The sequence below is a fragment of the Pezoporus flaviventris genome, unplaced genomic scaffold, assembly GCF_033815535.1.
Source record: "Pezoporus flaviventris isolate CSIRO_AGI_PZ_B2104156 unplaced genomic scaffold, CSIRO_AGI_Pfla_v1 ptg000015l, whole genome shotgun sequence".
Lineage (NCBI taxonomy): Eukaryota > Metazoa > Chordata > Aves > Psittaciformes > Psittacidae > Pezoporus > Pezoporus flaviventris.
In genome coordinates this window covers 10,352,402-10,493,432 of record NW_026892563.1, presented here as the reverse complement: position 1 = coordinate 10,493,432, position 141,031 = coordinate 10,352,402, and the positions used below count along the sequence as shown (strand labels likewise).

Here is a 141,031-nt window from a genome sequence, read left to right as displayed (position 1 = left end):
CAGCAGCAGCCAGAGCCCTGTGTGCACAGGAGCTTACGCTGGCTCAGAGTGGCCCAGCAGCAGCAGTACTCTGAGGCGACTTCTGTACAATAGACAGGGGCTCAACATTTGGAAGCCCCAAAGACCACAAGTAAGGGCATTTTGCTACATTGCTGACCTGCAAGATTCTTCTACCGCTTTTTCCTTGCAGCACAAGAGTTAAGGTATCATAGAAAACATGGGAGTTATCAAAAGGGAACACTGACAATTTTCATTCCTTGAAAATGTGCTTAAACTTTTGCATCTTCTCCAGGGCACAGCTGCCCTTACCCATGAGCAGCATGGCTAGGATGTAGCATTTGTTTCTATTTGAAATTGGAAACAAGTGTGTTACTTCTTTGGTGCAGCCCTGCTTATATGAAAACACTTGATTCCTAAAATGCAGGAGGAATCCAGGAAGAGGAGAAAATTTCTTTGGCTGCAGCTTCAGCTTTTTTCTGGAAGCACTTTAACACCAGAGCACTTTGAGCATTTTCTCAGTCCTGCTACCAGTAGTGCTATGCTTCTTGCTCGTGACTTTCCTGAAACTGTCCATGTGGTTTATCTTACCTATCATACATACAGGCATCCTCTTCTACCTTCTTTTCCATAGCTACCCATTTCAGTTAAATTGATCCCTTAAATGAAAGATGGTGAGTGCACATTTAATTTCATTATCAGCCAGGTTAATGATGATATTTAAGACCCATTGCTTTGTTGGAGATACTCAAATGAGTGATCATTTTGTTATTGCTGTTACCACAATGATCTGGCATCATTTAACCCAAACCCTTTTGAGAGACCACTTCAGGGGGAAGCAGCTGCTGCCATATGCTTTACCCAGTCCATGTTCCACTCTCTTCTCCAGGATAACTCCTATACACAGGATAGTACCAACATCCTCACTGCTCCTTGCTGAGGTCTGAGCCCTTAGACTAATGCTTCCAGGGGAGCTAGGGCCAGGGGGGTATCATCTCCTCCCTGAGCACTGGAGGAGGCAGAGGCAACCAAATGCCTCCGTTGCAGGGAGTGAGTCTGAGGCAGATTCCCATAGTGGGACACAGTTTTGCCTTGGGTAGGTTGAGGAAGCCCCAGCACCAGCTTGTTACCAGTACAAAATCTTTAATCCTGTTCAGACCGCTGGTTCCAATGATGAGTGTTTCTAAAGCTCCCAAGTTGAAATGTCTCATCTCCCAGCAAATCTAGGAGAATCAATCTCACCTCAGAAATGAGTTTACTAAAATGTTATGATGCTTTTAGTGCTGACATTAAACTGCAGCCAAATTTTACTGGGAGGTGCTCAGCAGTGACGAGGCTTTTTCTGCACTTGCATTATTTAAAGGTTAACAGTACAAGGGCATATTCCTTAAGATATAGGACAGTATATATATGTAAGGTTAACTGTTCTTCAAACAGGGAGCCCTGAAAATGACTGTGCAGGTGTAGCCTAAGGAACAACATAAACATTAACCGATTACTTTTACGTTTTTTTCTTTCTTAGCGTAAGCTTCAGCAGCTGGGTCCTATATGAATATGTCATCACAGATGACAGTGATATGAGCAGATGAACCCCAAGGCAACCCACTATCCTGCCAAGGAGAGGGCAAAGCTGAGTCCCCTCAATATGCATAGGCTGTGACACTGACAGCAATTTACTGTTGTGGTCAGGCGCCTGAAGTCTATATTCTTCTACAAGAAGCAGGTTTTAAAGTGTTTTTAGACAAGAATACCATTAAGGTTTGTCTTCAATAAGAATCACTGAGAAAAGAGACCACAATCTTCCACGACCTGGTGAAATTTCACATTTCTTTTTAATCTGGAGTTTAAAATGATGCTTAACTAAGCCCTGCCAGTCTTCTTACCTGTCTCATTCAGGCTAAGGTCTATAACAACATTAAGCTGTCAAGTGAGAGGAAAAAAGGTTACTGGAATGATTTATCATAAAAGTTTACATTCTTGCAATTTAACTTACACCTGCGTTTTGTCTGGCTCTGGCCATGTGGTTCAAAACACTGAAGATGGGGGCAAATACACAGTGTCTTCCTTTAAGGTAAGGCCAGAAACATTTTTAGCATCAGTAGGGTGCAAAAAGAGTGGCTAATCCATCACCTCCATTAGGAGCTGTATAAACAAACCAGCCACCCTGTGATGCTGATAGCGCACAGCCTGTTTCTCGAAAGCTTGGATCAGTTCCTCTTCTGTCTCACACCACAAAAAAGGCATAGTGACTAGTGCAGAGGTTTGTATGACAGTGCAAAGCAAGGGACAAATCTTGCTCCTGGTGCCTCTGTAATAACGGGAATTCAGAGCCTGGCTTACATATTAAATCCTTCCTTTTCCATGTCCTGTTTTCAGTCGTGTTCTCTTTTTGAAATACCTTCTCTGCTCTCAAGTGGTCACCAAAGGCTTTCTGCAGCATTCCAAATGGTTGTCAGTGATTTCTTACAGCAGGGATTCATATTAGGGGAAGCTGGCTACTAGCTAAAATAAACTGTGCTCAATCAAATAAAAGGGAGGGTGTCAGTGCTGAGGCCATAGTTCAAGCTGATTTGGAATCTGCAGCCAAAACAGGAATCAAATCCCTCTGTATCAAACTTTCCTGAATGAGTTTAATCTCCACATTCTAGAGACTAGCTCTTGCATAAGGCATGCGCAGGTTAACACATCGTTTCCTAGTATTCAGTTTTATAAATGATGCTCTTTTCATTTCACTTTTATTTCTAAATAAATACCAAACTTTACAGACAAAAGATCTTGTGGCACCTCATGATTTCTGTTACTTTGTACCTTGGAAATTTCAGGCACCAGGAAGTCATTCTTCCTGCTCCAGGTAGCAGATCAGAGGTATGCTGAGTTTAGCCAAAGGGACTGGTTGCATTTGCCAGCAATGTGAATTTAAAAGCCTCTTGCATTCCTCACCTGATAATAGAAGTAATGGAGGTGGATTTTTAAGGTAACAGGGGAGTGAGATGAGTGGGATATGCGCACATGTGTGCACACATGATGTGACGAGCAAGTGGCTAGGTGCTGGGTGTAAGTGCTCCAGCATCTCTGCAGTAGAGGACGAAAGGACTAAGCCTGGCCCCGGACTCTGAGGTACTGCACCAGGTCAGCAGCACTTGAGCAGCTCTCCTTGCAGATGTCTCACCGTGTCACCTTCCACTCCCGCTGCACTCAGCTAGTGCCAAAGGAGCTGTTCCTCTGTGCTGGTGCATGCCAGCCCTGACTGCACCACAAAGCTGAGGCAAGAGTGACGGGCTCCCTCTGAGGCTGCTCCCTTGGGGGTGCAGACTCCTAGCTTGTAGCCTCCCCAGCCCTGTTTCTGCTACCTCTGTCTCTCCCTCAGGCATACTGGTTTCTTGGCTGAGGGGATGCAGAGCAGCTGCAGCAGTAGGGTTGTGTGAGGCAGCGTGGAAGAGAAGGGAGAGCTCACATGAAAGGTGCTCAGGGTAGAGGGGCTGCCCAGGCTGTGTCAGCACACAGTTCCTCTGTTTCTCCCTGCTCAGGTCCAGGCTGGCTACAGGGCTAGTTTTGTCATATCTCCCTCCCCCTTGGAGCTTGTCAGTCCTGCAGACTCACAGAGCACATTATAGGCAAGCTTCCACCTACACTTCAATAGCTTTATCACCCCTCCCCATGCTGCCCTTCTTACTATCCCATACGTATCCCCTTTCTCCTTCCTTTCTCCCTTGCCACGTATATTTTTCTCTCAGTGCCCATAATATGTCAACTCATATGGCTATCTCCCGTGATTCTGTACAAACAAGCAGTGAAAGAGCTGACTAAAGAGTCAGAAAATGGGAGAAAATTGTTAGTCTGGGCTCTAGGAACAACAGAATATAGAATTAACCTGGACATGGTCTGAAAAGAAGACAGAGAAGGGGACTTAAGTAAAAGGGTCATACAGAAAGCAAGGTGTTATGTGAAGATTTAGGGCTTTGCAAGACACTACAGGAGAAACAGAGATGAAAATACATGAGCTACCCATGCCATCTGTCAATGTTTGCACAGAAATCCCACCAAACCAAAAATATTGTTAAAGATCCGTTGAAGTTGCTCATGGCACATCCCACCAACAAAAACATTAGAAAGCTATGAAGTCTCTAGCCAAGCCTTTGCTCAGGTTTTGTAGCCCTTAACCACAGTTTCACCTTCGGCATGTCACCCCACTGACTTCTAGAACCCACAAGTTTCCTTCCTCCCTTCCCACTCAAAACCTTTAACCTGAACCCTGCACACAAACCTCTCCTGACAGGAAAACAGAACACAAGACTGTACTTCCTCAGTGCACCATCTAACACACATACTTTCACAGGGAGCAGGTGAGAACCCAAAACTACAAACTCCTACAACCCGTAAGTCACCCACTTGCAAGCAAAGCAAAGATTTGCATCATGCACAGTCCTCTCATATAGGACCAGCCGCTAAGGCCACCAGGCCTCAGCACCCTGAACCCCAGCTGCTTCACAGGATCCACACAACCGTTCCTCTTGTGCGGTTTGAGCCTACCATTACACACCCTGTGTGGGGATGGAGGGAGGAGGTGTGTGGGTTGTGGATGGTGGATGTGGCTGGCGTGATGGGGCTGACATCATGTGGAGAAGGTGAAATCACACTTGCAGATTGCAAGAGCTGGGTGAGGACTACACTGGCAACTTCACCAACTATTTCTATGGCTCTGGTAGTGCCTGGTACAGGTGAGACACATTTTTTCTCTCTTTTCAGTGAATTTCAATAAAAGACAAGCATGAGAGTAAGGAGTGACCATGAAACAATATTTTGTCATCCTTTCCAAATGGTTGTTTTGTTGACACCTTAAGGTCACAGCTATTGGCTTCACTGAGTTTTTCCCCATCCCACTTCTCTCCCCATGTTGGTGTGAATACATCAGAGTGCTTTTTTGCCATTATGCTGTGCACTGGTTAGGAAACAGCCCTAGCACCTTGTGAAGCTCCGGGCTGCTGCAGGATTGGGTAGGAGGAGCAGATGGCCTGATAAATATCTGAAAGTGCACCCTCCATTCACAGTTTTCACCATCCTCCAACCCTACTGCACCTGCATGTCTTAGCAGTTTTGCCTACGAGGGGTAGCTGAGTGCCCAGAAATTAACTTTTCTAATCTGTGGCTATTTCTGATCTCACATAAGATACCTATCCAGTGCACTGGACTTCAAAGTACTTACAGCTTGGGGAGGGAGCAAGAGCACCATTTTTCTCCTGATGTCAGTATCTGTAATGAGCATTGCTATCCCAGTGGTATCACAGTTCAAAATGTGCATGATCATGATCCCTAGGTGCCAGTTAATGCAATATAGGCATGAGCAATACTCGTCTTACATATGCTGGGGGTTGCCCCGTTGCCTTGCCTTGCTCTGCAATGCCCAGCCTCCCATGTGGCTTCCCCAAGCTCCCACCACCACTGTGCCACTCTTTTCCTCAGTGCAGCAGGATAATTTCCCTATCTGGGAAGCAGGGAGCTGCAGGAGGGAGCTCTGCACCCTCCATACAACTCTTCCTTTCTCCAGTGGCATGCCAAAGCAGAACAGATCCCCAAGAGACTCAATGTCAGTGGGTGCCAGGAACTGAATGAGTGAAAGAAGGGTGGGGGTTGTTGGGGTAAGCAGCCCTATACCTTCGCGAAAGGCAGGGGAGGAAGAGAAGCCAGGGTCCATCTTATAGTATACCTTGGGATTAAAGTCGCCCAGTTACAGGGCTTAGCCCCCCGGTGAGATCACATTAGGTACGAGAGAGTGAAACGCGCAAGTGCCTCCTCTTCCACCCATAGCATTCTGTGATTAAGGAGATCATGATTGTCTCTGCACTACTATAAACGAATCAAATATGATATTTAGTAGGGTACAAGCTTACATCGTTGGCAGCAACTAGAGGTAAAGTGCAGAGCTCATTTAAACAGGACGAGCCAAAGCCCCTGCTTGAAATCCAGCAGCTCCTTGCAGGGCAGGCTGGCTAGGCGCTCTCCCCTGGCAGCCAGATTGATGCTTCTAGCCAGGCAGTGTGCTCGGAGCAGTGCTTCCCAGGAAATCACAAGGCTCTCAGAGAATCTCTTTGCTCATCAATTACTTGGCTTTTTCTGCCAAGGTTTCCCCCCAAAATACCACTTGTGCTTATTACTGGCTACCCAGTTCAGCCTAGCTCATTTAACAGAAACCCTAAGTTTAAAACAACTTTAAGGTAATCCTGGACATGGAAATAGTGCAGAGGTGAGAAATTACCCTGCCTAAGAGCGATTTGATAGCCTCCAAGAGTACACATAAATCTTTCCAGCGACCAGGACACTGATTCCTGCAGACTGTTGAGTCTGGATGAAACCAAGAAATCCTGCATCTTACATGCTACTTACAAAGTGCCAAGTATTGTCTGGGCACTGTTGGTGTTGCCAGAGCTGGGCCCCTACACACAGCACAGGAAGGGTCAACCATTCTGGGCTCAGTGACCAGTATTCCCAGTCGCACTGGTGACCAGACATGGTGGTGATAAATAGACCACATGAGAGCATTTGAACCAGATCCCTGGTGTGGCAGTGACCACCATCAGATAAGGGAAGAAAAAAAGGGGGGAAGAAAAAAGGGAGAAGGAAAAAGTATAAAGCCATATAACACAATATAGTAAAATGAATTCGCTTACGTGCTGGGAAGGTTTCCAAAAGACAGGAAAACATTTCTCCATCAGGAGGAGCTCTTTGCTTTGGTGAGACCATGTCAAAGAAGTGGTCATAGATTTTACTCCAAACCCCCTCCTCCTCCTTCCCCTCCTGCCCCCGTTTTATACGAGAGCGGCAGCTTAATTGATTTGATAAAATAACAGCCAAAGGCTGCCCACAGAAGACAGGGAGCAAGGTGATGGATGCCCGTCACGCAGCCCATCCCGACTATCCTCACCTGCTATCCTCCGTCCCTGGGTAGGGGGACGGGACAGGGTGAGAAATATTCCTGGGCATTCAGGTACTCCCCTTCCCTGTGCCTGCCACAGCGCGGGGGCCCAATTTGCCCCTGGCTCTGCACAGCTTCGCAGCCCTCCCGGCGGAAGCCGTGCGGAACCGGTAGCAAGTCTTTCCCTGCCCTTCCCCCGGAGGAGGATGCTTTTTATCTCCCACCCAGTTTCCTACCATTCAACACCCTCCCCAGGCCCCACCACCACAACCACCCCAGGCGATAGCCGCTAACTTCGCAGCACAAATTAAACTGCTCGTCATAAAGGCGCTTCCCTATTTCCGGGACATAGCGCGGCGAGTGCTTTGGGGAAGGAGCCCGCTTCAAGGTTGCCACGGAGGGAAACCGCCGTGGGGACTGAACTTGCCCGCGGGACATTTTGTGACAGGGAAACTGGGTTCCCGAGCAGCCGCAGCAGCAGGAAGAAAACCCGCCGAAATAACTGCGCTAAGTGGGGCTCAGCGACAGCCCTAACGCCCACGTTTTCTCCCTCTCCCCAGCCCCAGCAAACGGGGGTGCGACCCTCCCTTCCCGGAAGGGTCCCCACGGAGGCCCTCGGGAGCCCCTCCCTGCCGCGGGAAGGTCACACCGCGTGTCCATGTCCGCCACTACCACCATCACCCTCCGGTGTCCCTTGGGCCACCGCAGCGCTGCTCGGAGCCCGGTGACCTTGGCGGGGGGCTGGTGGGATCCCCCACGCCCTCCCAAGCGTGTTCGCGCCGTCAGATGCGAATGAGGCAGTTACGTGCTGCCGCCCATGGGGATTAGCGCAGCCCCGAGTAGCAGCACCACCAGCAGCGTGGAGTTTCCAGCGCTTTGTCCGCAGTTCCAGCTTGTTTTTCTTCCTAATTATTTTTTCAAAGACTCGATGACTCCGCTGTGTGCGTTGGGATTTTGGGCTTTGTTGGGTTTTGTGGTGGTTTTATTGCTTGACTGCTTTTTGTTTTCTTCTAGTTTTGTCTGCACTGCAATGGGAATTTTGAGCTGGAGAACCCGAAACCAGGAACCGTGACTAATTTAGGGGTGTATTTCTTCGGTGCGCTCATTTTAAGACAGTAAAAAAAATAGAGTGGAGGGGCTATGAATGTGGGCGAGGGGAGAGGGAGTGAGCATGACGCTTAATCCCCCCTGAGATACATAGAGCCCGGAGGAGGGAAGGGGAAAACACACGAAGCAAGTAAGGAGCAGATTGCCTTAAGATACAGAGCGATGATGAGGTTTATCATTTGATGAATTCAGGGAACATGAGAGCTGCAATTGACATTCCTAAAAACAAATCGGTGGGGAGTACTGCTGGAAAATCGATACGGCCCAGTGTAATAGTCTGACTATAACCAGATTCCTCCCGTAGTAATAAACCACGAAGTGAGTGTGAAGTACCGCGATTGCCTGGCTGAAAGGAGGTCTTGTCCCCCAAAACAGAGGCCCCCTCTCGCCCCCGGCAATGCTCCCCGGCTCCCGCAGGGACCCGATGCGACGGTACCAAGCACCTCGGTGAGACTGTCCAGCAGCAAACGTTCAGAACCCCGAGGGAAAGGCGGGGGATGAAGGGGGGAGGCGTATTTGGTATTTAAATAGCTTCCCGAGTAAGCAGCGAGCGCTTTTGGACTAGGACGGAAATAAACCGGGATTTAAGCTTTAAATATCCAGGCTTAAGAGCGAGATGCACTGGGCTGGGAGCGCTCCTGGGGTGGCTCCCGAGGGGGGTAGGCCTGAGAAAGAGAAACGTGAAGGGAGGGGATGGGAAAGGGGAAGAGAAATGGAAGGAGAAGCACGATCGCGGACCCAGGCCCCGCTCTGGCTGTGCCTCCCCCTCTGCTCGGCCGCTGAGAGCGGCGGGGATGTTTCCTGCGCCCGGAGGCGGCAGCCGGTTGGAGGGAGGAGGTGTAGGGGACCCCCGCCGCCGCGACCTCGCACTGAGCGGCGGTTTCCAACAGGGGGCGAGGGAAGCCCGAGGAGTCAGCGCTGGGAGCCCCCCGGGAGTGGGCTCGGGAAAGGGACCGGGGCGAGGTCGGCCTATCGGTCCACAACTCCCCCCCCCCCCCCCCCCCGCCCAGCGCCGGTGGCGGCCACCGCGAGGGACAGGCCCACCCTTCCCCGGCGGCTGCGGAGGGGAAAAGGAGAAACCGGCGCCAGGCAAACCCCGGGGACGTTTGCGGAGCTGGCTTTTATTCCGGCTTTGGCTGGTGAGCGGAGCACTGCGCCCGGGACTGCCGAGCCCCGCTGTGCCAGCGGCTTGGCACGGGCAGCCAGTGCCGGCTGCCAGCGCCGCGCCGCCCTCCGAGAGCTGCCATCATGCGGTTTGCAAAGCTGCAGCGGCAGCACGCCGGGGGGCCCCTCCTGCGGGCGGGAGCCAGGGAGCCGGGTGGCGGTCAACCCCGGCAGAGCCCGGGGGCCACCGACGAGCGCTGGCCCGGAGCGGAAAACAGCCTCTCCCCGCCGAACAGCCGCGCTCGGCCGGCTGCGAGGGAAACAGGATCCCGCTGCCGTGCGCTGCACGGGAGCCTGTTCCTGGCAGCCGCGGGCTTCCCAGTGCCTCCACGGAAGAGGATACAAGTTGAATGTTTGCACGGCCGGGACAGAATATCCGAGGCTGGCGGAGGGGAAGGGGAGGAGGGATTGTGCTCGTCCGCCCGTGATGAATAATCCGAGCCGGCCTCCCGGCTGTGGCGGCCAAATCGCTCTGAGATCTGCCAAGAGATCAGCCGCGCTACCTCTGCCCGGGCCTCGGGCACTGTTGGCCTTTCCCCGGCTGTCTCTGGCAGCACGATCACCGCCAAGAGCACGGTGCGGCCTCCGCAGGGGACACTCTCCCGGGGGCCGGAGCGCTCCCCCATCATCAGCCTGGGACAGCGGGGTGGATTGAAGTCTAGCAGTGGCAGAGGAGCGGAGCCGGGAGGGGTGTCACCGGGGCGGGGATGCCCCGAGGCAGGTGGAGCCCCTGCCGCTGCTCCGCGCCCTTCAGGCTCCGCGCCCCGCCGTGCCCACTGTCCCGAGCTGGACAGCTCGGGGCTGACTGACCCTTCCCTCCTGCTTCCGACTGCCAGGGCCTCTGCTGGGAACAAACACGCTGTTCCGGCCCGGGGCCACGCAGTTGGCCCAGCGGTGGCGGCGGAGCGCTGCCAAGGGGCCCGCGAAGAAGGAAGGTCCTCGGGTTTCCCGCAAGCTCACACACACGCGGCCGTCCCGGCACAGCGCTGGGGTCGTCCCGGCGTGCAAGCGGCAGAAGCTGTATGAACGAGCCCGTGTGCGTGCGGGTGTGGCGTTCCCGGGGAGCCGCGGGCGTGTGGCTCCGCGTGTGGGAGCCTGCGGCTGCGAGCGCCTGCGAAAGGATGCCCGTGAGGAACCGGGAGTGTGTTGCGAGGGAGGCGGCGTGTGTGTGTGTGCCTGTGGGGGAAACCCTGAGCGTGACAGCGTGGCGGGTAGGAGGGAGTGTGTGTGTGTGCGGCAGTGTGACACGAGTGTGAGAGAGGGAACGTGTCTGCGAGCTTCCCCACGGGGGGAGGCAGAGCCCGTGCGAGGGAGGCAGCGGGTGTACGTGGGAATCAACGCGTGTGTGACACGGGAAGTGTGCGTGACACGGTGCGACCGAGGCAGCCCGTGTGCCACACGCAACGTGTGCGTGACACAGGCGGCATGCCAGTGTGACTCAGCCTGCGTGTGAGTGCACGCGTGGGAGAGAACTGCCGAGCGGCGGGCGGGCGCGCTGCGGACCCAAGGTTGCCAGGCAGAAACCTCACTTTTATGCCCCCGGGGCCCCCTGCGGAGGCCACTCCCCGCCTGCGGCCCTGTCCGGGATCGGAGCACCCCAGGCCCACCCGGCTCCGCCCAAGGCAGCGCGGCCGGCACTCGCCGGAGGAGGGAGCTGCCGGGGCAAGAGCCGTGGCTGGGCGGGCGGCGGGCCATGGAGGAGGGACCCCATGCCTTTCGCCTCCCGCGCAGCGCCGAGGGCCGTTCTGCCCGTCCCCACCTTATGTGCGGCAGGAACTGGGATTTTCCATCTGCCTGCTCTGCTGGTCGAGACCTCCGCGCAGGGCTCGCAGGCACCAGACCACCGGAGGGGGACCGAGCTGCAGAAGCAGCGGGAGATGCTGCCGCCTGCCCGGCGGAAGGGGCTGCTCCTCGAACAGTCTGCCAGTGTGAAAAAGGAACGATGGCAGCGGCGGGAAGGAGGGGGAGAGAGGAGGTTGTGGTGAGGAAGCTAGCGGGGGGAGGCCCTGGAGATCTGCCCTTCCCGGGGAACCTTGCCAGTGTTGTCCTGCCTCTGCACGTCCAACCGGCAAAATTTTGCTTTCCCTGCCCTAGCCTCTCTGATCCCTCTTGCCGGGGACAGCAAAAAAAGGGGTTTCGGGGGAGGGGGAAGGGGATACCCAGCTTTCATGCTGCACAGGGAGTAGGAGACCGCTCTGCGGCTGTTGGAGCACTGCAGAGAGAAAGGCCCTCAGCTCGGTGCGGGAGGCTGCTCCTGCTCCACTGGATCCCAGAAACACGGGAAACTCCACGGGAGAGATGATGCAGTTCCTGCTAGTGGCTGTGTGACCCTCTCCCGAAGGGACACTAAAAACAGGGACGTGGAACAGATACGGATACCGGTCCTGATTGTCCTAGCAGGGAGGACAGCTGTTTAGGTGGGTGGGTGCAGGATGCAAGAACATCGAGCCACGTCCCCACCGCTGCTGTCCCAGCGTCGTGCTGGAATTGCCGCGAATCACCGGGACACAGGGGAGCTGGTGCTGTCCCGCCACCAGGCTTACCCCCGAGGAGACAAGGTGTCTCCCGGGAATCGGACGGGGGATGCCGGTGGCCTTCGCCCAGAGGCAGCAGGGCAACAGCGCTGCGAGGAAGCAATGGCTCTCCTCCTGCGCTATAAAGCAGAGGCTGGCTCTGAGCAGCCAGCAGTGATGAGCTGATTTAGGTAGGGGTGAAACGTGCTCTGAAAACCTCGTGACACTTTCCCCTGGTGGATTCAAATGAAAGACCGTGAGGTGGCGATCTCCCGGCTAGCTCCTAGGATGCTTGGCGTTAACACGTTTCAATTTTGGATCGAGACTGTCAATTACCCGCTGAGTTGCGAGTCAGCCTCAGGCGGGCTGGAGAGAGGGGACGGGTGTATTTATTAACCTCTCAAGCCTGGTGGAGCTGCGCTTCCAGCCTGTCGCTCGGGCCTTCTCACACCTTCCTCCTGTACCAGCCGGTGCCACACGGGCTGCTCCGGCGACTCCCGTCGCCCGTTGGCAGCCGTACTTTGCCTCCGCCGGGCCCTGCGGAGGGGGCTCTCACTAGGGCAGAGCAGAGCGGCGAGCGCCGAGGTGCTGGGAGCAGGCTCTTTTGGCCAAAACAGCCTCGGACGGAGCCGGGAAATGCACGGGCAGCATTTCCTCGCTTCCCTAAGGCACTCAGTCGGAAAAACAGGCCGGCTCTGCTTGGCATAGCCGCCTGGGTTGTGACACCCCACCCCAGTGGAAGTCTCCCCCGGAGCAGGAGCAAACGGCTCCGAAAGCCCGCTCCAGAAGCAGGAGCGGAAGGGCTAATTAGCATTTCATCTGGCAGCAGAGATCTGCAGGCAGATCGCTCAGGAAGCGCATCGCCCCCTCCCACGGCGTGCCCTCGCTGCATCGCACGGCTGCTGCTAAGCGCTCAGCGCCGTTTACAGAGGCGGATTCTCTCAGGAGGGGCCCGCCCGCTGCCCCCGACCCTGCCTTGCACCGCCCCGAGGACGCTGCGCTAGACCAGCCCAGGAGGACTCCCAGCACCGCGGTTTGCCCGATTTGCGCCTTCGCTGCTTCCCTTCCAGCTGCCTGAAAACAAGCCACCCCGACACTCCAAACACCTCTGCCTCTTGCCTTCTTCCCTTTCCCCTCCCTGGCCGCCCCAGGCTCCCAAACTTCGGGGGTCGGGAACTGCGCCCCCCGCGCGGCTCTCTCTGCTGGGAGCTGCAAGCGCTCCTCTCCACCCCGAGCCTCCGTGACGAGAAAGGCATCGTAGGCAGCCTATAAATAATTTCCATTATGTTCAGCTGACAGCGAGAGGCGATTAATTTTAATAGCTGTGTATTTGCCTGTTTCTCCTAATGCTCTGTAATGAGATGAGAAGCCATCCAACCCCAGATGGCTCCAGCCGCCTCATTTATTTATTTTGTGTATGCGTGCGTGTGCAAAAGCGGGGAGAAGGGGGTGGTGTGCATGGGTTCCCGCAGCCCCCCACCAACTCCCTTAGCTGCCCGCGTCCCCGCCACCCTCCGGTGCTGCCCGCGGGCAGTGGGAACCATCGTGACACTGCACACTCAGCCACCGGGGAATGGCTACTCGTGGGCACCCCCGGGGCCGCGGGCCGGCACCGGCTGGGTGTTTCGGGGCTATTTATTTCTGCGGGAGCGCCGGGAGGCGATCGGGAGGGGGGGGAATAAATGCAGCGGCTCGATGTTCGGGTTGATGGGCGGGTGGAGAGTACCACGGCTCAAAGCCCATCCTATCAACCTGAATTTTGCCTCCGCGTAGCCTGAGGTCCGGGGGAGGGGACGGGGACACACACGACGGGAGGGGAGAGCTTTTTAGGAGCCGGGAAAAGCAGACCGGTCGCTGGCAGCAGCCAGCAAGGTGGCTGGCAGCGTGACAAAGCCTCGCCACGCCAAGCGAGCTGTCCCTCCGCCCGGGTGGCGGGCGGGGGAGGAGGGAGATTGCGAAATGTAGGAACGGTGGAGTCCCACATTTGGGTACTGCAAAGGGGCTGTGTGTGTGTGAAAACGGGCATTCCCTGGTAGGACGAGGCTGGTTAACCAGGTGGAACAACACCGAGGCGAGCACCTATGTATTTTTCTAAAAGGCGTGTACAAAGAATTGCATTGCTTTGAAGGTCATTTGAAGTTACGGGGCTTTTCAGGCTCGCAATGCCCGTGCGCTATTTTAAATGTAAATCAGAGGGTATCCGCACAAACCTGTATTGTAGGATCGAGGCGTAATGGATTCACTCCGGCTGCGCCTGAGCTCGCCACAATACAGCTGAGCAGCCGAGCTGGGAGCGCGCCGGGGTTTCTCTGCGGAAACGCAGTTGCCGAACATGGAAAGCATTAAATCGTGATGGGAAGGGGGCGGCGGGGGGGGGGGGGGGGAAGAGCTCGGGACCGGAGGATGCGTTGCGGCGGCACAGCTACCCGTTGCTAGCAGCCGGGAAGTTTCTCTCCCAGAACAGGCACAAGGCTGGCGTGTCACGCACGGTGGCACCGGCGAGGACAGCCCCTACATCGCTCCTCCCTCGGGTGGGGGGGCACCATCCTTTCTGCCCCATCGCCCCCACCTCGGGAACGGCAGTCCTCGAAAGGCTGTTTGCTCCCGGGGGAGGAGGGTCCGTCCCCCGCCTGGCTCGGGGGACCTTGTCCCCCCCACCTTCACCCCCTTCCCGGGGAGGAGCTAGGCCCGGGCCGACCCGGAGGAATGTGGCACTAGGGAGGCCGGCCGGCAGCCTGTCCTTACTGCCTCTAAACCTTCATTAATCACACCGCCCGGGGCCCGGGCGTCCCGCCGAGCTGAAATGCCGTGCGATTAGCCCCACGCCCTGGGGTACGGTTCTCCCCGGCGGCGCTGCCAGCCAGCCCTGGCCTCCGTAGTCCCCACTCCAGCACCTGCAGGCGGCTCCGCCGGAGGCGAGGATTTGCAGCACCGAGCCCGCAGAGAGCCTTCCCTCCTCCTTCCCCTTCCCCCGCTAATAACAGGGCATCGCTCAGAAGACGGCCGCGCCGCACGGGAACAAACGCTCATTGATTTCCACCGCCCGGCTGCTGAAGAACGCCGGACGCCCGGGGAGCGGAGAGCCAGGATGAGCTGTGCCGAGCCGCGCTCCCGGCACTTGGGGGTGGGCGGATGAACTGGGGAAGTAACCGATGGCACCCCAGACGGCAGAGTGCGCTTCCCTGGGCATGTCCCCAGGGCCGCCCGTGCCATAGACGTGCAGGTGACCCGGGGCCGTGTCCCGGGAGAGCGGCCGGTCGGAGAGGTCGCGGGGCGAGCGCCAGCGAGGGACCGCCGCGGTCTGTCCCCGCGACGCCGGGCCACCGTCGTGCAGATCGCGCCGTGTCGCCTCCCTGATGGCAGCCACCGCCCCCCTCTCCAGAAAAGTCAGCCCGGTACCGCCGCTTTCCCCGTTGTCCACGGCAACCGGCGTATCTGATTGAACCTCGTTGTAGGCAGTGACACCCGCGTAATGGATCATCCTGTCAGTGCTTTTTTATCACAGGCATTTATTTTGGTCACGGCTGGTGATAACTTTGGTGTTTATCCCTTGTGTCATTACAGGCCTAGCCGCGATCTCCCTTCCGCCCTCGCCTCCGGGCGGGCAAGCGCGGGTGGGGAGGACGGGCGGCTCCGGATCAGCGGGGACCGCAGCTTCGCCCCCCCCTCTCCCGCCCAGGCGCTTCTCCGAGGGGCGCCCTCACCCAGGACTCCCGTGGCCCCGGCTGGGTACAGAGGGATCGATCTTTTCGGTTTGATTTGGCTTGCGAAGGGCCCTCCCCCCCCTTTCGGCACGGCCTCCCCGGGGCTGAGTTATCTTGGGTCACGCGGAGCTGGCGCAGAGCGCCGAGTGCGGTAAGCGGAGGCTCCGGCGGAACCCCGGTGCAGGAGAGAGCCAGGGAAAGTGCTGCCCGCAGTTGTCCATCAATCCAGACACTGCAAAAGTAAATAAAGCAGGGCAGTGCCTCCGGGGAGGGGAGAGAAGAAGCCTCTGACAGGCGATTGTCTAGGGCGGAGCCAGGGCTATTTTCAACCCAAGAATAACAGGCTGCGGTGGCTCTGACCCGCGTGGCCAGGAAAGACCGGATCGGGGTGTTTTGCCTTTGTTATTCTTACGGCGGGATGGCACAGCGCAAGCCAACAATGGCCCCGAAGCGAACGAGAGGGGCATGAGGGGGGCAGCGCCTCAACTCAGGGGAGGGGGTGGTGCGGGGCCAGCTTTGCCCCCCTCGCCCGAATTCGGGGACAGGAGGAGCACGCAGTGGCTGCTAGCGGAGGACCGGGCCGGGGGCGGCCCACAGTCCCACTGTGAAACGGCGGGAGATTGGCACGGCGCGCAGGGAGGGCTGGTGGGAGGCCGGGCCGGGGCCCCCGGTGAGCTTAGCGGGCGGGGTGGGGGAAGAGGCGAGGCAGTCCTGCTTATCTGGATCACTAGGGTTAGAGGGAGCAGCTGATAGGAACAGAGGAGCTGAGCTCCCGCTGCTGCAGATACAGAGCCGCGATACGGGCGAGACAGGCACCGAGCTGGAGGAAGGGCGGGCAAGAGGGAGGGAAGAGGGAGGAGGAGGCGGCGGCTCGTTCCGGCTCCCGAGCAGAGCCCAGGTGCGCTGTGGTTTCCTTGCGCTCAACGCTGTGCTAAGAACCCCCTCCCCTCTCTCCCCATCCCCCGCCCTCCTCTCCCCGGCCCCATCGACGTTTAACCCTTTCCCACCTCCGCGGGGGTGGAGGCTGAGGCTTGCGCTGTCCGGGCCGAGTCCCCTGCGGTTCCCCACTCCCTCCGTGGCAGAGACCGATCGCGGTAGGGGATAAACGGGGGGGGGGGGGGGGGAAGCGGGTGGGAAGGCTGGCCTTGTGTGCGGAGCACCGCCCTCGGGCAGCTCTCGGGACCCGGCTTTGTACACATACACCCAGCTGCGCAGAGGCAGCCCTGGGCTCCCACCGCCGCTGCTTGTAGCGCTGCCGGTCTTGGTTTCAATCAGCCACCCAGCGGGGTTTGCTGCGCAGCCGCTGCTTTCTTCCCCTTATCCGGTCCCCGCCGCCCTCTTCCTTCCTGCTCGGCCTGGCTTGCCCTGGAGCTTCCCCGCCTCGGCGGCGGCAAGTCCCCGCTCCCGGCCACTGCCGGCGGGGAGGCGGATGCGGCGCGGCCAGGAAGAAGGGGAAGAGCTCTCTGAGCGCCCCCATCGCGCTCCCAGCCCTTTAATCAATTTCACCGTAGTATTAATTTTCCGCCAGTCAAGCTCGCCCAGGAGGAGCGGGGGGGGAGGTGGGGGGGTGGGGGGAGGGGAGGCTGATGTCAGCTGGAGGCGGCGGCAGGGCTGAGGGCCAGACTCCCCGTTCAGCCCCGGCCCAGGAACTTTCGGCTCCGCTGGCTCTGGCAGCGCCGAGAGCCGGGGGGAGGCGGCGATTTCCATTCCGGTGGATGCTGCCCCCCCAGCACACACATCCACACGCTTTCCCTCTCCCTTTTCAGCTCCCTCCTCTCCCCGCCCCCCCCCCCCCCCCTTGTAGACACATCCATACAAGGGCCCATTGCATCGTAGCGATGATGGATCGTGCCTAGCGGGGGTGATTTGGTGTTGATCGCATATTATCACGGGCAGGTTGGACTGGTTGCTGATGGACGGCTTTCTAGCAAGCCGCTCCTTCCGACGCTCGGGGAAGCTGCTCGATCGAAAAAGCAGCTTGCTTTTTACTCCTCTCACCAGCACGCGTAGGGCAAAGCTTAGCATCTGTCACAACAGCTCTCCGGATAGCGCTTTTCTCTCCTCCTACTCCCTTTGCGCTTCGGCAGACCCGCCGCCGGCTGCCTCTTTCCAGCACCGGGCGAGCACCGGGCACGACTTGGGAGGGGTTAGGGGTGGCTGTGAGGGTCACCCCAGCTCTCCGGGGGGAAGCTGCTGGCCGGCGGTCGGGTGCCTCTGCGGAGGGAGATGCCCATGGGGTGTCCCACGCCTGCCTGGGGAGAGCCTCTGGGCCCCCGGCCCGGCTGGCTCCCGGCCTGGGGAGGGTCGATCCCTCTCCCTCGCCTCCTCCTCGCCTTTTTTTATGTAAGTGCATGCAGATACAAAGGCGGTTTCGTAACGCCTCCCGTCTGCAAGAACCGACGACCTTGGCTAACCTTTCGGAAAACTGATTGCAAATGCCTGTTAACAGCCCGGCCCTACTGCACAGGGGACCGGGGAAGGGTCATCGCTTCGGTGACAGGCAGCGAAGGTAGTCATGGAGCCACGGCCAAAGGCCTGCTCGCAGCCTGCCTCCCCAGAAACGCTTCGTGCGAGCGCTTATTCTCTGGCGAGAGAGGAGGGCGGTGGAGGGGAGGCTTAACCCTTTCGCTCCACGCCGCCAGCCGTCTCGCAGCCTCCTGCTCCGACCCGAGCTGCATTGGCCACCCAGGGGCCCGGGACAACCCTGTCAGGGCCAGGGGCCAGGAGCCAGGCCAGGAACTGGTCCAGGACAGGCTGCCCCTATCGCACGTGATAGTGCGCAATGAGGACCGCCGGTTCTATTTTTTTTACACAGGGCTCGAAAGAGATGCTGCAGGCAGCTGTCTCCTTCGCTCGCTGGTTTAACTCCTTCCTGCAGCACCACTACAGGTTCTTCGGTCTGGGGACTTTTCTGTTTGGAAACCGGAGAAAGGGGGAGGCTATAGGCAGGGAAGCGATAGCTCGCTCTCGAGAGCTGCTCTCCAACAGGCAGCGCCTTGAAATCTATTTAAAGAGAGGGAAAGGCGGGGGGGGGCGGGAGAACAAAGGGGGAAGAGGAGGAGGGGGCCGAACCAGAGCCAGCGAGAGAGTGAGAAAGCGATGGATCAGCCGGTTTGCAGTGTACATCAAGCTATCACATCTCTATATGCTCCGATCGATGAAAAGGATTTGTCATCTGCAGACCTCACTTCCCAGGGAAAGTACGGGGGGGGGGGGGTAGGAAGTGAAGGAAGAGGTAATAGCTTCAAGGCCAGAGGCACTTCCTGATACAGCCAAATAGAAGAAAGGCTGGGGATTATTATTCTACAGCAGCCAAAGGGACGATCAGGGGACCCTGCAGGCTTCTCTGCCCGCTTCCTCATGCTCCCACTCCTTTCTCCCCTCTCGTTTTTTTTTTTGTTGAAACAGAGCTGCTTGCTTGCAGGGCTCCACAGATTTTCTTTGCCCGCAGAGGCTTGAGGTGGGTGAGCAGAAAAAGATCGTGAAAGCCTTGGCCTGGAAAAGAAAAAAAACGTGCCCAGCGAGAAAGTAAAACACACTGTTACAGTGACGTGGTTTGGCTTTAGGGAAGAGGGAAAAAAAAAGAGACGTAGCCTTTTTCTCCACTGCTCCCCGGCCCTGCCAGCCCCTCGCCTGGTGGTTACAGTTGCACTCTGAGTAAATAGTTCCCACACATGGTCCACATTTTGCACAGCAGCAGCGTGTTTCCTCTCGGTCTCTCATTGCTGCTCAGAGGTTTAGAGGAAGTTAAAAATCGGGCGAGCTGAGAAGACTGTTACATCCTGAATGAAAGCGAAAGCCCAGCGTTTCGGCCTTCTGAGCGCCAAGCTCTCACCCCCTTAGTAGTCACATGTTGGACATACCACTACCTACTTACACCCGACCAGATGGGCTCTCGGGTGCTCACAATAGTCAGGCTGGCTGCGGAGCCCGCCTGGGGGAGGCCGGCCGGCAGCCCGCCCGCTGCCTTCAGCTGCCCGCGGGAGCTCCTCGGGGGTGCGGGCTCCTTCCCTGTCGCTGGGGTATTCCCCGTCCCTGAGGAGGGGGATGCCCAGCAGCCAAGCCGTGTTTGCAAGAAACAGCGATGTCTAACCCGCAACCCGTCCGGTGTTTGCCTTCTCGGGGCCCCAGGTCATGAGGGGGAGGATTCTGGTGTGGCCAGGTGGGACATCTGTGGGGTCGCTTCTGTCCACTCAGATCCTCCCTGGCTCGGGCCCCGCTTCCCACCCTGCACCAGGGGAGCTGGAAGCTACGGTGCCTCAGCGATGTGCACAGCAGGGAAACCATTATCCGGCGTCCTCCTTTCCTTCTCCATCCAGGCCCCGTTCCCATTCTCCCCGCCCCTGAGCCAGGATCAGCAACCGATCTCTGTCCATCGGCTGAGCTGGAGACGCATCGTGAGTAGCGTAAGTGCTCGGCCACACCGCGCTCCCGTGACCCTGTCGCGCCTCGCTCTCTCCATGGAGGCCTCCCCCTCGGAGTCCGGTGCCCCAGCAGCTCCAGCTGTGCGATATTTAAAAGAAGGGTTGCATTCTCCCCGATAGAAGCCCACTCGTTGCCTTGTTGCCAGGAACAAAGCGTACATTCAGAGGGGTGGCTGTTGATGGCTCCCTCTATATAGCACTGGAAAGCGGGTGGCCTTTGGTTACTGGCAAGGAAAATTCTAATCAGGGTGCTTGTAAGCGGGGCTTTATAGAAGCTTAGTTACAAAAGGCTTACACCAGAGTAATGCAATAATAGCCAGGGAGCCCTAAAGAGGGTGGAATGTGCTTGTGTCTGGATGATTTTCCCCGCTAGCACAGAGAGGGACTGTTTACCGCGAGTGCCATTAAGTAGCGCTGGAAACACCAACCGCAGCCTTATTTCAATATATTGTATCTGCTCTAAAAGCAGCTTGCTTCGGACGACTTTTATATCGCCCTAGAGAAGGAGAAGGAGAAGGGAAGAGAGGCCGCCCTCGGCCGTCGAAGGGGGCTCGGAACCGAGGGGCAATACCAAGGGTCAGGGAGCAAGGAGCAGCGAGTCAGGGCCCGCCAGGGTGGGCGCACCGGAGCGTGCCCCGGCAGGCAGCGCCGCCGCCTAACAAAGCTGCGAGGCGAAACGGCCACCGGGACCCCGGGGCACAAAGCCCCGGGGCTTCGGCCCCCTGGGGTGAGGGGCACCGACTGACTCCGCCGATAAGGGCTGGGAGGCTCCGGGGCGGACACCGGGGTGGAGAGCATCGCCCTCCTGCTGCTTCTGACGCCTCGGGCATCGGTGACCGCTGTGTTCCGGCTCAGCCCGGCTAATGGGATCAGAGGCTGCCCTCCGCCACCGCTGCTGCGTGTTGATTTTTCCATCCCGCCGCTGCAGCCTTTTTGCCCGACACCTCTGCCCCCCGTACCCCAGCCAGACCCAGCTACCGCTTGGCCGCCGGCGAGGGCCGCGGCTCCAGAGGGCAGGAAATGACTTGGCTGGGGAACCAGGGCCGGCCCCCGCCGCGATACCGGGGCACGGCGGCGGCCGGCAGAGCAGAAGGCTGCGCCAGGGGTGTCCCGGGAGACGGCAGGGCCCCGGGCGGGACGCATGAGGCGAACACAGCTTCACCGCCAACCCCTATCACCCTTCACCCTTCCCCGGTACCCTCAAGCAGACTTTGCAGCGCTTTAACGGAACAACGAAGCGCGGCAAGCAAACTGCTGTTCGGCGCAGGGCAAGAAAAATGGGTTTTTAATAGGCAAGGTCGGCGTGCTTGGCAGCCGGCCACCGCGGCCGGGGAAATAGAGGAGCTGCGACTTCAGGTCGGAGCAGAAGTTGCGCTCCCGACGAGGATCCCGCAGCACGGTCCGTAGGGCGAGATGCAGCCGCACACGGAGCCGCCGCGGAGAGCTCCTACCGACAACCCCCCCCCCCCCCGACCTCCCGTCCCCGTCCCCCCACTTCGCCCGGCTCCTCCGCTCTCGGGGTCCCTCGGCGGCTTCCCGCCGCCCCGAGACCGGAGCGGGCGGGGGTAAGGAGCCTCCCTGCGGTGCCGGGAACTGTGCCCCCGGGCTGGCAGCGGGCGGGGGACAGCAGGCCGCCCCTGCTTATCGCGCTCCGTCGCTGATGCACGCCTAACCGCTGCCGTGCGACACTGCCGGCCTCGTTGAGGCGGGAGGAGGGGAAGGAGGGGGAATGGAGCCGCCCGATGGTGAAGCGGCAGGAGGGTTTGCAGCAGTGCCCGCGGGGCTCCCGTCCCGCCCCTGGGTCGGCAGGGCTTAGTAATGCTGGTGCCGAGAACTCCCTCCCGGCTGCCTCGCATCAGCCTCCCCGTTGCCTCACCGCTCGCTACCGGCTCCGCGGGCAGCGGGGATCCCGCGGTCTCCCCAGCTGCACTGGCCGCCCTGTGGAGGAGCCGGGGAAGGGAATGTCCATTCCACCACTCCCCTGCCCCTCAGTCCCTTCTGCCTCTTTGCAGCACCATCCTCTGCAGGTCCACGGAGGCGAAAGGCGACCCCGACCAGAGCAGGAGCTGTGCAGCCCCTCTGCTCGGAAAGGGCTTGGCGGGCACAGACACCTATTCAGCACCCACCGACAAACCGGGACGGAGGAGCTGTGGGGAGGGACGGACAGGCCTTAAGTGCCGTCAGGAGAGTGAAGGGAACCGGGCCAGGAGAGTCAAGAGCAAAGTCCAAGCCTGGGGAAGCTGAGCGATTACAGTTGAGGGAGGCCAGCAACCCACACCCCGGCGGTCACAGGCCTTTCCCGACGCTTTTGCCGCTGCCCTCAGCTCCCACCGTAGCACAGCCCAGGCTGGGGCTCGGTATAGCAGGAGAAGGTACAGGAGCGAGGCATGCACCTCAGGTTCCCACGGGGCCCCGGCCTGGGCTCCCACCGTCACCAGACTCTCCCGGCCGCACGGCGGCTGCGGGCAGATACCCCCCCTGGTCCCGTCTTTCTCCCCCTTCCCCCGCCGCAGGGCTTGGAGCTGGGCGCGGAGACACGTGTGGTGCGACCGGGAAGGCTCCGGGCAGGGCTGCGGCGGCGGCTGTCAGCGGAGCTCCCGCTTCGCGCCACCCGTGCAGCTGCCAGGGTTTTGGCAGATCCCTCCGCAGACCTCCCAAGGCCTGCGGGGGCTGAGGGGTCACGGGGAATGGCTGCACAGTGGGAGAGGCCGCGGAACGGCCGGCAGCTAGGCCGAGCAGGGAGAGAGGGGACCATCCAGCGTGGAGGAAAGGGAGAGGTTCAAAGAGCCGGGACGCACAGGCACACACAGAGGACAGGCAAGGCCACCAGCCTGCAAAATGCTGAACTGGCAGCCTGCCGAGAACCTGGGGAGCTCTGCAGAGCCAGGGAAGTGGCGGTGGAGCAGCCTGAACGGGGCAAAGACTCTTACCTGGTGTGACCTATTGCTTAAAGAACCTGGCTTCCCCTTCCAGTGCCAGGATGTACCTGCAGTGTAGTCTCTGCCTCTCTCATCCCATTATTCCAGTATAATCTTCATGTTGTGACCTACAGCAGTGCTGATTTATTTTTAATGCATTCCGATTCCTGTTCCGTTGTCAAGAGATGCATCGAGATTCATTTTATATCCCTTGCTTTTCAGACTTCGGTTTTGCTGGAGGGACCCGCCAATAGAGTAATTCGATTTGATGTGATTTAATGAACACCTTGTTTTCTAGCAGGAGGATATGCAACCGCATTCGGCTTTTGCGAAACCAGACGTTTCCCACCGAAATCCTATCTGGTGGCACATACTCTAACATTTCATTAACAACCCCCTTGATATATTGATTTTTAATATTTGCATTAAATGATGTGTAAAATTGAACTCAGGCGTTAGAAGAGATTGTGCAAGCCGCAAGACATGACTCCTGTTATTTTTTTCAGTCCCGGAACAACAGTTGAGGCCAGCAGGAGGAAAAAAAAAATATAAAAATCTCCGCGGGGGGGGGGGGGGGCGGGGAGGATAAAGGGCAGTGCCCGGGAACGCGCAGGGGAGATGGCGACAAGGTGCAGCCCCTTGCGACCGCGCCACCACGGCCCGGATGCCCCGACTACCACCCAGTCTGCCCGGTTTCCACCCGCGGCTGCTCCTGTTCCCTCCAGCACCCCAGGCCGCGGCGGCCCCCGCTCCCCTGTCCTTCCCCTGCTCTGCCGGCTCAGCTCGCTCTGCGTCGCCTCCCTCCCTCCTGCTCCATATGGTTTCTCCCCTCCTCCTCTTCCTCCTCCTTTCTCCCCCCCTCTCCCCCCCCCTCCATGTTGTCTCCGTGACTCTCCCCGCTCCATGTTACGCCTTGAGCCCCCGGGGGAGTGTTTCCCCGCAGTGGCACGGACGGGCCACGTATCACGGCTCAGCCTGGCCCGAGCGGGATGCGCATGGGGCTCTGCCGGTCCAGCACGCAGCGCAGTGGGGAGAGGGGGGGCAGCAGGGGAAAAAGAAGGCCGTGGGGAGTGGTGCCAGCCAGAACTCCTGTCTAGAGTTTTCCGGGTGTGCGGGAGAAGAGCCTGAAGTTAATTCCCTTTCACTCTCCCCCTTTTCTGTTTCTTCTCCCTCCCCCCCCTCCCCCCCCCCTTCCAGGAATACGAGGCATTCGGAGATCAACATAATTCACCTGCATAAAAAAAACCTCGAGCTATAAACTAGCGGTTGATCCTCCGCTTAGACTAGTGTTTAGCCGTTCATGCATCATGAGTGTCAAATAAATGCCTGATTGAGGCCCTCAACGGAGGAATTAGCTTTCCTTGTGCTGGAAATGCATAATAAAGTGCTGAGGCATCCCTCCCGGAGTTAGCTGGGGCTCCGCTCCCTGCTCTCCTCTTTTCGGGAGCTTTCCCTCCAGCGCCCCTGCTCTGTCCTCTGCCCCCCAGCCCTTATCAGCACTCCCAGCTGGCCGGGGCCGAGGGGAACCCCCCTGTGGGTCCTAGATAGGGTGGAGTGGGGACGGGCTCGGGGCGGAGGGAGCACCCGAGCATCGCTCCCGGTGCCTCGGTCCCCGGCCGGAATTGCGGGGGCTCCCCGGGGAATGTTGTCCCAGGCCGCCCAGGGTCGGGGAGCAGCGGGACCGGGGAACAGCGGGTAACCCCCCTTCCGGCAACGAGCGGCGGATATGACCCAGCCCCGAAGCTTGGTGGCGAAGTGGGGGGCAGCCAAGCCGGTGCGGCCACCCGGACACAGCCGAGGTACCCCCGGGCAAGGAGGGGTGCTGCCGGCGCTGAGGGGGGGCCGGCCGGGGCACACAGGGGTTAACCGAGCCACAGCCGGGAGGAGCAGTTGAAGTGCACGGGCTGCAGATGCTTTTCAGGCCTCGGTGTCTACCGTTTTAAAAAAACACCCGGCCCGACCATGCACCAGTGACCTGCAATTTCCCCTTCTCAAACTGAAATATGGCCAAACTATCTTCAAGTTAACTAAGGGCTGGGGACGGAGGCGGGGGATGTTGGGGGGGGGGGGGGGGGGGGGGGGGAGGGAGGAAATCGCTCTGGGTTGAGATCTGTGTCAAGTTTCATCCCCTCCTGACATTTCTGGCTCCGCGCCAAAGTCCCGAAAATGGAAAACTGGGGAAGGGCGGGCGGTGTGGGGTGGAGAGGAGGGGGTGAGGGGAGCGGGCTGCAGCTCTCGGCGGAGAAGCAGTAGCGAGAGGCTCCGGCCAAGAGGGATGCATGAGCAAGCCCGCCTGAGCGGAGCGCGGCGGCATCTTCCGCCATCCGTATCGCCGCCGGCCGCTGCCATTGTTACCGGCGGTCGATGCGGGGACCAGAGCCTCCGCTCCGGCAAGAGATAAATAGCCCCTGACAGCGCCTCTTCGCACCCACAGCTCGGCAGATCGGACTCAGCGAACAGCCGCAGGTCTGTGTCGTTTTCGCGGGAGTCCCTTTAAATCTCCGCTTCCTCCCCACAACCTCTCCCGGGGGATGCTGCCGACCTTCCCCCCTCCTTTCCCTGCTCCGCACGTCCTTCCCTGCTTGCTCCCGCTGCTACGGCTCGGCACGACGTGGAGCCACCGGCCGGGCGCGGAGCCCCGCCGGGGGTGTATGGGGTGAGAAAAGTCTCTGCTGAAATACTTTCGGCAGGCTGCGCCTTTGCCAGAAGGGGTCTTAGCGCTGGGTCTTTTGTCTCGGGGCCTTCGTCTGCATCCCCCGGGGCGTCTGGCGGCTCTCCCGGGAAGAGCTTCCGCGGAAAGCGCGGGGGCGCCCCGGCCCCCCGCTATCAGCTCCCGGCCGCACTTCTGCAGGCTCCACCGCCTCGCGGTTCTCCTCTCCCGCCACAGAAACCGAAGGGCTGAGCCCTGCCCGCCGGATCCCTGTCCTACCCGCACCGCCCCTTCGAGTGGTGAGCGTGACAGTAGCCCGAGGGGGACCGGGGGAGGCCCTCGCCGGCCGTGGTGCTCCTCTCCACCGGCCGTCCCGGAGAGGGTGCTGGGGAGCAACACCGGTAACCGAAGCGCTACTTTCCAGCTGCTTCCCCCGCACCCGAGCCCGGCAGCCCCGGGAAGAACCGGGGGGGGGCATGTACTCTCCGGACCCCTTGGCACCTCTCCGGGTTGCCTTCCCCCGGGACACCGGGGAACGCCACGTCCCCCGCTGGCGCTTGCGAGCGGCACGGCGTGAAGCAAGCCAGCACTTCCTTTCTTCCAGCATCCCATTCCTCACCCCCGGCCCCGGCGGAGGCCGAGCCGGTATGTGTGCGCGTGCGACGGGGTTATCACCACCCCGAGTCATTTTCAGGCCGGCTACCGCAGGAATCTCTCACAGGTGGAGCCGGTACGGGCAGCAGGGACCGGGGAGACAAAGGCGGGAGCCCGGGATGAGTTCGAAGACCCGAGGCGTGGAGAAGTGCGGGCCCGGCCCGGCCCGGCTCGGCTCGGCTTGTCCCCCACCCCCGCCAGCGGTGGGGCTCGGCCAGGGCCTCGGGGTGCTGCCACCGCCTCGGGAAGCACGGGCTGGGCTTTCAGAGCGAGCTTTTCCATTTCCATTTAATGTACTTTTAGGCGATTGTTTTCCCTTTCCACTTGTCTCCTGCTAGCCTCATAAACTGCCTCATGATTTATTACCTAGGCTAAGTGCTTAATTTGTGAATATGAAACAGATTAAAAGGAGATCGGCGTATTTTAGCAGGCAGGCCAGAGCGAAGCCCGGCAGCTGTTTCCAGTTTGTAGGCATCTCCAACCTCGTGTTAAGCGGGCTAGCCTGCTAGTGATCAAGGGGGTATCCCCGGCTCTTTCCGCGAGGCCCACCGCCGCTGGCTCCCCGGGTGCACAGCTGGCGCGGAGACCGGCCACGGGACGGGAGCTTTGGGGTGGGCTTTTGGGGGTGGGCTTTTGGGGGTGGGGGCACAGGACACTGACGCCGTTCGTCGAAACGGCACGCGTGACGCTGGGATCCAGGACCCGCTGTGTCGGCTCTGCCGGCGTCGGGCCCTGCAGGCACGCAGAGGGTTAACGACGACTCTGCCCTCTCCTTCAAAGAACTCACTCGAGATAGAATAAATACGGTCGGGGCGGAGAGGGGGTGCCGCTCAGGCCACATGATGCAAAAAGTAAGACAAGCACACTCCGGAGAACAAAGGCTTCCTCCCCCCTTCCTCCCCCTCCCCCCAAAATCTTAATTCTGCAAGTAAACTTGAGCAGCTATAAACCAAAGAGGAACGGTGGAAGTTACAGCCAAAGGAAAATCAAAATACCTTTGATGCAGTCCAAACACGCACTTGGTATTTTCTGGAGACACCCCCCCCCCCGCCAGGCGGGACGGGGGCTGCCCCCACTACAGTGTTGACGTGCTCCTCCGGGGTTGTGCCTCGGGCCGATTTAGGTCTCTCCCAAAGTCCAGGGAGCACCCGCTGCCCGCGGCCAGAACCATCTCTCAGCCCTGGGAGAGTGCCCGCGCCTCGCCGTCGGGGCCGGGGTCAGGAGCAGGAGCAGCAGCAGCAGCGGGGCAAGGCTGTCCCAGGTGTCCCTCGGGGCCAGCTCGTCGGGAGGGAGGACCGTGGCAGACATCCCGGTGAGACATGGCTGGGTCCCCGAGCAGGTCGTGGGGCTGGGGGCGATGCCCGGCTCCACGGGAGCCCTATAGGAGCTGGCGTTTGGGTGACTTGCCCCCTCGATCCCGGGTCATGCAAGAGACACCTCTGCCCGCGACCACTGCTCCTGCCTGCCCTGCATTTGCAGAGCAGCCCAGGCACTTCTATGGCTGTCAATAGCACCCTGGAGTAATTCCCAGCCCCAGTGCCCCACAGAGCCTGCCTCCTCCCTCTTCACCCCCTTCCCCTGCCTCGCCTTGGCCTTGGAGGAGGTTTTAATGCATCTGGGACGGCAGAGGAAGCGAAGGGAGAAACCATCAAGCCAGCAGCCTGTGCAGCTGAGCTGACCATGAGGCCTGCTGAGTACAAAGCACAGCCAGAGAGGCAAAAATCTATAACCTGCCCTATACCTCTGCTCACCACATAAGAACTGGGAGCAAGAGCACTGTGTGACTCCCACTGGAGCACAGCAGACAGAGCTGGGTAGGAGGTAAATGACTCGTGTGCCCTCAGTGCACCTCATGCAATTGCTCCGCTGCTGCAGATGTGGCTGGCATGGGAGTTATAGGAGCAGGAGATGGGGACAGGCTCTGGGCAAAGCATGGGGACAAAGTATGGGGTGGCACATGTCTAGGCAGGCTGGGCCTCAGTCTGCTGGGGAGCAGGAGAGCAAAAGACCATGCACAGCATTTGGAAAGATGTGTGTGCGTGTGTGAAGATGTCAGAGCAACTCTTGTCTGGGGAAAGCAATATGCGCTGTTGCTGGGAAGCAGTGTGTAGATAGTGGTGGCTTGGGGACACCCTGTCCCATGTCAAGGAAGCACCTGAAGAGCGCAAGAATGAGACAACAGCAGATGTATCTGCAGCTTTCAGGTTGGCTTGAGACAAGGTCCTTCTTCCGTATTTGGGGCAAGGTTTGTGGCAAACCAATACTGAACCCCATTTCCCAGGGGCCTGACAGGCTTTGCATGTAGCTGCCTTGTGATGCGATAGGAGAGCTATTGCATAGGTATTACACACCACAGATGTTTCTAGCCCTGGGCCTTGTTCTTCACTGACTGAAGGCAGGACTAAAACTTTTGAGCAACCTGAGGAGCAGTAGGTAAAAATGGCCCCAGGGTCTCCTCACCTCCCTGTGGGTTCTGCACAGAGCTGTTCTCTCGCTAGGTACCTCCAGCATTTTAGCAAGCAGAGAGGCTTGTGTCATGATGGTAAGAAACCGTTTTCAAGCAATATACGTAAGCCAAAAAATCTTTCCAAATTGTTGACTTGGCCTTTGCAGTCACCTCTACCTCAGGCAGGGCCATGGCCACAACGTTAAACCTTACACTGCTGAAATTCACCATGCTAAAAAGTCACCTGGTCCCTCAAGCGCTCTTGTAAAGCACTCCAGGTCCCCATAGAAAATGCTTTGCGTGTGCTTAAAACTATGTGGATTTGCTTCTAACAGTGCATAATGCCAGTTTCAGCCTGATCCTGTCTGGCTTTCACTGAATTAACGCCTGGATGGATCTAAGTCCCAATATCTGAGTGGTTCAGATAGTTGTCCTGCTGCTGTCCCTCACTGCCCCAAAGGCATTTTAAAATCTCCTTGGAAGTGCTGTTATGTGGCCATGGCTAAGCCTCAAACAAAGCAGTAAACACAAGAATCACAGAATCGTTTGGTTTGGAAAGGACCTTAAAGATCACCCAGTTCCAACACCCCTGCCATGGGCAGGAACACCTTCCACTCAAAGCCCCATCCAGCCTGGTCTTGAACATTTACAGGGACTGGGCATCCGTAATGAATGAGCAAACCCCTGTGGCTTGCAGTGGTTGTATGGACACAGAAAGGTATGAATGCTGCTTCAGTTTCGAGCACAGATGCACCCCAGACTCCCCTCCTGACCCCAGTCCTTTCTTGCCAGTACTCACAGACTGCAGGCACCCCATCCCCAACAGCCTGCAGCCCTTCTTGCTGCAAGGCTTACACCTTCATCGTTCACCCAGTGACAGTCTGTCAAGTCGCAGCGTCTCTTTTTCATCACCTGCCTCCAGAATGCTCCCAAGCAGGGCAAAAATGTTTTCAGAAGTCCTGTCACCAAAACCCCTGAAAGACCACTACGTGACCACCTAAATGATGTCTTCATGTTCTTATGACCTCTAGGTATGCCACCTCTCTGGTCTCTGTTTAGATTTGTAAGCTTGTGGGACTTCGTCTTGCATCATCTGATGTACTGTGGCTCACCTAAACAAAATACAGTGGTGGGAAGTTTTGAACTCAGGTCAGGCTCAGGATGCATAGAGATAGGGGCTAAATTTCAGTTGTATTCTTTCCAGGTCCACAACTATTGTGTTATCTGACAGCAGCTTTAGCATGCTGGGCACTCTAGGCACAGAAGGCAGACCGTTCTGCTTGCCCATAAAACAGAAGCAAAACTGTAAAAACCTACAATAGCAGACGACCAGAAGAGTGATGCTGGTGGTACAGAGAGGCAGGCAAGTTCCTGGTTTCGCCGGCAGGCTCTTTTGCCTTTTGCTGTTGCTCTCCAAGGCCACAGCTCCCAAAGCCCGTGTCCTGCAGTTAGAACAGTGTGCGTTTGTATGCGTGTGTTCATGTGAATGTAATTTTGTTTCTACATAATGTGGATTACCTTTCTTTGAGCAGCAAATCCGTTCAGGGCTTTGGATAAAAAGGGAAATCCTGCAGCCATTCCTTCTCTGGGAAAGGACATGTCTTCCGTTTTTCTCTGCTTTTTGTGGTCCCCAAACACTTTTTCCTAGCTCGGCATCTGATCTCACCTTGAAAGCCTGCCTGCTCTCAGAGTGAAGCACTCTCACATGGGGAACGCGGGGAAAACACGAGGATTAAGGCACAGCAGGTGAGGTGCTGCTCAAATAAATGGGAGGAGAAGGGAACCAGGGCATAGAGCATAGAAGTAACCCCCAGTGGCATTGCATTGGGTGGTGCTAATGGAGGGCTTGTACCCCCCCACTACCAGCCCCCTAGGAAGCCTCCCCCAGCAAGGAGATTGGGTGTGCCATAGATGTGGGACACCTAATGGGCTTCCTTCTTCTGAAGCCCGGTAGGACTGCTTGGCTTTACCAACTGTGGAGGCAATCTTGTAGGGAAAGCTCCATTGATTTAAATGCAAAATTACCTTCCCGCAGTTCTAATTTCCCAGGCGAGGGCCATGCAGGCTCTGAAAACACGAAAGTTGATGTATTGGTTCAATTAATTTTTAAAATAAGTTTGAATGCCATTTGTTTCACATCTGATAGGAAAGCGCTGTAGATTTTTGCAAAGACAGAGGTGAGCGCAGATAAGGTATTTTGTATAGCCTTGAAGGCTTAAACGAGGCATTCATTTAGTACTAGGCCTCTGTGCAGGGATAAGACACGTGGTGAAAGAAAAAGACCTGAACATCTGTATTTGCTAAGTGGCACTGGCAGCAGTCAGCCAGCTCACAGAGAAGAGCAGACATGCGGGTGTGAGGCCCAGTGGAGGATGTTGTGTCCCTGGTGCTTTTTAAAAGGAAATGCTAGTGGGGGAACCCTTTCTGGTGGCCTTGGCTCCTGTGACCCCCCTCTGATGTATGATATTTAAACAAGGAAATGTCAATATTGGTTTTCCACGTACAGCCTCGTTCTGCTCTCCATGAAAACTAATGACAAACCCCTTGGAGGGTTAGAGCAGACCCCAAACCAGTCACTCAGACCCAAATACTGTTGGCTGCAGCAGCCTGGAAGGAAGAGCGAGCGGGCTGTCATGAGTGGTTGGGTGGTATGCGCTTGCAAGTAAATTAGAAAGAAGCGCTCCCACCCTGTGGCTCACAGAGCCTCAAAACTGCAGGTCTGATGGTTTGATTATTGCTTTTTTAAATTATAAATTGCATTTTGGTACAGTGAGGATAATGGGCTGCGTACTAAAGTGCAACTGAAGGGTGTGTTATAACAAAGGTGACTGTGCTGGCTTTTTCATGGTTGAGGCTGAGAATTTGATTTAAACCTGATGGCTGGCTGGCAATGGTTTTGGAAAGGAGAGATGGCAGTTGTATGAGGTGTCTAAACTGGGGCATCAGATGTGTCTTCTGATACGTCCTCTGAGGTAGGAAAGTGTAAGTCATAGTAAGAGAGGGCAAGTGTGTTTCATAGTAAAACGAGGGCTCGTGGAAAGTATAAAGGGAGGGCTGCTACTAGTAGGACATGAAGGCTGTGACATGTCATGGGAAAAATCATTTTTGTGGATAATTTAAACTTAAAGGGGCAGTTGTGGTGCAACTGCATGGCACAGAATGTGAGGTGGAGCATATGCACAAAAGCAACTTAACCATTAATCCTATTCTGCCCTTGTCTTAGTTCATGCAGGCTGGGCCTGAGTTTTGCAGTAGCAGCTTCAAGGTCCTCTAAGATCACATGAGCCTCATCAGAGTTCACTCCAGGGTAAAAAGCATAACTACACAGGCTTTATGCTGCTGGCACCTTGTTCCTGTAGGCAGTAGCAGAGTAAGTGGTATACGAGTCCCTTAAGCAGATCTGTGCAGATGAAGAAACACTCCTATATGGGGACCAGCTTTCCTGGGCAGGTTATAGCTCCTTTCCCACTAGAAGGTGCCTATGGTGCAGGCCCACTATTCTCACCCAGTTTCCAGCATGTGCCACAACCTCTGTTAGGGCAGATGCGGGAACAGCCTGGAGAACTGATTTACAAGATGCCATAGGCCAGTCTGCTTCTGGTGGGGAAAGCACCTTTGGTCTCATGCATGACCACAATATCGTGAATCTCCAACTGAGACTATGGAAGACCTATCATGTGGGAGGAAAATAGTGTTGCTCAGGTATGAGTCCTAGGAAGCACAGGGTTCGTGTATGAGGCTGAGGCTCAGCCACTTCCAAGACTGTCCTGTACGATTTTCTGCTTTTGGGGATACAAATGGAAAGATCTTTGGGGCACAGGTTCTTTCACATTACACAAGGCCCAGCACAACACAGTCCTAGCTACAGCTCAGGCTTTTAGAAGGCACTCTCAAATAATCCAGGGCATCTAGGCTACAACTCAGGCCATTTCTCATGCAGTCCAGGCTTGCAGCACCAAGCGTGACTGCTCTCACTGCATGCAGTGTTTCCCGATGTAGCATGAATAGATGAGAGATTTGGAAGTTACAGGAGCAATAAATGCTTCTGTAATACATGGACCTTCCATGTCCATTCCATACTGCCATTGCTCAGCAAGGCTATTTTCAGAAGCTGGGATAGACTGAAAAACGTATGGGCATCACCAGGATGGGCAGAGGAAGGGCAGCTTCTATTTAATCTCTTATCTAGTGGGAGAGCTTTACCCTGCTTTCTTTTGGAGCATTCATGTGAAGGTGAATGGGGAATGGGCTCGGGTGTGAAAGGGACTGTTTGCCATGGTTGAAGAAGCTCTTGTGGAAGCTGTCTGTAAAGTATCTGTGGAAGTACTGTCTCAAAACTGAGCCACGCCACAGCCAGTGAAAAGACTGAACAGTGAAGGTCTTGCTGGAACTTAACTGGGGCTTCAGCACTGCAAGAGAGGGAGGAGAGGGAACGGTGTAGTGGAGCTCTGTGCTCATCTCAGTGAACAGCCAGGGCTAGTGCCATTGTGAGTATATGTAGCAGGTGCTTCTTACAGCAAAAGCAGAAACATGAAGCCCTACTGAAGGCTAGTGCTGATGGACACTGAAAAAGCCCCAGCTAGAAAAATGAAGCTAGCTTTGCAGTCTGGTCAAGTGATGCTCCGCACTGTGAATTTGATGGACACTAGTCTGCATGAAGACAGGTGACTTTTTAAATGGGGTTTTAATACAGTATTGCTAAAGCTAGCTATAATCTGCATAAGGTTTTAAACAAGCTTAATGATGCCATTAATGCTTTTGACATGAATGGAGACCATTGCCAGAATATTGTGTTCGGCTCTGTTGTGGTGGTTGCATGTTAAAATTGCACTGGCAAATTAGTATGGGATCAGAAAAGAGCTACAAGAGTGATTCAAGCTCTGGGAATCGCATCTTATTGCAAAAGACGAAAGAAATCCCATCTATTAATTTATCCAAGGCTATGACTCGGTTTGATCATAGTCTTTAAGTGCCCTAAGTGTCTCTATGGGGAGATTTCTGATAGTAGAGATCTCTTTAATGTGGCAGACAAAGGCATAATGAGATCCTATGTTGGAAATGAAGCTATATGAATTCTGAGCAGAAATAGGTGATTTTTTTTTTTTAAACCAGAGGGAACACAACCACTGGAAACAACTGAGGCAAGCAGTGGGTTTGCTGTTACTTAAAAGTCTTCAGAGCAAGTCTGGATGCCAGGTTAAAAGCTCAGCCAGAATTTATGATGTCTGGCTGAAACTCACTGGCCCATGATATGTAGCAGGTCAGACCAGCTGATCATAAAGGTCTCTTGGTTTAAAAAAACCTGTGAATTAGGTATTTCAAGTCCCCTGAGCCCCAATATTACTGAAGGTCTCGAAGGAATGCATTACAAGCTGTCATTAACTGTAAGCAAGCAGGAGGATTGCTTTTTTTATTAAAATTTCCAAGCCCTCGTAAAGCACCAGTTTAGCAGCTCTCAACAAACATGACAACATTTTAAAACCAGCTAATTCTCCTGTTTGCTCAGCTTTGGTTTTGCAGTGGCACAATTTCATCAATGCTGCACCTACCCATGCTTCTGTAGGGAAAATTGTGAATTACAGCCAAATTACAAAAAAAACCTACATAGGGCAGCCCCCTCACTTTGTGCCCTCCTTCGCACTTATTCCTTCATCTCACAGATACATCGCAGGCTTTCTCTCTGCACTGTGCATGAGCACAGCAGGGAAGAAGTCCCTGTTTTCTAGTACAGTTCCCTCGGATTCCCCTCGGGAGTCCATTGTCAGGGAGCTCCTGGCTTGGCCGAATGAACGGCAAGGAAGGCGAAAAAGGTATTGAGACACCTGGTATTCCTGAAATTATGCAAGCTATTCTTTCATAAAATGGCGTCCAGCGAACGGTCAGGATGTTTGTCTTACACGGGAGGAATAGTTTGCAAGACAGGACAAACTTTAGTACCTCTTCGAAGGAAAAAATTCCCAGCCGCGGCTCTCGGGAGCCTTGAAAATCATATCCACGGTTGCGTGGACATACTAAACCTGCGCTACATTCAGTGCCTCGTTATCAAAACTGAAACGAGGTGGGAAGGAGCGCAGCCAAAGATGGAGTTTAAAGTTTCCCGGGGACTGCGCTCACGTCGGCGGGAGTCCTCTCCCCCTGTCCCATCCCTTCTCCGTTTCTCGAGCCCGCAGCGTGTGATGGGCAGGCAGGGGGTGAATCAGAGGGACGAGGCCCCGGGGCTAGGCTCGCTGGTCGCCGGGGCGCCGCTGCCTCCCAGGGAGCAGGCGTGCGGGCCGGCGGGGAGCCAGACAGCGGGGGAGAAGGTGAACCCGGAGCCGATCGGGGCACAAACCCATTAGTTGGGTTGCACATAACTTGGGAAGACACTTGGCTTCGCCATGACAACCGGCGGCCCGGACGGCTCCCACGTCCCACCGCCTCCCCCTGGGAGCCCCTTTCTGCCCCCTTTCTCGGCGTTTGGGGAATGCGGGGGTAGAGGGATAAGCCCGGTGCGGGTAACAAAAGGGGATGAAAGGAGCTCCGTCGTTCACTTTACACGTCCAAGAAGCATTTTCATGCTCCGTAATGAGAAGGGATCATTCCGAGGAAGTTCAGATCAAAGGGGAGAGCATCCCAGACATTTGCATAATTGCCGGATTTCGGAGCACGGGCGGCCGATCGGCTGCTGCCCAACCTGGGCACCGCACCGGGGGCTGCTCCTTGCACCGCCCGGGGGCCCCGGCGAGAGGGAGAGGCTGCAGACCGTGCCCCCTCGGGGAGACAGCGAGACGAACCCCGTGAGCGGGGATACGGAGGCCAGGGGTGCGGGCCGAGCGGGGTGCTGGGGCACGGCTCCGATGCCCGACGGCAGCGAGCTCTTAAGGGCGAGAACCCCCCAGTGTGCCTAAGCGGTGTCCGGGTCGTCAGGGGCCCCCCTCCTGTCCCCCGCCGGTTTTTGAAATGTGAAGGTGGTGCCGGTGGGGATTGGCTCCCTGTTCCCAACCGGCGACATCTGTGCCGCGGAGCCAGCACGTCGCCTCCTCGGGCGGCTGGCGGGTGGCTGCCGGCTCGCCGGCTCGCATCGCCACCAGCGAGCGGGGATAAAGGGATTAACCGGCACGCTCGCTCCGCCGGCGGGAAAGGGGGGAGAAGGGGGGGGGCACTTCACCAGCTCAATCCTCCTGCTCCCCCCCCCGCGTCGCCTCTCCCTGTGCCCGAACCCTCGGCTGGCCCCAGCAGCGGGAGGCACCGGGCGCGCCCGCGATGCTTTATTGTTCCTGTAACCAGCCGGGGCTGCCGCAGGCGACCGTGGTGCTCGGGGCGAAGAGGTTTTTTGCTGCTACAGGGGAGGGGATTCCCCTGGACACTGCCATTTTAAAGCGGTAAACCTGGCGTTTCGCCACGGGTGCTCCACCCCCACCCCCCCTTCTGTGGAACCCACTGCACGCCCTCCGTGGTTCACGGAGATGCTGAGCTCCCTCCTGCCCCTAAATCGACGCAGCCCGCAGCTGCCCTCCACCTGCGGCTCGGAGGCGAAACCCCTGCCTGCCGCTGGGACGAGGCACCGCTTTCTGTCCCGGGGATGCGGCCAGCCCTCGCCCCTGCTCCCACTGTACCGCAGCCGCCTACTGCCCCGTCCCCTAGCCGGAAAGCCGACAGCCTTTACCCCGTCCCCGAGTCACGGTTCAGCCCGTCCTCGCTCAAGCCGCAAACCGGGATGCAGCCGACCCCAGGCCGGGGTGCAGCCTCCCCGGGGAAGCCGCGGCTTCTCCTCTCCAGGCGGGCCCCCGAGAGGGCTGGCAGGGTGCAAAGGAGGTGAGGCTGGGCTCGGTGACGGCTGGCGGATGGCGTGTTAGTATGGAAAGCGACGGGGGAAGGCGAACGGGAGCACGGATGGCACCGTACGAGCTCGCCACGTGACCAGAATGTGTTTATCTCGCCCGGCGAAGCCTGCGGAGGCCAGCAGTGCTTCCGCGGCGCCCGCGCAACTCCCGCGGACGGGGCTGGGCCCTGCGAGAGAGCGGAGACCGCATCTGCTTTCGCTGTCGCTTCGGCTCATCATTTGCCTTATCATTCATCAACCTCTCCCGGTTACCTCCCCATTTGCCCCCAGCCGCCTCCCCCAGGGTCAGTCGGGAAAAGGCTGGGAATCCATCTGAGACGTGGGAATAAGGGTGGGATTGAGATGTGGCTGGGGCGGCGGGGGTGTTGGTGGTGAATAAAAGCAGCTGCATGCAGAACAAAGGTGCTGGAGGGTGGCTTTTGGTGGTGGAGCAGAACCTCGTAAATGGGAGATTTCCGTTCACAAGACTCCGCTTGCAGTTTGTCCTGCCCTTGAACTATCTGCATCGCAACGAGCAAGTAAATCACCCGGAGCCTGGCTGGGGGAGGGTGTGCACAACGCTTCCCTCGGTTGCTAAGCGCAGAAAAGTGGGAGATTTCAGCTTCGCAGCGCAGCCCCGCTCCAATATTTACTTTGGGAGCCCAGCGAAACGCGCTCCGTGTTTATCCCGGAGTGCCGGAGCAAGCTGGCTTTTGCGTGGAGTGAGCGGAGGAGCTGCCGTGGCGCGGAATATCAAAGCCAGACTTCCTTGGCAGGGCTCCCAGGCTGGGCTTTACTGGCACCCGTGGGATTCCGCGGGGCAAGGCGAGCGCGGGCCGGGCGGCGGCTCCCGCTCTTGGCTCCCCTGGGCACGGCACAGGAGAGGGGGGGGGGGGAGCCCGCAGCATTTCGCGGCAGCGACGTTTCTGCCGTGTGCTCCGGGTTGAGGCGCAGCGGCTGGGCTTGCCCGCGGGCTCGGCGCTTCGCACCATCAGCTGCGGGCAGCCGGACAGTAATCTCATTAGTGCCGTCGCGTTTGGGGAGAAAAGCGCCCGTCGTCCCCGCCCGGCCTCTGGAAAGCAAAGGTCTGCAAGGCCCCGCGGCCGTCCCGTTAATGTTCAACCGGGAGCGAGGCAACCGTGCTTCTCCTCCCGGCTCCTCGTCGGGGGGCGCCGACCCCTGTCCGCCGGTGCCGGCCAAGGCTGCGTGGAGGCCAGTCCAAGCGCAACGCACCTCTCCGTTTTACCCCGCCAGAGTCTTCTTGGAAGATGCTAAACGTGTGCATGTTGTGGATAATGCTCATTCTCGATATTTAGGCGAAAGCCCAGCTGCGAAATGCCCCGCAGCTGTAGCCAGTGCTAGAATGCCTTGGAACCAGAAAATGCTCGAACAAGTGGACAATTTGCTAGGCTTAGTCACTCCGTATGCCAATGTCATGAGGACACGTCTAGGAAAGTCCCACATGCCCACTCCGTAGCGAGGCTGGGTAATTCTACATCCATCCCTGGCCAGGGCAGGGCAAGGGGCTGCGACACGGCACTCGCAGACTGCCTGGGGTCAGATGGCGATGATAGCGAGTGCCCACGAGAACGGCCCCGGGAGTCATTGATAAAGGTGTCCGGTTTCCCTGCTCGCTCCCGAAAGCAAAACCGACAGGTTCAGCAAGATCACGTAATCGTGGCGTCTGCCTAGAAAAGTTAATTGCATTACTACCCACGGACGGAAAATACCTGTCCTCCCGCAATGCAAAAACGGATTCGGCCATCCTGACCTCCCAGCCAAGAGTCGGAGCGGCATTCAGCTGCCCGGCAGGTCAGCACCACAACCCCCAAAACAAACGGGATCGGGCAAATTCCCCAGCAGCCCCTCACAAACTCGCTGCTAGCTGGCAGAAGTCTGACTAGGAGCCTGCGGTTAGGCTCTGAGGCCTTCATGCATCCCTGGTGAGCAGCGCCCCATCGCTAAGTGCAATTGACAGCGGCGCTGAATAATTTTCAGGCTTACAAAAAGTTGGAGCGATCTGGTGACGAACGCGGGGAGCAAGGTGGAAGGAGGCCTCCAGCCTCGGACAGGGGCTGCGGCCGGTCCCGCACGCCCGCTCAGGGAGCCGAGACCATCTTAATGTGCACAGTACCGTAAAGCGCTAAAGTGAACTGCCCCGATGGGGTTACCTCCCGCTACGGCTCTCCCCCGAACCGTCCCCCCGTAACCCTCCCCAGTTAGGGGCCGTCGTGGCGTGATCGGGTCGGCGGCGCGGGCAGGCATCTCACGGAACCTCCTTTCCCGGAGCCTCCTTCCTGCCCCCACGATAGGCACACAGCGCGGTCAGGCTCGTTTTCCTGCCTCGGGGGAGAGAGAGGAAATGGAAGGGGGGGGGGGGGGGGGAGAGGGAGGGAAGTGGTGGGGTAACCCCTTCCCCGCTTTTCCTCGTATTCCTCAACTGCCATTACCCGCTGAAGTTCACAAAAGAGCAAGACATAAGAGATCTAGGTTTCCGAGAGGCGAAAATAGCGAGGTAAACAAATCGCCGCAACCGAGGGACCCACTGATGCGCTGGGAAGCTAGTATCCGGCCGGGAAAAAGGGGGGGAAGGAAGGGAGAAAAGGGCTTTAGAAACTGGAAGGCAAAAGCTGTTGGGGAGGAAGTGTAAACCGAGAGGGAGGCTGGGGGAGGGGAGCGCGCGCCATCTTTTCATGTCACAGCGCTGGGCTCGGCCACAGCCTCACGGTTTCTTTTGAACAGCGGAAAACGTGCGATTAGCAGCAGACGGGCGGAGACGACCAGTCCTGCGCACACACGCAGCCCGCTGTCTCCGCGCCGCGTAATCCCAGCGCTCAGCCCTGCTGCACTCTCCCATTAAAATCCCGGAGATTTCCTCCATCGCTCTGAGGAAAACAACGCCTGCCACCGCGTGAACCGGGGCAGCACCGCCCGCCCCGCGCCGCCCATTCGCGGGCTCCGCCGACTTCCCGGCCAAGCCCGGCCAGACCCTGAGGGCTGCCCGGTCCTCGCCGCCCGGCCCCTCCCTCCCCGCGGAGGGCTGGTGCTCACCCCCTACTCCCGGGGGCCACCCCTTCGGGGCCGCACGGCCGGAAAGCGGGGAGCCTGCCTGCAGCATTCCCCCCTCCTGTCTCGTCCCCGGAGGCTTCAGCTCGCTGCTCCCACTACCCCCGCACCCTCCCTCCTTGCATCCCGAGGGTGGCGTGCGCCGCGCCGGAGCTCCCCGCGCTGGGGTGGGGAGCAGCGCCGGGATTCCCCCCCCCCCGACCAGCCGGTCCCGCAAAGGAGCCGGGCCCTGCCGCCGCCCAGAGCCCCATGAAGGGTGCTTTATTCCGCAGCGCTCAGACCCCTCATTGTGTTTGGCAGAATCACCTGCCTCCTCCGGAGCCGATTAATTTAATACGATACAGAGCGCGCTCCGTCCCGACCCCTCCTCGGCGGGGAGATCTCCGCCGGCCGCTGCGCTCTTCCCGCAGCCGCGACGCGGAGGAGGGGCACGGTGGGGCGCGGCACGGCACGGAGTGGCACAGCACGGAGCGGCACAGTACGGCGAGGAAGGCTGGCATCCTCCGAGCACCGGGTTTCTCGGCAGCGCCCGGAGACGCCTTCCCCGCCCGGTAGCGGCAGGGGCAGCAGCTCCGGTCGGAGTCGCACAAGCAGCCGCCGCCGCACAGACCTGTTCGGTGCCCGGGGGGAGCTGCGAGGCGGGCGGGGGCCGAGCCGTGCCTGGCGCGGGGATTTGCTGGGTCGTTGGCTGCGCCTGGGGAAAGGCAGGCGGGGGGGGGGAGTTGGCTGCGCCTGGCGATGGAGGATTTGAGAGGGAAGGGGAGGGGGTGCCTGGGCTCAGTGGAGGGGGGTGGCTGCTACGGCTGCTGGGGACGGCGGCTGTTATTTTTAGGGGGCAGCGGTGGTGGGAACGGGGGGGCGGTGTGGAAGGGGGGCCGCCGGCTGCTCCCGCCAAGGGGGCATGAGGTGAGGGCGGTGGGAGAAGCGTCTCCTGTTTCTAATAAAGGAAACTTTTATTGAACGATAAATGCAGGGGAACGAAAGCCGTGTGGGTGCGCCTGGGGGGGGGGATTGATTTGGCGAAGGGGGGCAGGCTGCTCATGGCGGCGTGGGGTGTTCGGGGCGGGGGGGGCGGCACTGGGCTGCCCCGGTCCAAGGGTTGGTCTCAGGGAGGAGGCGAGAGCTGCCCCGGTTCGATGGGAGGCTGGAGACGGGGAGAGCAGGATGCTCGCAGTGGGGGGTCTGAGGGAAGGGGGGGCGTAGGCCGTGGGGTGGTGCCGCCTGCCCCTCTCGGGCAAGGGGGGGGGGGGCTGAGGGGGAGGTGTCGGCTGCGCCTTGCCAGTTGGGATTTGATAGGGGCGGTAGGAGACACGTCTCCTGTTTCTAATAAAGGAATCGGCTTTTATTGAAGGATAAATGCAGAGAACCAAAGTCGTGTGGGCTGCAGCCGCCGAGCTTCGTTAGCTGCTGCTGTGAAGATAAAACGCTTCACAATAACCCGAGCGCGAAGGCCGCCGAGTATGGGGACTCACAGTCCCCGCCGGCCCCGGTCCTGATCTCCAGCTCTCGCCTCTGCCGTGCCCCACTCCCTCGGCTCCGGCCCCGTGGCGGAAGGTGCCTGGGGAGCCTCCGACCGTGCTAACGGCTCGGGTTTGGGATTTTGCCAAGTTTCTCTGATTAAGGGGAACTCGGGATGAGTAATCGCGCCAGGCTGGGGTTTGGGAGGGTTTTTCGCACGTTCGCTCTTTTTCCCCTTACCAGCTGCTGACCCACTCCTAGAATACGGCACCGACGGGTTTCTGAGAAGGGCGGCGGGAGGAGACGGGCGTCTCGCGAATCTAGGAAGTCCCCCGCACCGTCTCGGCTCTCGGCCGTCACCCCGTCTTTGCTCACGCCCAGGGCACGTCGAGGCTGCGTGAGGTCCCCCTTGTCCGGGGCTCCCATGAGGGACTCGATGTGGCTTTGCAGCGGGACGAGGCCCCCCCCCGTACACCCATAACACACTCCTCTGTTTCGCGTGGAGGCCCATGGGGAGGTTTCCCAGGGCAGTGAGGACAGGACATGGCTGCACCTGGCCCTCGAGCTCAGGAAGCCTTTTCCCCTCGGCACCTCGCCTTATGAGGTGGCGACGGCTTTAAGGATGGGAGATCGAAACTCTGAGCCTCGGGAGGAAGCTCTGGGGGACGGGGAAGCAGCCCCGGCCTTGGCGGCAGCAGACGTCAGCGCCCCAAGCCCCGCTGCACGGGGAGAAACGGCGCGCGCATCCTGTCCACGGGGCCGGGGAGGGAGCAGAGGGACCTTCCCTGCCAGGTGCCGCGGAGGGCTGGGCCTCCGAAGTGTGTACCACGGCCTATGCCCTAAAAGGGCCTCCGCCTGTGCCTGCCGGACGGCGGGGCAGAGTAGGAAGCGGCCGGGGGCAGGTCGGGGAAGTTCTGGGGGACGGACAGAAGGGATTCGCCCCCGAGCGCCGCCGCCGGAGGAGGATGCTGCAGCTTGGCTGGGGGCAAGCCTTGAGCATCGCTCTGTGCAGTCGGGAGCGTGGTTTCTGTGCAGCAAAACGACCTGGAAAAGGCAGCCCGGCTCTTGTTCTATCTCAGCCGCCAGTGCGTGTTGCTGGCGTGGGGCTCTGCCCAGCTTGGCTCCCTGTCCGCTTTACCGGCAGCGAGGGGCCTTTAAGGACGACCGCGGCCCCTGCCTGTGACGGGGGCGGCGGGCGGGCACGGCCGGGGAGCGCTGCTAATCTCGGTGCCCGGCAGGTTTCGGTCCTCTACCTGCGTGGTTTCCGAAAGGCGCGCTAGGAAGCGGCTGCTGCCGGGATTTGGGTACCGCGGCAGGGGGGCCAGCATAGCGCGGTGAAGGGGTTTTAAATGGCGTTTCTGAGCAGAAACTTTTTGAAGCTGCTTTCGAAATGAGCATTTTCTGCGATGAGGTGGCCGATCAATCGCTGGGGGAAGGTTGTAAGCAGACGTTTTGCCCCAGCTTACTGTTATCTTTCACACTTGCAGGGCGAAAAAGTGGCTTTTTATACCCACCCCCCTCTCGCCTTAATTGCTAAAAACTGCGAAGTGTTCACAGGACAATCTCCCCGCGTCTGCTATGCGGGGGGGGGGGGGGGGGGGAGGGGGGGAGGATACGATTTGAAAGGGGCTTTTCTCTGGAAAAGTACACACGTGTACACACCGAGAGCCTGTCCCTGCCCCCGCTCTGCTGCGGCTTTGATGTTGTTCTCTTTTCATATGGATGCACCCCGGCGAGCCACCCGCCGCTGCCAGGCTCCCAGCCGGGGCGCGCATCCCGCTCTGCACGCCGGCGAGCCCGGGGGCCGCGCCGCGGGGCGCGGAGGGCGGCGGAGGCCTCCGCTGTCACCTCTGGGGCGGAGTGTTTATGAACCCGAGTGAGGAATTGGTATTCAGCTCCGAGCCACGGCATCGTCTCCTCGCTCTCCCCACCCCCTCCGAAACAAAACACAACCAGAAGGAGGACGGAGGTGATTCATCGACTGTATCCAATTATTAACATACAAGCTGTAGTCTGCAAACACACCTTCAAACCATGGCGGTTCCCCCGGCCGCCGTATTCTATTTAAACACGGGAGGGTGGAGGCTGCGGTGCCTCCGCGGAGCGCCGCTCGCTGCCGCTGATCCCGGGCCGGAAAAAAACGGGGCCGGGGAGCAGACCGCGACCCCCGGGGCTGAGGGACCTCAGCGAGAAAAAAGTCGGGGGCAGCCCCCTGCTCCTGAGCATCGCCTTCAAAAGGCGAAGGCTCAGCCTCTTACTGCTCTCCGGCCGGGGCCAGGGTTTTGTTTGGCTTCGGCTCCTGCACCCTCCCCGCCGACCCCCCCCTGCGCCGCCCGCTGCCCCCCGCCGGGCTGGGGGGAGGCGAGGAGGAGAGCAACAACCTCGCCGGCGCTATTTTTACCTTTCCAGACGTGCGGCGCACGCCCCCTCCCCTGCAGGGCCTTGCCTGGCGGCTGCATCTCCCCCTTGGCTGGAGAGGGCCGGGACTGCCGGCTGCTCTGCCTTCTTCTCCTGCTCGCCACCCCAGCGCCAGGGCCTGGGCGGTGAGCCCTAGGCATCAGCCCCCTGCCCGACGGGTCACTGCCGGGGCTCGGGGAGGGGGGAGACATGCGGGACACAGGCGCGCCCTAAGACAAAATGGCCGAGGTATGCAAGTAGAAGAGGTGGAGGGGGCAGCTGGCAGCCAGCCTGCCTTCCCCCCAGGGAACTGCTGAATCCCCGTCCCCAGCCTGGGCCCGGCGAGCGCATTCCCGGCCGCAGCGGCAGCCGTCCCAGCGTCGAGCTTCCCTCCCGGTGACGTGCGTGTTTGCCTGCCTGTCCTTCCCGAGCTGCCCGCTCCGAGCGGCGAACCGGGACCGGAGGGCTGTGGGTATCTCCGCTCTTTTGTGGTGCGGGGAGAGGGTGCTGAGTAAAGCAAGCACAACCAGATTTGTCATTTGCCCCTGTGAGGAAGGGGTAGTCCGTGAAGCGAGCGCGTCTCGGGCTTTTCCGGGGGTGAGAACGGATTTGAGTAGCCCTGAATTACAAATAGTACTGCTACACAAAACCCCCTGGATTGCGGGGTGTGTCGTATGGTGTGGCACGGCGGTGTAACAATGTGCTGGCACCGCATCAGGGCTGGAAGCGCTGCAGACCCCGTATAACGCCAAATGCTTTTGTTAGATTTCTAAACAGCCTTTGATATAAATTCAGAGGACAGCGATTACAGGCTTTTCCTAGTAACACCAGGCTGAGCACCTCGGTCGCATTTTCTGCAGCGCCCATCTCTTTCCTTCTCCGCGCCCAGGAGAGCCGTGTGCTCCGGTTGCCGTTGGCTCAGAGGGGGCCGGGCCTCGCCGCTCCTACGGTTGGACTCCCAACTTTTGAGGTGTGCGGGAAAAAGGGGGAAACTTCCAATTAGGGGCGGCGCTGGAGGTAAAAGAGCCGGCGTCAAGCCATTCCACTTGGAAGCCTCCTGCGAGAAGCCCATTCTGCCATTAGTGGATTTGTCTTTACGAGGTTACAGCATTGTCGAAGCAGCCGTTTTTTAGCGAGCGCATCACCCGGCTCCGCGGCGGCAGCGGCAGCAGCAGCAGCAGCGGGGAGCCCCGAGCATTCGTGCGCGGAGCTTCACTCCCTCTGCTCGCGGGGAGGGAGCAGCGTGCAGCGGCCTGACCCAGGGGTCAGCTCCCTCCGGGGCTGGGGGTGCGGGGGGAGGCAGCCCAGTAATCCGCATGCTCTGTTTTTCGGAGTTAGCGGTGCCCGCCACACCAGAGGCAGAGGGAAGCGATGGGAGCAAACTGAAGCCCTAATGTCTTCGCCGGGAGCCTCCGTCCTCCCGCTGCAAAGATCGGGCACCCGGGGAACAAAAAAGGCACAGAGGCGAACAAGCGCGGGTTTGTTCCCTCCAGGGAGAAAACCGCGCACAAAAATTTTGCGGTTAAAGTGGGGCATTTACCCCGAGGTAAGATAAAGCAGCATCAACCAGGCAGCCCGACGCTGTCGGCGCACACATGTAATCCGGAGTTTGCAGCCCCGGGCAAGGGAAACGGGCGACTTTTGAGATGCAAGTGCGGGCCGGTGGCACCGCGGGTCCAGACCTGCGGGGAGACGCCCAGGTAGATGCATCTGGGGACCTGGGAGACACGCTAGTTCTGCTTTCCTACCTGAAGTTTTTTTTCCTAGGAAAGGGGGAAAAAACCCAGCACAGGCCTTTCCTCCAGCTGTGTGCCTGTGACTCACGTGTGTGCGGTAGTCTAGCCCTAAAACATCTTTATAAACTAGGCCGTCTGTTATCGATTAAAAAACCGTGTAGAAGCCTTTTCAGATGCGCGGTCTGCCGCGCCGGGATCAAACCGGGCCGCTGCTTGAGGCCGTGCACCCCACCGGCCGGTACCGAGGGACCGCAGCCCGTCCACCGCGCTCGGCGGCTCCCCGGGCTCCTTGCGAGGAAGCCGAGTGGTGCGGCTGGAGTTTCGGGTTTCAAACGGTGGGGATTTCACTTTTGTGACGGCCGAGGGTTTTAGGTTTTTTTCCTTTGAGAGCCTTAGCGAAAACCCAAAGCCCAGTGATGGCACTTTCATGAAATGCCACGCCTCTGGCCGTGACCCGGGTGCGTGTCTTGTGTATGCAGTGTCCCCCTCCCCCAGCATCTGGGGATCCCTTTTTACGGACGTGCTTTGACCAAAATTTTTGGGACAGCTTTCGGGAACTCCTGGTTTCCCATCTTGAGCTAAGCGACAGCAACAGCAGGCAGTCCCGGCAGTTCTGCTCCGGCGCTAAATCCTCGTCGCCCCGCACGCTGCTTGTGCGCTCCCGGCGAGAGAAGCTTTTGTAGCTCGCAGCAGCTCCGCAGCCTTTTCGCTGTGTCCTGAACGTGACGATTAAGAATTCCCCCCTCCCCGGGCGAGCTGTCCGCGTTAATCACTTGCCGTTTGGCTGGCACTCGCTCCCACACGGAGTGGCGGCGGCAGGCGGGGGGAGGGGGCTCGATGCGGGGGCGCTGAAGTGGCGAATCTCCCTCTTCCCCGGGCAGGCGCCGGGCGGTGAGGGGGAGCTGCGGGGCTCAGTGCACGGCTGGCCCGGAGGCCTCCCACCTCCCTACCCCCCCCCCCCCCCCCAGATTGCCTCTGCGCCCCGGGCTCGGCGGGACCAAACCTGGGAGTATCGGCAGGGATGGGCGTTATGAACGTGAAATTTACGAGGAGCTCGCCAAGCCAAAAGTTGCCAAAGTAAATAGATGCAGCCGATAACTACCAACCCGGAGATTTAAGGGCTCAACACGGGCAAAAAATCAAGCAGCCGTAGAAATGCCAGCGGAGGGAAACGGTGCTTCAGCCCCCTTCCCCCCCTCTCCCCCGCTTACCCCCTCCCCGCTTCCGAGGTAGCCACACCGCTCACACGCGGTCAAAAGCGCGTTAAGGGCTGCCAAAGCCGGATCAGGCAAAAACGCGTTGTAATGAGCTCCCCCCGCAATGCAGCCGCTGATGGACGACTGGCTTTTTTTTTTTTCCTCCATCCCGATTCAGAGCTCGCAGAGGCTGCCCCGGAGGGAAGCGAGGAAATCAGCGCGGTCGAGTCGCAGACCACGCGAAGCTGGGGGCGTCTGGTGGGACCCGAAGAAGGGAAATGGGGCTCTGGGGACACCCGGGGACACCCCATCGCGGGTGGGAGGCTGCGGTCGAAAGGGTCGGTGCGTGCTGTGATCCCTGCGGGGGAGCTAGGAAGGTTGCGAGCACTCGGTGGGTCCTGGGGTGGCGGGGATGCGCTGGCGCGACAGGGGGGAACGCGGAGTCAGCGGGTCTGGAAGGGGGGGTCGCGGGCTGCACCGCCGGGGGGTTCCCGGGGAAGCCGGGCGGGAAGACCGGGGGAGAATGGGGCGACATGGGGTGTCAGCGCGGCGCGACCGGCCACGGAGCCTCGCAGCGATGTCTGGCAGCGCCGCCGCCGCCGGGGTTTTGACAGCTTGGCTGAGCGGAGTGAGCGGAGCTTTATGGTAATTGCGGTTCTCCACTGGCCTTCTGGGTAGTGAGCGAGGGGGGTATCTGCGGGGAGGGGGGCGGCTTTCCTCTCCCTGCCGGCCGGGGGGGCGCGGGGGCCTCCGGGGAGCCGCAGCTTGGCAGCGACCTGTGCCAACCGGGGCGGGGGGGGGGGGGGGGGAGAGAGCGCAGCGAAGCGAGGGGCTGGCGGGGGAGGGGGGGGGGGCAAATCAATTAGCCAGGGCACAAGGGGGGAGCGGGTGAGCGGCCGGGCGAACCCTGCTTGGGTAGGGAAACGCAGGGGAGGGGGAAACTTGCAGAGGGAAAAAACGGTGGCGGCGCTGCTGCTGCTGCTGCTGCCGCCGCTGGCGGCGGCTCCCTCGGTGCAGCGCCTGCCCGGGGGGAGGGGAAGGGAGGGGAGGCGGCGGCTGGAGGAGGAGGAGGAGGAGGAGGGAGAGAGGGAGGGGGGATGAGAGGGGAGCGCAGCGTGCAGCAGACGGAGCCCGGTCTCCCAGCGGCAAGGTGAGGAAGAGCGGCTTTCCCGGCGGACTAAAGGGGGGGGGGGGGGGGGCGCAGAGGGGAAGAAAGGAGGAGGAGGAGAATTAAATCCCCAGCCACACACACACAAAGCCGCGGCGGCCAGGACACGGGAGACGGCGGCGCGGGCGAGATGGGAGCGCCGCGCTCGCCAGCGCAGGAACTTCGCCCGGAGCAAGCCAGCAACATGGCGCTGCCAAACCAGAGCCGGCAGCCGGAATGAGCATCGCGGGCTGCCGCTCCCACTACCGCTGCTGAGCCCAGCCGAGCAGGGAAGCAAACCCCTTCCCGCGGGCACCTGTCCCGTCGGCGCAGGCGGCTGCCGAGTTCCTGCCCCCCGCAGCTCAGTGCCTACCCGCACCCGTTCCCTGGCCTGCCTGCGCCGGGGCACGCCGCGGTACACGCACCCACGGAGAAGGGAAGGGCGATAGGGAAACTTTTCTCGCCTCTCTCCACCTCTGACCCCTGACGGGGTTGCCCTTCCCGGGAGAGCGGCAGGGCAAGGAGACGGTGCGGGGACCCGCGGCGCGGACGGCGCTCGCCGCAGCCCCGCGGCGCGGCAGGAAGGTCAGTGCTCCGCTCCGCGAACAGCTCCCGTGCGGAAGCCGCCGCCGGCGGGTCCCGCCGTGACCGGGCGTCCGCGGGGCTCCCCTTGCCCCGCCGCGGGGATGGCAGCGGTGGCGCAGGCTAAAGTTCCGGCGTGGGTCAGAGGGGCTCGGGCGGGAGTGATACAAGCGGCGGCGGGGCGGCGGTGTGGGGGTCTCAGCGGCTCCGGGGCTGCGGTGAGGGAGGGGAAGTTTCGAAGCAGTTGCTTGTAAAGATGCCTGTTTGGGCGGCGGGGGGAGCTGCCGGTCGCGCTGTCGGCTCCGGTGCGCCCGTGTGTGTGTGAGGGGGTGGCCGTGGTGTTCCCTTCGCCTCGCACTTCGCGATCGTGAAAGCGCCGGGGCAGCGGCGGTGTGGGGCTCCCTGGGGACAGGCCCTGCTGACCCACGGAGCAGGGACGGTTCCCAAGGCGTGCGAGCCGGGCTCCGCGCTCCGTGCCCGCGGAGAGCAGCGGGCAGGTGAGCGTCGGGGAGAGCCCGCTGCTGGCTGCCTTCCCCCCACCAGGAGAGCCCGGGGCGCCGCTTCCCCCCTCCTCCGCTTCCCTCCGCCCCGGCGGGGCGGGCGCCGCCGCGCACGTGGATCAGGGCGGCCCGGGGCTTTCCCGTGCGCGGAGCTGTGGCTGGCGTGAGGTCCGGCGTGACACGGAAGTTTAGTGAGCTCCAAAGTGTAGTTTGGAGTTGAGAGCAAGCGGGAGGGAGGCTCGGGCTTGCCATCAAAGGGCCGGCCGGAGGGGGCCGGTCGGGCAGGGGAGGCAGCTTTGTGAAGCCGGGGCCAAGTGCGGCGGCTCTGCGCAGCATATGAGGCATGTATTTGATGTTCCCGGAGCGAGTCCGGGGGCGAGTGCTGCGGAGCGTTCACGTTCCTTTCTTGCTCGATCCGTGTATGTTGTGTGGTTCCCCCCCCCCCCCCCCCCCCTTTCGTTTCCGCGATGTCTGTCGGATCCCGGGTTTGGAGATGGGGGAGGGAGAGCACCTCCCCGTTTTCCCCGACCACAAGAAAAAACGCCTCGACCGTAGCGAGCGGTGTAAAACTGCCAAAGTGTGGGGACTGGCTTTAATGGTATCGCCTCGGAGCTCCTCGCAGCATTCCCACTAATGAATCTTTTCCAGAAACTCCGTTCATTGCTTTCATCTGCTCTCTGGAGCCCGCAGCTTTTGTATTCGTGTTTGTATTAAAAGGTTGGGGGGTGGGGTGGGGGTAGCCCAGCCAGCACCATGCAGCCAAGCCCGGATTTTCTAAAGGTTTTCTATTTTCCATTTTCCCTCACTCCTCTCCGTGTCCCTTCCGCAGGGGGCGGCCCGAGTAAAGCCGTGCCCCACCGGGGCTGCTTGGGAACAAAGCTGAGAGCTGGGGGACGGGCGGTACGGGGTCTCGGTCCCAGCTGGGGGGGACGGGCGGGACAGCTCCCGCTTCCTCCGCCGGTGGTTTCGCCGCTAGACGCTCTTCCCTCCGCTTCTACCCCCCCTTCTTTCCCCCCTTCCCCGATCCAGCTTTGTGCGCGATGGTGCCCTCCGAGCCCTGGAGCACCGCTCGCTCCGGCCGCCGCTCTTGGCTACTTTCACCCCCGAGCCGCGGTCCCCGCCTGCCTGGAGCCCAGTGCTGCCGCGCTTGCGACACACCGGTTCATTTCCTTTCGGTGCTGCTGTCGGAGCCGCTGGGTGGATTCCCTCCCCCCGTTTTTTTATTCCCGAGAGGTAGCCAGCGCAGCGCTCACCCTAATTGCTTTTAGGAGGATTAGGAGCAAATTCCTCCTCCCCCCCCCCCCCCCCCGCCCTTTCTTCTCCACATTCCCCCCCCCCGCGTTGCCTTCGCGCGCCGGGGTTGCAGTTTATCCCTGGTGCAGTTCTTTGAATTGCTGTCACAAATAGGTGACTCAGAGTTAATTAGGAAGTATGCACCGGATCAGTGGGCTGCACAGCTCATTAGTTATTCCCCAGCCTTTTGCAGCGTTGGACCTCCGGCTCCTCGCCCCTTAGACAGCTTTAAATACGCACCCCGGAGGGCTGGCAGGGACCAGGGAGCACTTGGGGTGAGGGGGGGCTGGTTGCGAAGCGGCGTGATGAATACGGACAGTCCAGGTTGGGAGCTTGCGTGTGGACTTACGGTCGGGTCCCCCTCTTTATTTCATCTTCTTCTCCCCCCTCCCAAGCCCCTCCGGCCCCGGCTATCCAACCTGTCCCCCGAGGGAGCCCTCGTCGCCCCAGGGCCGGAGGGACTAGCCTGGAATGTTACCAAAAACAGGCACCCAAAAAAAATAGTTTATTGGAGCGTACGCGGAGAGAGCAGACAAAATCTCATTTGTCAGGCATGAAGGTGGGCTGTGTGGAAGGCTATAAATATACCGGAGAGGATTGTATCGCGGTCACTTTTCTTCGCCATTTCTAAGGTGAGTGGCGGAGGCTGAGGGACCGGGCAGGGGCTTCTCCTGGTATTGTTTGTCCGTCTGTGATAGATCGGTCTAGACAGCCGCTCAGGCTCCCTGCGAGCTCAGGAACCGGAGCCTGAAAGGGAGAGTGGGGGAGCCGGAGAGGAAAAGGTCACCGCGGTATTTTTTTTTTTTTCTCTGGTGGCGATGGTTGTTAACCCTTAAAGCCGAGAGGGGATCGGGGTCGGCTGCTCCGGCCTGGAAGGATGCGGGAGCATCAGCAGACACAGCGATGCTGCCGGAAAGGGGTGGGGGGGGACACGACGAGTGGGGCAGTGCGCCTCGGGCCCCCGGCGCTGCCCGTCCATCCTTTGGCTTCCTCCGAGCTGTTTCCCGCAGTAGGAAAAGAGTTCACGAGGCGAGCGCCAGAATATTTCGTTCCCAGGAGTTTTCTTTCGTTGGAAACTCCGAGGAGCGCTTGGAGCCAGGGTTGTGTGGCCGGGGGTGAGGGGAACGGGGAGGTCTCGGGGGTGGCCGGCCGGCAGGGGGTACCTAGCCGCTCTCCACCACCCCCGGCCCCGCCGTGCCCCCCTTTCCCCGGAGCTGCAGGGAAAACCCAGCGGCGGAGGTTCCCGTCCCCGTGGGGGGAGCGCCTTTTCGCGGTCACCTTCAGGTCCCATCAACTTCACCGCCGGCGCCCTCGGCACCACGGGGCCACCACGGGTGTGCTTACGACGTGGGGCAACCCTCGGCCTGTGTCCATGCATGCCAAGGCCGAGTGTACCCGCCTTGAATCATATGGAAGCCCATGGGGCCACGCATGCTTTGTGGGGGGCAAGGGCAAGCGGGAAGCGGGTTCTTTGTGGGGGCTTCGGAGGGTCGGGGGCTGTTTGCAGCCCCTGCGTCAGTATGTGCTTCCTTTTGTACTGAGGCGTCCTCCGTGGTGGATGAGATGCGATCGTGGCGTGCAAGCCTGGGCTGTACAGATTAAAAGCAGTTACGGCTTTAGAGCGATGGATAAAAGCTGGTTTTGTTGGATTCGCCTGCAGCGCAGACCATTCCCATTCCTCTTTGTCTGAGCCCCGGTTCCGGGCGCTACAGCCTTATTGGAAATGCTCCCAAGCAGCCCGCGCAGCCAGGGCAGCAGGCAGCTCAGTGCTTATTTACACGTCACATCTAAATACATCTCTAATTAGAATAGAAGCAGTGCCGGAAATGGCAGATTTGTTGCATATCTAATAGAGACCAGTGCAAACAGACTCAGCAGGGTTTCCGTCTTCCCCCCCCCCCCCCCCCCCCAAAAAAAAGACCAGCAAGACCAAGCCAGTAATCTGAGACCGAACAGAAATTACTTCTCCCATTTGAGTGCATTAGGAACCACATTGGCGACTGTAATATTTAAAGCAATACTTAGGATGTGTGAACAGAATGCCCAAATATGGACTGGGTCTTGAAACAATACTGGTGCTTTGGCTTTATTCTTGCAGTGGTGGACAATCCAGGCGCTGTGTCACACACCGTATCTGCCTTTACCAGGATGTGCTGAGAGCTGCAGCCTCGGGCAGTTCAAAATTGTCCCATTTCCCTGCTCTACTCCCACCTTGTTACAGTCCACTTTAAGGTTGATAAAGAAGCCAAGGTCCCCTAATGGGGATGCCAAACGCAAGGCCACAGAGCTCCAGGGCCTCCTCCATGCTCTTGCACAAGCAAACTGTGTGGATCCGTAGCTGCGAGACCGCAAAGTTGACATGCTTTTGGGTCTCTGCTTGGGGAGAAAATGCACCCAGGCCACCACAGCCCAAAATAATGACTGCTGCGCATGCCAAAGTAGTTTTAGCAATCTGTACCTGTCGTTTAAAAGGTCTCAACTTTGACCGGTGAGTGGCCCCTGCAAAAAAGGGCAAAAGGCCTGCTCCAGCTCAGGTCACAGCTCTAGCAGCCGTGTTGCTCTCGGGGGAAATGTGGCTTGGAGTAAATAGGTGCTCAGTATGAAGGAGAAGTGGCCTCTGATTTCTGCATGTCTTGACGGTGTGGGCTCTGGCTGGGACTCTGTGGTGCAGTTGGGTTGCACAGGTGATACGCAATACGCTCTTTCCCCCGAATGCTGTCATACATCATGCTTTAGTGTGGGCTCTGGAAAAGCAGCATGAAGCTGAGTTTAATACTTCCTCCTTAGGCTGCTGTTGCTTTAGAAATAATTGATGGCCAGAGCGGGGCTGCTCCCCTCTTTCTTGGATCTGCCGTCACCTGAAGAGGCAAGCCAGGCTGAGCCCTGTTATCCATGCCGAGCAGCTCTGCCTGCCTGCATGCGTGTGTATGCCTGCTTGCAGGAGACAGCGCGAGGCCCGGGCTGCAGGCAGGGGGAGTTCCCTGGCCCTGAGCAGCTCCCGTTAATCCTCGTGTCCTTTCAGGGAACCAGTTTACAGCTGCCTCCGGAGTAAACTTCTACTCTGACCTGGCCTGCTCAGGTCCGGAGGCTGTGGCAGGCAGGGTGTCTCCATCCTTTTCTGGGGGGAATGTCTCCGGAGCAGGCAGCTAGTACCCCTTTGAATGACCCAGCAGATGAGGGGGGGATGGAGAGGAGGAGGCTGAGAACTTGTTGGAAATGTAGATTTAGGAAAGTTCTGCTACATTCCAGCAGGGAATTCATTCTTCGTTTGCTGGACAGTTCTTGGCTGAGTGGAGATTTTTTTTCCTCCTCTCGTCCACCACTGGAAAAGTTAGCGAGCAAGAGCATGCTTCAGTACCTGCTCTCCTGTTTGCCTAAACTGTTGTCTGAATTATCCGGGACTCTCCCTACGCATACAAGTGTTCTTCGCACCTCATTCCTACCTCAGCTGGTAGATTCGGTGCTGTGTGATTAGACATGCAAGGAGGTTTGCTTGGAGAAGATCCTGACAGCATGAAATATAATTTGTGATCTGAAAGACAGTTTCCAGTATAATCTCATTATGCACCACAGACTCCCGGTGTTATTTTGTAGAAGGCGGACAATGATCAATTTACATTGACCTAGGGCTGGGCGAGCTTTTAGATGGTAATTGCCATATTGATTTGCATGCAAAAAGAAGACCTGCTAAAATTAAAGACCGGAAGCTAAATTTATTGTCTAGGTGAAAACTAAAGGACTTGTCACAAGTCTGGGGTAAACTTGGAAAGCTATGAAATACGGAGAAAATGATTCTCGTCCCAATTGCTCTGGAAAATGAATCTGCATGACGGAGTCCGGGGCTGCAAAGACCCCATTGTGAGCGGAGGCACACAAGCCGGGGCTGTTCTGTGTAAGCCCCGACTCTAAACAATCGGAGAATAAAATATCTCTGTCCAATGAAAATCTCAGCCTGAATGTTGGGATTGTCGTGCTAAGGAAAACAAAGCTTTATTTGGATAAGACAAAGTGGAAAGCGCAGAATCCACCAGCCACACTGGGAATGGCTCATATAAAGAGCCGAGTGTGTTCAATAGAGCGCTGGGTAAAGGGGGAGGCTCAGAGCTGCGCTCTGCGGCCGAGCCTGCACCGGGAAGGCCTGGCATTGTGCTTCCTCTGCCTGCTCCTCGGCCAGGAGGGGTGAGAACACTCCGAGCCAAACCCACTCTCTTCATGGCTCCTGCTGCCCTGGAGCAATCTCCTGAGGCTGGGAGCTGCACCCCTGCAGCTCTGTGGCAGGGTCAGTCATTCTCTGTGCACCTCCAGATGGCCCATGGTGGGCTGTGGTCTGCCAGCACTGACGGTTCTCAGCGTGTTTTTTCACTTTCAGCTGGATGAGCTCTTGCTCTTACCCCAGGTGTTCATTTAACGCTGGGGAATACCTCTCTTACTGGTCTTGTATGTCTTTCAGTATTTGCATATTGCAAAACATTTGGGCCTGTATTCTGCTATAAAAGGTTTTCTCCTCCATGGAGTATCGAAGTGGCTGGTGCCTGGCACAGTTGGTAGCAGAGAGGAGTATGTCTGTACTTGCATAGGAGGCAGACCTGGTGCCGCCTGATGGCTGTCCTTGTGCTTGTGTGGCACAAATACCATGGGGCTGCTTGTCTCTTACCCACTGCTGCATTTCTGCCACGCTTCCCAGGAGTGGAGTGGCATTGCAGATGGGGGGCTCTTGGAGGGGTGTGAGGGCTTTGTGGACTCATTTAGCCATGGCCTGAGGATAGATGGCATTTTTGTGTGGTGGCAGGTAGGGACGAAGAAGTGAAATCAAAGCTGGAGGGGTGTATTCTCAGCTCTTGAAATTCACAGAGAACTTGCTAATGGCAAAAGAAGGGGTGGGCTGAGCTCCCAAGTGTAAATTCCCTCCCTGAGCCAGACTTTCTCCATGTGAAAGCCCCTGTCTATGAAGAGATCCTACAGGGATCCCTGATCCTTAGGCAATCCCCTCTGCTCCCACGCCTCGGCATGCTGGGTTGTACTCTAAGCCTCTGCACCTTGCCTGCACAGCAGCAGGAGTCTGAGCTGGGGATTGGGGGAAGCCCTTCCCACAGTCTGCAGTCCCCCTGGCTCACTTTGCTCTGGCCTGGCCATGCTCCCTGTGCAGTTTTCGCTTCTTCCCGTTTCAGTAGTTGGGTACAAAGTGGATTAGCAAAGCCCAATGCAGAATTAAGCAGCCAAGTGCAAAGTTATGCCGAGCTCCACCTGGGACAACTTGCCTGCCGCCGCAGTGCAGACCTCCCATGACGTGCTGTGCTATGACGTGCCAGGGCAGCCCAGGGCCAGCGGGCAGGGGTGGATGCTTCCCAGGGTCTCCATGCAGCCGTGGGTGAGGAGAGAAATAGCTCTGGCTAAAGTTGTGAGCAGCAGGGGAAGCCGGAACAATAGTTGCGAGCAGGAAGTGATCTCCCAGGGTAAACGTTTTAATGGGAGTGTAACCTGGCATTGCAGAAAAACCCAACCCAGGGCGGCTGCTGCCAGCTGGGGAGGATGCAGGAGATGTGTGGGAGGCCGTGCTGTGCCGTGCCGTGCCGTGCTGTGCCAGGGGCACCCGCAGCGGAGCTGGGGGTGGCTGCGGTGCAGCCTGCCCTGAGCAGGTGGCTGAAGGTTGTCTTATTTTAGCTACAGAAATACCTCTCTAGATCCATTACTGCGAGATCTTGCTTGCAATAAACTGTATTGGCTCTCCTCTTTATACGAATTGCTGGTATGAAAGAAAACCCAGCCTATATGCATGGAGGCAAGCATGAGCTAGTGAGATCAGGTTTCTGACTGAGCTCCCGGAGGAGAAGTCAGCATTTGATTGAAGCTACACTTGGTTCTTGGTTCCCAGGGGACAGCAGCCCTGAAACACGAGAGCCCTCCCTCCTTTTCCCCCCTCCGCCCCTTCTCTCTCTTCTTCCTCTAAAAGCCTTTGTGCTGAAAGAGCCTGAGTAGACACGAACCGCCGGTCTCTCAAGAGTGTGTTGCAGCCTTTGCTGACATTTTGTTAGCAGTGGTTTTTACTAGGCCAGCAGATTTCTAGCAATGTATGGGCAATGATACCTGCGAGTACATAGGCATTTGTTGGAGAATCCGATTCGGAAGTTGGTTGGAGACGTATCACGTCAGTGTGAAGCACACCTGCCTGGGGAGTATTACCCTTTGGTAGAGACCAGACCAAGACGGACAGCTTCTGACATCAGCTGTTTTCCCTTGCTGGTGCTGGATTGCAGACTGCATACAAGCACCTAAAAAGTGTGCTGCCAGATCCTGTGGCCTCTTTTAAGAGTTCATGTGGTACCAGAGAAAGGATATATTGTGGGTTTTGTCTTTGAGATGCATATTGGTAATGCTAGGAGTCAAACTGGGCAAGGGTTCCTCCAGTCCCTTTATGTTTCCCTCGTTCTTGCTCCTCTTTGCTGCTGCTACCGAAATAAGGCCAGGAAGGAGGTACGAGCATTGACACTCGAATTCCAGCTGTGGCCAACAAAAGGCCCGCTGAGAGCGTGCAGGTGGTTGCATTGCACAGGAAGTCCGACTCGTGTTCTAGGTTTGGGGGCTTTTTTTTGCTCTTTTCCCTTACGAGGGAAAGGGCTAAAGGTGGAAACGCGTCTCTACCGGGGTCCTGGCCCAATGCATGGCCGGCCGGGGCGGAGGGATTCCTCCGCGGGAGGTTTGCTGCTGTAACACGTCGGGTGCCGAGGCCTCTGCCTCCGCTGAGTCCGGTGTTCCCGCGGAAGAGCTGCTCAGTGGCGAGCTGCGAGGCGGCGGTCGAGCTCGCCGTGTGCCGCTGCGCAGCTGCAGGCACGGCTTTCCCCGCTGCTACGGGGCTTCTCCTCGCCCTTCCCAAAAGCCAGATCGAGAGCGGAGCTCGATTACTGATAAGGCTTTCCGTCGGGCGGGCTGGAAAGTCCGCTCTGCTGTCGGGGGGAGCCCCGCAGCGCTTGGGACTTCCACCGGCATCGGGCTGGCGGAACGATTCTGCCCAGCCTCCCTCTCGGCCGCGGAAGCTCCCCGAAGCTCTGCCTGACCCACCGCCGGGAACAAGCACGTTTCTGGCCCCGGGGCGGGGGAGGTGGGTAGAGGGTGTTCCTTGTTTCGAGTAAACTAGCTGCGGTAGTTGATGGTAAAGCAGCGAAGGCAGACACAATGCTGCTGTTGATCTCTAACTGGGGATTGTTAGCCGGGATTTAACTCTGTGGCGAGGGAGGGGGGAGCGAAGGCTGTTTACAGCCAGTGCAAATAATGTGACAGCTGTTGGAGCGCGAAGAGCTCGCGCCTCTCCGGCAGTCGCACACAAAAGCTCTCGCTGCGGCCAGAGCAGCCCCGGGGCCGTTTTCGGGGCCCGGACGGACACCCCTGGGGCTCGGCGGGCATCCGGGGAGGCGGGGCGCCGAGCCTCACTCCCCCCCTACCGCCTCCGGAGCAAACGCCGCCGGGGGCGGAGGAGCCACCCCATCCTCCTTTTTCACCCTCCCCCTTTTTCCCGGTTGATTTACAAGAGGCCGCGAGGGGGGGGGGGGGGGCGGCGGGCTCCGCGCCCGACCACGACCTGCTTTGGAGCTGGGAAATCCCTCCCGGCGGCGGGTTTGCGGTGACTTGGTGGGAGCAGCGAGAGAGGCGTCCCGGGAGCCCTGGGGCCGCAGCAGGCGGCCCCGCTGAGGCCTCGGGCAGGGCAGGGCATGGCATGGCATGGCATGGCATGGCGTGGCACGGCATGGTATAGTACGGTGGTGCCTGAGGCTGGCAGTGTGTTTGCTTCCCGAACACGTGTTGGCATAGGAGAAGTTATCGAGCTGGCAGCGTGCACCTCTGGCAGCTTGGACGTGCAAGGACCCCAATAACAGGGTTTTGGTGGAAAAGCCCCTGCATAAATACACCAGGAAGCTTTCTCCTGAAAGCTTCAGCATCTAAGCCCTGCAGCTTGCCTTTTGAGCATAGGACATAGAATATGTTGCCTGTTCTTGAAGTTTGCTCCAGTACCCAAAGTGTTCTCCCGAAGAGCCTCTGGAAAGTCGAGGGAACTTTGAGAACTGGGTTCCAGCCTATATTTGTATGTGACATAGTTGAGAATCGCTTTTATATGTGACCTCCACGTACTGTTTTTTTTAATGAGGCAGCTCTGGGGTGGAAAGCAGGTGGGGAGTTGCTTATTTCCTCCCCCACCCCCCTTTTTTGTAATTTTGGTCGTGTGTTGCCTCTATTTCTCTCCAGTCTATATCACCCCCCCCTTGTCCCCTTGGTCCTTTATGGATTACGCTGTGCTATTAGCAACAATTTTCTCGATTTCTATAAACTTTTATATGATACATGCCATTTTTTCTACAATACAGCTTGCGAAACTAGTTTCGCCTTGGAGCAAAGGCGGAAAGATAAACAAGCCTGCATAGCCAAAACACTGGCAATCTCTGCTTTCTTCCAAATCTTTTAAAGTCACGGAGCAATATTTTCACGATTATGCTGCTGCTTCTGAGGAGGGAATGTCGCTGGCGTCAAAAAAAAAAGGAGAAAAGCTAATGCAAATTAGAGAAAATTTTCTTTCAGCGATATGCAATGTATTAGTCACTTATCATGCTTAGAGGCAGACCTCATTTGCGCGTCTGCCAACTCGTTCACATCTGCTCGGAGCTGTTCAGGGCATTTTAACCTTGGCGATGTCGTGTCGTAGTCCCACGGATCAAGAACGAGTAATTAAAGCTTTAAGCAGCAGCAAAAAATTCATAGCCGCCCATCTGCATCGCAGTTGAGTCGCTGCTTTGTTTCGGTGCAGAGCGCCGGGATGGGAAGGCAGGGCCGGCAGCGGCCTCGTTCTCCAGAGAGGCATCTGGATTGCTCTCCCCCCCCCCCCCCTTTATTTATTTTTCCACGGGAAAACCGAGCCTTGTCGTTGGGTTTCCTTTTTTTTTTTTTTTTTTTCCCCGGTGTTTTCCACTCGCTGAGGCGGGCGGCGCCGGTACAGCCAGCCCTGGACGTGAGTGAGCTCTGGTTTGTGGGGATACGGGGCTGGAATATACGGAGTTACGGAGACGTGAGGATGTGGTGTGGGACACTGAGTTGCGGAGACGTTTCTTGAGGGGGGTTCATCGTGCTGCTTGCCGAACCGAGGCCCTGACACCGCTTTCCTGAAGCGTTCAGCAAAGCGTTTTCCTTCGAGAGACGTTAGCACCCGAAAGCCGACATAAACTTTGGGGCGAGGCTAATTTTTATGCATTAGCAGGAACCGAGCTGTTGGGAGGAGGGAAGAAAGAAAAAAACGGGGGAGGGAAAAGCCCCAACTTCCCAAGCACTTTTTCTTACGTGTGTCCGACGAAGGTCCCACCGCACCGGGGACCAGCCCCGCAAACAAAGCCTTGCAGCGAGCGGGAGGCTTCTGGGCCGGCCGCGCTAGGTAAAAGGGGAGACGGAGGCACCCAAGTTTAATATTTCGCTGTTGTGCGCCGGCCATTTGCTGCATGAGGCGCGGAGCCGCTGTCCCCGGCGGGGCTGCCGCGGGAGGGATGGTTGGAGGGAGCGGTAGGAGCCGCTCCCCATCCATCAGCCCCTCGAAGCTGTTGCTCCGTAAATGAGGGAACCACAGGCCCTGTCAGCCGCAATTATGCAAAATGAAGTCGTCCGTGATCAATATCTCCCAACGTCCCCGACGGATGCGGGGAGGGAGCGGAGGGGGGGAGCCCCCGCCTGGCGTGTCGCGGCGCGAAGCGCTGCGCTGGGTGGCCGGAGGGAAACCAAGGGCGTACGTCCCGTTAATCACTCCAGATCCCCCCCCCCCCCCCCCCCCGGGGTTGCGGCCGGGGCTGGGGAAAGGAAACGGGGGCTGTGCTCCGGTATTTCTGAGGGGATAACGTTGCTGAAGTGAGCGTAGGCTTTCTCCCAACTCTCTCGCTGGAGCGCTGGGACTTTCATATGGGGGGGAGCGGGGGGAAGGAGGTGTGTCTCCTCCCCAGTCCCATGTTTGCCAGGCTATCAGGGGTAAGAGAGGGGGACACGGCGGGTCTCGGCGACCCCGGTGAATGGCGAGCCCATGGCGCTGCTCTCGCCCAGCCTCCCGCGGCCGAACAATGGGGGACGGGTGGGGGGAAGGGGCTGGCTTGGTGGTATTAGTCTTTTTTTCTTATTCTTATCCCCCGTCCTCTCTCTCTTTATATCCCTCTCCTGAAAATCAAAAGCCATACGGAATAAAGGCAACAATGAAGGGCTCTCGGGCTGCCGAGTGCGCGGCGGGTTAATGGGGTGGGGGCACGCAGGGCTGCGCTCTCTTCCCCGCGCCGGGAATGCGGCCTTAAATTACTTGAAATGCACATTTCTGCGTGTGTGTCCCCCTCTCCCAGTGCTGCCGCTGCTCCTCTTTCGCACCCCGGGCTCGGCTGCTGCCTGTTGTCTCTGGCAGCAGTAGCGGAAACCCCGCTCCCGTGCGTGTGCGTGTGTGTGTGTGCCTCTAAAATGGCGCGGACGCCCTGGGTAGGGAGATGCGGCGGGTGGGCGAGGGAGGGAGGTCGGGCTCTCGCCGGGGGTCCCCGTCTGCGCGGGGGACGGGGTTCCTGCGGCAGAGCCGGTTTGCGGCGCTCTCCCCTGCCACCGCCTCCTCCGGCAGCTTTCTTCACGGCTCGGCGGCGGGCTGAGCGGCCAGGCGTGCAGGGGAGGAAACCCCCGGTCCCTCTGGCTCCCCCCCGGCGAGGGCAGCCCGCCCGCCGCCGCGGCTAGCGCTGGGCACGGAGGCATCGCCCGTGTCGGAGCGGAGGAGTGGTTGTGGGGGTGGGGACGAGCTCCGTAGCGGCAGTACGGGACTGCTGTTGCGGCGGACGGGATCGGTATTTCCCGCGAATCCCCGGGAAATCCTTCATGCAGTGATGCCTCGAAGTTGGGTACCAGCTGCCTCGTTCCCCCCATCCCTCCCGGTGTGTGTGCACCTTTCCTATCGTCCTATCGTGCCCCGTCGATCCGTTTTAATGGGGAGATCGGGGGGGGGGGGGGGGGAGTGTGAACGAGGGCACTTGCCCTGTAATGTCCCGTACCCTTCAGGTGGGCATCGCCGTGTGCCGAGGCAGCCTTGTCCGTCCCCCCTTTTCCCGGGCCTCCCTAAGGAGCCGTGTGTCTGGGGATGCGTGTCATTCCCCGGAGCCCACACGGTACTGCCTGCCGCGGAGGGAGCCCCGGTGGAAGGCTGCCAGGGTTATTTGAAGGCTCGCCAGCCATTTTCTTCCTTATTGGCCTCCTCCCCCGCCCTCTTCCCCGGTTCTTAGGGCTTATCAATTGAAAACTTTTTTTTTCCCCTTATTTCCCTTTTTTGGCTGCCGCCGGCGCTGACAACGATGCGATGATTCGCCTCGCAGCATATGGGAAAGGGGGAAAGCGCCGCTGCCGCTGCGACGCAGCGACTGTGTGCAGGGTCCAAGGCGTGACAGGCGGTGCGGGGGGAACTCCCCCCCCCCCCCTTCCGAGCCCTGCTGCGGGCGGAGAAGGAGGAGGAGGAGGGTGGGAGTCTCCGCCGGGCCGGAGCCAGGCCCGGGGCGGCGGTGGCGGGCGGTGGGCGGATACCTCGCCGGTGCTGGCGCTCGCTCGGCGGCCGGGGGTGCCGTCGGACGGCTCTGCCGCGTTGTGTTTACAAGGCAGAAAGTCCCGGTCGCCGTCCGACACGTGACGGTGTGGGAGCCCCGGTAGGACAACGGGGACACACGATGGGGACATGACGGGGGTGGCTGCGGCAGGAGCCTTAAAATAGACTTCGACCCCCGTTACACTGCCTGCACCGAAATGCACTACTGTCGTGCATGACATATATTTTAAATCGGTTTAGCGATCTCGCTGGCGCATTGTGCTTTATGGTTAAATGAAATGCCACACGTCCCGGGTAAAGGTCAAACTTTAATCCTGGGATCCGTGTGGCGGCTACTTAGTCTGCAGCTTCCTCCTCTGGGTTACAGGACATGGCACTAATGCCGTGTGGAGATGGCAGAAAACTTACGGTGTAGATGTAAAAGCGCAGCCACCCCTGTTCTTTAAGCACTTGTCTAATATTAGATCGCTGGCTGCTGCCAGAGTATTGTGAACGGCGCATTGTAAACGGTGCAGCAGTACGGTGCCTCAAGTCTCCTTTCCGCGGCATTGTGCGTTTTTAGAACTTGTCGGAGGTACAAAAACGAGGTACCTGAACACATAAGCAGCTGCCCATATTTCTTACAAATACCGTACAAGCTCTGCCCTTTAAATCAAGCTCCAGATGAACGGGTTGAGGGCTAATCAAAGTGGATCGCCACGAGTCTCCGATTGCTTTTCACTCCTCTCGCAGGGATTTTCACAAATCTAGAAATGATCATTTCAGTTGTCTGGAACCGAGTGGCGGGGTGTGTGTGTGTGTGTGTGCGATCAGAGCTGGACAATTTATTGGCTCGGGTTTAATCTCTGAAGGGCCGGGTGGGTTGTTTGCCCAAGCGCCTGTCGCTCCGTCAGAGCCACAGGCTCACATAGGCTTGGTGTTTTTCCTTTTCACCCTCGTAGCTCTCCCCGCCGGCTGCCGTTGCGCTGCTGCTGGGTCTGTGGCTTGTGCAGTGGAAACTGGCGGGCTGCCAGGCAGAGCTCGGAGGTGGAAAAGAGTAAAGGCGCCAAAAGGGAACTCGTGCGCCGCTGCAGTTCTCCTCCCACCCCGCTTCCTGGCTCGCTGCAGCCGCCGGCCCCGCAGGGCTTCCTCTATTTCCCCCCCCCCCCGACATTCACCTGACTCGCCTCCGGGCACCCCGGAGCCTAGCAGGGGATGTGGAGGGCCAGAGGAGGCTGCCCCTGGCTCCCCTGGCTGGGCGGTGCTGCCCTCCCCATCTCTTTTCCCCCGAGGCACGGAGAAACGGCGTCTTCCTCCTTCTCCCCCCCCCCCCCCCCCCCCCCCGGGGGCATTGGGTTTTTCTCGTTTCCACGCCAGGAGTGCGTTAACAAAACTTTGCTGCTGCTGCTGGCGTCAATGGCTGCCAAAAGTCTGTTGACGTTGCGAGGGAGACCCAAACGTTTCCCTTTTTAATCAGCTGCCCAAACAGCGCGGTGTGTGTCTCTGCCTGCCGCTGCGGCGCAGGGCAGCGCGGGGCCGTGGGTGTTCCCGGCACGACACGGCTCCGCTCGGCGCGGCACAGCGCGGCACGCCGGGGCCCTGCTTGGCACCACGCCGGGAGGCAGGTTAGTGCTTGCAGGCGCTTTAAACAACTGGTTTCACACGTCGGCATCGCTGCGGAACCGCGTGTGTGTTGCGCGTCTCCCCCCCCTCCCGCCACCCTCCTCTCCCTCTCCCCTCCTCCGTGCATCACCGTCTATATTTAGCCGCAGATGGCTTTATCGGCCAGACACCTCCCGGAGGAAATGCCGTTCGCTCTCCGGCGGCCGAGCCCCGCTCTGTTCCGCACCCTGCCGCGCAGCGCAGCGTAGGGGGCGGGGGAGCTGCGGCATCCTGGGGTGCGCTGACATCGATGGGGGGAGGGGAACCCGCGACGGGAGGGGAGGAGGAGCTGGAAAGGAGAGAGGGAGAGTCGTGTCCTCGGTTTCCTCCACACCGGGACACAGCCCGCCGTCGGGGTTGCATAACGGGGACGGTTGCGACCATTCCCGCGGAAGCTGGGTATAAATAGGAGAGGTGTCACCCCTAGCCCCCCCGTCTTGTCCCGTCCCGACATTGCCGAGGGCTGGTGGAGCTGCCAGCGTTTGGCTGAGCCGCCCGAGTCTCCTGCGAGCTGCTGGCCCCGACGGCCATCCGCTTGCAGGGAGATAGCAGGAAGAGGGAAGGGGAGTGTGAAGAGTTAAAAGTCTGCTGCTAGTTGCAATGAAATTATGGCTGGCAGTGGCGCCGCTGCTCGTTCGGCAGACCTCCACTTTTAAACAGTTCACAAGAAGTTCATCAGGGCGGTGATTATAGCTGCACACACGCGCACCCGGGGCGGTGAGCACCAAGGGCGGCTTTGGGGAAGGGCTGGCAGCCGTCGGGGTGCAGGCTCTGACCTGCCTGGGTGGCCCCAAGGATATCCCACTGCCTCTCTGTGCCGTTCGTCCTGGTGGACTTTTCCCCTCTCCAGAGGTGGTGGTGGGATGTGGGGCCTCAAGATCACCCGCTGCTGCGGCTGGGGAAGCTCTCGCCCCCCCCGTGCAACTTCAGCATTTCACTATCTGCACGTCAGGGGATTGACGGGCTCTAATTCAGGCACTGCACCTTAATGATACACTTCCATCGAGGAAACCAGCCAGGCGCAGGCGGCCCCTCCAAGGTGCAGCGGGGGGTTGGCCTTGTGTGCCGCTGAGGCCCGCGTCTGAGCCAGTGTCCATCCCTCATAGATGAGGCAGCGCACGGGGTGGCTACTAACCTTACGTAAACCCCTAAATCACTCTCGCCATGCTGCTGCTGCCTCTATTGAAAACATTACGAGCGGTGCATCTGGAAACCAGTAAATCTGTCCAGAAACCATCTTTCCAGTGAAATAATTCCTTTTGAATGATAGCATGGTATCTAATCTCAGTGGACTTTTGTTTCCTCACAGTGATTTTTGTGGACTTCATTAGGGAAAGCTAACCGTTGTGGAGGCAGGAGGATCAACATGCCATTTCATTAATATACATTTGTTCCAGACGTGGAGTTCTGCACAAAAGGCCTCTCTGAGGGGAGAAAAAAGTGTTGGGGAACAAGGCTTTCCTGCCGTTTCAGCTCTTAAACCTCTCTGAACGTGTGTGAAGTATTGTGTTAAAGGCCCAATCTGGGCTTCTTCCCCATTAAATGCCAAAGTGATCATTTGCATATTTGTAGCCTGACAAAGGAAATGAGTTTGCCGGGGAAGCATGGATGCATTGGGAGACGCTAGGCATTAAACTCCCAGTGGTCAATTGCCCGTTACTGGCTTGTGTGTGTGTGTGTGTAAAAGGAGTATCATGCCTCCCGCTTAAAAGCTTCTATTTTTGTGAGAGAGGAAGAGCTGAGGGATATCCTGTGCATTAAAGGCTCCCCCTACTTATTAACCCAGCATTTAGCAGCAGGATGCAGGCTGAAGCTCAGTCAAAAGAAACGACTCAACCTCCGAAGAGCAATTAAAATCTTGCACTGGAATAAATCATGCGCCGCGATAATCCTGTTAATAAAACGCAGCTTGTCCTGACACTTCGCTCATGCAGCAAACTAGGATTTAATGCCAGCGAAGGTGGCATTAAGAAAGGTACAGGGGAGGAAAAGCCTTTCCCTCTCCACCGCTGGACGTGAAATGTGGTTACCTTTCACCTGCCTCTCTGGCTGCGCATGGCGCCGATCCTCTCGGACTGCTAATACTTCTCCAGCGAGCCTGCTAATGATTTCTTTCCCTGGAGTGAGCAGGCATCATTGAATTACTGAAAGCACTCGCAGCAGCAGCAGCAGCAGCAGCAGCAGCAGCAGCTCCGATGCAGAAGCCACCAGGGCTCCATGCTTAATCAAATCAAGGGGTGTGGAGCTTGCCAACCCACTTACTATTTTTAACCCCTTTCTCCAAGTTAGTCATGTGCAGATGCTAAAGGGGAGTTTTTATTTAGATCCCTTCTGTAGCAGCGTCTCTTCCGCTTTAAGTCCCTGCGTGAAAGCTTTGTCAACAGTCAGCGTAGCTAATACACATGGGATGTGGCTGTTCTTGCTCCGCACGCCTGCTCCTGTGCCTTCCTAATGCAGGGCTTTTGTGAGCGCATGTGGGTAGTTTGGCATGTTCCATCAGCCTGTGGGGTCTCCCTCCCTGGTTCGGCCTGTGTGAAATGAATATTTGGGGACCAGTGTGTACTTGGCCGGCTGAGTCATTTCTTGTGGAAATGAAATGCAGCAGAGAAACTTTTGTTTGTCTATAGCTTGGAATGATTCTTAATTTTCTGGGTGTGCGCTGGGGAAAAGATCCATCTCCTCTGACCTATAAATGCCCTCAATTTGCTCCTTTATTGCAGGGTATCTCCCTTAGCGGTTAACATAGGCAGCTCACTCCCCGCACCAATCCTGCATTCATTATTAATTACCCGGAGGGAGGCTAGCTGCTCCGCTGTGATGTTTGCACTTCTTCCTAGACAAATCTGCTCAACTTTTTTTTTCTCTTTTTCCTTTTTCTTTTCAATAGAATATAAAAACCGTGAAGAAAAGCGGTGACTTTTAAGAAGACGTCATGCTTTCTGCAACTCCCCTGTATGGCAACGTTCATAGCTGGATGAGCAATGAAAGGGTCCGCATGTGTGGAATTAATGAAGACAGGTAAATATTTAAGCTTCTGGCAAGTTAAACCACACTGTAATTCTGCAGCGTGAGGTCTTGGATTTTGCTCACTGCCCTAATACTGGAGCAGATAGCTCACTGCCCTGCCTTGAGATCAGCCCATCTTGGAGGGAGGGCAGTGGGGAGAAGCAAGACATGCCTGAGAGCAGTAGAGCAGTTGCTGATTTACTATTTAACAGGTAACCTGGGTCAGTGAAATTGGGATGCCCTTTAAAGAGATTACTCCTTAAATGCGCTTTTACAGTTAATTTATTAATTCATATTTGTGAAGGGGAATTAAACGAAATAGTGCATGTGTTCTTGCGGTGACTGGCAGATGGGCTTCTGCAGAGTGACTTGGTGTTCCCTGCCTTTGAAAGAACAGTTTGTCCTGTGAAATAGGAACAGCAGCCTTTGCATCCCCTACAGGTGAATCTCTCTTCATCTCCACCTTTTTTTTCTGCTGAATATCATTCAGTTGATGATTAAAATTACAGTCTTTATGACACTGAGCAGAATCGGCAGGCACACCTGTGGTTCTCTGTGCCAGTTCTGTGTGGTTTTAGTGTTTTTCTGTCTTCTCTTTGAGCCCGTGTTCTCACTGTTTTGTGGAAAGCCTCTGAGAGGCGGGGAAAAGTTTTTGGTCTTTGTAGGGAATACTATTTGCAAACATGCACTGAAGGAAAATGGCCAAATGTCTCACTTTGCTTCCACTCCCTCCCTCCTCACTTTCCTCCCAGTTACTTAGGGATAATAATTCTATGTGCTGCTTTCAGGAAAGGTGAATCTTTTAAAAACAGATCCATTAAAATCGCATTTCTGCTTAAAGGTGATGATGTGCCTTTAAGCACTTTGATTGAAAGGACTTCTTCTGGGTAATGCTGAAACTTTCCTTCTGCTGCATGTCAGCGATTTTTATCCCTGGGATTTGAAATTTGGCACTAAGGTACATTCTTTATCAGTGCTTTCTGTGATAACAAGTCCCAGTGCTGCAACACTGGTATGGCACAGATGTGCATCTCCCTCTTTAGCATGAAACAGCTGACATTCATGATATTAGCATGTGTGTTTTAATTTTCTCCTCAGCAGCGTTTATGGATGTTACATGAGCAGGGAATGTTTAAAATGGCATATTCTCTCCTTAGAAAAAATAGAAGGGCAAGAGGCAAAAGAGAAGACATTGACAAAAGTCACTTGCATCGAAAGAGGCTTTTCTGAGATGTGCTTGGTGTACTCTTGGTGTCAAAACCCTTTATGCTTATTTTCAAATAGTCCTGGCTTCTAAAGTAGCCACTGTGCATGGGTACGCAGAAAGATGCATACGGTATGATGTGGGACTTCTTTAGGGCAATCAAAATATGGAGGTGATACAATCCCATACTGATCTGAGATGAAGAGGATGCTTTCAAGTAGTAAGCTTCTATTTTTTAATAGGAAAATTCCCGTTAATGATGGCGATGCACCAAAAAGCAGACTGGAGTTGAGGGAAGAAAATCACCTGAATCACAGTGTGGTAAGAAGTTAATATCTTCATGGTGTGGCTGAATCTGAGCCTGTCCTTCCCACCCTGTTCCCTACCCCTTGATGTCCTTGGTGCTATTCCATGATCCACTCGGAGAAATGGATGAAACACCTTTCTGTTGCAGCTCTAGCTGGGCTTGGGCACATGGGAGCTGTTTCTGTGAAACAGTGAAATGGGGCCTTATTTATCTTGTTAATCTCTTGACACTGACTTTGTGTTATGTTTTGTTGTATGATGTCATATTCTTACTTCCGCTCTGCTGTGAATTATGTCCCACAGCATACCAGCATGTGTAACGAAAACAGTTCACATAAGCATTAAGTACATCCATGTTTCAACATAGTTGGTGGTTTTCTCCTTCTTTGTGCATACGCGGGGAGTGGCAAGTGGGGAAGAAACTCTATGGCAGACCTTTCTTCTTGTACATCCTCAGACACCTTGCCCTATGAATCGGGTGGTGGCAAGCTATGGCGGTGGGAGAGGTCCTGGAGGAAGAGGAGAAGAGGCTCTCTATCCTTCTCTTCCTGGTTTCCATGCCACAGCCCACATCCTCTTAACTCCGACAGGGCTGGGGCTGAGGAGCCAGTTGCTGCACAGAAGTGGTGCCACTGAGCATCATCTCTGGGCCACTTCTGGCTGCTTGGGCTGTGGGTCCTCATTTCTTTGTTTCTAGCCAATAAGTTTTGGGTGTAGAGAGATTTTTGTTATTTGTGGTGATATATATTGCTCCATAGGTTCCTGTTCTCCCATTTTCCAGTGTGATCAGCCTCTGTACGTTTTCATGACGAGCAGTGTGTTTGCTTTGGTGTTGTTTCTCTTCCAAAATGCTGATGTATCTGCTTGAGTGGAATCATGTTAGTGGAATGTGAAAGTAACATACTTCTTGTTCTGTGAAGGTGGATGCGACTACAGCACATCGCATCGACAGTCTCGCAGCTCTGAGTATGGACAGGTCTGGACTCATGCGAGAAGGACTCAGAGTCCCCAGTAGTATTGTCTATTCCAGCTTGTGCGGACTCGGCTCAGAAAAATCACGGGATGCTACGGGTTCGATAGCTGGGCTCGGATTTACTCCTGAAAGAAATCCAGAGATACAGTTTAAGTCTAATCCCCCTGAAGCGGTAGAAAGCGCAGCTGTCTCTGGAAAAGCCCCAAACGGCTTCAGCGCTATATACAAAACACCTCCTGGAATACAGAAAACCTCTGCTGTCCCGCCAGGGGAGACGCTGGGTTTGGACCGCGCTGCGGGTGACAGGCAGAGTCCCCTCGGTGTCAATGGTGCTAGTTACCTAAGGCTCCCCTGGGTAAACCCCTATATGGAGGGCGCGACGCCCACCATATACCCTTTCCTTGACTCACCAAATAAGTATTCATTGAACATGTACAAGGCATTGCTACCTCAGCAGTCCACCTACAGCTTACCACAGCACCTGGCTTACTCACCCGTGTGTACGAACGGTGAGCGTTTTTTATACCTGCCTCCCTCCCACTACGTTGCCCCTCACATCCCTTCATCACTGGCATCGCCCATGAGGCTCTCGACCGCTTCGGCTTCACCGGCGATCCCGCCATTGGTGCACTGTCCGGATAAGAGCTTGTCGTGGAAGATGGGTGTCAGCCCTGGCAACCCTGTCGATGCGCATGCCTACCCCCACATCCAGAGCAGCAAGCAGCCCAGGGTCCCAGCTGCCAAGCCAGCTCCTGCCAACATCCCAGCGGATCCTGCGCTCCTGCTGCCGCACTCGCCCCGGCCATCCCCGCGCCTTCCCCTGCCTGCCCAGGTCGGGGATGCCTACGCCGATTTCCACAAACACTTCCCCAGGATCACCACCTCTCCCTCCTCCGCTGTTACCCTCCCAAAGCCCTATGTGAATGTCGGAGGTGAATTTCCACCTTCCCGCCTCTCCAATGGGAAGCTTCCCAAAGGCAGTGATGCTGGGGAGGCACCCCTGCCAGCTGCCCCCCATGTGAGGAAAGCTGGCCATGACCGGAAAGACGGCAGGTCCCCCCCACTCCTGGAAAAGCAGATCCCGACCAAAGACGTTGCTGACAAACCACTGGACTTGTCAGCAAAAGTCGTTGATGCAGAAACTACCGGCAAGTCAGACCACAGTAAGAAAATAATGCCGACAGTCCTGGTGCATGGCAGGGCGGGAGGGGGGACGCACTTGCCTGGCAGCGATATAATACAGAAAGAAACTCTTTCTCCTGGGAATGGCTGCCCCATCTACAGGCCTGAAATTATCAGCACGGCACCATCCTCCTGGATTGTTCCTGGTCCCAGCCCCAGCGAGGAAAGCGGGAAGAGCATGCAGCTGAAAAACAAGGCATTGGACTGGGTGATCCCGCAGCAGAGGAGCTCATCCTGCCCCAGGATGGGTGGCACAGAGGCGGTCGTTGGCAGTGTTTCAACAACGGTGTCGGCGGGGGGGCGGCCGGCGTCAGCATCACCAGCTCCCAATGCCAACATGGATTGCACCAAGGCGGCCAGGAGCTCTGCAGAGAGCACTGCATCGGTTATACAGCATGTCGGGCAGCCTGTCGCCACCCCTGCGAAACACAGCAGTAAGGTGGCCAAATCCTGCAGCCAGGAAGCCAACTTCAAGGCAAGTGAGTCTGCCCTGGCCTCCAGCCCCGTCTTTCTGCCTCCTAATGAAGCGTTTCGGTCCCCGCCTCTGCCTTACCCCAGGAGTTACATCCCATACCCAGTGCCGGAGGGAATAGCCATCAGCCCTCTGTCCCTCCATGGGAAAGGACACGTGTATCCTCACCCTGTCTTGCTGCCCAATGGCAGCCTCTACCCCGGCCACCTGGCTCCCAAACCCGGCCTTCCCTACAGCCTGCCAGCGGGTCGAGGGGAGTTCATGACCTACCAAGACGCGCTGGGGATGGGCATGGTGCACCCCATGCTGCTGCAGCATTCGGCTTTGGAGATCAATAAGGAGGAGAAGGTGGAAAGGAGGTCACGGTCTCATGAGAGGGTGCGCTATGAGGACCCGGCTATGCGGAGCCGGTTGCCAGAGCTCCTGGAGAGCAGTGGGAAGATGCATTTTGAAGTACCCAGTGAGAAGAGTGTGAAATTGCACCAGAGCTCTGGCCACAGTAAGAACTCATCCAAAAGTGACAAACACCTCTTCCCAGATCTTCTGCGAGATGAGCAAGAAGCTAAAAGCGAAGCAAATGTAACGAAAGCCAGCTTTGCTGCAGAAAGCAGTAATCAGGCTAATGACCCTACAAAGCACAAAGTAGAGCAGGCGTCGCAGCACAGAGATTTTATTGTAATGAGAGAGGAGTTTGGAAGAAATAATGATCTTCATGAAACCTATAATTTCAAGCAAACCCAGAGTTCATCGGTGTTCAGCTTAAGGAAAGAAGATTTGTCTGTGAGCCAGCCTAAAGACAGAGTGGTGGTCCACCCTTCACCCACTTACTTGGATGGTGCTCATGAGAGTGATGCTCCGGCTCTAGCTTTTGGCAAGGTGCAGGAGGATGCAAAGCCGTTCTGCATGGGGACAGCACCGCCAAGTATTGACACCAACCAGACCTATACCAAAGATGGAGCCGATGATACAGAATCTGCTGATGGCAAAATACTAAAACCCAAGCCATCGAAGTTGGCCAAGAGGATTGCAAACTCTGCTGGTTACGTAGGTGATCGATTCAAGTGTGTGACGACCGAGCTGTACGCGGACTCCAGCCAGCTCAGCCGGGAGCAGCGGGCCTTGCAGGTGAGTCCGCACGGTCCAATGACCGCTGTGCTTTGTGTCGTTATTTCTGTATGGCAAGTCACAGTCAAGTTTTAAAGTTGAGAGAAGCAGCACAGGTGGGGAAATCAGGAGGTGTTTTTGTCAGGGTGTGCTCGCCAGAAAAACGAACGGTTTTAAATAGCAGAGTAAGTTTCTTGATGAGAATAAAGAATAGTATGTGTGGTTTTTACCTATGTACATGCTAGTAAGCTTTAAAGGGCTTTTACTATGATCTGGTAAAAATGTTAATGTACGTATGAAATGTTTGTGGAGTTATGGAGGGGAGTTGGACAGGCATGCATGTTCCCTTGGCGCTGTAATTTCTCAGCTGGACTGTAGTGCCAGCTAGCAGAGCATACCCAGAAATTGTGATTCGCATGCCAAACGTGCAGCTTGATGGAGAGGAGTTGCAGCCATGTATTAACGGGACTCAGGCAACATTTGCGCCAAGCAAACGTGTAGGGAAAAGTAGGAGCGGTACTGAGGGATGACGGATACTGTATAGGAATATCCTTAAGGTATTTTACTTTAAATGAAGGGATGAGTTAAGCCAAATTGTTTTGCATTGTTAAGAAAAGAATTGGTTTATGCTTATAAAAATGGATGAAATTATCTAAATGATCCATTGAGTGCCCATTTTAATTACATAGATGGAAGGATTACAAGAGGACAGTATTTTATGTCTACCTGCTGCTTACTGTGAGGTCAGTTCTTCAAATTTTTATTACTAGACTCTTACATAAACCTTTGAGTTAAATTTCATTTCCAAATACACAAAGGGAAGTCTGTGGGCCATGGTCGTCTTTATTCGTTGTACAGTTTTGTGTTGTTTTTATTTTCTTTTTCTTTTCTTTTTGTTTTTGTCTCTTTTTACCTGCAAAATGGAATGTTTTTGTTTTATATACAGTATACATTTATATATATCTTTTTTATATATATATATATATATATACACACACACACTTACCTATGAAAGAATTGTGTGGTTATTTGCATATAGATGCTAGAGCACTGTTTTACGAGTCAGGTGTGTTAAGCTCCTACCCTAGCTATCTATCTGAAAGCTTGGTTTTGAGCTGATTATTCTTTGGAAATGCTTTCATATAAGGTAAGGCAAATGAAGTCGCTTTTATCGCAGGACTTTTTTTTTCATATCAATTCTCTTTCTAGCGTGCAATGATGCGCTTCTCAGAGTTGGAGATGAAAGAGAGAGAAGGCCAAACAGCAACCAAAGATTCAGAGGTCTGCAGATTCAGCCAGGCAGACTGGGAAAACTTGAAAGGAAACAGTGAAAAGAAGCCAAAGCCTGTCTCTCTGGAAGATGCAGTTGCTGACCAAAATGACAATGACAGATGTAAGCGAATTTACATGGCTTTCTGAAGCGTGTGTGTGTGTCTCTGTGCCTGGCAGCTTGTGGCAAAGCCGCACGGGCAGTGTAATCTTTGTGTTCTTGGGGTCTTGCTAGCTAAAGTCACTGACCTCAAGCTCTGCAGGTATGGAGCTGCCATGGATGGGCCTCTCTGTACTTGTTTTGGGGTCTGCAAGTTACTGATTACAGTTGTACTTGCTTTTCAGGAGATAGTTAACTGTCACTGAAATTACCACCTTAAAGAGATTGTCCTTTTAATTGGTGTGGTACCACATCAACCAGGGGAGGCAAAGGTCCAAGATTGTATTTTAAATGTAGAAAGGAAGTGAGGGAAGAGAGGGAGGCAAAAAGGGGTTCAGCTTCCTGAAGTTGCTGTAGTACTGGGAGATGCCAGTATTGCAGCATTCAGGCAAAGCAGGTATGGAGGACAGAGGGGTGGTGGAGTGTGGGAAAGGATGTGATCTACCAGGCTGGCTTACCTGTCAAAGCTGGCTGTAAAACTGCAGGTGGTGAGAAGCTGGTTTGCCTGGGTGACTTCTTGCTGCAGTGGCTGGGATGTGTGCGGCAGGTGCCTGTGGGCTGGCAGGGGGCTGCAGAATTCCCCATGGGGCTGACTGTCCCTCCACGCTGTGGCAAGGTGTTGGAGGACTATGGAAAACGCATGCTAGTACCATTGTCTTAAAAGTAAGAGAAACTTTAAGAAATAAATGGTATTAGGGGATTTTGTTTTTTACTGTGTGCAAGCAAAATAGCTTTTTTTAAAAAACTCTTAGTAAGCATGTGGCTTACATCAATTTCCCTTTTTTTTTTCTCTTTTACCTATATAACTAAGGAATGGATCAGTTCTTCCTCCTGCTACTTTGTTTTTACCAACTCGGGGAAAAAAACCCGACTATGCTGAAAGTATTGCAAAACAAGAGGAATCACTGCAGACTGCACTCTGTGTGTGTGTGCACGTGTAACTCGGTGGTTGAGTGTGCTCTTCTGTAGGTGGAGATTCATGAGTCGGGCTAGTAGAAAATTTCGTTCAGGCAATTTAATATCTTTGAATTATTCTTCTGGTCTTTGGTTAATGCTTTTGGCAGAGAGCATGCTGGTCAGTCGTACTTGCTCAGTTATTCACCTAAATCAAGTTACTGTGGTATTGCTGTCACTGAAATAACAGCCTCAACAAAAATCAGCCTGTCAGAATCCCAGGGGAAGTTTTAACAGTGGAAGTAGAGAAGGTACCAGGGTGGGAGAGGCATGCTGGAAGCCAACCAGGCTTTTCCTTCTCTTAAGTGATACTGAGGCAGATTTTGGAAGAAAGGCACAGCTGCCTTTGCTGTCCCTGTGCTAAAGACGAACTCCCCAGGCTGCTGTTATGACTGCCCCGCTTGCAGCCTTCCTTGCTTGTCAGAGGGCTCAGGGTGCCTTGGTGATATGCTCTGTTAAATCTCACCCCGAGTGTGCTGCAAAGCATAAAGAGCTGCAGAGCAGCGGGGTCCTGCCAGCTTGTTCTGGCTGCAGGGCAAAAGGGATCCAGGGGATGAGAGGAGGACAGTGACCTGTGGGGTAGGGATCAGTTCAGGGCAGGGACAGAGAGTCTGCTTAGTGGGTCTGTGGGGAGGAAGAGCACTAGAGCATCACTGTTTGCTGAAACACCCCCTTCCATCCTTGCAAAAGGCTGAATATGGTGCCTCATTAAATTCGTCATTTAGTGAGGTCTGCAGCACTTGAATCTGCTGGCTAAAGTGTGTTTGAGACTATTAAATGCAGGGAGAATACGTTCAGTTTTACATTAGTACGTTCCTCTCCTCTACGAATTAGCTCTGACTTAAAAGGCTATTTCAGAGTTGAGAGGAAGGTCTGAATTCCTAAAGGTGCAGATGTGCTCTGCTGAGGGAGCTTGTGTTCTATATGCCTGCCTGTATAGCAGCAAATACTTACCGGTACAGATTCAGGTCTCAGTAAAAGTTTTTTATTGTGATGGTTCACCTCCTGCCCCTCGAGATAGCAGCTGATAAATCAAGAAGCCAAGCTTCACACTTCTTAAATGCCTGTAGTGTAGTGGCTTGTGCTCTGGTGCGGCTTGAGTCATCAGTGGTCGTGATGCATCTCTCACGATGCAGCTAGCAAAGGGGTGATATGCTCTGCCTGCTCTTCCCTTCATTCACCACCAGCAAGAGCCAGAACAACTTACCTCTTGCCTTCCCTTTACCTCCAGTTACTCACCATGCTGTTGATGTGTTTGGCTTTAAAGCTCTTCAGTGGGGACTAGTTTATGGTTTCCAACCTCTTCCATTTTCCTTTCTGCCTCCTGCAAGTGATCTTGCTGCTGAAAAGATGTTTCACCTCGTTTTATGTAGCGTTCATCCGGCACTGGCTAAAAGCAAGAGATGTGCCTTTATGTGTGTGAACAGGAGATTCAGGAGCAACACCAGTGAGCTTTTGGACACAAGCACTTCACCTGCCCAGTGTTGGTGGGGAAGAGGAAAACCACAACTGAAACTGTGATTGTAGCACGCAGCTGGCTTGTGGGGTTCCATGCTGCTGCGTTGGTGTGGAGTGCAGGAGCCCATTGGGTCCTAGCAGCTGCTCAACCCCTCGGCTCCTCTAAATCTACCATTGCAATGACAACAACAACAAAGGCTAAATAACAAGCAAGTGATGCTTACAGAGGCATCTGATAGGGTGGAAACGCCTTTTTTTAGCTTGCTCTGGGACCTACTCATTTTCGTAGCTGTACAGCATATGTAGGAATGGACGTTTTTGGAAGCAAATGAAGGCAAGATATTTGATTCCTTAAACTTTCCCTCTAACTTGGTGGTGCATGGCTTTGCTGTACCAAGAGTCTTCTTAAGCTTCATCATGCCTTCTGGTGAAGGGTAAAGAAGATGGGGTTTTGTTCTTTGTTTTTATTTTTTCCAGGTTTTGTTTTTTAAAAAAGGCCCAATTTAAGGGAGGTAGCCATGATAGCTAATTAATGAGCAATTAAAGCCAAGGAGTAAAGTAGAAGTGCTTTAATTCTCTCCCATCTCGTTTAGGTTTTGCCGGGCGTTCTAAGAGCAGCCTCGAAGCTGCTTTGTTGCCAAGGTGACTCGTAAATGTTGCTGAGGCGATGCTGCTCTGGTGCATTTCCATAGCACAAACATGATAAATTATGGAATGCATATGTCATGAGTCATAGGATTGTTCAGAGATCAAGTGATTTAAGCTATTGGCATGGACATGCGCGTCAGTACGGGCATGTGATGATCGCATGTCGGTTCATAACAAAGCTCTTGTAGCGGTACTGAAAATCATACCCAAGTGTGAAAGACTGAATAAATTCTACAAGCTGTGAATTTCTTGATTGAGAAGCATGATTTTACCTGTTTATCTAATTTTCTAAGAGGAAAACACTGCCCGTTTAAATCTGATCTGGGGAAAATGAAACCTGACGTGTTAAAAGCCTGGTCTTAAGGTGTGAGGTCATGGGGAAAAAGTTAAACCAATTTCTGTGTGTGAAAGTAAATGGTATAATGTGCCAAAGCCTTTAGAGCTGGTGTTCAGCGTCCAAGTGAGGTGCCGGTGTCCCTTTGCCTGGTAATCCCCTGCTTTCCAATCCGGGCTGTGTGTATACCTGAACAAATGAAAGATGGAGACAGTAAACATGTCCTTTGCCCTGGTCAGTTATTACCTTCCTGCTACAGGACATAGTGCAAAAAGAAAAAGGGGAAGAAACAAAAGCCAGTGCAGGGAGAATGGTGGTTGCTTGCTTGTGCAGTGTGCTAGGCTTGGGCAGCAGGAAACAAATGTGGAAAGCTCCCAGCCAGAGGGACTGGGAAGGAAAAATGAACTCGTCTGGGTTCCCTCTACTCCATGGGGTACTCAGAATTGGATGCTGAAGGTGACTTCACGGAATTTCTTACTGATGTTGTGGTCTCCAGGCTGAATACTGGGTTTTAGCATTTGGATAGTCATTATCATCCTTGGATGAATAAAGGGTGCCTCTATAAGCGAGCGCAATGAGAGGTTGCTCCAGGGAAGAGGAAAGGCTGTTTTTATCTGCCATGTTATTTGAACAAGAGAATTGCAGCCTAAACACTCAGATGTGTTTCCTTGTTTGCATTGCATGGGAGGGCCTGGTCTCAGGCAGCTGACAGCAACAGGAAGATGGAAAAATGAAGGAAAGTTTTTTTGTGGGTAGCATGTTTGTGTGTGTGTGTGTGTAACTGTTTCTCACGAGATTGTAGCCTGTGCACTAAGGAGGAGATACTGCTTCAGGCAGAAGCCATATGTGAAGAAGCATCTTCTTTAATTCTTCGTTGTTTCTAGACTGGTAGGACAGTGAGAAATGGTTTGGATTGTTGGTGCTGGCTCTTAGAGCTGGTGTGACACTGGAAAAATGCTGGAGGCTTGAGGAAGGAACACATTTAAGAGTTTAATCTCCTTACTCGTTGAGGTGTGTTGCTATGAGAACTCAGCATTTATCCTGTGTTTCTGGCTACCTCGTCACTGTTTGAATAATGATGATATGAAAACACAAGAATTTTGTTGTTGTTTTCTTCCTGGCATGGAGAAAAGGATGTTGTAGATACATGGCAGGGGGGGAACAAAAGCAAATAAATTTTCCTTGTCCTTGTTGGGCTTGCACAATATGCTGATGTTGCTGTGCCTCTTGTTGACGTTTATATCTTAATTTGGGGAGACACTGCGTCTGATCTGGGTTGCTTGCAAAACAGTTTGAGGACAGAGTGGAATCCGGTGGTAAAACATTAATAGAGCCTGCACCCTGTAGGTGGCTGCTGCTCTGCCAAGGGGAAAAACCTCTGGGCATGCAACGTGTCGGTACAAGCTGCGTAGGGAGCCTGACAGCCTGTGGGTTATGCTGTGTCCTGAACAGCGACTGACCTTTGGTCTTTCGTGTTGAAAATCCAGCTGTGGAAGAGGCAGGGGGCATCAGCAATGGAGCAGCCAGGCAAGGACACGTCCTGCATGGCTCCATGGCTTCGCTGTCCTCCTGTGCCAGTGCAGGATGATTACACAACCCAGATTAACGTGCGGAGATGTCACTGATCTTAATGGCCATAACCACATCTAGGGGGACAGATTTTAGAGACTCATGTGCAGAGGGATTTCTGGCTCGGGAGCCAGGGAGATGTAGCTGTGGTTGCCCCAAGGGACCCCCTCAGATGTCACCAGAGAGCAGAGGCAGAGGTGTTGCAGAGCTGCTGGCAGCGAGGGCTTTCTGGATAAACTTCAATAGGTGTGTGCTGCTCTTCCCAGCATGTGGGGCCCCGGAGAAATGCTAACGATGACAAGCTGTTAGTGAGGTTACAGCAAATGTCTCTCCCCTCCTTTTGATTCATTAGCATGGATGGTCTGAGTGAGCAGCACTTGGCATCCTTGTGTCGAGTCCTCTTGCAGATAGAGAAGGAATTAATCTGCAGCGGGTCGCTTTCAGGGGTGGCAGGCTGGAATTAGCTTGCTGTTTCCTGCAAGCCCCAAAGATTAAGACTGTCAACCCTCCCAACCCCCCCAGCCTGCTACTTCCTCTGACCCTGCAAAAGCTTCTCTGGGAATTGGTCAGGATGTGCCTGCCTTTTCTCAGGCTAGACAGGGTTGGAGCAGGAAAGCTGTCCCGAACTAGTGACTCTTAGCATGAACCATGGTGTGTAGCTGCTGGAGACGTGAAGGCTATAAACAGTGGAAGTGTGGCAGAGAGTGCCCTTACCTCATCTGTTTAGGGAAACTGACCATATAAGTATTATATTTCCTTATGAAACAGGGAAAATAGCAGGCAGCATTAAAAACATAAAATGGAATTGGAGAGAATAATTTCTAAAGTGATACTTAAAATGTGGCTGGTCCAGCTTCTTTTATGCTGTGTGAAACAGGACTGCTGGTGCTGTTGATGTGGTAATAGTATACAGCTGTTGGGCAGCATCTTCATGCCACATGTGCAAGCATGGGATGTTGCCAGATTCTGGTTCAGGAGGACACTGGCGATTCAGAGGCACAGTTGTAGTAAGCTGGGATACCCGTTTTCTGCAACGTGTCAGCATTGCTGGCTGGAAGTGTGACAAACTGCATTTTAAAGTCTTGAAGGGAGCAGGTGTTGGCCAGGCGGCCTTGTGGAGAGGAGCATCGCCAAAGAGCAGAGTAGCCCGAGCATCCAGCTCGCCTAGAAGGAGTCTGCTTCTGTTTTGATTTTTCTTGGCCAGATATCTTCTGCTGTTTTATAAAGCAGCCCTGCAGGCAGGTTCCCAAGCAGTGTAAAAATGATGGTGGGGTGCCTGCAAACAGCTCCAGAACCCTAGGTGCTATATGGAACTATTTCCAAGTTGTGGTGATGAATGATCTCATGAGAGTTCTCCCCTTTCTCACCTTCCATTGCTTACAACAGGTGCTTCAAGGACAGTTGTGAAACCAGAAGGTGCTGGCAGAGCTGTAGGAAGGTGCTCTCAAGGTTAGGTGAGGTAGAGCTGGGCTGCATCCAGGGGCTGCCAGTGCTTGGATGTTGATGTGGTGGGTCTCTGGGGGAAGAGGAGGGGAAAGAGGGCTGCAGGGGATCAACTTCTGCCTTGGTGAAGGGGAAGAGCAGAAGCTGAGGGCCAGGCTGCACAGGAGAGGAGGCTGAGCGAGGATGGGGAGGGAAGGGAAACTGAGCTATCAGGAGTCCAGGTAGGAAACTAGCAGATGAGTTTGCAAGAAGGGAAATGGGAGAAGGAGGAAGAGCAAGGAGGAGAAAGAGGAAAAGGAACAGTGAGCCATGGGGAAGTAGGATGGAGCATGCAGTTTGCCAAACAGCAGCAGATGTGATGAAAGATTATTGGTCAGCCAGGAGAGCTAAAACACATGGGAAGACCAACTTGTTTGTGAGACTTGTAAATAGGAAGCTGATTAACCGTGTTTCAGTCTGTACTGTGTGTCTGCCTAACCGTGCCTCAGCTAGTTTAGTTAAACCCAGGAAAATAATTCCTACTCAAGGCGATGATTATGTGTCACATTTGAAATTGCTTAAACTGTCTCTAAATTTGGGGCAGCAGTATTGGAGAGGGGAAGCTGAAGTTAGGGCAAGCATGGCAGCATGGGGTGTTTTTGTGGCTAATTTGTCAGACTGGTTTCTAGTGAGCTTTTCATAGCTCACTGCTGCTGGAAATACTCCCTGAAAAAAAGTGAGGTCTTTTTTAAGAGGAGGTGACCGAGATCATGTGATGTTCAGTGACTGGCTGATTACTCGAAGTGAGAGAACCTTTTTATAACCTTGGTTTCAAGTAGTGCTTTTTGCAAAATATCACAGCTATTCTTGGTGGCATTCCCATGTAGTGTGTGCGTGCTCCGTATCCCATTTATATCTCCAAAAGAAGGGACAAATGCTTTCAAGTCAGACTCTGCAGTTCGGTGCAAGAAGTTAGGGAAGAATTAGGAACTAGCAAAAGGCTAATACTTTAGTATCATCAAATGGTATTTTTGAAAACAAAGTCATCGCAAAGTGGAGTTTGTATTATTGTTATTTACCATGTTTTTGTGGGGACAGGCTGCTTTCTGAAAAGGGTCTGTGCTTTTGATATCCAAAGATGTTTCTTTATTTGAAATAGCATATTGTGATGTTTCTATGGATACAGGTATTTTGAATATTGTACTTCTTAAATGGATGTAAAAACAACAGAAAGTATTGTGCTGTTGGAGGTTTTGTACTTAACTGGTGAGAAAACTGCTGCCTTAGGCTGACCAGAGGAGACTTCTTCCAAAGTACAATTTTGTGTTTATTTGCATGCCTCATGAGGCATACATAAGTCATGATGGAGATGACTTTGAAGAGATCAGAGAGCATAGCTTGCTCACAATGAATTGTTTTGTATTTATTAGGTCATGGTGTTTGGTTTTTTGTTTTTAGGTAACTTTACTAGTACAGAAAACAACCAAGGTCACTTTCTTGAAAGTCCAGAGGAAAAAGATCTCTCAAATGAGAAATGTTACTTAGAGAGACATTCTGTATATGAAAAAGCGGAAGACCAGTCAACAGAAGATATTAGCCAACATCCATGTCCACGTCTGGACAGGAAGCGTAAACACTCTGGTGAGAGAGTGCAAAATGATGGCAGCCAAAATGAAAGCTTTGTGGATGAACTGCAGGATGAACTTACATCAAAAGCAAAAAAGAAGAAGAACTCCAAAGGTAAGACAGCATTTTGCTTTGGTCTCTCTTAAGGAATGTCTTGTGAAAGGAATGTCCCTTTGCCTTAATGTGTTTCCATTTTTGAATTTGATACTTACTAATGTGAGCAGTGTCATTTCACTTTAAATTATATATATATATATTTATATATGTATGTATATATATGTGTATATATATATATAAAAATCTTGGTATATAAGGGTAAAGCACTAGTCGCTGGACACTGTAGCCACAGCAGTGCAAGTTACTGTAGTGCATGTAACCTTTAATGAGCGAACCTTTAAAATGCATAGTGTGGTGGTAAAGCTGAGACTATATGCCCCGAAAGTGAAATGTAGCTTTTGTTTTAAGTTGAGGGGGCTTTTTGATTAATTTTTAGTTATTTTTCCATTAGATGACTGGCCTGAGAGGGAAATGACAAACAATTCCTCTAACCACTTAGAAGAGCCCAATTGTAATGAGGTGACCAACCTGAAGGTGTGCATTGAATTAACAGGGCTCCATCCCAAAAAGCAGCGTCACCTGCAGCATCTTAGGGAACTATGGGAGCAGCAGGTGTCACCAGAGAGATCCCCGTCCGGCAAGTTGGGCCGGCAAAGCAGGAAAGATTTAGCTGAGGCTGTTCAGCCAGAGGCCACTGCAAAGGTCAAAGACTTCACAGAAGAAAGGCACACCAAGAAAAGGTCAGAGGCCAAAAGCAATAGAAGTTGGTCTGAAGAGTCCCTCAAAACAAGTGACAATGAACAAGGTATGCAGAGACTACTAGGGAAACCAGCTGGCTTTAGCATTTACAGTGACGCATGCTGCCACCAATGTTAAGGAATTGTTGAGAGCTTTATTATTATTATTATTAAAACATTATATATATATTTCTGTAAATGTCCATTTGTATAAGGGCTGACAACTCCTCTTTAAGAATTGCATTGTAGCTGATACTCGGTAGACCAGAACATGTGTTTGTGTATGTGTGTGTAACTCTGTTTGTGCATGTGTGTGTGTGTGTGTGTGTGTGTGTGTGTGTGTTTTGGCTTTAAATACTCTTTCATAGATAACGTGAAGATGAAGTTTATGTCTCTAGAGGAGAGCTGGGTGGGGGGGCATGCAACATGGGTGTGCGAGGGAGGCAGTGAAGAGGCTGCTAGTTGGTGTAAGAGCGTTTAACTAAATGTAGTATTTGAGGGGCTGTGACCCTCTGAAACACAGCTAGCAGCTCTTGATCTCGGGAACGCAATGCCTCCAGCACCCTCAGCATGGCTGGGATTCCCTGCCTTTCCCAGGGCATATTGCTCAAGAGCAAAAGCTCATCCTCCTCCCAAAGAGGATGCTTTGCCTGTTCACATGGTCATGTCCTGTAAACTCCTGTGGCCCCACTCCCTGGCCCCTAGGCAGAGATCTTCCCAGCAGCTCTCTCCTAAAGGGTCACTTCCTCAAAGCTCATCAACTTTCTTTGACTTGTTTCCAGCTGCTTCTTTTCCCTTCACTCCACTTCCTCCTTTTCCTCATCTTCTCCCGCTTTTCTGCTCATTCCCTATGCTAGAGGAGAGCCCGTGGAGACAATGTGCCAGATTTTTCCTTTGGACAGACAGGTCACTCTCCTGTCCCTGCCGTCCTCTGCCCTCAGGCACATTGTCTGCTGTTGCTTTTCCGCTTCCGTGACATTTATTGCTGTAGCTTGGTTGGAGAACTGGTAGCAAATGGCAGCATGCAGCTCACGCAGCTGATACCCCTCATGTGTCTCCTGCAACTCATCATGAATCCCCATCTCCTCTGTGCAGAGCAGGGAGCCCTTGTCTCCTCTTTCAACTTTTCAGGTTGCAAATACTTTTCTTCCTCTCCTCCTCTTACCCCTCCAAGTCCTCTGCCTGCTTCTGAGGAAAGGCTGGTTTTGGGAGCTCTGAATTGGATGTTTGGAGTCCTTTCTCCTTCACAGGCCTGAGAGCTTCATCAAACTGGTAGACATTCACCCTCCACATGAAATTCAGCTGAGATCCCCTCAAAAGAGAGAAGTGTGAATAAAGTGAATCCTCTTATTCCATGCCATGGAAAGGACCAAGTCCAGATCATCCTGCATTAGTGAGAGTTTTCTTGGGTAGCATCTCCAAAACAGTCACAGGCAAATGTATTGACTTCCTTTCTACCCTGAAGCTCCTCACCCATCTTTCCCCTCAGTAGGGTTATCTTGAGGGCAGAAATCCCAAAATTTTGATGCGTATTAATGGGGAAGGTTCTCCAAAAGGATTTGTGAAGCAGGAGATCAAAACTTACTTTAAAAGGAGCTTTGACTCTTACTCCCTTGCTTTATGTGCTGCCTTGGCAAGCATGGTATTGGCTCAAACACCCCTACCCATCACCTTTGTATGTTCAGAAAGAGACACCTTGTAGAGATTAAATGAGGGTTGCTAACAAGAAGCCACACTGTCTAAGGATGCTCTAACTTTGCCCTGTCATGCCTCCTGTGGCAGCGACAGGCTTCTCTAACACATGACCTCAGGAAAGAAAAAGACTTGGCTTGCGATTTATGCACTTACGCACCCTTCCCAAGGGTATTCAGATTCAGTTTCCCCATGGCTATGAAAAACTTCTTGGGTTTGGAAGCCCAAAAACCATAAAACTAACTAAATTATGCCTTGCCATTCATGGTGCAGAGGCACTGGAAATTGTTGAGGTCACTTTGCTGATGCTCCTCCATCCAGTTGAAGTGTAAACCTTTGGATCTCCTTTTTCTTAGTTTATTAGGATGAGGACATTTTTCCCTGTTGTGCAACAGGGCATCCTGTGTGACAGTTGCATGGGGATGGAGACTTTCAGCTTGTCTTTCTTGCACAGGACTAGTTCTCAGACTTCCCTTAAACAAGCAGGTATCATGAATACAAGAATATACCCTGTCTCTTGCAGCTTTTTGTGCTCTGGGACTGGGAACAGCTGATTCCTGTGCCTGTGAACATGGCAGTCTTTGCTGCTGGGAAGCTGGTTGTATCCCAAGAAGTGGGCTGTAACAAGGCATCCAAGTCTGCCCATACACCAGAGAAGCATTAGTTCAACAGCAGGATGATTTGCTGCGTGTGCCTGCAAATCTCCAGGAAGAAGGAAGGGGCTGACTTCTGGGCTTGCTGCTCCAATTGTGTTCAACCCAGGATTTTACGTGGATAAGTCATGCACTGCACTGCAATCCACCGCTGGGCTGCCACCCCTCCGTTCCCCTTTCAGTGCCTGCTGGCTGGGTGACCAAGTGGTGGCCTCTGGAAATGTTCCCTCAATGACACTTCTGGTTGTTGCCTCCTTGCAGCCTCACTTGCAGGTCAGAATCATGAAAGCTGGGATGTGGCTTGCCCCGAATAATTTCACAGCGGAGATTGAGAGCAGCCCTGAGGAGAAGGACTTGGGGATGTTGGTTGACAAGAGTTATAGAATCACATACTACCAGGTTGGAAGGGACCTCAGAGATCATCTGGTTCAACCTTTCTTGGCAAAGCATGATCTAGACAAGATGTCCCAGCACTCTGTCCAGCCTAGTCTTAAAAGTATCCAATGTTGGGGAATCTGCCGCTTCCCTGGGGAGATTATTCCAATGGATGATTGTTCTCATTAGGAAAAATTTTCCTCTTATTGTCCAACCGGAGTCTCCTTAGGGGTAAGTAGTGCCCGTTACCCCTCCTCTTTTCTATGTGGCTCCTTGTAAAAAGGGAGTCTCCATCTTCTTTGTAGCCACCCTTTAAATGCTGGAACATAATGATAAGGTGCCCCTGCAGTGTGCTCTTGCATCCCAGAGAGCCAGCCATAACTTGGGCTGCATAAAAAGCAGCATGACCAGCAAGCAGGTCGAGGGAGGTGATCGTGCCCCTCTACTCTGCACTCGTGGGACCCCACCTGCAGTACTGTGTTCAGCTCTGGGGATCCCAACACAAGAGGGATATGAACCTGCTTGAGCAAGTCCAGAGGAGGCCACAAAGATGATCAGGGGTCTGGAGCACCTTTCCTATGAAGACAGGCTGAGAGACTTGGTCTTGTTCAGTCTAGAGAAGAGAAGGCTCAGAGGAGACCTCAGATCAGCTTCCAGTACCTAAAGGGGGCTACAAAAAATCTGGAGGACTTTTTACAAGGATAAGTAGTGATGGGACAAGGTAGGAATGGCTTTAAGCTGCGAGAGGATAGATTTAGATTAGGTGTTGGGAAGAAGTTCTTCAGTATGAGGGTATTGAGACACTGGAACAGGTTGCCCAGAGAAGCTGTGGCTGCCTCATCTGTGGCAGTGTTCAAGGCCAGGTTGGTCAGGGTTTTCAGCAACCTGGTCTAGTGGAAGGTGTCCCCGCCCATGCAGGGTCGTTGGAACTAGGTGGTATCTAAGGTCCCTTCCAACCCAAAACATTCCGTGGTGCTATGATCTTACTAGGTAACGGTTGCCATAGTGACTCTCCAGGGTGCAGCAGGTGTGTTAGGATACCTGCAACCTCAGGGCATCCTGCCGGTTGCCTGGACCTGTGGCTGAGGTGGGAACTGTGGTCTCTGCTGGGGTCCTAGCTGAGGAATAACCTTCTGGTGCTGTCAGTGGCATGATAGCCAGCTCCCCAACTGTCTCCAAGGAAGCTGCAGCTGCTCACCCAGTGCAAGAAGACCCAGGTAGCACAGAAACTAAAGCCCCAGGGAGAGGACCTGGGAGGATGTAGCACACTGGGAAAGGTGCTGCCTGCCCCTTGGAGCTGCCTCTGATCGCAGGCAGTGTGGCGGCCACTGGCTTGGCAAGCAGGAGGGGGCAGCTGCTGGGGTGGGAGCCAAACAAACGAGCATTCAGGTGACACGGCAGCAGCTGCTTTTCCGCATGGACCTCTCTGCATCCCACTCTTGTGGGAAGGGAGGCAGGTCCTGCTCTGAGTCAGGCTCACCACAGCCCACATCAGTCAGAGGTCTGGGTTTTTTGGGTTTGGATTAGGTTGTTTTTTATCCATGGGTATTTGGGGGTATTCCTGCTCGCTCTTGTTTTTTTCTACTCCCTTCACATATATAGTGGTCAGAAGGATGGGGTGGGATTCCAGGATTAAGCGCTTGCCTTTTCTCTGTCCATTTTCCCAGGCTGATGCTTGAATTTTTCTGGATAACGCTGGCCTCTTGCAGTGTTATTGATCCCGAAGCTGCTGGGCATAGCACTGCTACTCTCCATCTCTTTGCTGCAACACATGCTTAGCCAGGTGCCTGCTGTCACCACTGTGGAGGGTGAATGTGGAGCACAGAGTTTATGTGGAGCTTGCAGGCTGGAGTACACACTTTGTGGCAATTAAACTTCTGCTTCTGATGCCTCGGCATCCCTGCATGGGCAAGCCTGCAGTTTTTTGAGATAGCCTTCTCTTCCTGTGTATTTTCTTCCTCCTTCCTTTTGCTATTTCTGTCCTTCTCCAGACTTGTGAGGTTTTCTCTTTCTGTTCTACTTTTTCTACATGCAGCAGTTTCTTACTTCCCTTTGCACTCACCAGTCCTCACTGCTGCTGCTTTTTTTTTTTTCTTTTAGTAAGTGATTAAGTAGAGAATAATGATACTTTGGTACTGGAATTGGGATTCTCACGTGCTACTCCAGTGAGGTTAGTTTGGAACAGGAGAGTTAAACATTCATTTCTCCATGCTGTCTGCAGAGTTGGAAAGACAGCCCTGCCTCCATAGGCTCAGCCTACAACTGGGTGCCTTCCTTCAGGATTGCAAAGCCTAAAGAGCTCAGTGGGTTTTTGCTGAACAATCTGCGCATCGTGTGTCCCATAAATTCCCTGACATCTGCTTGGCTGCGCTATGCATTTTTTGCTAGAAAGTGTCTTGAAAGATCCAAGGGATTTCTGTTTTCATCTTTTAATCTAGAAAGCCTTCTGCAAGTTGCTTTCACAGGTCTATTTAAGGGAAGACAAAAGTGTGAAGCTGCCCGCCAAGCGCATTCTAGATTTTCTCTTCTGTCGACTGGCTCTGGATCGAGTCTCTTTCAAAAAAGATCTCTCCTTTCTGAGCAGCTGCCTTATTTGCTCCTGCCATCTCTTCTGTTCTGAAAGTAGCATCACTTCAGAGACTTCTGAGAGCAAAGGAGCCTCTTTCAAGTGCTCAGGGTTTTTTCCGCACCTTCCCTCAGTGGTGTGGTATTGTTTGGCTGAAGTGTCCCTTCCTTTCCAGCAACCTTTAATTTTTCTGCAGAGGAGCTGGTTCTGAGGTCACCTCAATTCTCTTCCCTAGGGAAATTCAGACTATAAAAAGTCAACTTTCCTGTCCTTGTTTTGTTGCAAACCTGCTTGCACTCTGAGGGGAAAAAAAAGTAACCATGCTTTTTGCATGTGGCCCAGATTGTGGGATCCAGTTTGTAAGAGCTAACCCCTGGAGAGAACACAGCTCTGCCGCGGGCAGCAGTGCCTTAGCTCCTCTATGTCCCAGGACTGTCTGGTCTCACAGAGACCAGACTCTCTTCTGTATGGGCTCATCAGGAAAACACAGCTGATTGCTTTTCCTGGGAAATCCACATGCCTTTTGATAGAGTTTGCACAGGGCTTCTGCAGGGATGCCTCTTCGAGTAGCCTTTCTTCTCTTTGCTTGTTTCTTGAGTAAAAATGCTGTGAAGGAGATGTTCCCCATCTTATTGCCATCTTCAGGCTAAACTCAACTTTCCTCCCGGTGCTGTCCCATGCTTCCTGCCTCTCTTGCTTCCCCTCCTCCCCCACCATCCATGTATCTGCCCTGCCACCACAACTAGCCAAAGGTGGGCAAGCCCGGCCAGGCCCAGGCTGCTGGAGGAGTTGGTTCCCCTTCACATAAAGCAGTTCCAGGTAAGCAGGAGAGTTTTCCCTGCAGCAAGGCGGTGGCTTTCTGCTCTGCCTGCAGTGGCTGAGCTGCGATGGCAAGGCCTTCGCAGTGCCCCGGCACGGGGCATTTCATTTAGCGATTGTTATCAGAGCGTTACAACTGTTAACGTAACAGTAACTGGCAGGATGCTATTTACAATTTGAATGTGGAATGCTTAAAATATTAATGATTTGAAAATGTAATTGATAGATCTCTTCAGCAGACGAGGGGCTTGTGTTAAGTGCTAGCGATGCGTTTTCCTTTTAACACACCATGCGATGTGTAATGCCTTTCCTTCCCATTTAGGCTTGCCTGTATTCCCAATGTCTCCGCACATGAAGAGCCTTTCATCCACCAATGCAAACGGCAAAAGGCCGGCTCCGCCAAGCTGCACTCCAGCCTCGAGGTTGGCTGCCAAACAGCAGAAAATTAAAGAAAGCCGGAAGACAGATGGGCTGTACACAGACGAAGAGGAGGATTTCCAACATGCATCTCTGAAATACAGCGAGTGTGAGAAGCCATCAGGGAAACGTCAGTGTAAAACAAAACACTTGGCACTGCAGGAGAAGAGAAGGAGGTCATCTCTGACAGGGGATGACACCACAGATATCGAAAATGCTGAAGATAAGGTATCTTTATTTAGACTTAATTGTCCACTGGCCTCTCAGAAGGCAGAGCCAACCTGCTTAAAACTAGCGCACTGTCATACATGCAGAGTAGTGGGGATTGCATTCAAATTCATCTGTGTGTGCTTTGCGCGTTCTGTTTTTGCTTTTCTTAACCTGACTTAAAGGTGCTATTGGGGGGTGAGGCATCTCACATTTAAAAGCTGTTGCAAAAAATTAAGTATGAGTAGGAAAGTGTAATTCTTTGCTAGCAAAATAAAATCCCATCACTGGATTGCTTAAAAACACGGATAAATACCTCCCCTCTATGGTTTTGGCAGGTCACGGTAACGAGGAAAGTCAGGAAGCGACCAGAGCCTACTTCAGACTGCGACTCCTCGCCAGCCAAGCCGTATGAGCAGAAGCTGTACGATCGCCTGCAGCAGACTCCCTCATTACTACCCGGATCACAGCCCCCGCAGCTGCCGATCGCGAGCCCCCCTCAGGAGACCACCCCGAGCCGACCCATGCCGCCCGAAGCGCGGAGGCTTATTGTCAATAAGAACGCAGGGGAAACGCTGCTGCAGCGGGCGGCGCGCCTGGGGTACGAGGTAAGGGACCCTCAGTGCCCAGCCGGATTGATGGCTGTTACTTTCGTTTCGAAAATTAAGCCCCAGTTTCCAGTTTTACAGAGGTCAGTTTTGCAAAGCAGCAGCTTTGAGGCTGGTGGTTGAAATTTGCAAGGTCCCCCCTTCCCCCTGCTGCATTCTGTTCCCTGGCACATGGGGTTTGGAGGCAGGTCACCGTGGGAATGAGTCCCCACAGCTGCTGGGTCAGCTGGTGGGTACCCAGCAGCATCCTGTGTGAACAAGCAAAGGGTAAAGCTTTATTGCTAACCCTTGCTTCCCTTTAAATATAAACCATCTGCAAACAGAATGAATGTCTTTTTTCCCCCCTTTTTTCCAAGTAGTCTTTATGGTGATCTTTAATGAGCTTTACGTTTTTCTGCTTTTGTTATTTGTGAAGAGTGTGTAGTTGAGGAGAAGGGTTTTATTTTTGTTCTTTCCTCCAAGGAGTATCTGGTATGTGACACAGGATGTAGCGCTTGGAGTGTCCTCTTGCATGATCAGATGCATCGCAGGAGCACTCTGCATGCTTTATGCTCGGAGTCTGGAGCTGCTTGGCGTAGCTGGAACAATGTTGTCTAATGAAACAGCCCCCCTGTTGCTACAAAAATCAGAAACCGATGAATCTCCTAGCTCTGCTGTTTTGAAGCACGCTTTTATTGGGGAAATATGGGCATGTAGGTATGAGCGTCGCTGTTGCTCAGCTTCAGATCTGGTGAAGAGGTGTTTCATTGCACAGGGCAATTGCTGCCTTTGGTGTGACTGCGGGGGTCACCCCAGCAGTGAGAGCACTGTTTGGACCTCAGATCTCTGATTGAGCCCTGCACTGGAAGATGGCATCTGCCCGGGCCCAGGTGGGCCTGCCCAGCCTCAGGGATTTGCTGAAGCCTCAAAATGGCCTTTGTGGGGCTGGAGAGCTTTGTGAGGAGAGACTTCCTTCAGGTCTGGAAGGCAGGGCTTGTTGGAAAGGTTTTGTTTACTCTAGACAAAGGCTTCTTCTAACCCAGGGCTCTTCAGCTCTAGCTAGGAGGAGGAGAAGTGGTTGTTAACAACATTGCTCTGCAATTTAAATGATTTCAGTTCCTACAGACATAAAATCTTCTACGTATCCAAAGTCAGAATAAGTTGTAGCATGTGTTCCTAGCTATCTTCCTACATGGTGTATGTCGGGATGAGTATGCATGGGCACTTCGCTTTCTGTGCCTGGTGCACTCTGCTGAGCATAGCAAAATGGGAGCAGCTCCAAAATGTAGTGATGGGCCGAGGTCTTGCTCAAGCAGAGGCCAAAGGCTCTCTGCTCTGCTGATAGCGGGAGCTCTCTGCAGCACTGGCCATTAGTGGGCTGGTTGCAGTAAGCTGAGCGTGCCTGGGCTCACCAAGATGGGGATTCTTGGGCTGTGGCCTAACCTTGTGTGCACACCGTGCCTTCCCATCATCAGCTGATGGGGGACTTTGATTTTCTGACTTGAAGTTTAACAGGCTTAAGTAGTCCAATTGTGTGACTGGATTGGCAGCACAGCAGTGGGTCCTGTTGTTGTTGGAGTGTGTGACAGGGGGAGAGATCCTGGTCCATGTGCCTGAGCTGGTGCTGGGATCCGACACAGTCTGTGTCTTTCAAGGTCCAGAGTGGTGTGTGGCTGTGCTGCCTTGTTGGGACTTCATGAGGCCTCTTGGTGAGCTGCTGTATTTTGGTCAGCTGTGGAACCACTGTAGCTGTGGTGGTTTTCTTGCTAGCAATCAGACTACTGCAGTTAGTAGAAAGTCCAATTTCCTTTGTCTCCTGAAAAATTAGAACAGTCAAGAAATTAAAAATGCTTCCATTTAAAAATAAATATATAAATCTGGATGGGTCGAGGCAATTTGTTGGTCTGTGACCTGTGCCAGCTGTACACATCTGTTTCTGCCGTCTCTGTCAGCAGGGCAGCAACCTTTGGTGGCTGCAGTGTGATGGTCAGGAGCTGGTGCTGAAGCAGAGCGTGGGTGTTTGTGGACACATGGGGCCTTTTCATGGCTGCTGCACTGGCATCAGGCAGGCCTGCAGCCCTTTGCCAGCTTGGTGGCAGGCAAAGCAGATGAGTTTGCACCACCAGGGCCACAGCTTGCAAAGGGATGCTGAGTGCTGATGCAGGACTTGGGGCTGGAAGTGACTGGCACTGCAGGGCACTGCTGAGCCCTGTCAGTGGCGGAAATACTGTATAGGGAAGAGCAACACCAACAGCTCTGCCGTGAGACCAAGTGAGCTTGTGCCTGCCTTTGGCAGGCTGCCTGCCTGCCTTTGCATCAGGAATGCCCTGCAGCTGCACAGAGATCTCACCCCAAATGCAGAGGCAGCGTTGTCACCTTTGGCATGCAGAAGTGCTGGTGAGCTGTATATATTGGCTATATATATATATATTTATATGTATAAACTGTATATATTACCCACAGGGAGCCCAAATGCTGCTAGCTCAGGTGCCTCTGCCCCACTCTTGGGTCTCACAGTACAGATGTGCCATGGCTAGTTGCTGGAAGGAGGACACAAGTGGTTATGATTTTGTTTGTAAAAGCTGACATGACATCGAAATGTTGAAGGACAGGTGCAGCTTGTGTCTGGTCGGATAAATTGCAGGGTGGCAGCCAACGAGGCCACTTAAAGGCAGTGCGGCAAATGGTCTTCAGCTCTGGAAATCCATACGTATGTGCAGAACCCCGCTGAAGCTGGTGAGAAGCTTTGCCTTTTCTTCACTAGGCTTCTGTGCTGGGCCTTGTTTCATCAGGGTGTTAGCAACCCATCTCAGTATATGGGCACTGTCAAATCCATTCTGTTTTCCCCCATTTGAAACAAATGAGTTCAGATAATAGTAGTCTTAAAACTGTAATTTACTTTTTGTGAAGGGGGAATTACAGGGAGTGTAGAGTCTTTTTTGGAAAAAAATTACAAAAGGCTTGTGTCATGAATTTGACAGGAGACGAAATACTGGCTGTATTTGTGCCACTTGTTGGTGTGTGTCTGGGCTTGGAAAGTTTTCTGGTGAATTTGGGATTAAATGCTGCCTGGGAAGGCAGTGAAATTGGAGGAATGTGTAGTGTGTGACAGGGGTAGGGGAAAGATGGTGTGTGTTTCCAGAGGGTTTAAACAGTCATGAAGATGGGGGGAGAGGGTTTCCTCTGGGGATGCCTCACATGAGGGTCTCAGCCTGGGTCCCTGGTGGCACTGTTACAGGAGCTCACGCACTTGCACAGCTGCTTGAAGGCTCCTGCACCCTGCATGGGAATGAGCATCATTTCTGGGATTTGGCACACAGGGCTTGCAGTGCTTCAGCTAAGAGCCATGTTTTGAGGTTGCATAGAAGGGAATAGCGCTTCTTGGTGGCAGCATGTGTGCCCAGGGCATGGAGGATGAGCAAGGGGGTGCTGACCCCTTCCTGTTGAAAAGGGTCAGGAGCTGCTGAGGGCTCGGGTGGAAGAGACTAAAGTGAAGTGCACCTCTTTGTAGATGAGGATGGAGCATGCGTATTTGCATGCACCTTTTAACGTTGCTGTTTGCAATTTGGCTAACAAAATGCAGGCAGCGGAAGCAGTGGTGGCACATGTCTTGGCTCGAGATGTGCTAGCTTGACTCCCTGGATTAACTGCAGCTGATTCTCAAATTGCTGGTTTAAACAGAGTGCCTGAACAGACATTAAATTGCCTTGTGGCACTTTCACAGCCTTTCTCTAGCGAAACCAAAAGTGCGTTTGTGGCACCACGTGTTCCTGTATTTGGAGCGATGGCTAATTTTTTTTGTAAATTGAATAAATCATGCTAAAAAAAAAGTTAATGAGGCATTTAATTAATTAACAATGTAGAGTTTTATGGTCTTTATGGTTACATTTTGTGGTTAATGACATTCTTCTTATAGCCTCTTAACACAGAATTGCCCGACAAAATTAGCCTTTTCGTCCAGTAGTAGGTGTTCCACCCTAGGACGAGCCTTTCCTTTCTGCAAAAATAGATGAAAGGTCTTTTATTTTGAGTTGCAGGATCTATTTTAAATGGTAAATGCATGCTAAAAGTGGAGCCGAATATGGCAGCTGCTTCTGCTACCTATATCCATCTGCTAATTTGCCTGGCGGGGTGGTCTGGTGTTGAAGCAAAATTCATACCTCCGGGGTATAATTTTGCACAGACCTTTCTTACGGGCTCCAGCGAGCACAGGGTAAACAGCATCCATTCTGGACCAGTTTTTGGCCTTTGGGCTGATTAGCAAGAACATTAAGAGCCGATGGCTGCATCAGGTATAGGTGGTGGACCTCTCAGTCCCTGTTGCAGGTGAGGGGGATGCTCTGGTGCCTGGGACAGGCAGCTCATTAGCTTTAGCCTGGTTAGCGAGGGCCTGCTAAAAGAGCAGTTTCATGCTGTATCCTGGATACCGGCTCTCGAGTCAGGTATACCCAGAGCACAGATTATTGCAGGCTTTCCGGTAGATTTTGAAACGGGAAGAATAATAAATGCATTGCAAACAGTGATTGTTTTATTCTCTTGTTTTGGCAAAGCAAACACTCACCCTCTCCATGCCATGTCTGGCTTTGCGAGGATGTTGCTCAGCCCTCGAGAGGAGCAAATGCAAAATTAATGGCTTGCCACTAATCTGGGAACAAGGGGGCTATTTCATACATACAGCATCTCTTAGAAATGTGGTGGTCTTTTCTTCTGCATCTGACACAAATCGAGGAAGACTCACACCATCCTAAATTTTCGGTTGAGTGATGGAGCAGTCATTGTTTCAAGGCCGCACGTCAGCGTAGAGCTGAGTCTGGCTTAGGCTCTCGACCATGGTATATTTGACTGCAAGATGAATTGTGTTAAATTCACATGGCTTCCCACGGTGCTGGGCTCGTTATTGGAACCTGGCGCCTGGCTTTAGTTCTGCATGCAGAAAACTGCGGTGGGTGAAAATGGGATTTCCCTGATCTTGATAGAGCTGGGCTTTTTTTTTTTTTTTTGTTTGCCGATAGCAAACTGTCCTTTGTGTGTCTTAAATGTGTTTTGTTTCGGGTCATGCACTCTTTCTTTTTAAAATCAAACTGACGTTGGCTGTGCTGCTGTTGTGCTTGCAGAATTTTCTACTAAAAAATGCAGATGTAAGAGTAAAAACCTCCCTGCTAGCTTTACGTGTGGAAGTTTTGAGAAGCGAAAAGCTGTGTGTGAGTTTTGTCTGTGAAATTTGTTCCCTCTGCAACGAGTCCTGACGCTGGGGGCTATGGGAAGGTCCCTGTGGGGCACAGAGTGGTCTCTGTTATGCCTCCTGAATAAACACGACTTTCAATGGCTCCACCTTTTGTTTTCCTTTTGACTGACCCCTCTCAAAAAGGGTGATTTAGGCATCATAGGGATTTGGTGTTTTCCCCTTTCCACCCTCCTCTCCTTCAAGAAGAGAAATCTCTGCAGTCTTTACATAAGGAAATAATTGTATGTATCTGTTTTCCCTCCTATTTCCAGGAAGTAGTTCTGTATTGTTTGGAAAACAAGGTGTGTGATGTGAATCATCGTGACAACGCGGGTTACTGTGCCCTACATGAGGCCTGTGCCAAAGGCTGGCTGAGCATCGTGCGGCATCTCCTTGAGTACGGGGCTGACGTCAACTGCAGCGCTCAGGATGGAACCAGGTTAGCAGCACCACCGGCCCCGATGCTGGGAGGAAGCACCCCTTGCCCCTCTCTTTATGCCTCTCCTTTATAATCCCCTTGTCCTACCTCCCCATCCTGCATGAAACCCCCAAAGCAGGTAATACTGCCACAGTACCCCCCTGCACGGTGTCCTTGCTGCTGGTCTTGAGGCAGGAGGTGCTAGCAGAGAGGTGGGGGTATGTGTTTGTTGTGACTTGACTTCAGTGTAATATGTTTTCTTCGGGGAATTTTAATAAGTTGTGCTTTTTTTGTGAAATTGCCAGCTGCAGGGCAGGAAGGAGTGATACTTGAGCTTCAGCCCTGCTCTTATGTATGCGCTCCAGGTCCTTTGAGTTGTGCCAGAAGAGCGGGCTTTGCCTTGTTAGTGGGGTTACTTTGAAGAGCACTTAAGGCTTTTGTGGCGATTGGGTATGTGAGTCCTATATGTGCTATATAAAAAAGTTGTTTTCCTGAACTGTTAAACTATCTTCTCGTTAGTTATTTTTGATTTTTTTTTCTTTATCCCAAATTAGCCTTTTTTCATTTCCTTCGCAGAATGTCAGCAGTGCTTAGTTCCTGTGCTCACAGCATAAGGAGCTTTTTCCTTTTTGCGTTGTGAAATGCTGCTCCCGCACCTTTTTTAAATGTCTTGTGCATCTCCTAAAGTACCTCTTTAACCACCTCTGCAGGGCTGACTTTGGGGTTATTTGTCCTCCGCATATTCAGAACATTATCCAGTCTGTGCATTTTGGGGACTGGTTGCTTTGTATTCTGTGAAGCTCCCCTGCAGCTTGTTATCTCAAATGGTTTATCCCATTTACTATCGCCCTCCAAATAGCCAGGGAGGTAAAATCAGCATAACTAAGAGTCTGCCTCTTTTGTTTTTTAAGCTCTTTATTTATTAACTTGGGAAGGGAGGAGCCAGGAAAACAAAAGTCCCAAGTGGGCCCGTTAGAAGTTCATGATGGTTAGTCGTTACCGGCCCATCATGGTCCAAAAGAGACTTTTCTGGATAAACATGAGAACTCTGGGTGGCTTGTCTGATTCCTTCTCTGGCTCCCACTTCTTTGTAAGAAGTCTTAGCTCTCTGAAAAACAGCCCCACATTTTCTGCCGTCTTCAGTTTTAATATGTGACCTATGCAGCAGCAGCGAGTTGCCATAAAAAGAATCCCAATTTTTTTTTTGCCTCACTTGCTGGAATAAGCTGTATAGAAAATTAACCCCAGGAAGTTTTGGACCAGTTTTAATTACCCACCAGTTCAGAGTCCACCTTTGATTTCAATTCACAGATGGAGCTGATTTTCAAGAAAGAAACTTGGCTTGTATACCCTGAAAAGTTGTTCATGGGAAAATGCATTTTGGAAATTAACGTAGTAATGATCTGATCGTAGACGGTAATGTCAGAACTCGTCTTGCAGTTCCCTGTCTTTTCTGATGGAAGACTTACTTTTTGTTTGAAAAGCTGCCCAGCAGGCAGTGTGAATCCAAACCACATCTAATACACAGATGAAGGATGATCTAGCTGCCCCGAGTTGGGCAGGACAGAGAGCAGAAGCTTCTGTAAGGACCTTTGTTATCCTCTGCTTTTAGGTAGGGCCAGACTTCTCTGTCTCTATAGAGTAAATCATGACATTCGTAAGGCAAATCCCATTTCCCTCATGCAGCCTCAGTAAGTTTTTCTCCTGTAACTTTTAGGTGGAAAAAAGTGTGTCTCCTTCAACTGTATTGCTTTTAAAATTCGAACTCCTCAACATGTTAACCCTTTGGAATGATAGTAAGATCTTAAAACGAAAAAGCCCCAAACAAACCCACCATCAAAGACTTCTCCCCCTCCCCTGTTTTTTTAACTACACTGAACATGCCTTCTTGCTGTCTCTCCCACCTCACAAGCCCACTAGCCAAAGATATTTTTGGTCGTGCTGGAAGCTCTTGTGGCTCCAGACAGTGGCACTGGATGTGTTTCATTCTGTTCAGCCAGTTAAGGTCAATGTGCATAGAGGAGTGCTGTAACTGCATGAGCTGTGATGTAACTGCATACGCTGGGTTTGTTGGCATGGCATCCGGGGGCGTCACTTGGATCCAGGGTGCCTGAGGCTTCGGTCTGTGTTACTCGCTGCCTACCACCTCTGTGGTTAATGTTTTGGAGGACACTCTGCAAAGTTGTGACAAGTGAGGATGTGGCTTCATTCTAAGCAAAATGTGCATGTGGTTGTGAAAGATGTAGTGAAGTTCTGCAAAGTCCGTGCGTCTCCTTTCAGTCCTGTCTGAAGTGCTGCGGGTGCTCTGATCCGTGTGGTGCTTTTGCATGCGTGAAAGAGAAGCAAAGACCTGAGCCTCTTGCTTCCGTGTTGCCTTTTATGCACCTATGCAGCCAGAATGTCTGAGTTCAGTAGATAAGGGAGGCTTTCAGCCTCTAGTTTGTAATACTATCAGAAATCTCGGTGAAGCCAAAAACAAAGGAAGTGTCAGACTAGTGGCAGGGCAAGGGGGTGACAGCAGCTGGGGGGGGTAGGTATGGTGCAGTCCTTCCCTTCCCTCTCAGCTGGGGCTCTGCCTGCACACCTCCTGCTGCCTTCAGCGCAGGGTGTCCCTCTGCCCTGTTCACAGCACATCTGGCCCAGCTAAATACTGTGGTCTTCCATGCTTTCGTCCTTAAACTCTGTGCTGATAGCGGCTCTCCAAACGCAGCGCCTGCAAACCCTGAATACACAAGCACTCTGCCACTGAATTAGTGGCTAATCAAAGATTATTGTAGAACCAGGCAAGATCTTTAAGACCTGTCTCAGAGGTGCCACAGTCACTAAGGACTCTTAATCGCCTTACCTATAAATAATAATAGACCGTGCTTAAGAGGTGAGTGCTTTCCTTCCCTGACAGGACCCCAGTAAGTGTCTGACATTAGCACGCATGGTTGCTGGTGTATTTGCCCTTATCTCCTTGTTCTCCTCTTACTTTCTCAGCTGAACAGGCATCACTTTAAAAATAAAGCTGCATGCCAAAACTACAGGCATCTTCTGCCTGTTAGCAAGGCATCTATTGCTTCAGAGTTCCCTCGCTAGACTTGCTCTCCGAAGCCAGTTCTGCTTTATCCTTCTTGCTGGCAGCTGATGAGCTCAGCCTTTTTTATTTTTTCCCTGGGAGGACCATGCCAAGATGGCTCTCTTCCTGTGTCCTTTCAGCTGGTCTTGGCAGAGCCATACCCTCCGGCAGCTAATTGCGTTAAAGAAGAGGCATCCTGCGTAGCTGCCCTCCTGCAACTTGCTCCTTTGCCTCTTCCATGGGGCAGCATTGCATAACAGGGTAGATGGAAGTAAAATAAGGTGCCAGAGATATGGTATTGGTTGGTGAGTTAGGAAACCTCTTATTGCAGTGAGGAAAATTCTGGTGGTGCCTGAAAGGCTGGGAGCAAACCCTGACTGGTCTAAATAGTTTATAATTTTGGGGGTGGAAGGATAAATCCCCAGTGAAATGTTTTCCTAACTCTAGTAGTGGTAAAAATAGTAGAAAGAATTTGAGAGTACACAAGAGAGGGTTGAGATGTTTGTCTCCTGTAGGATATTGCCGCTCTCGAATGTCCTCAGATCCTTCTGGGGCCTTCTGAAGGGTTTGTTTTAGAAATGAGATGTACTACCATTAACTGTACCATTAGGGATAGAGTGTTTATTTCCACGATGCTCAGGGTGGAAAAGATGATACGGGCAAAGCAGCCCATGAGAGGACTCCCGGGGATCTTTTTTTCACATCTGAAGCGGTTGCTGTCTCCAGTAGTCACTTTTGCATCCTACAAATAGGATGGTTAAACTCTGCCAAGACTGAAAAATACTCCCTCCTCTGCTGGCCCTGGTGGGAGAAGCAAACAAGTAGCTGTGCCTTTGCATGGTCCTGCTCAAGCTTGCCAAGAAGTTATGCTAGCCAGTAAAAGTCTGTCAGCTTTCTGTTACTGCCTTTTTTTTTCCCCTTGCTTTACCTATGGGGAATCTCTCTTTCACACACGCTCTCCCCCCCCCCCCCCCTTCCGCCAGTGTTTTCTTTCCTTCCTTCACTTCCTTCTATTTATTGTTCTTCCTCCTTCCACATGGCTTTACTGTGCCTTTCCTTCCCCTTGCCTCTATAAAGTCCCCTCTCATGCCTGGGGCAGCCTCTCTGTGCTCCAGCAAGCAACAAAGGTTAGTCTGCCTGCCCTGCTGCCTGCTCCACTGCCAGTCCTGCTGTCTGCTCCTGTCTGCACCACCATGCTGGGTTGGGTGACCTATAGAAATGGGGAGGGGGTCCCATCCTGGGGTGCTGTGATTTTTCCTTCCTGGGGAATGCTCAGGTGCCCTTTAATAAACTCATCCGGGTGTTGTTAAATTGATAGAAAAACTGGGCTGTGATTTAGATGCTGTTTTTAATAAGTTAAGGGATCATCTTGAATTCATTACTGCTTCAAAAGTCACTTAGGTGACTCAGTTTAAGAAAAAGCCAAACAAGAAAACCCACAAACCAATAAATCCACAGCACTCTGCACCCCCACCTCCCAATACCAGAAAATCCTAATTCTAAAATAAAATGGAAAACAGTTCAAAATTAAAGACTCCACTAAAGTGAGGGAGTGGGGGAAAAAAAGCATCCCCAGCATTTGGCGGCAGTCGTAACTCTCATCTGTTCCTGGTGCCTGTTGCCAGACTGTCAGCCAGGGATGCTTCATGCCCAGTGGGGGACAGGAGGGTTTGCAGCAAGGCTGACCTTTCCTGCTGTAGATGGTGAGCGTGTCATGACCTGACAGCTCAGGCCTCAGATGCTTGCTGACAGCCAGAAACACCCGATACTTCTTGAGCCTCCGTGTCATCACCCCTATTATTTGTTACTTCTTGTGTTGTATTGCCTGGGATGTTTAGCGCTGGCCAGATCCTGGATGTGCTGGGTGAGTGCTGTGTAGGCACACGATGTTGCGGTTGTCTCTGTGTGGAAGCACTGAGTCAGTAGGAGTAGGTGGGAGTAAGGCTTGCGGGGGACCCTGGGGATTCTGGCTTCTCCAGCACCGTCTGTCTCAAGAGCATCACATAGTGTGAGTGTAATGTTAGAGACTTCCCTGAGAAATGGAGAAGGGATATCCTCACACTTTGCAAATGATCTTCCCGGACCTCTTTAGTCTTAAAATTTGAAAGTGACTTTCCAAAGAGCGGCATGTGGGTGGCATGCACGTGCTGCAGCCTCTGGAACCAGATGTCTGAGGGGTGGCAGGAGCTGGATTGAGGACTAAGCTCAGCAGCTCAAGGATGACCTGGTTGGTCGCTGTGTTGGTGCCCTGGGGTGTACAGGAGGCAGGCAGCTTGGGTTAAGCCATTTCTCTGTAGGGAATGAGCTGCAAACTCTTCAAGTGCACTTCCTCATGTCAGTATATGGCGTACATATGTCAAAACCAAAACTGCATGCAGCTTTCAAGTAAGACAGGGGCAAGCAAGAGTGCTTCATGTGTGACAGGTGTTAATCACCCTCAGTCACAGCCTAGTAGAAAGTACTTGGAGTAAAAACACCTGGAACATGCTTCCTTTTGAGGTGGATTAGAGTCCCCCTCCTACCAGCAGCGCTGTGGGATAGAGGGAAAACCGTGGTGTGCCTTCCTCTTCTGACCGGTTTGATCTTCCCTTCCTTTGCCCTGCGGTCACTGGGGTGTCTGTGGTGACATACAGGGGATGTGCTGCCTGTGGTAGAAGGAGTGGTGGGACACGGCCTCTTTGCAGGAGGGAGTTTAGGCCCTGGTGAATAGCCAAGCGTGGTTTGGTAGATGGAGCTGAGGGGTTTGGTTCTCTGATGGCTTCTCCTTGTAACACCATTCCGAAAGCTTTCCAGGAAGGCAGTATGTGATCCTGGTTAAAGTTCTTCCTTCCCTTGCCTTTTAATACATCTGTTTGAGAGCTTGAAAGCCTTGTTGTGGGGTAGCAGTGTTGACAGCATCAAGGAGGAGGAATCTAGAGTTGAGTTGAGCTGCCATGATTGCTGGCCATGCTTTTGACTCTCTTTTTAGTTCCCTGCTCATTGCTGTCGTAAGGAAAAGATGGGATTTTAACACATCTTCATTAGTCTGAAGGGTAATATGTCCTACTTCTAGACAACTCCCGTTCCATATAATCAATTTTAAAGGCAAAAGTTAATGCAATTTATAATTAGCGATAAGGAATGCTAAACCTGGAATTGCAGGCATGTGTATTAATGAATAATCCTTCTATAGGCTCACAAAATCTATGTCTGAGCCTGTATAGATTGAACATGCCATGTAAAATACGTTAATGTCTGGGTGGACTAAACTTAAAATAACATGTTTTTCTGTTCTCTGAGTAGAAGGGTTGAATTGTGCTGCAAATATATTCACAAGTACTGTTTAAAGAGGGTATAGCATGGAAGCTTAATTCCTAGCAAATTTTCATAACTTATTTCTGAGTGCATAATTTAGGAGCTTTGGGTAACTGATTTCCATGCTTGTCCAGAAGCAATTAGCCCTTACTCCGCAACATGCTGTTAAATTGTCAGAGGCTTGGAACAGTAGAGTGACTTGCACCAAAATGATGTTTGTGAGGCTTCACACAAACTTCTGCTTTCTGTTACAATAGTGTAATTATTTTACTGGCCTTCAAAATATGTAGAGCGATGAATAGACATAGAAGAAATACCTGCCCTGAGCAGTATGATTGTGAAAAGACAAGGGGGAGGGGATGATGTGTAAGTGAAACCAGCAATAAGATAATTGACAGCTGTATTAATAGTGTTATTTGCTATAAATAACTTTGATCTGAAGTCAGAAGTTTCTTGTCAAACACGTTTGAATAATACTGTTGAGTCAAAATGTAATGCTGTGATCTTTCTCATTTCTCCCTAGACCGATCCATGACGCGGTCGAAAACGATCACTTGGAGATTGTCCGCTTGTTACTGTCTTACGGTGCTGATCCAACACTTGCAACCTATTCTGGGAGGACCATCGTGAAAATGACCCACAGTAAGCTCATGGAGACCTTCCTCACAGGTTTGTGGCCACGTTGTGTGGGGCTTTAATGGTCATGGCAAGTGGGGGGATATTCTCTGGCCCCTCAAAGTCCCTGCTGCCTGATGGGGATGGCTCCACGCCAAGGAGCATTAATTAGGGTAGGCTGCAGTAGCTCTCTCCCTGCCTGCAGGAGCTCAGTGGCTGCAGGTGGGAGGCATAGCCATGCATGGGGGCTCCTTCTAATTGAAACTCTTAATAAGTCGTAAGGATTATGCCTCTATCAGATTTGATAGGTAGGTAGGCGGTCAGCGGGCTGCTTCAGTGCCTTCAGTTTTCTGCTTGAAATGAAAATAAGAAACTTACCGAATCAAGTAGCTGTTTGTTAAACATAATCATGTATTTCCATGGTCTTGCTTTTTATCCGAGCACTTGTCTTTTTGCAAGTTCTGCCTCATTTTATATCCAAAATGCTGTAAAGATATATTAAAGGCTCTTGTGTTTAAACATGTCCATGTTCTAACATGTTGTTTTTTTTTTTCCTGTTAGTTTTGGATAAAGACACTTGCATTCCCTAATAACTCACTTCTGAAAGTGTTTGCAATATTCACAGTCAATCGGTTTAAGTACTTAGCCACTTACCTGTTTAAATGGTGCATAGGTGTGTCAGGACTCCAGTGAAGTCCAGTGTCTCAGACTTCTTAACATCTTGAGTCTCAGTATCTTTCCATCTACTCAGCTAGCAAATCTCCCAGATTGTGTCTGCAGGAAAGAATGGCATCTTCTGGACATAAATGTGTGGAAAAACCTTTCCCACCAGTTTCTTTGGGGCCCCTGTTTCACCCCCAAGTTGGTGTCCAGAATAACTGTGCAGGCTAAAAAGTGGAATACATCCTATGTGTCATAAAAACAAAACGCCACTCTTGGTTTCTAAAGCTTGAGGTTGGGTCTGTCCCTGTTATGCCGTGACTGATCATTTGATGTGGTGGGTCATTATGTGATGTGCTGGGAGAAAGGATGCAGGAGAAAAGCAGAATCCAGGACTATTTGCGAGAACAGTGTGTATATGCTGTTGTTTGTAGCATGTGTGTCAGGATATACGGTGTGGGTTTCTTTGATGGAGGATGCATAGTGAGACTGTATGACACATGGTCTGCTAAACTTGCCAGCTTTTTGTTCTCATTGCTACGTTTTTGTTGTTGTTTTTCCCTCTCCAGAGTATTTAACTGACCTGCAAGGTCGAAGCGTTGATGACCCTGGTTTGTACTGGGATTTCTATGGCAGCTCTGTGTGCGGTGAGCAAATGTTACCCTTTATTTCTTTGTATGCGGAGACTTTCAAAACATGTGGCATGTGGGGGTGGGGGCTGTTTTGTTTTTATGGTGGAGGAAGCTAGGAAGGAAGCAAACTGATTTTATTTACAGATCACGTTATTGGAAGAAAAAGCAAAGACGTGCAACAGTCTCTTCAATGCTGACTTGGCACCTTTATTCAATTTTGTTTAGATCCAAAAGATGAATCTGGCTTTGACATCTTGGCAAATCCTCCCGGCCCAGGTGATGAAGATGAAGATGGTTTTAGCGATGTGTTTGAATTTGAATTTTCAGATGAGCCTCCCTTGCCATGTTACAACATTCAAGTGTGTCTCTCTCAGGGGTAAGAACAAATACAGGTTTTGGGGTAAAAATAGATGCGACAATCTGCTCGGGATGGCGGCAGTTTGTGTCCGCAGGGAACAGCGTTTGAATTCATGTAGCGTAAATGAGAGAGCAGTACTCTTAACTGCCATGCTTTTTTAGAAATAGGCTTAAGGAGGTGAAAGGGGGAAAGGCTGACTTGTCAGAGCTGTGTTTTGACTGCCACACTGCAGAATGGGATGAGTGACGTTTGAACCCAAATTCCTTCCCTCATCCCAGGCAGGCATCTTGGTATAGCATCCGAAAATACAAGTGCTTCTAGCACTTAAATTCGTCTATTGTGTCTGTAAGGTGTTCTTCATTTTATTTAATGAGCTTGTCTGTTTTGCTGAGTGGACACACTCTGTAGGTAATGAAAGAACACCATTACTGCTGTTCTAGACTTTGCATCAGAGCTGGTTTAAAGATCTGAATTAGATCAAACAAATACATATCTTACAGAAGATGCTATGATACTTAACAATAAACAAAGACCTGAAAGTTTTATTATCTGTTGTATTCAAGATCTAAATTAGTTTTGTAAACAGCTCCCATTTGTCATTTGCACCAATTTTTATGAAAGCTGTGGGAAAAATAATTTCAGATATTAATCATGCAGGAGTGTGGGTTTTAGCATCGTGTTATTATTTGGGTGATGGATATTACTTCAGTTCTCTGAAATGGACAAGTGCAACGATTGAATTTAAAAAAATGTATTCTTAATCTGAGAAAAACAGCCGTCTATTGACTTGTGTCTAGTATTGGCATCTCTGCAAGTCAGACGTGCCGAAATTTCTGGTTATAAGTATAAGCCATCTCCTAACTCGCTAAATGAGGGCCAGGCTCAGCAGGGTGAACCTTTAACTGTATGAGCAGCTGTTGGGATGGCTGCTGACCCACGTGCATGTTCAGAAGCCCTGGATTTATAGGCTTCAGTGCCCCTGCATGCCTGGTCCCCCTCCTGCCTCAAAGATATGGGCAGCAGTACTATGAGTAAATCAGTATGTACCTGCACCCCTTAGGGCAATGGTCTTGATTTCAGGGAGGTTGCTTGTGCAGGTATGGTCGGGGAGGGTTTGTCACAGGGAGATACAGTGAAGAGTCAACAGGCCTGTGACTTAATGTCAGTTACTGGAGCCTCTTTTTCCTTCACCTTCACAGACCACGAAACTGGCTTTTGCTCTCGGATGTGGTGAAGAGGCTGAAAATGTCATCTCGCATCTTCCGCTGCAACTTCCCCAATCTGGAAGTCGTCACCATTACGGAGGCAGAGTTTTACAAACAGACTGCTCTCAGCCAGTTGTTCTCTTGCGCCATGGACCTTGAAGCTTTTAACCCAGAGAGCAAAGAGCTGTTGGACTTGGTTGAGTTCACAAGTGAACTCAAGACTTTGCTTGGCTCCTCGCTTCACTGGTTGCATCCGCACGAGGACCCTCCCTTCGACATCCTCTGGTGAACCATCAGGCCATTTAATGTACAGTGATCTATACAGTTACTTCTTTATGTATATGTGTTCAGATGCAATTGTTTCTGTAAAGAAAGGACACTATTAAATATGAAAATATCCTTTATATAAGAGATCTGAATTCCAGTTGGATGGATTTTGGAAGAATTTTTTTTTAACTTCAGTCAGTTTTTACAGAATTGTTATATAACGTTTCTTTAAAATGCACACAGGCTTTGGGATAAGTTTGTTATTACTCGAAACACATTTTTTTCCTTTTTTTGAAAAGAACACACCCACACATTGACTTTGTTTCATACAAAGCACTGATTACACAGAACATACCTTTTCTAGGTGATGTGATCAAAGTCGTGTGGCTCGTTTGGGAGGTAGAATTCGGTAAGGCACTTGGTGATATGAGTTTTGTTTTTTTGTTTACAGAATTACCTGCTTTGGCCAGGTAAGCCACTATTGAATATAATTCAATAGTTTGTAATATAAATTAAACCATATCCATACGCATCAACTAATTGTAAGAACTTTTATATCCTAATTTAAAAGCTGTGAAATTTAGTTTTCACACATCAAACCGGATTGTTTATATATGTTTAAACATTTTATGCTCTTTATTTAAAGAAGACTTTGAACTATTTTTTCTGTACCTTGTAAAATATTGAAAAACTAACATATGTTGAAGTTGCTTGAAACTGTACATAAACTAAATTTTCTGAATTGTGTGTTTATGTTTGAGATCTGTGTTTTAACTTTGTAAGTAAATCTCCTGCCTTTGTATTTATATTTTACAAAAATTTTCTTAAAGGCAATAAAACTGTTGAGAAATTAAGAGGCTAAACTTGACTCCCATTAATCCTGTGCCTGGGTGCGAAACGAGCTCTGACTCATTAATGACTATGAAAAGAGGCTCTGGGAGCAGTTCCCGAAGCGGAGCAGGGCTGGCACAGGTGCTGGTGAGCAGCTGATGAAATCTGATGTGGAATCTGCATTGGCTTTCTAAATTCAAGGTTGCAAGAAGACATTGGGTGGGTGCCCTTTGTGGGACAGAGGTTTGAAAGCAGTATTCACAACACTTTCTGCATTGCCTTCTTCTTAAAAGAGTTGTGAATAGGTTCAATTATTTTCCCTCCTTTGTCATCATTTGAAGTTGAATTGGCTGAATTCTCTTTTCACTGGTGTCTGCAGAGGGGTGGAAAATAGCACTAGGGTAAATGCTTCAGTTTGAATGTGGAGCATTAAAGCTATGAGCATGCTTTGGGGGAATTTGAAGGCACAGAATGTCACTTTGACATGGCTTGGGAACTTCCATCTGTCTTAAGAGGCTGGGCTCCCTGGGCTTGGGCAGATCCTCTCTTAAGGGTCTGGGGGTGCTCTTCCACTTGTGGAAAGAACTTGCTGTGAACCCAAACTCTTGAGTTTTGCTTTGGGGATGTTTTTATCAGTAGTATGTCCTGTGATAGCCAAACACTTCAGCTGTGATGTTTAAATCATGTTTCCCTCCTCATGTGGGCCAGGACACTCACCAAGAGTCTTGAGCAGAGCACCTGGCCCATCTGAGAAAAGCATCTGGAAAAATGTTTATCTGTCTGTAGGAGTGAGGCTCAGAGTTGTGATCTAACGGACTGTGTACTGCAAGGTATATCTTTGCTCTTGGGGGAGTTGAAGAAAGGGTCAAATACCCTCATCCTGAAGGAAAGGGAGAACGACACCGTATTCCTGAAGGTGCCCCACGGGGAATGATGCAGAACTGATGCCTCTTGTGGTGAGTTGCCATCAAATTGAGTCTTTTGCTTAATATTTGTACCGTGTGGCTTACAGTGCGACTGCTTCTGGGGGTAAGGTGGTCTTGCAGCTGAGGCAAGAGGCAAGAGAAGGGTCTGACAGCTGACTGCTGCTGACAGCTGAAAGCCCGTTTCTGCACAGGACAGGGAATTTTTCGTCCTGATACAATCACTGACATCCTTCTCCAGGCTTTGGATAAAGATGATTATGGTTTCTTCTGTACTGCTTTACACACACATCCTGGGTTTACTTCTAAGCTATCCTCTGGCTTCGCAAGGAACTGTAACCCAGACCGCCCTATTCCCCAGTGCGGGCTGCTCTTACCCCCTGATTTTCCCAGAAAGCAGAGATGGGCCAGAAAAACTTGAGGCAAAAGAGAACATTAAAAGCCATTGTTACAGACACCTTTATCTGATGAGCTACATAATGCCTGGATGGTTTGAGCTGAGCATAAATCAGCTTTATACCACTTCCATGGGTGCATGGCAGACACCTCACTTCTCACCATACCTGCAGGCAAGCAGGAGATTGACATGGCTTCCTCTTTAGGCCAGCTCCTCCTCCAGCAATCTTGAGCACATGCTCCCCAAACCTCTCTGCTTAGTCAGCTTTACACTATCTCCACTCAGTACAATTGGGCCTTCTCCATGCTGGCGCTTGCATCCATGCTCAAACACAGCAAAAGCCTCATGCACACAATGCGTGTGCCTGCCCTGCGGCTCACCTGCGCTCTAAAAATAGGGCCTTGGAGGGGAACACCTGATGGCAGTGCTGTCCCTTAACATAATGCAACCATTTTATCTCCTAGGATGTACTTTTTTAAAGAGACTTTGCTATGTGAGTGTGCCTGAGAGCACATGGAGGGTTCAGCAAAGGAGGGCAGTGTCCTGTGCTGCTGGGAGCCCAAGGCTGGCTTGGCTGACCCTGTTCTAGGTGGTTTGAGAGACTGTCATGGGAGAGGCTGGCTGCATAAGTAGTAGGCAAGCCCAGGGGATAGCTACCCCAGGGAGAGGAGAGATGCCAGCAACTCAATGACAGTGAGTGCAGGCAGGGAAGTCAGATGCTGGCTGGATCCTGTGTGGTGCGAAGCTGGGGACTGAGCTGGCTCCAACCAGCATGGCAGGAAGTGGGCTGATGTTCAACATTTCAGCTTCTGGACTCACGCTGCTCTCCTGTAAAGCACTTTCCTGTGCATCCTCCTTGGGCTAAAGATACTCACTTCACACCACTGGCGTTGCTCCAGGTTCATAAAACGTAAGGAAACAGAAACTCATCCTTTGGGGATGGGAAAACCCTGCCAATCCTGTGTCCTGCTTTCTGCAAGGTGAAAGTGCAGTGCTGATGCTGTTGGGACCCAAGCCAAGGTGTCTCCTTGAATTTCCCCTGCTTATCACTTGGATTTGCGTGTCTGGGAGGTTGTGTGCTCCATGGAGGTGTTGAAGAACTGCCGATGCAACCTGATCTCCAGCTGGAGCAGGCAGGTGAGCCTGACTGGAAGGAGTTTCCTTTGTCAGACTTTGACTTGGTTCTGGTTGGGAAATCCCAAGAAATACCCAGCTCAAAGCCTGGCAGTGGGAGGGAATCACAGCATGGGCAAGGCTGGTAGGTTTCCCCTGAGATAAGTGATGGTGCTAAGCACCGCAAAATACTGAACTCCTCCTTTGCCGCCGTGTTGTACCCGAGAAGTTCTGAGTTCTGCACAGAGGGGTCAGTCCTGGGAGTTTCCCATTTGGGTTGTTTCTCCCTCCAGACACTCTTCTTGTTTCTTCTGCTTTGCTGTTGTGTCCCTTTTTTTGCTTTGATGGCCTAGCCATAGACTTGGGCCAAAGACATTGCTACAGTGAGTGGCAAGCAAGAGCCAGAGACGTTTGGTCCTTGTTTGTGCTCTCTGGGGAGTAATCTCCTAAAGGGAGAGAGCCCAGATGTCTGCTGGAAGCCCAACCCATCTCCTAGTTTCCAGGATCACAGGAGCAGAATGGAAATTGTCTTAAAAACTGCTCCCAGGGGTGAACTCATGCCATGAATCAAAAGAGTTTGAAGCTGACTCCTCCCTTCATCTCTGTGCTAAATAATGAAACTATAGATGAAACCCATCGTTTGTGCATTAATATGAACAAGGTGTCAGGGAGTGGTAAATGCAGGCAGCTGCCATTCCCAGGCTCTGCAGGGCTGCTGGTAAACATTCAGCATCATTTCTTCAGAAAGAAAAAAGGCACATGTTGCTACTTTAAACTTGTACAGATGCAAGCTAAAGGAAAAATAGTATATCTATTTAAAATTGTTTGCAGAACATCATATTTTCATTTCAGTACAGGTCTAGTGTTGGTAGGAGAGGGCTTGGCACAACTTCGCAAGACAGAAGAGTTGAATGCCACAGTTGTGAAGACAGGTATTAGGTCTTTTCTCAATGTGCTTATTCACCATTGCATTTCTGCTAGGGGGAGAGACAGGAGAAAATGACTGGAATCCAACAAGTTTCACTTTGTGAGCTTGTAGTGTTGTCAGGAGAAAAGCATCCCCGATCAGATCTGAAGAAGCTGAAGTTCTCTTTAAGAACTGCGTCTAGATGTCCCCACTGTCTTCCCACTTACATCAGTCTGCCAGTTCTGCATTTTACCTGAACCTACTTTGCATGGGTTCACCATGGTTGCAGCGTGAAGCGATTGTATTTCCCTGCAAGTTCAGTGTGATGGATCATTAGGAGCAATGCTGCTCTCTACCCTTTGGGGGTGAAGGCAGTGTACTGCTTGTTTCTGGTTTGCCAGCCCCAAAGCAAACTTTGTCCACACCATGTGCACATACTGCTCCAGCAGACCAATGTGACTGTAGACGGTTGCTCTCTTGGGCCAGGTATGAACCACAGATCTGCCAGTAAATAGATTTTCCTTTTGTTGTCACATTAATTTGCAACTCATTAATAGTGACAGCAGTGAGGTACTGCACTGATGCAGATTTGCATATTCATGACTAACTTATTATTAAACAAATAAGATTTCCCTGGCTTAGGAAGCACCCAGAGTAATGCCATATTGTGCATTACATCAGGCTGGATGTTTTATTTTCTCTTTAATATGTTAATAGATGCAAGGGGTGCTCTTCTTTTTTTTTTTAAGTAAACATGCATCTATAAAAAAAATGTAATTTAAAATAGCAGAACCCTTTAAATAGTAATCTATTAACAAAGCTGCCAATAATTGACCAGAAGTACCTATTTAATGTACAAATCTATTAATCAATTCTAACTGCTGGCTTTTGTCTCGTGATGACCGTAACATAGGCGGACTCAGCAAGGCGCAGCCAAGTCACTGTACCAGTGTGGTGAGGGAGCAGCAGACAGCTGATTCCATGTCTTATGATTCTTACATCCAAATTGTGTGGGTTTTCTTAGCTGCTTTTGTTTCTTCACCCCAGAAGAGTGGTGGAAGAGAATGTGAAGACCACATGGTGTGGTACCTGCTGCTGCCCTCCCATCTTACATCTCTTTGGTATGGCCGAGGGAAATGTGGCCATCACAGCTCCGCAGGGCCCCTGCTTTCTCCCTTATCTCTGCCTGCAGGCAGGCACTCCCTGTGGGTGCCGTCTTGACACTAGTAACGGCTGAGCCCTGAGGAGGAGGAGGAGGAGGGCAGTGTTCTAGCAGTGTGCTCTGCCTGGGGCAGGGGGTAAGATGCATCCTCATGCAGAAGACACCAGGGGAAAAGCCTTGGAGTCCAACAGCCACTCAAAATCTGCAGGCAGGAGGGACAGGAGATGTCATGAAGGCGGGTATCTTATTTCACTTCCTGGTAACAGTGAAGGTCCTTTGCCCATAAACTAGCACAACTTTCTCCTATAGGGCTATTCAACACGAGCCAGTATGTATACCAAAACCCTCTTCAGCTCCCTGCTGAATTTTTCATTCCTTCCCGGCTCTTTAAAAATGTGCAGTGTACTGGGCACAATTACATGTGTGGGAATCAGGGAGTTACTGCAAAGTTCCCCTCAGTCCTCAGGTTATATTATTTCCTCCTGAACTTTCTAGAGGCCTTTGATGGTGTGGCCTTACCATGGGGCCAAATGCAGTTCTTACCCCATCCTACTGTTTCCTTCTGAGTCACAAGACACCTCCTTTGAACTGCTAGTCCCTGCAGAGACACAGCTAAAACTGAGGATGGTGCAAAGCAGTCCTAAGTCACCCCAAAGACTATAGCCCTGCATGTGCAAAGCAGGGTGAGGCTGGTTTTAAAACCTGTATACAGCAATCTAGTGATAATTTCATTTTCTGATGTGGGATCTGTCCTTGTCTCCATCTCCTCTCTCAGGTCCTTCCCTGGCACAGTGAAGGGTGACAGAGGGACTGTAGCTTGATTTCCACTGCTTCGTGGCTGCAGCCTTTGCCATGCAGGGTGTAGGGGGTTAGGCAACACATGTGGCAGATGCTTGTGATACCAGAGACAGTGTTTAGTATTTGTAGCTGTTGAAATTTCAAGGAAAAGGCTCCCTCATGAAAACCCTTTTCCAATATGCCATAAAACTCCTGTTTAAGTAAAGCCTATGCAAAGGCAAGTCCTGACAGGCCTCCTGAAATGAAAAGGGCAGATTATTTAACAGCTGATCAACACTAATAACCCTTGGCAAATACTGTATGCAAATTTAGCACCGGAGCCAACACTCACTGAAGGGACTCTTCTCTAACAGCAAGGCCTGGCTGCTCTCAAACCACCACTGTTAATCACAGAGCCCAGCACTGGGAGTGGGCAGACCGGGGCTGTGACTGCCACGTGGTGTGTCCCTGGTCTGCGGGTGCTTGTTTAGGAGAAGTTCCTCCACCACCACAGGAATCTCATGGGCGTTTGGTGTCTGACTGCATGGTGGGGCCAGGCTCGAGCTCCCTTGCTGAGATGCTGAACCTTGGTGGCATAAGGCGCCAAGGGAACCGAAATAAATAGTTTGAGGCTGGATATCTTATCTCCAGACTCCGTGACATCTTGGGGGAAATACCAGCTCTAAGTGTTTGTGTGGTATGCCAGTCTACACAAAAGAAATCTCTTTTCTGAATTCGTCCAGCCTTTGGACAGAGTTAAGCATGGCATGGGAGCTGGGAGCAGTGGAGCTCATCCTTTGCCCCCCAGCTCTATCACGAGGGTGGCTCAGTAGCTGCCCTGGCCAACTCGGCTTCCCCAGCACAGGGACCCTACATGCACTACCCACTGCTATGAGCACCTCATTCATCAAGGCAGTGATTGTGACAGCTATGGGACAAAGCGGAGCGCATCCCAGGGATCACTGCTGCTGGATGGGGTGCTCCCCTCTGGGCTCTCCCATGGGCTGGTTGAACCATCAGAAGCCAGGCCTGAAGACCCTTAGGTTGGGGGGTACAGGGTGGGAGAGCACCCCAGCCCCCTGCAAGGAGAGGAGGCAGTCCTGCCTGTCTGTGGGTGAAGAGCAAGGGGTCAGGGATGGGTAATGAAGTGTTGCCCTTTTGGTGGCAGTGTTGTGGCATTATCTTGGCTCAGAAAGATGGGTGAATGTGCCTCCTCCAGAGCCAGGATGCTCTGCCCATCCAACAGCTCCCCAAACAACCATTAGCAGTCTAGTGACCAAAAGTGCCTGGTCCCCAAGGGGTTATCCCTCCTGAAATGGCTGCCATGCCTGAAGAGGTACCTTTGACTACTACAGTTTTCAAAGGCTTAGGAGTGAGCTTGATTAGCAAAGTCAACAAAGAGATGCAAATACACTGCAGCAAAAAGGTGCCTTGTAAGCCTGGGAGTCAAGGCCCTGGGTAGTGCTATCAGTGTTGTTGGGAAACATTAGAGTGGGGAGGGTGTTATTCTGGAGGAACCAGTGGCTCAGACCAGCGCATGGCTCCATGGACACAAAGCAGCGTCTCTGTCTTCAAGGTTATTTAACAGTAAATAAGTGTTGTCAGGAGGAAAGCAATCCACTGCTGCCCAAGCACGCAGGCTTGGGCTATTTTGTCAGCACAGCAGGAGCCATGGCATGGGCAGCAAAGACTGCAGTAATCCAGAAAGCCCCTTCCCAGCCTTACTTCTACAGCTACGGGTCGTCTTGAAAAGGCAGCTCATTGTGCTCAGCCCATGTTTGACTTGCCAGGGCTTCAAACATCCCGCTAAGTTTGTAACACATTATAGTCCTTCCTGCCCAGTGTTTGCCTTTAACTTCACTTTGAGGTAACTCTCGGTGCTTGGTGGAGCCCTTGGTGATGCTTTGGAGTCGGCTCAAGGTGAGCCAGCTCTGTGTCCCTCACCCTGCCAGCTCTGGAGGAGGATGAGAGCAGGTTTGCTTGGCAGCTGGTGCCAAATCACACCAAAACAGCCCCAAGGACAGTCCCTCTTCTGCTGCCGGCAGCTCCCGGGTGCGGAGGAATGCGGTATCCCAGGCAGCCTGTTTGCGAAGGCATAAGGCATTCTCTAAAACACACAACAGAGACTTCTGCGGAGCCTGGTCTTTTTGTAAGGCCAGTTGATTTGACAGGTTTATTTCTTTATCAGGTGTTTTTCTACCCCAGTGACACCGAGCGAGCTGGTTCCCTGGTACAAACATTAAAACATAAACTCCCAGGGATGTGTACTGTTACCATCAGTGTCCAAAATTTCCTCACCCCAGTTTCATGTTAAGTGTCCCGGTGTGGCAGCAGGGGACCCCAGCGATGCTGGATAGATAATCTATGCAATGATTACACTGGGCCGCTGTGATGTACAAAAGCCAGGAAAAGAGATGGCTCCAGTAAGAGGACAGGAAATAGGCTTTTGGCTGGTGCTGGCTGAGTGGCTGGTAGATACAGGGGTTAAACCCAAGCCTTCTGCAAGCGGTGCCTCCATCAGACAGGATGGAGAGATTAGAAACACCTTAAGTGCCTGAAGGTTTTGCAGCAGTGATGGCTGATCAAATAAAAATATGTGAATCATAAATCAATGTAATTTAAAGCAGATTTATTTAGAAATTGAGATCGAGCACTAAACGACTTGACTTAGTCAAATCACTCTAGCTTGCCATCAGCCCCCCGAACAGTACATACTCTCTTGGTTAGGTGAGGTGGGGGTGCAGATGTGCTGCCTCCTGTTTAAATCAGACCTGGGCAGGGGGTTGGGAGCAGGGACAGGGTGATTGGGGTGGTACCCGTGGTGAAGCAGGGACTCAGCTGCCTGGTGCTGGCCAGCACAGATGACAGCCAGTCAGCAAGAGCAGGCGTGCAGTGTGGCTGCAGCATGACATGAGGTCTCCATGCAGCTCAGCTTGTCAAGGACCACGGTCAGTCCCAGCAGCAATGGACACACCGGGGACTCCCGTCGCTCTTAACAGGGAGCCTTTGCTGTGCTCCTGTCATCACCTGCAGCAGCCCTGAGCATCTGATGCGGGGAGATGCTGCAGTTCTGCACGGTGTGTGCATGTGCGGGGGGGGGGCTGGCTGCTTGTTCCTAGCCGCAGCTGTGCAGGAGATCCTGTTACCTGACAGGAGCCAGGAGGGGGAAGGTTGGCTCCTGCTGCCCGTCAGGCCTGCAGTCACCTTGCAAACACATTAGTTTTCCTAAAAAGGCACCAGAGAGCCTGAACAGCAATACCTCTGTGGTGTTTATTAATTTTTTAGTACGGCTCTCCCTCCGCCATCCGCTGTGATTTGCATACCTGTTAATCCTCTCCCTCCTGCAATAATTCTGTGAAGGATAGGGAAATTATATCTGAGCAATAACTCCTTGACTCTGAAGCTGTGGAAAACCCTGAGTGCCACCATGCTCAGAGCAGAGGCTTCCAGCAAGTGGAAGCAGGAGGTTTAACCTGCTAAGAGCTGCATGCCACCTACAAGCCCCAAGGAAAGCCAGCCATCTTGAGTAAGTGAAACCCTGCCAGTCCCAGATGGCTCTGCCCCCAGGAAAGCCATGGCCCTTGGCAAAGGTTTGCCTCGAGAAAATTGCTGTTGCACGCCTGCAGTGTGTTCTCTGCAGCAAAGCTGCTTCCCAGGGAACAGGGGAGGAAAGCCCTGCACTCCGGAGGCTTCATTGTCCCACCAGCTCTGCCGGGGGAGCTGGGAATGCCACCCTGCTTCCTGCACATGCTGGGACTGAGCATCCAGTGGCAAGGCTGTGCTGCAGGGCTAGCTCAGGTGGTTTCTCATGTACTCTGTGCCAGCAAGAAGCTGCAGATAGACGTGTGACCCTAGCAGCTTAATTTATCACTTTTCTTACTGCTGCCTTTATCGTCTTCCCCCCGACTTCTTATTTCATTTGTGTTTGTGGATGAATGACATCTCTTCCAATAAAAATCCTGAAGATTAGTCAGTCAGGTCCACATCCAGGGAGAGAAAGAGAGCAAATCCCTCCAGAAATCCCTGGAAAGGCTGAGCCAGTTTTTTATGTCATCCTGCCTTCTCTATGACCAGGTGGGACAGGGCAAGCAATCAGGCAGAAGAGAAAGAGCAGGTGATGAGTAAGTGGTGGAGAGCTCTGGGGAGCTCACTGGCATGATTTGGAGTCAGTGGTAGGGGAGGACAACAGAGGGAAGTACAGGAGAGGAGCAGGATGTGAAGTTTCAGGAGGAAACTTTTATCACGTGGTGGTAAGTTCCCAAACAGCAAGCATCACTCAGTGGGGGAGTAACTAAAGCCCCAGTGAGCTGCAGCTCTGTTAATACTGCTGTGCTCCAGCTCTGCTGGGAAAATAAATCATTTTTAAGGTCTGAAAGCTCCATCTTTGAGGTCTCTGGAATCTACACGTCCTTGTGTGCTATGTGTGCCCCTCCTTGCTTCCTGCCCTGGGACAGCTGCATAGACCAAGCAGTGCAGGGGTGAGGGAGGTGAGAGAGGAGAGGTGATGCTCACCGTCGTATCTCTCCTGTGATTCTGAGACGCAGGGTTTGCTTTTTGCCAAACACAGGCAGTGGCTGCTGGACAGCAAACATCAGGACAGCAAGCCTGGCATGTGTGTGTGAAGGAAGACTATACCACTGTCCTGTACACCCAGGACAGGGGGTGTCTCTGAGCTCTTCAGGGACAGTCACAGACCTTAGAGGCTCACGCTGCAGACAGGGGCACCTGAGAGGGTGGACAAGGCATACCTGGAGCAGGCAGGCTGTGTGCTCATGCTCTCTGCAGCCTCAAAGTGTGCTGGGGCCGTCATTCACCAGGCACATTGGTGGCTGTCGGCAGGGCTTGCTTCATCAGCCACTGACAGAGAGGTCGAGGAGGTTCCTCTTTCTGGACTATATTAAGGTGCGCACAACGGCTGGTGAGAGGACAGCAAGGAGTTGTGAAAGAGAAGCACGCTGGGGCCTCCTGGCAGCGTGTCAGAAAATGGGGTGGTCCAGTTCGGGAGTTCAGGAAATTGCCTGAGTTAGATTAAACATTTTCTAAAACCTTCTGGGTGCTTGAGAGCTGACTTGGAAGTTGGCAAAGTTAAATAAAACAAAAGTTAACGCATCCCCTTCCATTTATTTTATTACAGGGCTAGTACACAGTCAGCCTCTTTTTCCACGTCCCCTTCCATCTGAAGGCAGGAATATCTGCACAGTAAAATCCCAGGATGCAGTACAGCCCTGCAGGAGGGAGCACATGTGACACAGAAGAGCCTTAGCATACGTATCAAAAACTGTAAACCACATAACTTTTAGTCAGAACCCCACATTTCTCTCTAGCTGAAGCTTGGGTGTAGAAGAGTCTCTGTGGAGCTTGCTGGAGTCTTCCTTCAGCCTCAAACCTGGAGAGCACCAAGCAGTGGGCATCCTGCCCTGGACATGCTGCTTGTCCCACAGGACACAGGGCTGCCACAACCTGGGCAAGGAAAGTATCAGATCTCGCATCAGACCTGCACAACAATCGCAATGGAAGCAGCAGCATGGTTTCTCTCTGGAGAGGATGGGATATGCTGAGATGCATAACGCCTGAGCAAAGCAACAGCTCCTCTGCCCCCATGCTCACTGCAGGTAGCCTCTGAGAGGTCTGACCTCTCAGTGTGTGTCTCCCCTTTCCTTCAGGGAGCAAGTGGTGTACAAGGTGCCTGGAGCAAAGGATACGCACTGCTCACATAGGCTGCTCATGGCCAGGAGCTGCAGAGCAAACCCACACCTTGCACCTTTCTATGTTCCTGGTGGAAACAGGAGACCTTGATCAAAAAAAAACCCCACAGCCTGGGAAATTGCCTGCTCCTGTCCCTTGGGAAAAGTTCCTCCTGGAGGAACAGGAGATGGTATCAGGCACAGAGCAGATGTTGGCAGCTTTCTCGCTCCATGGAAACAGGGAAGTAAGGAACCCATTTAAAAAAACGGTCCCACTTAAATCTTAGCCCAAAGTTTCTTGCCTGTGCCCAATTCTGTATGATCTCTGCAAAGGGTAAATTGAACTCTCCTTCACTGATCAAGCCCAGTGCTATTGGTTATACCTGTCTTTATGGAAGAGCTGCTTTGGGTGAGGAAAGAAAAGCAGTGTGGCCCCTGGAGAGAGGGGGTGAGAAATCAGAACGTAAGTGCAGCTATCAAAGCAGAAAAATGCAGAGCACACTATTAGCCCAGGGTATGTTGGAGAAGAAAACAAACTCTTATCACAGTAAGAGCAGAGGAAGCCATCCCACAGAAGGGAGGAGACAAGAAGGACAGCTGACATCCTGCAGAGAGGGAATCTAAGGTCTGGGGGAGGGAGCACAGCCCCAAAGGCATGGCATTGGGAAAGGATGCAGCTCTTAAAGATGCAGCTTCACCGAGCGCCTCTGCTGTCTGGCAGCTGGAGCCCGCAAGCAAAACACAGCAAATTCCGAGCAATTCCCAGGCAATGAGGGAGGCTGAGGGCAGGTCTGTGAGCACAGGTATTTTTAAATGGTGCCGCTTACAGGCTTCTTGTCATCCAGAAAGTCCCAGGAGAAAGCAAGAGCCTCAAAACCTGCCTGGGATCTGGTCAGATAAAAATGAATTATTAAAAGGAGTGTAGATCTATTGCCTTTAAAAAGTTATTAACAGGACAAGGAGACAGCTTTCTGCAAGAGTGGTGTTGGGAGGCAGGAGTTTTGCCCTTGAAGGCGGTCAGCTCCAGCTTGAAGCTGGTAGCCTGTCTCCAACCTTGAAGGAGTCTAAAGCTCCCACCCAGTGCCTCAGGCCCTTTGGCAGATGCATAGCATCTGAAGGGCAATCCAGAGGAACCCAGCAGAAACACTGAGGACACTTCCCCTTTCAGTGTAGAAACCTGGTGAATGATGGGAAATTGGGCTGAGCCCTGCAGAAGCCAGGGAAACCTGTCTACTCTGCTTTGGAAGGAGCAACTGCCAATCCACCTTCAGGCGCTGGATTTCCAAGATGCCGCTTTCCTTATAGCCAGGAATTGAGAAGCGTACTCTGACCTCTAGCAGAGGTGTAATGACGCTGTGAGGATGGGGGAAGGAGGAACTATCCAAGAGAGGATTCCCAGCAGTGAGTCAGAGGGGGAAGAGACTGAGGTGGAACCGGCAAAAATAGTTTGGGGAACAGGGACAAGTCAGAAAAGAAAACAGCCTTTACACTGTAGAGGATAAAATAAAATCAGAAAGGGCTGTAGCAGCACTATGGAGATAGAGGTGAAACTGAAGACCAGGAAGAAAAGGCAGAAGGGTAACACAAAGAGAGGATCCTGCCAATCATTGCGCTTTATGTAACATTTTAACGCCAGGGCTTATTGGAAGGATTGCTATTTCTAGCAACCTGTGTGTTTGCTAGCACCTCACTGGCAGGTGAGGGTGAAGACGCTTTCCTTCGTGACTTCATTATGATGCCAGAAATAAAGACACTTTTATCTCTGGAAAAGCTTCCAACTATGTTCTTCATGTCCAAAAGGGGGTACTTGAGGGAGAAAAGCTGAAGGAAAGTTCTGTCCCCTTGTGCTGATACAGACAGTCCACATAGACCCTCAGCCTCTCACAGCTTACCTACGGCTGTGTAGAAGACAGAAAATTACCAGTGTAACCTTCAGAAAGCTGACTGCAAGAACATTTTCTCATTAATGCTGATAGTGGGACTATGATTGCATTGTTTAAGATAGCCACACTCAGCCACAAGCAGAGCTGACCTCTGTGTGCACTCTGTGTAATGTTTTGCTTCTCTTGATGCCTGAACTGGAGAACTTGCTAAGGAGATGTGTTGAAGACAGCCCAGTGGTTTAGGATCTTGCCCTGTCTGATGACCAAATTCACCTGTCCATATTCAGTTGCTTAGTGTGAGGCAAGGATGCACACAGAGCTTGCTTGCAGGTGGAGTGGTGGGCCTGAGTCGGAAGCATGGCCAGAAACCAGCCCATTAGTCAAGTCAAGGGCATTGGTGTACATCTTTTCCTCTCAAACTCTGAGGTTGATTCCTGACAAGATACACGGCAGCACAAAGAAGACATGGCTCTCTAAAACGTAACTACTTTGTCTCCCTCTGATACTAGTCACACCTCATGTTGGAGGTGGTAAGGAGTAAACATTCCTACTGGCACTTCTACCCTGTGGAATACCACGAGACAGCAGCTACTCTGCAAATTCGAATTCCTCCCTTCAGTGCCCAAACCTATGAAAATTAATGTTGCCATTTGTCTTGTCACTTCCCCTCCTTCTCCAGGGGATCTGTCACATGAGCAGATTACAATTACGATGAAAAGGGACTAAACCCAACACACTCTTGGACTCCTCACAGATTCCTCCCTGCTCCTCACCTCCTCCACCTCCGATTGTCCACTTCCATGGACCCTGCTATGCCGATGTCTTGAATTTTATATTGAACTGTTGTATTTCTTGCCTATGATTGAACGTTCTTCTGTGCACTTCACATTTCTTTTCTTGATCAAGATGTCAACTTTTGCTCATTTTCACTGAAACGCACAAAGAGATGTAATGACGTTACTGCAGCTCAGAGCTGTGACCCAGTCCAGAGGAAGGAGTCTTGGAGCTCAGACAAAAGCTGCAAGGGAAGTCCCCCCTCTGATCCCAGGGCTGTAGTTTACAAACCAGATGGTAACTTTTGTGTACAATGGCCTTTAACCACACTAAGAGCATGTTTGCAGAAGACCTGGCCTGCTGATAGAGACTCTGTATTTGCAAACAAACAAGCTCCTCAAGAAAAAAACAGAGTTCCACTTTAAAGTGTGTTTCACTGGAAACAATACTAAAATAAAGCCCAGCCATTATATTCAAAAGAACAAGTAAACTCTCTCCCCACTCCCCATATCTTGAGAATCCCATTATCTCAGGAACAAAGACTAACAGGGACCAAGCACTTTGTCAGAGCTGTCCTCACACAGTAACTGCATTGGGGTGCTCTGCAGGTAGGGGAATACCCTATTCTGTACTGCAAAGGGCTTCTACTCTGAATGCAGATGTAGCAGTAAAGCTGGCAAGATAAAACTGCAGAAACAGCACTGAGAAAGAGCAAAACGAGTAGCTTCAGCACCATGACTGGTTAGCTTGATATGAACGTGCCTGCATGAGGCAGGATCACACCAACGCTCTTGCACAACTGGCATGGTTGTGGTGGTGGACGCTCTCAGTCCAGAGTTATCTCCCTTATAAGAATCCCACGTGTTGTTATCCCTTGCAATGACACATGCAAATACTTATCTGTAATGTAAGTTTAAATAACAATTTCTGTAGTGACTACTGGACAACTGATGTGAGAAGATGGGATTTCTGTGCATATAAGAAAATAGAACAAGCCACTAACTCGTGGGTATTCTCATTATTTTAGTTAACCTACCTCAGACAGGTACACAACAAGGCCAAGCAATTCTGGAGCGTGTTTGAGCTGCGAAAGGAAAAGGGAAAAAGGCAGAAAAAGTTCTGCAAAGGAAAGTTCAGATACATTTCAAAGCACTCCAGCTCTAAAAACACCAAAGGAGTTTCATCAAACTAGCAGAAAAACTTTCCACTGAGAGGAAATAGGGCAAGTGAGATTTGAAAGAAAGACATCAGAGATGATGGCTGAAAAAACTCCAGCCCTAAGCCTCCTGAATGTGCATTTGTCCTGTGCGGTGCATAGCATAGCTACTGTCAGGCTGTAATTAAGACAAGAATATGCACTAGGTTCACTGACTAAAGTTCTGGATCAGTCTTGGGTGTAGTTGAGACTCCAGACTGACCCAAAGCAGCCGAGTTAGCACAAAGCACTGATTCACCAACCCTCGAAAATAGTGGAGCCATTTTAAATATTTTATTATTTAATTCCTCTGCTAATTGACAGCAGGTAGTGAATAGGAAAGTGTTTATCTCCCCCCTTCAGCTCACTACCCTGCTGGGTTATGACAGATGGAATGTTAATTAACATGACCTGGCGTATAATATTTAATTCAAGACAGAGTATCATGGAAACATCTGACTGCCTCAGGCCTGGTCACCTACCAGGTATGCCCTGAAAAACCCCTCCCGTGAGCTATCCTTGGGGCACCGACGGCTTTTAGTTGAGCTAATCCAGAAACAAGCTCAAGGCTGTGACTACACAAGGTTTCCTGGCTCCTTTTGCTCTCGCTGCTGCTCCCCCGGGGGCAGGGTGTGGGTTATCCCCCTGGTCCCCCGCTGCACGCACACCCAGAACACCCAGTGTGCCCAGCTGCATACAGCTCTGGCCTAGAGATGATGGGAATGGTGTGAGGCACAGCAGCATAGGCAGCGTGCTGTGGGCATGGGGAGGCATCTCCTCCAGTGCAACCAGAGCTCCAGTTCAAGTCACCAGGATAAAAATGCACGGTTTTGTGTACCCAGGTGACAGTGCTGTGTGCAGCCCTTTCACACTCACATTAGCATCCTTCCGTGCTGCCTGTAACACTGGGGGACTGGTTTGCTCTGCTCTGTGCAGACCTTCCCTCCGAGACAGTCAGTGCATACCTAAGGCTGTCTCCTCAGACATCAACCTCAGGGAGTACTTGAAGAGAAATCACACGGAGTATGACTTTAAGAAGCTTCAGACTAATGCCAACACATCCACGTGGTTGCAGAGTAAAAACAACAAACAAACAAACATTCAGTGCAGGCTTTTTAAAGGTCTGTGCTGCCATAGAAGGACTTGAAAGGGGATTCTAGCTGTGAAGAAAAGCACCTGACTCCTCTATTCTCCCTTGTGGGCTGCAGCCAAGAAAAAGCAAGGAGGCAAGAGCTGAATTACAGGTTACCGTTTTATTTTGTCGTAATTGATGTATGGTTAGAAACACAATTAAAAGAAGAAACCTGTTCCCTAGCACTGGGATAGCAGCTGCTTGGAGACTGAGGTGCTGAGCCCCTGCCCATCCCCTGCCGGCAGGGTGACAGGTCGAGCTCAGCGGGAGCTGTGAGTGCACAGCGCCCTGCATGTCGCGGTTTTTATACCAGACTCAATAAATGAGTGCTTCAGTGTGAGATGCCAGAGACAGCAACTCAGCTTCAGCTTTAAATCGAGGAAGTCCTTTAAAATAATGCCATTCATTTGCAGATACAGTTAAGATACTGACATGGTGAAGAAGCTTCACAAAGCTTCCCCCAGCCCTATAAGTGAAATATCGGACTTTCTGTTGTCTTTGAAAATCCTCATTTAGCAGATGAATTACCAGATGCTGCCTCTGAAGAGATTTGGGCCAGTGATTTCTAATAATTTTAACAAATGTAAACAGTGTCATGTGTGCGCGCACACACAAACACACGCCTTGAAATGTAGGAATCAAAACGCTTCTCTGTCTGCAAAAAACTATCTACTGTTATAGCCAGGAGCAGCCTTTCTGACCACAGACACCTAAAAGACAGAGTGGTCTTTGGGTACTATTTAGTTCCAAAGGGGCTATAAAAGGCAGATGGTCTCATTAGAAACAATTTATGCATATATATTTCTAGGAGTTGAACACTGCCAGAATAGGTTTAGCTCTTTCACCATACTGAGGAAAATATCACCACTTGCAAATGTTTCCAGTTTGCAAAATAATGACCTATCCAAAGTAGCTAAGCAACTAATTACTCAAATACTAGAAGGTTATATGCCAATATTATCACATTGTTGGTCTCCTGGGCAAACAACTTCACATTCCTCAAACTGCCATATAGTGTCATTAGACTATGCAAGGAAAGTCCTTTCTTAGTAGTACAGCAGCAGCAGCCCAAATGCCTCTGTGCTTATGCCATCATTTCAACTATTATTTCCAATCTCCAAGTTAAATCACTTATTAATTAGAGAGGCAACTCTAGCAAACCCAATTACCCACAGGCAATTTCTTCCCAGATGTGAAGCCCTACTTGGAGATGGACTGTGATCTCAGTTGCTGGGGAATGTTTGTGATTTTCTCTCCAACAGATCAACCATTACACTCAAACCTGGCAATACCTCTTCCAGTCCCTGCTGGCGACATGTCTGCTGGATGCATTCCTCCACCAAGCTTGAAATCCTAGAGAATTCAGCCTAGGCAGCTTCAGGATGTGTAGAGACAGCCATGTGCAGGCATGTGTGCCTTTAAGGCCTGTTCTCAATGTCTTTGAATGTTTCTTGGGAGTAGAGAGAACACAAAGCAATGATGTATTGTGCAGAGAAGTAGGATTGGTCAGGAAATTGCAGAAGACAGCAGCTCGAAGACTTGGTTTCTGGATTCACTTAAATAAATACTTTTGATGATGGATATTTAATCAAAAAGGCAGAGAGAAGCCCTGTTTTGGGGTGAGAATGTTTTTGTGGAAGATGTGTGAAGCGCTGTGAGGAGCACTGGATTTGTGTGCCTTCATCTCTGCTTTTTAGAAGGGTCTGAATATAGCATGCGTAGCAACAAACATGAACCGTTCTCCCCTATAGATTAGTCACTAGAGGGACCATCACACATGTTTAACAAGCATGCTCAGCCTGCAAAGTCTCCTTTTCTAGGACTTGCACATTTGAGTTGTATGGTGGTACTGGAAGAGTGGATGTGGTGCCTACAGCTAGCCTATAGTGTGTCTCATGTTTCATGTAGGGTGCCAAGGAAGGAAAGAAGATTTTGGCAAATATCGGGTCTGTCCTTCAGAATAGCTGAGGAACTAATAAGCCCTTGGGTGTGTACAAAAAGAGGTTGCATATGGGGATGGAGAAAGAGAGCAGGGATTAGGAGGATGTGCCTGTTATCTTCAGACAACCTTCTCAAGATATTGTATCTTCAGGATGGCTGCATTCCCATTCAGACACTCCCTTGGGAGACGGTCACTGGCACTAATTATGCCCATACAGAACAGAAGTGTCCTCAAGACATGAAACTATAGAAAAATCTGTGTCATCATGAGCAGTTGCAAATTGTGGTCTTGGTTCCTGAAAACAGCCCTGCTTTTTCCAGGCGCTTGTATGGTGCTCATCCCCACAGCATCCAGCAGCTTTGGCTTCTAATATATGTCTACAGCACCCCAAAACTTTAACAAAATATTTTGCCGTCCCCTTGTCTCCTACGTACACTTCACATTCTCTCCCAGTCATGTTCTGAGCCTGCTGCTGTGGGCCTGCATCCTCCCTTGTAAAGAATCTGGGATTATCCAGCTGAGGACATGTGCCTTCATTCTTCTCACCTTGCCCTGAGGGACAGGGTGATGCTATTTTACAGTCCATGAACTCAAATACAGAGGCTAGTGGTCATATTCTGGGATATTTATGCATCAGTGTCACATGGAAAATCTGCAGCAAGCAGGGAGTCAAATCCATATCTCCTAAATCCAAGGTTAGTAGATTAATCATTGCCTTTCAGCCATCTGTCCAACAGCAAAGTATTTCTGTATTCAAAGTATATGGATTTCTCCAGGAGCAGTTAACCACCGATATGCTTTTACCTTACATATGTGATGTTAAAATACAAAACACAAGTAGAAAAAAAAAAGACAATGCATTTAATTACATTATAGATATGTATAGCTTAAACCCTTGACTTAATCTGACTCCTCCAGGGCTGGTCCTCAGTTTGCTGAAAGCTGTTTATAGAAGATATACCACTGATGGTGTTCAAGGCCAGGTTGGACAGAGACTTGGGTGGCATGGTTTAGTGTGAGGTGTCCCTGCTCATGGCAGGGGGGTTGGAGTTAGATGATCTTAAGGTACTTTCCAAGCCTAACTATTCTATGATTCTATTCTATGGTTCTATGATTCTATTCTATGGTTCTATGATTCTATGAAAGAAAAACATATGTCCCCACTGAAAATAGGTAACTAACTTACGAAAAAGTTACCCTCACTAAACAATACAGGAAAATATAGGGAAAAAAGATGTTAAGTTGAAGTGAGCACTCCCTAAGTGTTTATGAGTCAGCCTACTAGATTTCTGGGAGCAATTTCCAATTGTACAGCACTATTGAATAGGTGCAGCATAAAGCACCCGGTGTAGCTTTGTGTACTGGTTTGTGCTCTCACCCATGTGAGGTGATCCCCATAGCAACATACTGCCACGACAATACGGAGCCTCTAAAGGTCAGCCTAGAAAACAACAACAGCATTTCACAAAATCTCTAAAACAAATACTATTTTATTTCAGTGACATGGAAATTAAACACACTCTAAATTCTATCAGACCAAGGACATTCAGGCCTCTTTTCAAAGCATGACAAAGAAAGCTCACCAGCCTTTCCGTGCTATGAAGAATCCACTTCATAGACCCAACCTGCCTGTGACATTTCTGATAAAAGGAATTGGACAGAGCATGACTCTGTGCTTCTTGCATAGGTGTAAAAGTTGCAGGTCTAACTTTTGCAGCCTGTTACACTTGATGAAGTAAAAGGTAAATGCAAAAGATCTTCATCTACCGTTCTGCAAGCAGTTACTATTAGCCACAGGGAAGCCAGCAGTGGCAGCCACAGAACATATCCATACTGAACCTTTATCACATAAGCACATCAAGGAAGACACAAAATCCTTACCTAAAATTGGGAAAAGAGCAAAGTAGCATTTATTCCAACAGCTATAGAACAGTGCCACTTACAGAAAGTTTATACCTCTTTTAGCAACTGTGCCAAGGAGGCTTTTTAGCTATCAATCATAGAATCATAGAGTAGTTTGGGTTGGAAGAGACAAAAAGATCATCCAGTTCCAATCTCCCTGCCATGGTCAGAGACACCTTCCACTAGACCAAGTTGCTCAAACCTCCTTCCAACTTGGCCTTGAAAACTGACACGGATGGGGCAGACACAGGTTCTCTGGGCAACCTGTGCCAGCGCCTCAGCACCTTCATAGTAAAGAATTTCTTCTAATATCTAACCCAAATCTCCTCTCTGTCAATTCAAAGCCATTCCCCCTTGTCCTGTCACTACTTGCCCTTTTAAAAAGTCCCTCTTCCGATTTCTTGTAGGCCCCTTTTAGGTACCAGGAGGCTGCAGTAACGTGTCCCCAGAGCCTTCTCTTCTCTGGGGTGAACATGCCCAGCTCTCTCAGCCTGTCTTCATATGAGAGGTGCTTCAGCCCTCAGAACATCTTCATGGTCCTCCTCTGGAGCTGCTTGAGCAGCTCCACATCCCTCTTGTGTTGGGGTCCCCAGGGCTGAGCGCAGTACAGCAGGTATTAATGGACCATCAGTCACTGCAACTCAGATGCCTGAATATTGGGAAGGTGCAGCCATGGGCACAGGCAGTACAAACTACTCTCCCTTGGGGATTGTTTCTTACAAGGGGGGAACACAAACTTTCCACCTTTCATTCACAGAAGAAACTTCTCCTGGCACCTCTGACTCATGATCAACCATTCATATGCGACACAGAGCTGCCCTCTCCTTCAGAACTGTCCTCTACTGCTGTGGCTGGTCAGAGTGGAGAAAGTAAGGAATGAAGAGCTGTGAGAAGATGAGCTATACCTATAGCGTCTCTTGGAGTTAGCCCCATCTAGTAAAGGAGCTGTAAGTAGCTAAAGAGAGAGTTCCTGAAAGCCAAGTGTGCTGAGTTCTTGGAAAGCAAGTGCTCTGGAAGGAGTGATCATTGCCTACCAGTGCCCCTGGAGATAGGAAGATTCACACACCTATCTGTTTTACACTGGAGGGTTATCTTCAGGAAGGTCTCCTTTCTGCTCCTCTCAGATCTATTTCTGTTAAATCACCATGACTGGCTCAGGACATGAGCTACAGCCAGGGGAGGGGCAGCCAAATCAGGTTAGGACAATGAAAAATTAGGTCTCAGCCAGAAAAAAGAAAAGAGAGCAAGAAAAGAAGAAAGGAAACCCTGAGCATTTCCATTTCAGTATTTTGAGCCTGAGCATAAAGTATTCCAGGGGAAGATTCTTTCCCTTTTCTTCAGCCCTTGTATTCTGCTTGGGTGCGCAGAAGCAGTAAAAGCAGGGCCCTCCTCTGGTTAGGACATTGTAGCAGAACACTATAGCCCAAATAACTCTTCTCTACCACAAGGCCCAGGAATACTGCAGGAACAAGGATTTTCTGCTGAGTAAACTGCAAGGTGTCTGGAGAATGAAAGCTCCCTTTATGTTGGGTCAATTGATTTTTGTCAGAGGGCTGTGTGGTTCCTTACCGCAGCCTGGGATGTGAAGGGCGCAAACCCCTCCATGTCTCCTCCTTCACTTCCATTGTGTGTCCTTTTCTGCCACTCCCAAAGTCAGAGAAGAGAATTTTGGCCCAGGCTCTTACAGAAGATGAAGTCTAAATGTCAGGTGTCTCCCTAGGCAAGCAGCAAACTCTCCCTTCACCACAGAGCACAAGAGGATGAAAAATTAAATCCAAAAGAAAGCATGAACCATCCATATGTCACTCCCTAGGCTTCACAGTACTAACCTCTTACCAGTGCAACAAACATCCTGTGCTCAACCTGAGAAACAGTGAAAACACTAAAACATTTAAAAGGCAATAATCCAGGTCAAGGAAAACAACCTTGACCACAGCAGGTTACTTGCAAGGAAGTAGAGACCTTGTCACAAGGACAAGGACCTGACCTTGTGATGATGGAAAGGGCATAAAGTGAGGTGGAATCTCACCAAAGGCACTACTCATGGCCAGAAACTGGAGATGGAAGCCAGAGAAAACCAAGGCAGAGCTGATTATGCCACTAATGTGCCAGAGAGAAAAAAACCCTGTTTTTTCTAACGTCCAAAGTGTAGGAAGGCATAAAGCAGCCCACTGCACTCTTAAGAATGATAAGAGATTTTGAAAGTAGATGTGTGTGGTAATTCAGGAGGAGAGGACAGAACAGGTCTGCGTGACATAGTGCCATCATCTCTAGTACTTCCTGGTTGTTGTGTCTTCTCGCTTATTTGGTATATATTATGTCCGGTGTGAGCTCTTGATCTGTTTTCATAGAGAATCAGACACAGTGGGCTCCTGATGTAGGTTGTGCAGCAAAAATATAAATAAACATTACACTCTTTCTTTTTTGTTAATTCGTTAAACACAAGTGGACAAATTAAAAAACTGAATAAAGCCCTAAGCAGTCTGAGTCTCCATTCTGAGCAGGCTGCCTCTACCTTTACTGAAGGTCTAAGGTATCTGTTTCCTGGTTTGGCAACCACGGTGTAACTTGTACTGCCAGCAGAACACTATTGACTTAGATAGAGTGGAAATCCATATGGGATGCGTGGATGTACTCATTGTAACTGAGTTGCAGAGAGAGTTTGGGAAGTCACTCCTGTGGAAGTACTGGGGCTGTATTTGGGATACTTACAGAAGTATGTACTGCCTGTAAAGTATGTTGGTACAGAATTAGGTAGGGAGTGCTTGGGAGATGCGCAACACGACCCTGGAGCCAGCACTTTTGTGTTTGCATACTTGGAGTGTGACTGGTGGAGGGATACATTTGATTCAGACCATTTGTTCCTGCTGTAGCATTTGTCCATTATAGCAGTGTTTGAGAACAGCCTGGACGGCAAAGGTCAGCAGGGTATGGGCAAGCGGTGAGTGCAGCTGAAGACCTTGTGACACTGTGTATAAATGTGCTGGCCTGTGAATGAGGTGAATGCAGTTGTGAGAGCGGAAATAAAATTTCCTGAAAGGTAGCATGCTGGTTCATGACTGGGTTTTTAGACCTCCCTTCACTAATGGTCTGATCCCACCATCTTGCTGTTTTCCCACTCAGTCTCCTGCCTGTAAGAGATAGATTGTATGTACCTCTGTTTGTGCTTCTGGATCTACAGACGTGTGCAACACTTCAGCTGTCTCTGGCTATATTCTTCAGCAAAAGGGTATATGTAGGGTGTGGAGTAAGCCTGGTACGCGAAGGAGGCCAAAAGAGAGGGAACCCTTTGCATGGTCTGAGGTGCTGTCTTTGGCAGTGTATAGCTGAAGGGTATGTCTCATTTATACCCTGTCGAGGCCGGCAGAGGCTGGCCCTCCTGTAAAGGATTGTCTGAGCCCTGTGTGTGATAAGAGGCTGCATGTGAGGAAAAGGAAGAACACAGGATGCTGCAGAGTTGCTGTAGGCAATGGAAAAGGGGTGCAGAAGTGGGGGACACTAGGGGGCTTGGGGGAACAAAAGGCTATGGGGGAACATCACTGTCAGTGTAAGCAGTGCCACAGGGAGGGCATGTACAGCAGGGCAGTGTGAGCAGGCAGGGTGATAGCATGGGCAGGGTAGGCAGGGTGTGTGGGGCAGAGGCAAGGTGCAGGCAGGCAGGGCACGGACTGGTCCAGGTTGCCCCAAGCCCCACCACCGTGCTGAGGGCAGCAGAGGCAGTGGGTGCTGAGCCTACTGGCCGCCCAGAGCTGCCCAGGCAGGGTTGGGCTGCCTGCAAGGGCACTGCCTCGCCCTGGAGCAGTTGCTGTGCGGCTCAGCCCTGTTTGGAGAGGCTCCCTGCCAAGGAGGGGTGCCGTGCCCTGTGCCATGCATCGCTGCAACATTTGGCGGTGCTGTAATTGCTACCTCTGGAGGCCGTGTCCCATTGCTGCCAGGACTCTAGGGGAGTTGGCAAGCCAAGGGGTGTGCTTGCTATTGTGCATCTAGGAATACTACCCTCACCTCCTTCATGTTGAGCGAATTAGTGCCATCCCCGTTAAATGCTGTTCCCTGTTTATAAAAGGGGAACTGGAAACTTGGAAAAACTGACCAATTTGTTCAAACCATTGGGCAGAGCTTGGAACGGAACCTAAATCTTCTAGAACCTCCTGCTGCCCTTAATCACAAAAGGAATCCATCCTTTCCCAGTATGCTTATGCAATCCATTGTTTCAAAATTACACCCTTACGAGGTTGCGTAGATGTTGCTGGGGGTTGCATTACACCTCTGGAGAGGAAGATTTGGAGGGAGGACAGAATGCAACTTGGGTATCCAAGTCTCTCCAAGTCTCAGTGTGTAGACCCTTTTCCCCTAGGAGTAAACTAAAGGCATAGAGTAGCCCAATGTGATTTTTAAGTCATTCTGAAAATCTGTGGCAGAAATTAAAGCAAAACCTATTAATGATGACGTTCAGTTGTACATCACAAGCCCACCTTCTTCCCCGTGTAGTTTACGCTGTGTGAAGACGCACAGTCCCTTTATCTGCCACACAGAAGCATCCACCACTGCTACACACTGACTGTCCCTCATCATCCACAAGCTCATTAGAAGGTTCCACTGGGAGAGTTGTATAAGCAGAAAGATAGATACTTTTCCTGGTTGTTATGTCTTTCTCTACTGACTTTCCCCCTTTAGATGGTCATTAGCTCCTCATGAACAAAACTTTATGTTATCCTCCACCAAAAGAAAAGGAGGGATGCAGAAACCTGGAGAAAAATAAATAACTTATGAAATAAAACAAATAGAAAAAGGGACTGGGTGAGGGTGAAAACATCCATCCTATAAGAATAAGAAGTTAGCTGTAGGGGGATACTGAGCAGAAGATTTGTGTCAGCACTGTCATTCTCCAAAAGGGTTGAAGGGTCTGTAAGCTGTCCAGTGGTGCAAACCCTGTGAGCTGCTGGAGACATGACTAGCAAGAGAATAGATGGGGACCTTCATCAAGACTTATTCTGCTGGTGTTGCAGATGGCATCCACTTGGCTTACTGGAGAATGGGAAGGATATCCTGCAACTGTTTACACTTGAGGTGGGAATATTGCTCCTCTCTCCTCATCTCTCTGTTACTTGGTCTTAAGTTTGTGCTTTTCTCGGGCAATAGCAGAGCAGAACATTCCCCTGATGAGTGCTGACATTCCCCAGCATTTTCTCAGTTGCGATGGAAAGGGATGACCCTGAACTTCTTGTCATGAGCAGCATTCCTGGCCATCTGTGAACCTCAACCCAGTTCCTGCAGGGCACACAGAGCCCTTGGCTGCTGGACGTTATCTTGGTCAAAGTAGCAGCTCTTGCAGACTGATGACCCTGTGGCCATGATACACTGCAGCCCAGCCCAGGAAGAACAAGCTTAGCCTCAAGCCTTGCCTTGCTGCTCTGCGTTCCGTGGCCCCACATCATGACTCACACTTCCCGCTGCCACTGCCTGCACAGGGAAATCAAAACCAGGAGCTGGTTTGAAAGGGCCCTTGGCCTGACCTGCTCCAATAGCCAGTTATGCAACATACTGGAGCAATATTGAAACAGCAGTCCCAGGTTTCTTGCAAGGACTTCTACGCTTGACATTTTTTGACCCATCCCTTCCAAGGCAGAGAAAGCGATTGTAGCCTTTCTCTTGCCATTGTTACCCATTGTGGTACAGCTATTTCTAGTGTTGTGGTACTGAGGCACGATGGAGCCCCTCCTCTTCAGATAGTGTTCGTGACTTGTCTTCTTTCAGGCAACACCCAGACAAGAAAATGGAAAGGCAAGAGATCAAAACATTATTTTGTGTGTTAAGTTTTGTGGAAAAGTGGGAAGACCAGCTCAAACCCCTGTGCTTTCTGTAGTCCGTTTTGCTTTTGACTTCAAGGCCTATTTGAAATCCTCCCTCAGAAGGATATATCTTCCAAGGAACTCCAGTACCTTGAACAAGGAGAAAAACCTTGGTATTCCCCATTCCTTACTCCATCCTCTGTCAGTAAAATCTGTGGGTACAGAGCAGTAATCACAGAGGTTTTTCTTTGGAGTAGAGGGTGTACAAAGCACACAAGATCAGAAAGCTTTCTTAACATTGAATTTGAAGTTTGGCTCTGTGGCAAATTGAAAGACAGCTGCCACCCAAAGAAAAGTGGATAAAGAAACCAGCATTTGTCTCGTGTGTTGGTCTTTACAACTCATGAGTTCAACACTAATGAGTTATGGGTTGGCCCATGAAAACATAATGTGTAAATTAGGAATTTAATGATGTGTAAGATTAAAAGCTGTGCGGGGTTGCATTTATTTAAGGCTGCCATCTTGTGTTCAAAGAGGAATTACTTTATCAGACAATGTCCATTTCAGTAGGTTTAAATTGATTCCGTTACGCATGTTATGGAGGGTACTCAAGTGCCCGAGACTGCCAGCTGACAATATTTCCCACTAAACACTAAATGCCCGTTCTGCAGCTCTGTTTGTAGCTTCATAATAGCAAACATACCATGCAAGCCATAATGACTTCATTTAAACTTCCAGAAACAAGTAAGTGCAGATTTTCCTACCGATAAATTTAATCGCAGGAAAGCTGAGATTCGAGACAAGAGATGTTAAAGCTGAAGTCCTTACTGCTTCTCTATTTGACTTGCTTTCCTGATACTTCACTGCGAAGTCATTAACACCCACCCAAAACCTCTTATTTCATAGAAACCCCCCAAAACCAAAACCCAAGCCATATTCATCAGTGAGGAGCACCTTCACATGTCCATTTTTATTGCAATGTGTGCAGCTAACTTCTAGCTACTTGTTGGATGGCATCACGGCAGTACTTTGTGAACCAGGAATCCTAGTTCTCAAGTCATGTTCTGCTGATGTTTGTAACTGACCCGAGCTCTTTTAGGGGCTTGACACCGAGCCAAGCACTCATGCTAGGGCCTCATGAAATGGCAAAGTGACACTTTGCAGGAAGGGCTTGGTCTGTTTTGTACACCCTCATCAGTACAGTTTAAAGTTGCGTAACTCCTTGGTACAGCAAGGAAGAGAAAGGTGATGGCTGATCGTCCTGCTTATCTGCAGAGCCTTCATGAAGAACAGCTTTGGTCTGATTTGGTTCATGTACGTAGCAAAGTTTTAAAATCAGCTAAGGCGTTCAGGCATCTAGTTAGGTATGCTGAGAGGTCCATGTTCCCCACTTAGCTACTTCCTGAGCTTGTGGGCGAGTTCACTTATCATCCATTGGTTAGAGCAATCTCTTAACAGATGTAAAACCTGTTTTCAGAGCCTCACTCTGCCCAATTTGGGCAGATCTAAGTGCTTCTCCCAGCAAAGTGGCCTGACCATCAAGCTGTTGGCTATCCCAGTCAAAGCCCATCACGACTGAATAGACTGATGAAATATGAGAGCTAAGATGGTTGCTAACTCAGTGATCTTGTGGTTAGGGCATTTCCCTGTGATGTAGTTGAGTAAGATGCCACTCTCTACTCCAAGGAAACGTGAAACAGCAGCATGAGGAGAGGCTGTACCCATTGAGGTCCAAGTCTGGGCCAAGTAGAGTTTTGAGAGAGGTATCTTTCCTGCCAGCGAGTGTCCTGAACCCATGGCTATTGAGGAAAATATGCTGGATGGTTAATGACAAGACAGTGGAGTGGAGCTGTGAGTCTCTAGAGTGGAAATGCTTCTGTTGCCTCTCTGAAGTTGGGAGGTTGATGCCATACAAAGAATGTGTTTTAAGTATCCCTTTCATTAGGATTTCCTCTTGACTAGTGGATGGGGCTTTGTATTTAGCATTTGAGCTATTGTGAATGCCTTTTCCAAGCCATGTATGTTTTCAAGGCTGGGTTCAGATAGGACAAGTTTGGATCTATCTTTATTTTCAGCTGATCAGATACGGATGACCCCAGCCTGAAGCTCTCCTTGTGTTTGTGTGCCATGCTTCTGTGCAATTTATTCCTCACTCTCAGATTTGCAAGAGTCATTATTTTTAATAGCTGAACAGTATAGCTCTTCATACTTCACTTGTCTTCTTTAACTGGAGTAGAGACCATGCCTTACTTCTGTTTGTACAGTGCTTAGCATTGAGTTGTTCAGAGTCTCAGGGGGAAGTTCAATAAGACCATTAGCAAGAAAGTTATCTGTAAACATGATAACAGCACATAGTTAATATTCCTGTTTTCAGGCTCATTTCCTAGGGCCACAAAAATTACAAGAGCACACTGTTTATCTGTTAGTCCCCAACTATGAGCTTTTGAGCTCCACTGGTCAGCATGGAATCAAATTTGGCAGAGGGCAGTGCTGATGGCAGTACTTAGAGCAGAAAGACAACAATTAGAACTTCCACCAAAGAAAAGCTGGAGAGAAGATGCTACCCATACTCTTTGGCATTTGACAGCTCCCCAGTCCAAATCTACATATTTCTGGTTGATTCACAGCATGTGCTGTCTCTTGCCAAGCTGAGAATTTGGAAGAGTGGTGTGAGGGCATATGTGGGCATGGTAGGAGTCACAGAGGACAGGAGGAGGGCACTGCAGATATGAAAAGATGACCTACTTTGGGTATTTAAGGAACATGGAAGAGACCTGAAGCTATAGTAGGCTGTAGACTACGGGCCTGGGAGAGATTTGGGGTGCTACAATAGAAATTTCATGGTGAGAAACAGTTTTAAGTGTTTTTAAGTGTCATAGGGAGGAAGTTTTGGGGTATATGACCCAAATTTGGAAAGTTTCCTTAGTTCCTCTGTATATAGAGCAAACCACATGTGACCAATGTACTTAGTTTGTAGTTTTAAGTGTTGATAGATCTTTTTAAAAAAGTTTTGATGTTCTGTCTGTAATCTTAGTGACTGGTGTTTTATACAAGTTCTTATGAGGGAGAGAATGGCTCCAGAAAGCTCACAGTAATATTTGTTTATTACCTGCGCAATGGTGGTCTGGGCCTCCAACGCAGCAGGCGCCATGCAGATACACTACTGCTGCAGTCAACGCAGAAATGCTGGTGGAGGAGGCATGGAGGCAACTTTTCTCCTTGAGTACTTTACACAAAATAAGGATTTGGTGGTAAAGCAAGCAAATTGAAATGATGCCCACAGGGAAAAGCTTGGGTTTGGCCAGGAGAAGCTGGCTTCAGTGCCTGCTATATATAAGAACCAGAGTCAACCAAAACATTACTCTGGGCTTGCTTCTGCCAGCTCCTAAGGTATCCAGAGGAAATCCAATGTGGACTGAAAACCGGGTTACTACAGAGGCTGTTCACTTTCGAGAATAGCCTGAAATCCTGTTCTGAAGCTGAGCGCCAAAATGCCTTGGCAGTTCAGTCATTGACTGGCATTCCTACTCAGCCAATGTATGTGACTGCTGTTCTGCTGCCTATTTTTAACAGGCTGCAACTATTTATCATGTTTCTGGCTGAGATTTTTATAGTTGAGGCTCCTGCCATCCATCAGCTCCAGACGATTTATGTGGAATAATGGCTTCTCTCAGGATCGCTTTGAGCTCTCCAGACTAACAAACTGGCATATGACTTTGCCATCAGCTCTGGGGAGAACTTGAATGTTGCACTGGAGTCCAAAGCCTCCATCTGGTCCAGCCACCAGTGCATGTCATGTAGCAATACCCTTGCTACTAACAGCAGTGGCATCCAGCAGGCTCCCATCTAGCGCTGATGGGAGCATCTTACCTGCTGTCACTGCTCGTGCAGCATTACAGTTTCACCAGTGCGTAGGGCCAGGAGAAGGCCAAGGTTTCATTTGTGTCTCCAACTCTTTGATGATGCACCTATAAGATTTTATTCTAAATTCTAAAAAGACTTGGGTCAGAGGTGAGAGAAAGAAGAACATCCTCTTTGCTGTTTCTAATGTAAGATGGTGCCAGGGGATGTGGTGAAATCTAGCTCCCCTTTGCCTACTCCCCATTGAGAGCTTCCCGTTGATGTCAGTGGAGCTAGGGTTTTCACCTCCTCTGCTTTTAAAGCTTTGCTGACATGGATTTAACAAACTTCGAGATTCATGGGTTGTGAAGGGGATGGGGTATTCTGCGGCCTATTTTGCTCTAATTTATTTTTCACAAGCAGAATATGGTGTTAGAAATGTAGGGAAGGAGCAAAACCAAATAATTTCATCTCTGCCATGACAGACTAAAATAAAGCTTTTAGCAAGCACTAACAGTAGAACCTCACATCTTATGCATTATAAAGCCAGGCTCTGATACCTTTACGTCTGTTCTTTAGCCTGCAAAATAACCTGCCCCGCTTATGGTATAAAGTATAGAGAGCACATGTGAAAATACGAAAATTTGGTTTGTATCTACCAGCAAGAATCAAATTCTGTATTTATTTTGTAGTACTTCCCTCCCCCCACAAAATGGTGTGATGATGGAAAAGACAGTAAATTTCTCAGCTGCCTTAAAAAGTCAAGTATAAAATGTTTTTATTTTACTTCATTACACTTGCAGGCTCTCACCACAACACTCCAAATACGACAGAAACCGCTGCTGGGAAGCCCTACTTTGGTGTTACACACTGTAGGAAACTCATCCCTGCCCCAGTCCTGCTCTCTCCACATCGTTTTCATGTATGGATATTAATTTATGTGCTCAGTAGAATACAAACGTTCCCCTGTCTCTATGAGTTATAGGAGCAATCATCCAAGGAAGCATCAGAAACTCCTAAAGTCAATTCTGGTGTCATAATTTCATACTCTAACCGGAGATGCCAAATCATGGGCCTTTACAGATGAGAAGCGGGTGTGTAAAAGCACTCCCTTTTTGGAATTGCAGACTTTATTTCTCTATAAAACATATTTATGCTGGGAAATAATAAGGGGCTAACATGGCGGTGCAAAGGGGATCTGTGTCCCTGGGGACAGCTTTGGGAACTTTGCTTCTGGGGAAAGGGAGCACCTGGAGAGCTCTTGGACTCTTCCTTGCTCTGCATCCTGTGTATGTAGCACAGCAAGACTCCCAGGATCAGCCATGGTCTCTGATACACATTCATTAATAACTAAACAACAGCAACAGCAGTAATAACATTGAGTAACCCTCTTAGCCTATCCCATAATGTTATGAGCAAGCTCAGGAGGGAGGGTTCATCTGCTCCTTCTCAGTCACATAAATCAGCCAGCCTGGCAGAAGGTTTCTGATGCATGCAAAACCCTCATTCAATAACTGCTTTGGGTTCCTGATTTTGCAGTGGTTGTCCCTTGGCTAAACTTCACCATTTCTTGGGCTGCTTCATGCTCTCTTCTTAGCTAATTTTATACTGCACTCTTTGGCACCTTGACTTATGATACCTTTCAGCATTTTCCTCCCCAAGGTAACACAAAAATCCTCTAGAAAGGAAGTTGTAGAGCAGTAAATACTACCTGGGATAACATTTCAGTAAGAAGAGCTCTTTTATGGACCACCTAAAACTATGTTTAATGCAACCATGGGCAACCCCTTCTTGTATTTGATTTGTGCAGCTGGGAATGCAATTTTTTTTTTTGTAATGGAGAAAAGGAAATGTCTTCTGGGATTTTTTGTGCTTCATTCCACTGCTTTTTCTTCCACACTGATGATCAACTCATTGTGCTTTGTCTTTATGTATTTCTGGAGTCACTCCATCCATTGGTGACAATTGGTGTCTCCTCACAACTGAGAGTCACTAGTGTTTCATCTTGCTCCTGGTGTAGTTCACCTTACCCAAGGTTCATCTGAATCCTGCCAGTTGAGGGTGCTTGTGACTCCGCTGGATTCCCAAACTTAGACAGTGATCCTTAAAAAACTGTGTCTTGGTGGAAAACATGTGGCACCTTCAGTCCCAGCATCCACAGCATTTGCTATTACAAGACTCATTTTGGATGATAAAATATTAACCCGTTTGTGGAACCTGGTTTAATTGTATGGTGCATCTGTGGAGTGAGAAGGGGATGGGGCACAGAAGCAGAATCCTTCGTCTAAGGCAAATTCCCAAGCAACCAGCTAATAGGAGAACATCGAGGACGTTAAGTAGATTAGACACAGCAATAGAATCTACATAAGTGATGCCAAATTTAGTAACAGCAAAGGGGAAAACAATTTTATTTTCAGTGAGACTGCTAAGCAGTGGCTCCAGGTCTATTCAGGGTTAGGTACTGGGTTTCTTTGCAGCACACACGACATTCAGTGCAGAGGAAGAGTTAACTAAAGTAAATGGAGTTTAAATTTCTGCAAAAAGAATGATGTACTGTACCTATGCATTTTATAGCACTAGGTAAGTAGTTTAATGTCTCAGCCAATATCAAACACTTCATTTGCAAATCTTAGTGTGCTGGGCTCCCTCGTGGTTTGTGTAATAAAATGGGATGGTTAAAGGGCATGTCCTTGCATTGACTATTCCTTCTAAATTTGAAGGGCCCAGCTGTTATGTAAATATTTACTATAATTAACTGCTGGAGCTCACTTGTTGTCCTAGTTTGCAAAAGTTGCCCGAAGTTACCATTATCCGTAGACATGGAGACGCTATCTGTAAATACTCACTTTTACCATGGCTGAGTGTGGTGGAAGGGGAGGTTTGCCTGATCCTGCTTGTCACATCTGACCACTACAGTCATTATCACCCTGTTTCCATATCTACTTGCAGTCAGTTGCTCACTGTCTGTAGGCAGTTTAATTGGGTTGTAGATTATTCATAACAAGGGTTAAAAGCTGGCACTGCCCTTGTGCCTAACAGCCTGAGTTGGACTCTGACAGTGCTGTGAGAACAGTTATCTGCTTCCAGACCAAAATGGCCTGGATCCCATGTGTCCCCAGAGTGCTGAGTCTGCACTAAATCCCTGCAAACCCGAGATGGCAAGGCCATTGGGGTGTCTTTGCCCTGGGTTCCTGAAAACACAAGTTGGGGCTGGACGATAGAGGCACCAGAGGGCACTGCATAAGGTCCAGCCAGGTTTAATAGCTCCATCTCAGTATGGGCACTGCTGCACCCAGATTGTTTCCCGAAGAACCACTAATGCACTTCTGTGTTGCGCTCTGCAGGGCTCTGCAGCACTTCACCTAGCTGAGGGGCTGTGCTATATTGAGCCACAGTGCCAGCAAAGGCCGATGCTGGGCTGATACAGTGGCCTGGAGCCCAGATTGCAGCTCAGAGACACCTGGGAGCTGGTGCTACCCCAGGTTTGGCAGAAGCAGCCTCAAGCCAGAGCTAATGAGCTCTGCTGGATCTGACCTATTCTTTGTGGACCATCTCAGCTGTCTTCATGTCATGTGGACTAACATACTTGAAGGATTCTCATTACTTATGTTTCTCTGCTGCCTGGGGTGCTCCAGCCCCTCTGACTACACCCCTCTGCAAAAAGGGAAAATAAAGAAATCAATCTTGAGCTTACAGGTAGAAACAGAAGAACCGGGGCAGGCCAAGGAATAACAGATGTACCATAGGGTGCCACGCTTAACTTTGTGCTGTGTGCCAAAAACATTCTGGCTGTGCTTTTTATTCCCCCATTTTCCCTTAAATTCTCGCTTGACATGTTTGGCTGCTGCGCGGCGCGGGTACGTGCGTGTGGGCTTCTGGAGCTGTCTCTGAATCCATGCCCGGGAGGAGGAAGGAGTCTTTAAAAATTAATACTGCGAGGCAGCGTTGGTGGCAGCGCTGGCAGAGCAGGCGGAACCGCTAGCAGGGAGAGCCCGAGATTGCAGGGAGGAGCAGGAGCCGCGGCTCCGCGCCAGCAGAGGTGACGCGCTCCCGCTCCCGCTGAGAGCAAACCGCCTGCCAGCAGCACTGGTGTTTGACCCTTCTGTGGAGCTGTGCGGATGGAGGCTCTGAAAATAGCCACCAAAGCGTCCCTTGCCTGCCCTCTGCGATAGAGGCACTGTCTCCATCCCTTCATCTGCTCCGAGATCAGACATTCAACAGCATTTCCTGGCGTGCTTTGCCTTGCTCTCTTCAGTGTGTGCCACGATGCTCGGGAATACAGACTGGGGTGCACTAGATGGTCTTTTTCCCAATGTAGCATCATTTGGCTTCAGTAGTCTAAAGGATTTAAATCCTGGCCCCCTCTTTACCTCATGTTCAAACCTTTGTTCCGTGCCAGGACAAAAAGCCTAGGGTAGTGATTTGAACGTACAGATTTGGCTGCAGTGGTGGGTGATGTGTGCGCTCACTAACTCTTGCTTTGGCCAGTGCTGATTATTTTTTGCCAGCTGCAGGTGCCCTTTGGCTTGGTAGATGGGGTCAGCACTGAAGAGCAGAGCTGGCTGGGAAGGCAGGAATATAACCACATCTTTTCCTCTTTCTTTCTTTCTTTTTTCTTTTTTTTTTTTTTTTAATCTCAGGCTTTATTAAAGCTTCTAGCATTTCATCTCAAATACATCCAGAACACCTTTAGCAGTCCTAGCATGAAGCTAAAGCCCAGGGACACTGAATTGTCTGTCTAAAGGATTTTGGCTGGTGTGACCCCTGCATGTCTGATGACTAGGCTGTGGAGGGAGCCGCAGTTTTATGACATTAAATATTAACAGCTGGATATTAATAATGAAGGCTGACAGCTCCTTTCCCGGCTCCCGAGATTGTTTCTCCCCCAGCTGCAAGTCCAGCAGGATTTGTGTTTTTTTCACTGCCTGAGCACTGTGGTCAGGGCCCCCTGATCTCACAGGGTCAGGGAAGGTAAGGAAAATAACATGGAGGTGTCACTGCTGTGAATGGGAGTCGCTGCTGTCTGCCAGGGTCCTGCACTGTACGGGCTCTGCTGCCTCTAGTTAGCCTTGTCACAGCTTGCTGATTGGAAAGCAATTTACCATTAAAGGCAGAGAAAATGTAGGAGGCTAATAAAATGGGGGAAAAAGAGTGGCATTGGGAAACCTAGCAGATCTTTCTGCATTGCTTTGAGCCAGAGGACATAAAGCTATACCAACACGTTTGTGTTTTATTGCTGTTTGGCCTGTGCAAATAAAGCAGTTAAGATTATCATACTCTGCACTCCAAAATCATGTTTTTCTCTCTTCCTTGCTTCTTTCCCTTTCTTGTCATCAGCTGCAGCTTCCCTCCAGCCTAGGACAGCTGAAACGCTGCTTCAGTCTGTAGCTATGTCAGTCTTATTCCTAAGATAATTTACAGGAGATGCTAATGCACAAGGCAGACTCTTCCCTCCCACCAGCAGCATCACACAGCTGAATAAGTCATGTCTATAGCTCAGATCAGGTGGCTGGAGGGCAGAGGAACACAAGTCCTCTCTTGAACTCGTGACCCTCAAGCCCTGCCTTGCAATGTGCTAAACGTTGCTGGAAAGTCATCTCAGAGGAATTTGAGCGGGGCTTTATTTGAATAAAGAAATACATCACAGAGCACACAATAGTCACTAATAAATCACAGGTTGGTTTTATTTCGCTAGTGCAACTCTGCCTTATTTTTTTTCCATATTGGACTTTTCTCCAAATTACATTTTCCCCCTTGTGCATGTTTGTTCTTCTTACTATGTGACAAATGGAGATGCTGTTTATTCTTTGGCTTTAACGTTGTGCAAGCCAGGTCAATTCAGGTTTTGACAAGTAAGTCTGCTTTTTGCAGGAATTACCTGGTTGGAGCAGTACTCTCTCTTCTGATTTTTCTGCAAAATCTGACCTCCAAACCTGTCAACTCCACAGTGAAACTCCATTTATCCAGACCGCTTTTAAACTCTCTCTTGGTCAAATCTAGACCATATCCTCTACTCTGACCCCTGTATCAAATAACAGCCTAGTACCCCTTTATGTAAATGGTTTCTAATGTTCCCCGTGCCTGTAGTTAAACACTTTGGATTGACAGCACATAACTTGGAATAAAACTCGGTTTTATTCTGAGCAAAAGTAACTTAGAGCAGATGGCTAAAAAGACATGCAGGGAGAGCAGGACAGAAGGTTTGGGCTGCGTGAGGTAGATCTGGGCCATGACGTGAGATGCTGGGCACGAAGAGAGACCTCAGAAAAAGGTAAGGATGCTTTCAGCTCCTAAACTTTGCTTTTTAACCCTCTTCTGTGTGCTAAAAGCCTTGAGTTCAATATTTTCTCACATCTGAACACCATTGTGT

General features: G+C 52.1%; 1 protein-coding gene across 7 annotated transcripts; it reads left to right on the top strand.

The window, feature by feature from the left end:
* The first annotated feature begins 24,837 nt into the window (after positions 1–24,837).
* Positions 24,838–105,264, top strand: BCOR (BCL6 corepressor). 7 transcript variants are annotated; one of them, XM_061453388.1, is made up of 15 exons: positions 24,838–25,203; positions 65,767–65,897; positions 67,332–67,410; positions 68,316–71,147; positions 71,816–71,869; positions 72,336–72,519; positions 80,399–80,680; positions 81,075–81,428; positions 87,788–88,110; positions 88,428–88,697; positions 94,173–94,339; positions 101,197–101,342; positions 102,518–102,595; positions 102,806–102,956; positions 104,138–105,264. In XM_061453388.1, the coding sequence occupies exons 2-15, from the start codon at positions 65,812–65,814 to the stop codon at positions 104,430–104,432; spliced, it is 5,301 nt and encodes a 1,766-aa protein (XP_061309372.1). In that variant the 5' UTR covers positions 24,838–25,203; positions 65,767–65,811; the 3' UTR covers positions 104,433–105,264. The 7 variants fall into 7 exon arrangements, with proteins under 7 accessions (XP_061309372.1, XP_061309371.1, XP_061309374.1 ...); XM_061453387.1 differs by lacking the exon at positions 24,838–25,203 and adding an exon at positions 47,226–47,291; XM_061453390.1 differs by lacking the exon at positions 24,838–25,203 and adding an exon at positions 47,332–47,873 and having other exon boundaries at positions 81,177–81,428.
* The last annotated feature ends 35,767 nt before the right edge of the window (positions 105,265–141,031 follow it).

What these genes read in the sequence shown, in the direction of transcription:
- BCOR (XM_061453388.1), top strand. Translation starts at nt 65,812, where the DNA reads ATGCTTTCTGCAACTCCCCTGTATGGCAACGTTCATAGCTGGATGAGC. An exon ending in CCAAAATGACAATGACAGAT is followed by an intron (nt 72,520 to 80,398) that starts GTAAGCGAATTT and finishes TTTTGTTTTTAG; the next exon opens with GTAACTTTACTAGTACAGAA. An exon ending in TCGAAAATGCTGAAGATAAG is followed by an intron (nt 88,111 to 88,427) that starts GTATCTTTATTT and finishes TGGTTTTGGCAG; the next exon opens with GTCACGGTAACGAGGAAAGT.